General features: G+C 36.8%; 7 protein-coding genes, 3 non-coding genes and 1 pseudogene across 12 annotated transcripts in view; 3 read left to right on the forward strand and 8 right to left on the reverse strand.

Moving 5' to 3' along the window:
- LOC121987188 (probable WRKY transcription factor 56) overlaps positions 1-1,283 on the forward strand; it is a 2,200-nt gene extending 917 nt beyond the window's left edge. Inside the window, exon 2 of the mRNA XM_042541083.1 lies at positions 879-1,283. Coding sequence (XP_042397017.1) covers positions 879-1,056 — 178 coding nt within the window. The 3' untranslated portion in view covers positions 1,057-1,283. The remainder of the gene's footprint in view (positions 1-878) is intronic.
- A 13,055-nt stretch (positions 1,284-14,338) lies between these two features.
- Positions 14,339-16,136, reverse strand: LOC121983847 (protein RGF1 INDUCIBLE TRANSCRIPTION FACTOR 1-like). Its single transcript, XM_042536498.1, has 4 exons — positions 15,552-16,136; positions 15,150-15,224; positions 14,930-15,070; positions 14,339-14,868 (listed from the first exon to the last, which is right to left on the reverse strand). Exons 1-4 carry the CDS (start codon positions 15,762-15,764, stop codon positions 14,560-14,562), a joined length of 738 nt encoding a protein of 245 aa, XP_042392432.1. The 5' UTR covers positions 15,765-16,136; the 3' UTR covers positions 14,339-14,559.
- Positions 16,137-16,385: 249 nt separating this feature from the next.
- LOC121983848 lies at positions 16,386-19,805 on the forward strand. Of its 2 annotated transcripts, none has more exons than XM_042536500.1 (3): positions 16,386-16,814; positions 16,922-17,489; positions 19,619-19,805. In XM_042536500.1, exons 1-2 carry the CDS (start codon positions 16,495-16,497, stop codon positions 17,430-17,432), a joined length of 831 nt encoding a protein of 276 aa, XP_042392434.1. In that variant the 5' UTR covers positions 16,386-16,494; the 3' UTR covers positions 17,433-17,489; positions 19,619-19,805. The 2 variants fall into 2 exon arrangements, with proteins under 2 accessions (XP_042392434.1, XP_042392435.1); XM_042536501.1 differs by having other exon boundaries at positions 19,649-19,805.
- Positions 19,806-21,172: 1,367 nt separating this feature from the next.
- Positions 21,173-24,790, forward strand: LOC121983850. The gene is made up of 2 exons (XM_042536502.1): positions 21,173-21,595; positions 24,506-24,790. The coding sequence occupies exon 1, from the start codon at positions 21,228-21,230 to the stop codon at positions 21,588-21,590; it is 363 nt and encodes a 120-aa protein (XP_042392436.1). The 5' UTR covers positions 21,173-21,227; the 3' UTR covers positions 21,591-21,595; positions 24,506-24,790.
- A 456-nt stretch (positions 24,791-25,246) lies between these two features.
- Positions 25,247-50,019, reverse strand: LOC121983849 (annotated as a pseudogene).
- Positions 50,020-52,434: 2,415 nt separating this feature from the next.
- Positions 52,435-60,638, reverse strand: LOC121983851 (probable LRR receptor-like serine/threonine-protein kinase At1g53430). The gene is made up of 24 exons (XM_042536503.1): positions 60,309-60,638; positions 59,413-59,581; positions 59,242-59,313; positions 59,062-59,130; positions 58,876-58,947; positions 58,717-58,788; positions 58,521-58,592; positions 58,293-58,364; positions 58,126-58,197; positions 57,963-58,034; positions 57,771-57,839; positions 57,487-57,561; positions 57,308-57,373; positions 57,170-57,232; positions 57,054-57,092; positions 56,895-56,944; positions 56,390-56,760; positions 55,835-56,036; positions 55,619-55,765; positions 54,077-54,195; positions 53,778-53,988; positions 53,456-53,693; positions 53,095-53,245; positions 52,435-52,944 (listed from the first exon to the last, which is right to left on the reverse strand). Exons 1-24 carry the CDS (start codon positions 60,445-60,447, stop codon positions 52,597-52,599), a joined length of 3,030 nt encoding a protein of 1,009 aa, XP_042392437.1. The 5' UTR covers positions 60,448-60,638; the 3' UTR covers positions 52,435-52,596.
- A 1,982-nt stretch (positions 60,639-62,620) lies between these two features.
- LOC121987189 lies at positions 62,621-65,287 on the reverse strand. Its single transcript, XM_042541084.1, has 3 exons — positions 64,961-65,287; positions 64,393-64,503; positions 62,621-64,223 (listed from the first exon to the last, which is right to left on the reverse strand). The coding sequence occupies exons 1-3, from the start codon at positions 65,138-65,140 to the stop codon at positions 63,255-63,257; spliced, it is 1,260 nt and encodes a 419-aa protein (XP_042397018.1). The 5' UTR covers positions 65,141-65,287; the 3' UTR covers positions 62,621-63,254.
- A 517-nt stretch (positions 65,288-65,804) lies between these two features.
- TRNAV-UAC lies at positions 65,805-65,877 on the reverse strand. Its single transcript has one exon. It is a non-coding gene; the product is annotated as a tRNA-Val (tRNA).
- A 264-nt stretch (positions 65,878-66,141) lies between these two features.
- On the reverse strand, positions 66,142-66,214 carry TRNAV-UAC. The gene has a single exon. It is a non-coding gene; the product is annotated as a tRNA-Val (tRNA).
- A 14,600-nt stretch (positions 66,215-80,814) lies between these two features.
- Positions 80,815-80,887, reverse strand: TRNAV-UAC. Its single transcript has one exon. It is a non-coding gene; the product is annotated as a tRNA-Val (tRNA).
- Positions 80,888-81,818: 931 nt separating this feature from the next.
- On the reverse strand, positions 81,819-83,239 carry LOC121987190 (transcription factor KUA1-like). 2 transcript variants are annotated; one of them, XM_042541087.1, is made up of 4 exons: positions 82,804-83,239; positions 82,531-82,727; positions 82,219-82,457; positions 81,820-82,107 (listed from the first exon to the last, which is right to left on the reverse strand). In XM_042541087.1, exons 1-3 carry the CDS (start codon positions 83,096-83,098, stop codon positions 82,263-82,265), a joined length of 687 nt encoding a protein of 228 aa, XP_042397021.1. In that variant the 5' UTR covers positions 83,099-83,239; the 3' UTR covers positions 81,820-82,107; positions 82,219-82,262. The 2 variants fall into 2 exon arrangements, with proteins under 2 accessions (XP_042397020.1, XP_042397021.1); XM_042541086.1 differs by having other exon boundaries at positions 81,819-82,457.
- Between the last annotated feature and the right edge of the window lie 19,001 nt (positions 83,240-102,240).

Below are 102,240 nucleotides of genomic sequence, written 5' to 3' on the forward strand. Positions count from 1 at the left end.
GAGTTTAAAAAAAAATCATTGCTCTTAATATATTGTATCAAATTAATATTTGATAGTGTTTTTATAATTAGAAGAACTAGATGAATACATAGGAATTAGTTTCATATTATTTCAAGATCTTTAGGTCCATCAACGGATTTCGACCAAAACTAGCTGATGGACCTAGAGATCTCGGAATGATATGAAACTAATTCTTATGTGTTCGTCTAGTTCTCTTGATTATAAAAATACTATCAAACATCAATTTGACCAAATATATTGAGAGCAGTGATTTTTTTAACACGAATATGCTTGAAAAACTAATTAGTGTTCAAAAATCACTGTTCTCAATATATTAGGTCAAATTAATATATGATAGTATTTTTACAATCAGGAGAACTAGACGAACATATAAAAACTTATTTCATATCATTCCAAGATCTCTAAGTCTATCAGTCGATTTTGGTCGAAATCGACTGATGAATTTTTCAAACAAAATAAAATCGATTCGACTGAAAAAAATCAACCGATTGATTTATTTGTCCAGACGAATTGATTTGAGGACGAGGATAAAATAGAAAGTCGATATACGATTTAATAATTTTTAAACTATGATACATTATTCGAGTATTTTAAAAACCTATCTACAAAGCTAAAGTAAAAAATGCTCAATTTCATTTTCTATGTCTGATCGTTGCCATAATTACTGATCATCAATTTGAATCCCGGATAAAAAAAACAAGAATTGAAATTAGAAAATAATGTAAATGTAAGTTAATGCCAGTAAGAATATGTTATTTCTCCTTATTGGCTAGCTAGCAGCTTCTTGATTAATTGTCGTTATTATATATTAATTATTTTTTTCTCATGTCCAATTGTTGCTAATTATATTGTTAAAGGAGCTACTACCGGTGTACTCATCACACATGCAACGTGAAGAAACAAGTCCAACGCCAATCCAAAGACGCAAGCATTGTAGTGACCACCTACGAGGGAATACACAACCATCCCTGCGAGAAGCTGATGGAGGCTTTTGCTCCTCTCCTCAAGCAGATTCAATTCCTCACTGGCCTCTGATAAAACTATGCATATTGATTCGATTCGATACATATAAATACACTTACCACTGTACAAACTATATATGCAATGTCTTGATCATTGATCCACCCCAACGGGAGAGAAAACCAGACAATAATAATAATTCATTTGATGCTCATCGTCAAAGTGTTAAATATGTGTGAATAGAGAAAAAGTGAAAGATGATAGAAACTTCATTGTAAATAGAATTTTAATCTCATATTGGGAGTTTTATGACATGTTGGTTAGTTTATATTGTGATTCACATGCATTGAGGATGTGAACAAATGCATGGGAAGAGACTTTCTCTTACGTGTGGGTGTGCAGTAGGAGAGGGGGATACAAATCCAGGACCCGAATTGCACTGAACCATATTGACTCGTGTGCATGCATGACCTGCCTGCGCCAAATGGCAGACCGATTGGGGCAAAATGATGCATTAAATTCGATATTAATGCAGAATCGAAACGGTCGAGTGATAATGTGTGAAACGATAGACGTTTCTGCTTGGTGGGAATCACGATTAGCCGTTGTATCCTAGGAAACAGACGACCCTAGTAAGGCTTGAAGCATAGCCGAAGATGGGGCGAATCTGTTTCAAGGAAACTGTAACTCTCGCAGGCCTCGGTCCGTTGCTCGCTCTGTTCTACTGGTCCCGTTCTGTGTCAAAGCTCGGCCGACCATTTGCTCGGTCCTTTTTCCCGCTCGAAATCTTCACCCGACCAGTTTCTTTGCTCCTCGGCCTGTCAGCTAGCCCGATCAGTCACTGTCCACCCGACTTGTCTGTGTCGCCCGACCTGTCTACCCAACTTGCCCGTCTGTTCGCCCGACTGACATCAGTTTACTCGACCTGCCTGTCTGTTCACCCGATCAGCCTTTTGCTAGGCCTGCCTACTTTGCCCGGTCGACCTCTCTCTATCCGCTCGGTCGGCCTTTTTGTTGCCCGACCTTATTGCCCGATCGACCCCTCTCTGATCCGCTACGTCCGATCGTGCTGCTCTGCTGCTTGATCGATTTGCCCACTCGGCAACACAGATTTGCCGCTCTTTTGCACGTAGCAAAAATCAGTCACTACTGGCAGTCTGATATTATCCACTCATGTCGTCTCTATTGTAAATTGAAATTAAATTCTGTATAATTTTAAATTCAGTTAAGTCCTTAAAATTTTCGACAACATATTGTTTCGTCCAACATTGAGTGTCTTAATTCGTGCTTTTCTTCTTCGTTCTACATCGGGTGTCTTAATAAAACAACTTTAGAGATGGAGACAAAACCCACGAACAGAACCCACAAAAGCTTGTCTAGCTCATTCGAGGACAAGCTTGGCTGCACATGGAATATGGGCAGACATGTACATGTCCAGGCGTTACCAATCCCCATCACGCACTTCACACACCTCTATTTATTCGCTCACAACGTCTCGGCAAATAATCAAGCACATTGAGATCATGAAGACAGTAATCCTCTGTTCGCTGCTCCTCTTCCTCCTCTTCGCTGCTCCTGGTAATCTTTTTCCTTCGTTTAGCACATGATCACATGAACTCGAATCAATATACAGTATTTCATGACAGAGTTAGGAGAAGCAAGAGTTTGCAGAGTTCGAAGTGGGAGATTCCATGGATATTGCTTTTCTGATCGCAACTGTTACAATGTCTGCTTGACAGAGGGCTACGAGGGAGGGGACTGTGAGGGTCGCATCCACCGCCACTGCACCTGCTTCAAACGCTGTCCTGCAAACTAAATCCATAAACAAATCTATCTATCTATCTATATGTTATGCATCTACATAGCTGTCTGTCTGTGTGTTTATTTACCATCCTCAGTCACTCTGTCTCTCCGTATGATTAATGGTTAACTATTATAAAAAAGAAGAAGAAAAATTATATAAGAGCAAGTGCAGCTTAATTGTGTTGGATTAATGTTTATGTATGCTTAATTCTCATGCAGGATGCATGCATTTTTCAATGTGGATGTATAGAGAATTGTCTATTAACAAATTTTTGTGAGATGGTGTAGACAATAATCCAATTGAAACCTTAACAATTCAAGTTGGTGATGGATTTCTGACCAAGATCTATCAACTTGAACTTCAACATCCTTAGAATTCTATGATTGAACTAATGGGCCTTGTTGTGAGCTGTGTATTAATTGATATTGGAATTGAGGGTTTAGTTTGTAAGACTAGTGATTCTGTGTACTCCTTTCCCATTCCACATACTTTTGGCACAAATTAAAATTCTTTTTTCGCAGCAAAAAAAAAATTAAACTAATTTTTTTTCACATATATATGAAAGTTATCTACTATTTCAAACATCTTCCGATCATCCAAAGTTCGAAAAGTCTTGTCATTTCTATATATATCCTAAAAATTACTTAAGAGAATAATATCTTGTTTTTTTAGAATTAATCAATAAATAATATTATATATTTGTCGCGCTATCATTCTATTGAGTAATAATTAAATTCAGTGAATATATCACACTGTTATTGTTCCATTAAAAAACTTACTTGTTGAAAGGTAAAGTAATAAGAATTTTTAAATATCAAAGAGTATTTTTGACGCCAGAATAATGAATTATCCTGTGGACTAATAAAAAGAGGAATTGAGAAGAAATCAAGAGAGAACCCGAAGAAAGAAAAGGGAGAAAATTGTGTTTGCTAGAAAAAAGGAAAATTTGTTAGTAATTGAGGAATAAATTCTCGTACGACTAAAAAGACGTTTATATATACTCTAGACCCTTGGATAAAGAAAAAAAAGAACTAATTTTTAGAGATCAATTCCTATCTTGTAAAGTAATACTCTTTGAAATCGGTAGTTGTTGATTGGGAGGAGACTGTGAGATGGAGAAAAGATGACACCTGTCAATTCTTTTTGCGCACGCCGCAAAGAGAACAAAGGAAAATGTTAGAGCAAGAACCAAGGAGGGGGATCCTGACGCAGACACTCTGACGCTCAAGTTAGTAGAGTAGCCTAGCGAAAGGTGGGGAAGAAGGTGAACAATAGATACGTGCTTGTGTTAACGTTGTAAAAAAATGTATCTGCCCGATGAAGAGGACCCCATTTTTATATTGACCATCAGAACCTCCGTAGTCGTGAGGTGTTATGGAATGTTTAGTCTCAAAATATGTCGAATACTGGGATATGTATGGTCACCCCTCGTGGCAAGTTTCGTTATAGGTGTATGAACCGTCTATTATAACCTCTGTATTAATGAGGCAGCTGCGAATGTTTGATGTCAAAATATGTCAAGTAATGTCAGACAATGAAAGTTATACATGCCCCCTCAGAGGAAGGTTCCCCTGCATGCATATGCTATGGTAGCGAAATATTTCCTGACGAATAGCTGTTATTCTCTGACAAGTTGTTATGATTATTTGACAATGTTTTCTCCTAGAGGTAGCCCAACTAGCCTAGAGGCAGTCCGACTGGCTTTGTAGTCGACCGACTGTATGATGGGAGATTGACACATGAGAAGTGGGAAGCTTAGCACCATAGGTCTGTCTGACACTTTAAGGTCAATCATCCATATACTAAGAGTTATATTATAGAGGTGGAGAGTTAGGCCCTGTATGTCTAACTGATGCAGGAGCCGACCAGGTTTATTTTATGTATCTTGGCATTCGAGAGTAGAGCGCTAAGTCCCTTAAGTTCGGCCAGCTCTAGGGCCGACGGACCATATATTGAGGAACCTGTATTTGAAGAATGAGGATCTATGCCCTATAAGTCCGACCAACACATGGGCTGACTAGATCTATATTCCCGGATGTATATTGAGAACCTTGTATATGAAGAGTGGAGAACTAAGCTCCTTAAGCTCGACTGGCTCTTTGTCTCCCCAAGTTTAAGCCGAGAGTCCTGCTTATAAGAAATACTGAGGCATGGGCAGGTAAGTCTTGTATATTCGGCCAACTCTTAGTCCACTCGGGTTTGTTCTGGGAGTTATACCCATAAAATACAAGGAGCTGCGGCCCATCGCCCTGGTCGAGTTCAAGTCCGCCCGAGTTTATAGTAAGGGCTTGCTCTTGGGAGGTGGCTCATTCGGGTACGTGCACCTTTACTTTGATCGTCACTTCATCTCGACCTTGACTGTCACATCATCTTGACATCTATCTTGTAGGATTTTTACGCACGTAAGAGAGGGGGGTGTGAATCACATGCTTTTAAAAAAAACTATCTTTTTTTTTTTAATTTTTAAAAGTGAGTACGTAGTGGAAATAAGGTAAAATAGAAACTGAAAAAGTAAGGACTCAAGGAATTATTTGGTTCGGAGTTTTTGGCGACTCCTACTCCAAGACTCATGATCCCTCGGATTGTATCAATGGACAATCTACTATAATCCTCTTCTGGAGCCATCGAATGAGGGAATCAAGTACAATAATAAAATAATGACAAGTGTAACAACCTACACTTTCCTTTATACAGTAATTAAGTACTTTAATTAAAATTTTTGTTACCCAACCTTTTGAAGATAATCGGATTGAGCTCAGTGTTAAACAGCTTCTCAGTAGTAGTCGAATGCAACAGTGTCGCAATACAGCAAGAAGACAAAGTTGGAGCAGCCGAAAACTTGAAAGATTGCTTATAGAAGTTGTGAATAAGTTGTGTCGAAGGTTTGGGCTAACCTTCCTTTTATAGGCTATTTAGGGCGCCTCCCATCCTTGTCCGAGATGCCTCCAAGTGCAAACTTCATCTCAAAAACTTCGGTTGCGATAAGCTACACAGACTTCAGCTTCTATTTGCATGAGGGTGACTTCAACCACTCTGAGGCACCTCCAATGTGTGTCGCAGGTGCCTCAACCACCTCCAAGGAACCTCCGAGCCTCGAAATTTTATCTGCGGTTCTTATCACTTAAAGGGCACCTGTGGCTCATCCAAGGTGCCTCCAAGCTTCGATCTAAGGTGCCTTAGAGCACCTTTGTGGGGCCTTAGACACTGTTCATCTGAGGTTGATTTTTGTTTCTTTTATCCTGCAAAATGTGTTAGTCCAAAAATAAAATATACCCTACAAAATAAAGTTAGCACAATAATAAAATAACAGTATTAATTAGTTTTTGTCTTTCTAAGACGAGAAACTATTCATGGTCTCAATTTAGTTTTCTAAAATAGACATAAACTAGACCTACGCCTAAAGTTCCTAATTGGGACTCGTACTCACTAGACACACTCTTCCAGTGACTTATCTTACTTACCATGCAGAATTGTTTTTTACTTTGGTCCACCAGGTCTTCCCGCCAATTGTCATGTCCACAGACCCAAATGGATTTCGACCAACTATCTAGTCCACGGACCCAGCCGAATATCCCGCTAGATATCGGGTCACATTTTGACCTCTCTGTACTTCTACACCAGCTATCAGGTCCTCGAGATCTAACTAGATTTTAGCTTTGTGTTAGACCAGTCAAGTCTTGTATACTTGGTAAAAAGGTTGGATCACACAACATCTAATTTAATCCATTTGTCATTCATCAAAATTTAGGTTTGACCATTTATGTCAACTGCACCAATAATCTCTCCCTTTTTGATACAACCTGTATTAAAGTTAAAAAAAATACAAACAGATATAGCAACAATGATTTAAGAGAAATTTAACTGATTTTAATTTTTTATTTTAATCTCTTGATCATTTTAGGGTTAAGTTTTTCAGATTTTTCTTAATTCTTTTTTACTTAAACTCTAAACTTCCCCCTTTGTCGTTCATCACAAAAAATGTAACTTATCGGGTATAAAGCAGTTAAATAGAGCAAGTAAGCATAAAAAAAATTCCAAAGGAAAATTTTTCACAAAAACTTGTAGGTCTATTTTAGGAAGGAGTTGATGAGTTCAAGGAAATTTTCAAAGTGTTTTTAAAGGAACGTTGGAAGGGATTTTCAAAATTTACAATGCATTTGTAAGTATTTTTCAAAAACAAAACATTTTACAAAGCATGCCCATTTTTTTTTTAAATTCAAAGATTAACTTTACAAGAATTTACAAACCATTTTCTATGGAAATTTCAAAACACTTTTTAAAAGGAATTTTCAAAATAACTTTTAAGGTAGTATTGCAAAGTAATTTTCAAAGTTAAATTTTTAGGGTAACTTTTGAAAAGCAAGTTTTGCAAGTAAGTTTTCAAAATAGTTTTTAAAGAGTTGTTTAAAGAAATTAAGCAAAATAGTGTTATGAAACATTTTTAAAAATATTTTCCAAACAAAGTTTGACAAAGTTAAAAGTTGTGACACAACATTTTACAAGGATTTTTCAAAGTAATTGTTAAAGCAAGTTTTGAATAAAAGTTTCAAGTATTTTCAAGGATATTTTTTAAAATTTATAAGTTATTTTCAAAACATAAAGTGTTTGCATGAATTTTTCAAAGAAGCGAATTTCAAAATATTTTTAAGCGTATCCTCTCTCTTAACCTGATATTATTTTAAACATAATATTCATCTAAAAATTAACCTTAGATGTCTAACCTTTAGTTGTTAACTAACTATTTGAAGATTGTAGCGTTCACTAGGTTAGTAAAGTTAAGTCTATTAATCCAGCTTATATACTGATATAAGCATATGAAGTCCAGGCAAAGACCTAAGCATCTCACATCATTTCATGTTTTTGAATACACAAGCAAGATAATTCCAGTGTGCTTGTGAGATGTTGATTGCCTAAAATTATAGGATCATGATTTCTAGGGGAAGTCCTAGGCTAAGTCCATAATAGTTTTGAAACACCTAGAAAACTAGGATTTTGTGAAAACATAATTAAGAAATTTGCCTGGAATTTAAAAATTGCTTGTAGAAAGAATGAAGTGAGAGATTAAGTCCTAATCTATTGTAAAACAAAATCATTATATTATCAAGGGAAGCTATCAATCAGGCAAAATATAATCAATAAGTAGGTCGATCAATCAAACAACATATCCAAGTACAGTCATAAAACATAATAATGTCGAGGGATCATCAGCATGTGGAGGTGGGGGTTGAACAGTGATATGTAGAGCCTAGAGGATCACCTACACCTGCTCCTCAATCCTCCAAAATCCAGTAGTCATCTCGTCTCAAAGGGTGGTGTACCCTTGTGTGATGGACGGCTCGATCAGGGTGGAAGACTCCTCTAATATGTTGGGGTTGCAAGGTTACAAACATAGTCTCATATTGGAAATACATGAGAAAGATCATGGGTTTATAAGAGAAAAAATATCTCATTGGCATGAGGCCTTTTGGGGAGAGCCCAAGAGCAAAACCATGAGGGTTTAAGCCCAAAATGAACAATATCATGCCATTGTGGAGATATCTAAATTCTTTTCGATTCAACATAATTTGGCGAGGCGCTTGTCATCCTATGGATGAAAAGATGGCGGTCAGCACATGACAATTATACCTAAGTAGTCGATTAGAACAATAGGGGAGAAACTAATGTTCCTACCAGGTACTCTGGACTAAGGAGTAGGTCATGTCATCTACCTTAACTAGGTTATTGTAAAATTGGACACATATATCTAGATTCATTGTCTGATTACAATAAACTAGACAGCCTAAGTTATAATAATCTATTAGTTCTATTATGTTTGGACAATACCGGGTAAAAAAACCCCTATTTAGATATTTGGCCTTAAGGGGTACATATGTATGCTCAAAAAAGTACAACCTAAGTTGTTCAGTCAAGAATCTAGCATCGGTAGATGGTGTAGTGATGGGTGGAGTAACAACTCATTTTTTCCTAAACAATTAATAGATATATACAAATCTAAACACATACAGTAAAAATTTCAAGAAAAAACATACAAAACAAATAAATAGATCAAGTTAGAGGGTACCTAGGAAGTATTTTTGTAGTTTGGGAGGTGAAAGAAGGAGAAAAATGTGAAAAAACGTTATCTTTGACCCACAAAAATTACTGATAGACAATGGTTTATAAAAAGTGTTGTCTATTAGTAAGAAAATAAAGAGATAGACAACGCTTTTCATTAAAAGCGTTGTTAAAAAAAAAGACAACGCTTTTTACAAAAAGCGTTGTCTTTTAAGTGTTGTAAAATCTCAATTTTCTTGTAGTGAATCCTCTTCTGAAACCGCCGGAAGAGAAAATCCAGTACAATAGTAAAACAAAGATAAGTGTAACAACTTACACTTTCCTTTATGCAGTAATTAGGTACATTAATTAAAACTTTTGTTACCCAACACTTTTGAAGGTAATCGGATCAAGTTCGGTGTTGGACAACTTCTCAGCAGTAGTCAAGTGCAGTAGCGTAGCAGCACAACAGGAGGACGAAGCTGGAGTAGCCGAAAACTTGAAAGATCGCTTATAGAAGTCATGAATGAATTGTGTTGCAGACTTTGGTGAACCTTCCTTTTATAGACTATTTAGGGTGCTTCCCATCCTTGTCTGAGGCGTCTCCAAGTGCAAACTTCATCTCGGAAACTTTGGTTGCGATAAGCTGCACAAACTTCGGCCTCTATCTACGTGAGGGCGCCTTCAACCACTTTGAGGCGCCTTCGAGGCACATTAGGCGCCTCCACACCTCAAGACTTTATCTGCAATTCTTATCGTTTTGAGGGCGCCTTCAGCTCGTTCAGGGTGCCTCCAAGCTTTGATCCGAGGCGCCTCAGAGCACTTGTGAGGCGTCTCGGACATTATTCATCTGAGGTTGATTTTTGCTCTTTTCGTCTTGCAAAATATGTTAGCTCAAAAATAAATTATAGCCTGCAAAACGAAGTTAGCACAATAATAAAATAACAGTATTAATTAGTTTTTGTCTTTCCAAGATTATAAACTAGTCATGGTCTTAATTTAGATTTCCAAAATGGACTTAAACTAGGCATACACCTAAAGTTCCTAATTGGGACTCGCCCTCACTAGACACTCTCCTCCAATGACTTATCTTACTTACCATGTAGAATTGTTTGACTTTACTTCAGTCTATCAGGTCGTACCGCTAGTTGTCAAGTCCATAAACCCAATTGGACTTTGGCCAGCTGTCCGGTTTTACGGATTCAACCGAACCTTCCATCAAATATCGGGTCACACCTTGACCTAGTTGGACTTTTGCACCATCTATCAGGTTCTCCAGATCTAGCTGAATTTCAACCTGATGTCAGACCAGTCAAGTCCTACACATTTGGTAAAAAGGTTAGATCACACAACACCTAATTTTAACACATTTGTCGTTCATTAAAACTCAAGTTTGACTATTAGTGTCAACTGTACCAACAGATTTCGCATTAACTTTGGGTTCACTTATAGCATACCATATCATAAAGAAAAGTAAATTTCTTACCAAAAAAAACATTCCTTGAAAGAAATTCAAATTAATAAAATAAGACGCTGATATAGACAAACTCTAACCTAAATACCATAAAAATATAAATTATTAAAAATAGTAATAAAATCTCCGGAGACTTTGACGAGAATCTAAATCTTACCTTTTGAATCCGAAACTTGGCGGCTACAGATTTTCTAATAATAAATATAATTCTCCGAATTCTGCACGCGTGTTCATCAACAGAGTCTGATTCTGAATCTCGAATCAAAAGTAGAAGTAATTAATCCGACGTAATTTTTAGAGTTTTATCGCATATACGTAACACAGTCAAACTGTAAATTTTCTTTTATCACCTACCTCCATACGTAGATCTATCTTGTTTCAGAATCTAGCGATAAGAAAGCAAAGAAAAACTTTAATATATACTGCAACTAGATCTGAAGAATTACATTCTCATCCCTGCGGGAGGCAGAAAAATTCAGTAATTAACTTATCAAGATCTATGGCGCGTTAATTGGGAGGGAGACAAGATCATATCATACCGTTGCGACAGTTAATTGCGTAGATCGGGAGAAAAAGAGAGAGAGAGCATTGTGAATATGTAAATAGTAAGAAGAGGAGGGCATTTGTTGCGTGCCCTTGTTCCACATACATGCAGAAAATGTGTTTGGAGTTATTGTAGTGGGAGACCAATGGTCAAAATGATGTACAATGATAGGGCTCTGAAAACCTCTGTTACATGCCTGCATGCTTCCATTTCCCCTGCAACGCAGAAAGAGCGATTAAAAAAGCCCTAGAAGAGGGATCAGCAACGGTACAGCATCATTATTAATTGTGCAGGTGGTGCCGATCCCAGCCAAAGCAAACAGTTCATCCAAAAGTAGTGAGTTGAAAGGGTAAAGAGAGGTGGGGGGAGAAGGCATGTGGAAGCCTGCAGAAGGATGAGACATGAATTTGTCTGCAAATTAAACACTCCAATCATTGTGGGGGGAAGATGGCCAGCAAATTAACACACCCACCTATCTTTTCAGTGATGATGGATGAGTGTGAGGCTATGAGCAACTACTCCAGACTAACTCAGCTCCATCACATGACCATGAGTGCCCTCTCAGGTGGTGCATGTTCCCCAAACCCCAGCCAACACACTTGGATTATCTTTTGTTACCCTTGTATTAATTAGGCAAAAAGACTGTGAGTCTGGTGAATACTATGGACCACATTCTGCATATGGGGGAGGCGATGATAGTAGTAAAAAAAAAGAAAAAAAGTTGCTATAGCCATTCATGAAGCTGTACTGGAAGCAGTGGCATCCATGGAGTAAAAGTGGGAAGAGTCACTGTCATGGAAGCCAGTCAAAATGAGGTCCTTTTCACCATTAATTGAATCGATTCATAGTCAATCTGTAAAGTGTAAGATACCATCATGTTGCCTAGCTCATGTGACTCCTTGCCTATTGCGAAAAAGAAAGTGGAGGTCTCAGCCTTTTGTATTCATGTACCTGAAGGACTGAGAATTAGCTAGCATCCATGCAGCGAGCACAAGTTTCAATTAATATATCTTTCTTTTGCAACCATAAAAATACAAGCAGAAGCACGGGAAATGACAAGACTCATCAAGGAAAGATATATGAATTGCATATATATATAACAATATGTGAAACGACAAGACCACACAGAAGCCTGGATTCAGTTTAAAGCATGGCCGAGATTTCCTTTCTTTTCCATTATATATGTTTAATTTATATGTATAGATTAGTTAAAAGGGGTGATTTGATGTGTAATAGTAGCTAGCTAAAACTACAAGGGACTAGGGAGAGTGGAGGAATGAGAGTCACTAAGCTGGTGATCAGGTGAACCCACTACTTGCTGCTCGATGACCAGATGAAGCTAATTCAAATGCACCAAGTGATGGGTTGATAAGACTTGACCTTCAAACAGCTAGTGCAAAGTGACAGCCATGATCTTAGCTAAGAATCATCCAGATGCTATAAGGATTCTGATCTGATCAGTTCACTGACTTAAGTTCTTTTACTAGGTAGTCTGGCATGCATTTGAGGTTATACAATTGGAGTGAAAACTTGAAGTATAGACTGTGACTAAAAACATGTAGAGAAGAGATCAGCTATCAATTGTTACTGTCCCCAGAAGTTTGGTTGTTTCATAGTTTTTTCGATCTGCTATCAATTCGAGGCAGACAGGCTTATAGATACATATAATCACTGGAGACTTTAATCAGTGATGGAGTAGTCCTTGGAATGAGACGAGAAGAGTGGAGGCCTACACGAAATGAAGATTCTGAATTTTTGTGAATGTGTACGATAGATCGAGGAGTCCAGCAACTCACTGCTGGAAGTGAAGAGGATTAAAATATTCTACTAATGTTTAATAAATATATTCCTTCGGCTTCTGATCTCACTCTGAATTTTATTAGTTATTATTGAGAGGTATATATTATTCCAATTTCCATAAAAAAGGATAATCTGGTGTATGAAGTTTCCGTTATGCTAAATTTCGGAGAAAGATTCATTGTATGCAGTCTTATCCATGACCTTTTGGTCATATAACAATAATTTTACCTTTGCGCCAAGGCTCCTATTCTTCCAATCTCCATAAAGTTTAATAATATGTCATGTATTCTAATTCTAGTGTATAAGATTCATACTGTACTGATACTAAAAAGTGGGTCAAAATAATGAAGATTGACTGACGTAGAGGTTAAAGTCAAACGGTCAAAATCATATGATCAGATGAACCATGAGATTATGGATTACAGATCAGGCAAGGTTGGCTGAGCGGACTTTTAGAACAGGTAGGATGTGAAAGGCTGACTAAACCGTCCGAACGACCATCCTCCGCGACTTGTAACTGAAATTAAGAGTCAAATACTAAGTTATCTAATCTATTGTACTTGCCAATCAGACCTTAGGTCCAATCGAACACAATGCGTCTCTCTAACAATAGGAAAGTCGAGTGAAGAATAGGTCAGTAGCTTCACTCTATACGCCTGAGCTAGCGATATCCCGACTGAGTGACGGCTGGACAGTCTACAGCGGAACCCAAATACACGTTATATCATATTTTTTTTGAAAGTTTTATACAGAAAATGATAGAGAATATCCTGTCAGTAAATAAATAGTCCTTTAGAAGTTTCCCATATGTCAATCACAATGATTTGCTGTCTCATTTAAGGAAAGGTGTTAAAGATGTCAGTTTTTAAGAAGGGTTTGGAAAACGTGTTAATGCTTTAAAATACGTGCACAACGTAACATTGATATTATAAAAAGAATCTCCATCTACCGACGGAGATATGCGATGCTTCTTACTTGCACATATCATTTACTATAATTTATTACTTTTATCTCCAAAATTAAGCACTGACTTAAACATTGAAGGGTCAATATCGAAAACTCTTTTTCTAATTAGATACCAACACTCCTTATATTATAAATATTATAAGATAACACAGAATTTTCATAATTTTCATCAAATTACGTCTCAGTTTACTGCCTCGATCAATTTCGGACAAAATAAATGAATACATAGATGACTAGTTTTATAGGTCAGAGGGTTGAGTTGTGGTGCCATTGCCAACCAAAACGATTGGTCCCCTTTCCAATTTCCAATGGCTCTCTTCTCTCTCTGACTTCACATATGCATGTAAACTATATAAAATATAAACTCAGTTCACGTGAAGCATGCAAGATTACAAGTCAGAGCTTAATTAGACTGCTAATTAATCTCGAGCAGTACTGTTAATTTCTCAGCTTAATTATATCAGAAGATAGTTTTTAACTAGTCAGAACAACAAAGAATAGATATGGTTTTGTTTCATTAATATACGTAGAAATATTTATTTTTCTCGGAGAAAACTTATAATTCAAAGTAAAATGAATCTAGACAGAATTTTCACACATGCTTAAATTCTACACCAAAGAATAAAGTAGCTAGCTGGATCTCCACCAAAACACCCTCACAAGTCAACTCAAGTAGTCCAATTGCTCCGATCAAATAAATCCAAACAATTAATGTTCGAAGTTGCTTTCAAAGAAGGAAGCTAAAGGTAGAGTGAGATGATCATATAAATTGGTCGAAGTGTGCATCCCACATTACATCAAAACAAAATTGGCGAGCACCGTGCCCTCCTAATCAGTAAAGGGAATGCTCATCAGCCATGAACTCTCTCACTTCCATCCGCATTCAAACCAGCACAACTTTGGCACAAATTACAAGCTTAGATTTTACAGCTAGCGCATGGTGCGTGCGTGCGTGCATCAGGAGAGGGGGGATCTGTGGGGAGCGCCCTTCCTTCTGCTGCTCAGCGACAGCACTAGGAACCCGCCGCCGGTCTTCTTCTTCCTCGGGCCCCGGCCGGCGGCGCGGTCGGCGCTCGACCCGGAGCTGCCGTCGTACTGCGTCGGATCCTCCAGGATCGAATCGGGCGCCAGTCGGCTCTCCACTTCCTCGATCAGATCCGACCCGTCCATTCGGAGATTTTCAAAGCGGGAGAAGGCCAAGTCGGAGTCATGCAACCGGAACAGTATGCTCGACAAATCCTCCCCCCGTGACAGCACGTGCTCCACCTGCATACACGCGCCGACTCGTTTGACTGAACCAGGGTTCGTAATTAAACAGAGTGCGCACCTTGCAGGAGAGGGAGCAGAAGTGGAAAGGCTCCTGGAGGATCCTGTCGCAGCTCATGCAAATGTTTCCTGAGCCCTTGAAAGGACGAGACTGAGGCCTCGGCTTCAAGAACACTACTTTGGCACTGTTGATGGTGTAGGGCTGGCGAGAACAGTGGACGAAGTCACTGGTTTTGGACGCGAACGAACAGAGCAATAATTTCTCTGAATTAATTAAGTACCTGGACAAAAGAGCAGTCTATGAGCTTCTCAAGGTCGTCCAGTCGAACCACATCGTTGTACACATAACGCCTCACCTGAATTCCAATACAACAACAAAAATAAACACAGAGAATTAGAATGAGAATTCGAGTGAATAATTAAAATCGAGTGAGTTCGTTACTACTAATTTGACCAAGCAGAGGAGCAGGGGAAAAGGCAAGATGACAATTATACTCCTCTGATGGCAGCAGTGCATGGTAAAGGACGCTCTGTGCTCGAGGGCAAAAGGGTATATGCACTTATCGTGAAATGCAGAGAAACATACACAGCACAGAAAGAATTGGGGAAAAAAACAGAGAGAGAGAGGATTGAGATCAGTGTGTTAATAATAGTAAATGGGATTGGAGCAGAGAGAGAGAGACCTGGAGAAGAGGGTGGTGGGAGTGTGCAGGGGCGCAGTGGGGGCAGATGCTGGAGCAGCAGTCGAGGCACAAGATGTTCTTCTCGTTCTTCTTGCGGCTCTCGTGGGCCCCGCAGCTGACGAAGAAGCTCTCCTCCACCAGCCGCCCCAGCCACCCCGGCACCACCGCCGGCGCCGCCCCTCCTCCTCCACTGCCATACTCCCCTCTCCCCATGCCCTCTCTCGCTTCGCTCGACTCCCCGGCTCCCAATGTGAATTATACCTCCAATATATACATGGATCGGAAGAGAAGAGAGAAAAAGAGAAAAGTTAAAGTGTAGGGATGCATTAACGACCCTGCTGCGTCTATTTATAGCAGTACAGAGCAAGGAAAAAAACAGGAAAGATAAAGACTGATTCATTATGGGCAATTAATTAAAAAAAAGAAGAAGAAGAAAATTATTTCATAGTGATTTCTGTCTTCTTGTGTAAGTTGATATTGTCAGGGATTTTGAGGATTCGGTGGAGGTGTAAATGGCGGGAAGGGAGGAGGAGCCTGGCTCCAATTTCTTCGTACTTTCACTGTGCTCATCCATCACCTGCCTCGCTCCTCTCTCCCTCCCTTGGAAAGAGAAGAAGAAATTAGTACCAGGCTTGTGAAATTTGTTTTTTTGCTCCAAATTTGTTTTTTGTTTATTGACAAAATTTTGTATTAAAATGGTATTTAGCTTAACAAAATCATTGCTGTTTCTGAATTTTTATATACGTGCATGTTTACTTTCTAGATAGTTGACTTTTAAATTTCGTCTGGATAATATAATAATAATAATATATACGCTGTTCGTTGCTTGGATCGATCGAAGCCACAAAAATTCAAGAAAGATAAATGTGTGAATTTTTTCTTCTCCCTCATGGCCATGGAATGAGTTTGAGAAGAAAAGCAAAGGAAGAAAAGATAGAGAGAAATGGCTTTGCTTCCTAAATTCTCCTCTCCTCCTTTCCCGGGCCTGCAAAAGCCTTCCCATAGGCTCCCCTGTTCGCCCCCCGCGGCGTTCACCAAGCTCGACCTCCCCCCTCCTTCCCTCAGCCTCGACGCCGTGCAGGAGAAGAAGCCGCTCTCGCTGCCCCACGGGCCCCCCTTCACCGCCACCGGCGGCGGGAGCGGCGGCGGCAGCGGAAACGGCCACAGGAGCGAGTTCTACCTCAACGTCGGCCTCGCCGTGAGGACTCTCCGCGATGACCTTCCCGCCCTCTTCGCCAGAGACCTCAACTACGACATCTATCGGTGCGAACCGTACTCCTCCGTATCGAATTTCCCGAAAAATTTGATCTTGCTGCGTTTCTGACTGGCTGCTCTCGCTTTTACTTGCTCTTTTCCCTGTTTTTTTGCAGGGAAGACATCGTCTTCATCGATCCGCTTAATACCTTTCATGGCGTCGAGAACTACAGGCTCATTTTCTGGGCGGTGAGGTTTCACGGCAAAATTTTGTTTAAAGAGATCAAGCTCCGGATTTTCCGGGTATGGCAGCCGTCGGAAAACATAATCTTGATCCGGTGGGAGCTGGAGGGCGTGCCGAGGGTGCCGTGGGAGGCTCGGGGAACTTTCCAGGGGACGTCGTGGTACAAACTGGATAGGAACGGCAAGATCTACGAACACAAAGTCGATAACGTGGCTTTGAATTTTCCACAAGCGCCGATCAAGCCCGTCACCATGATGGATTTCGTGGCGGCTGCATGTCCTCCGAGTCCCAACTTGACGTTCTCTGCCGGTCTGCCGGAGGACAACTTCTCGTGGAGATACTCCTCCTGGTCGGAGCTCTACAGGGCAGTGAGGAGCACGCTTGAACTGGAAGGAAAATTTCCAGAGTTCGTAGGCATCGAAGGTCTGGTTACTTGTTCGTAGCGTGGACAATTGGGGGTAGCTGGATAAAGAAATATGAGATCAGAAAGGGTGATCATGGTGAGTGATGTTCATATGCTCCCTTTGTGTTTCTCTTCCTGTTATTAACATTTGATCAGATAAGTGCTACACAAGTACAGTTAGTTGTTCCTACTCTTATGTTAGTTGTTGTTCAATGAGCTGGTGATTGTGATGCATTTCTGGAATTCTCTATGATCTTGCCTGAGAATCATCAGCTTGAAATCTCCCTTCACCATTATGCAAAAGATGGGCATTCCAATCCAATGAGGTTATTGCCTACTGTTCTGTGTTGCTTGTTTAGGCCACAAAAACTGGACTGATGGAAATTATAAAGCTTCTGATTCAATTCACTGAAATCCATTGGCAATCCCTAATTACAAACTTTATTTGTCAGTCTTTCAAGTTAGATTTTGCTCATCATTCCACTTGAAACTCCATATTCTTCTGTAGTTCTCCAATATCTATTGATCCCATCCGGAAGTTGAGTCGGACAGAGGTTGGCTGTGCTGTCCTCGATGTTGATGGAAAGTCGTGGAGACGCCTTGTTGATCTGACACTTACTGGAAAAGTTCCCACGAGTGAATGACGGGGGGTGATAATTGGGACGATGAGGCGAGAGCTTTGCACACACTCAGACAAGCCGCCCTCATGTTAGAGACCAAGAATCAGGGAAAAAGTCCCCGGGTCAGACTCTCCGACGCTCAAGTCAAGTACTTTTTCCCTAGAAGCACAGTGAAAGGACGAAAAGTAAAAGACGAAAGTGAAAAAATGAGTGAGCGTACCTTCGTAGGGGGAAAAGTCTCCCTTTTTATATGATAGCGGGTACTTCTGAAGTCTGACGAGTGTCAGGGAATGTTGGGTGTCAGGATTTTTCTGGCGGTGAATGACACATGACATCTTCCTATAGGTCTGAGGAGGGATCGATGGGCAATGAGCCCTACACCGTTAACATATTCCCTGACAAGCGGTGATTATTCTCTGATAGATTGTTATGATTCCCTGGCTTGATTGTCGTATAGTGTGTGCCTGTCCCGGTCCGCTAACCGTGGACTGGGTCTTCGTACCTGCACATCTTGACTTGTGGGAACAGACTTGCGTTCCCTGGCACATTCCCTGGCTTGTGTTTGTCATCCCGTAATTCCAGATCTATATGTCCAGCCTTGCATTTGTCCTTCGATAAATTCGGACCTACGCTTACCGCCCTGCCAATCGAGACATTCACTTGTCGTTCCTTAAGTTTCATCCCGCATGCTCGGTCCTACTCCGTATTTTATCCTGTAATTCCTGAATCATACGTCCGGGCCCACATATCCTATTCTGTATGCTTCGTCTTGTAAATCCCAACCTGTAAACCTTAGTCCGCTTACCTTGAACTGTACGTCCTGGTCCGTATGTCTGGCTCTGCATGTCTCGCCCTGTAAATCCCGATCTGTACACTTTAGTCCGCCTACCTTGAACTGTACGCCCTACCTTCAGCGTTCCTACTTGCCATGTGCCATATAGGCCTAACCCCTAAATACCATATAGGCTCAACCTTGAGCGCTCGGTAATCTTGACCTTTGACCCCCACATACGCTGAGCCTTTGACCGTCACGTAGGCTTGATTTCTGACCGTCATGCGGGCTTGACTTCTGGCTTCTGCGTGGGCTTGACTTTTGACCTCCGTGTGGACTTGACTTCCGATCCCGTCAGCTATATGACCCCTCTATCATGCACCGTATCATCTACAATTGGAAAATACTTTCTTACCCAACCAGAGGAGCTCTTCCATTTGTTAATCACTCCATTGAAAGGCCGACGAACATGGCTTGTGGAATGCGGTCATGATCTTGTTTCCTCTTCTTTCTGTCGGTGTATTACTCATTTGTTAATCACACCATTTGACCTGAACATCCATTGTCACAAGACAATTGTTGAGAATGGAAAGCAATGGACCAATGGTGTGTCATGAATCATCTTCTGTCTATATTTGTAGGTTGAATGCCTCAACCTGATCATTTTGATCTTCGATCATGACTTTTTCTTGATTGGTTTGTCTTGTTATATTCATGGAACACTCTTTCTATGTGCTTGTATGGAGATAGTTTGTCATTTTTATGCTTACATCTGAAATTGTTAAATGCAATCTACCAAGATCAATGTTCCTGATTGTTGTTTTACTGTTTCAGGTCTAACATTATTGCTTGTGCCATGAACAGAATCAAAAGGTCACAGATCGTAGATCCTTCCACTCTATGCAGCTAGAGGAACTGTCAAAGTGTACAAGTTAGTTGGCAATGCTAGCATTTTATTTGTAAGTGAACTATTATGTAATCCATACAATTAGGGATACAGAAGAATGAAATTTGCACTTCACTGTGTTCTTCAATGCTATAATCGATAAATAAGTTTCAGCAGGCAAAAAAAACATATCCAGAGAAGAAATAGAGAGGAATTCAATTTCTTTTTGTCAAGCTTTTACGTTTAGAAATCAGAGTTCTCCCCTTAAGTCTATTGCTGTTAGATTCTGAGGTCAATATAAATATTATCTTAATGGGTGGAGCACGACATATTTATCAATAATTTAATGAACAAAAATTAAAAGGGTAGTTTTTATTTTTTCTATTTTGATTTTTTAATGAAAAGGATGTACCATATCTCTCTCTCAGATATATATATACACGTGAAAATATTACCCTACGATACATATTCGTACGGATCGGTGTGGTGGATCGATCCATTGATTGATTCATCTCCACTTGTTGGTCTTCTTGCGAGTGATGGATTGATCCAGCAGGGCCTACATCAATTCAGCCCTTGTCTTCTCACATCCGTCTTGCGATCGTGAACAATTTCGGCCGCAATCCAGCCCCAACAGTTGTCGGAACCCCTTGAATTCACCTTCTCCTCCGGTTATAGTAAAGTTCGAGGGCAGGCGCCCGGAGCCCGCCGACGATGGGAGGGCGCGACTGGCACAACGGGCGCAAGAAGACAAGCGGGCTGAATCGATTCATTGATCGATTTCAAAGCGGGGCTGAATCGATCAGTGGATCGATTCAGCCTTGCGTGTCGCACCAAACCGCACGGAGCGTGCCGCAGGTAGCTTTTCTCTCTCTATATATATATATTTCTTAATTATATTTCTCATCTAAATCTCGAACTTATGTGGTGTAGTAATTATAAAATTATAACAGTTAGAATATAAATATTAATTAAATTTTAAGAAATCATAATTTTTAATTCATGATGACAACACCTCATAATTTGTAATTCATGTTGAATAAGTAGACGTATAATCTATCAAATTGAAGTATGTTCATCTATATTTATTATTGAGTGTAAATTATAACGACTTGATTTTAGATGTAAAAATATTATTTAAAGTTTGTTCGGAGTTTTAGAGAATTTTAGTCCTCTTTATTAAAGTTAATTTTTATATTGTAGTTATGAAATAATAGCTACTATATATTATTATAAATTATAATTATTATAATTATAATAGTTATAATTTTATAATTGGTAAAATGTAAAATGTGCTGGACAAGTTTAGGATTTAGGTAGAAAATATAAATGAGGAGAAGAATATAATAATACTAAACAATGTAATTATATATATTTTTAAAAAAACTACTATAATATTAAATATTATAGGAGTACTAATAATAGTAGTAAATATACGCTGGATTAGTTGACTGGCCCAGTTAAGAAGGAACGGGCCCAAGTTACACTGTAGAATGTGAGCACAAGATCGCACGATTTCAAGGGCGGTTCGGTCGGAGAATTGGCAGCATCGGATTGATGGCGAGTGTGTCGGAGGAGAATGGCTCGGTGCTGCGCGAGGGGGTGGCGTCGGTTCGCCCACCGAGGCTGGAGGACGCCGGGCTCGAGGACTGCGCCCTCCCGCCGGAGTCCATTATGGAGGCTTTCGCCCGCGCCGCTATCTCCGCTCGTCCCGATTTGGTCGAAGAGAGCGAAGATGAGGGTTCGCACGAAGCCCTAGATTCGCGGTCGCCTGCAGGGGTGATCTCATTCGTCGAGCAGACGGAGCAGGATCCTGATGGGCTTACGGTCCCTGAAACAGTGGCTTCCAGTTTGGGAAGGGAGGAAAGGATGACAGAGCGTAAGGAAGAAGGGGACGCAGTAGCTGAAGACGCAATCTGATTCAGGTATGCCTATTCAATTCTGTTTGAGATTTCGATATGTACTCGGAGAAATTGATCGATCTTTGAATGCTCATTTAGAAATCTTTGTTACACAATGTTTCAATTTGGTAGATGCTTCTTTGAGCGATATTTGAGACCATGCTTTTACCCACTTTACTCCATTTCTCCGATTTACCTGTCAAGGTTGTTAATGTTATGTTGTCATGTTGTTCAGATCGTCTCCATCATAAAAAATTTAAAAAAAAAACAAAAACAAAATTTATCAAGCTAAAAAACATTGCTGAGATATTGAAGTGTTTCTGGGAGTCGATTCAAACGGGTTAGCATTCTCATATCATTAACAGCAACTCTAATCGCACCTCATTAACTTCGACGAATAATCAAAATCTGTCTGAACCTTCAAGTTGAACGATGAAAAATATGAGGCGTAGCTGCTTCCATAGTATGTGTATCACCCTACTTGAGCTCCATGATGTGTTTCATAGAAAAGTTATTATTTGTGGCTGTAAGTAGTTGATTTTCATGCAACTGATGGCCTGATAGTGGATTGCTTCATTCTATTCTAGTTTAAACTAAAAAACTGTGGCAATCCACCATCCATTAGACACTATTAGCTAATAGCTGTAAATAATAACTGAACAGGCAAAAGGATCCACTATTGCAAAAGTAATAGTAAGTTTCAAAAGAGCATGGATGATAATCAAGGCAAACTGGGCAAACAAAAGGTAGTTGGGAAACAAAAGAAAGCCAAAGATAGTCCCCCATTCTAGTGCGATGAAACTCCAGTTATTCCCCTATATTAGTTCTCTAGAAGATCATAAATCAAAGGATGATGACCCAGCCCAATCTGATGGTGTCTTTTTTGCAAAAAACAACTAAGAAAATGAAGGTCGAGTCACCACATAATCCATACATTGTATTGAGAACACATATTCAGCTACATACACGGCCATTATTAATAAATTATTTAACTTATAAAATACAACTTAGAAATTTAAGAATTTAACCAAAAAAAAACAATTCATTTAAAATAGTTTAGACTTGTCATTTAATAACACAGTGCTGAAATCAAAGTTAATACTTATTACTTAAAGTAAAAAATCCTATCCTTACAATAGACAATTATTGATGTAGTTCATATGGTATAATTTCTTGGGAAAAGATTTATGGACAAAATTGAGACTTTTTTTTTCCTCTCCCAGTTATCACATTATTCACTCTCTTTATCCAAACAAAGCTGTGCTTGGCTGTTTTCTTGTTTTTATAGGTGCAATCGTTCATAAATGCTTGAACTCGTTTGCATCGTCCCCTCGGGGTGGTGCGGTGGTTAAGATATGGGGGTGTTGCCACATGAGGTCTTGGGGTTGAAATTCTGCACGTCCGAGCATGACCTCCCCTATGCCTTGACCACTTGCACTAATGGCTAGTAGTCACCCATGATTTACCTTCTCCGTGTTGGTCTAGAGATGGGGTGCTGGGGGCGAGTGAATCGCCTTTTGTCACTTGCACTCGTTTGCATCTAAATCTCACATCAGACATCATTCTATAGATGAACATTCTTACCTTTCTCATGTCTATCAAATTCAACTTAGATTAGAGCATCATGGTTTTTACTCTATTCGGGATATATTATTATGTTTGAACTGATAAACTAGGATGATGTGAGAGAGCCAAACTGGAGACCAAAGCAATATGCAAACTACATATGCATGTGCAAGAATTTGAGATGTGGCAAAACACTGCAGATGCAGCCATGTGGATTGCTTTTTTAAGACTATCATACTAAATGACAGATCATATCATGCTCATCCTTCCATCGCTGATCCAAGCTTAGGGCAATTGATTGAGGAAGTATTCTTTAGGGAGCTTTGCTTGTGCATATAAAAGGTGAATGTGTCGTGCTTTCGAGGAGTGAGCATGTATATCGAAAAGGGTAGCAGCCCGGTGCATGAAGCTCCCGCCATGAGGGGTCCCGGGGAAAGATCCATTGTACGCATTCTTATCCTGTTTTTTTGCAAGAGATTGTTTCCAGGATTCGAACCCTTGACTTTTTGGTCACAAAGCAACAACTTTACCGTTGCGCCAAGGCTCCCCTTCTGAGCATGTATATTGAAGCAGCCAAAAAAACAACAACCATATAATGGGTTTTCATCTTTTTTTCCATGGGCAGTCTATATATAGATTGATACCTGACACTTTGTATTAAGCAGCACATGTACCTGAAGGCCAACCACTTAGTGCCATTACTAGTAGAAGCTGGCACTAGGAATAATAATGTGTATAAAGAAGTGCAATGCATGTAGACTAAGGAAATATATGGCTAGATGTACAATTGTAAAAGCTGAGAATCGGCTTTCAAGTGTCCAATATGTTTCCCACAGTCAAACCTGGTCTTTCGTCCATCTCAAAGTAGTTACCAAATGCAAAAAAAAAAAAAAAAAAAAAACTTTGAACCCAAGATGCTCTTGTATGAGCACCACTGAAGAATGCCTGGGCATTGCATATAAACAGTGTTGTTTGCCTAGTAGTATCTAACTCAAAATAGTATGAGTAATTCCATCTAAAGTTCATCTTGCTTAAGAAATACCTTTTATCCAGCATGAGTTGCAACAATACTTGGCAACTAGCATGTCTTGTGCTTTATTATTGTGCATGAGTCACATGGATTTATTGTGAGAGCCACTATGAGTAATTCCATCTAAAGTTCATCTTGCTTAAGAAATTCCTTTGATCCAGCATGAGTTGCAACAATACTTGGCAACTAGTGTGTCTTGTGCTTTATTATTGTGCACTAGTAGCATGGTTTTATTGTGAGAGCCACTTCCTCTACTCATCGGCCAATAGGGCTATGTTATATGCTTTTATTAGATCAACGTGCACAAGTCATTTGAGTTAATTGTGAGTTGATTGCAGTTGTTGACACCACTTACTGTCAGCCTCACTGCGTTGCAGTCGCAAAGTCAACTTTCATATGCATGGTACTGACGCTCACCGTGGGATCCAACAAAACTATCAAAGTGTATCTCCCGTTGTTTCCATCCCCTTTTGTATAAATGTATATCAAACCTCAAACCAAACATAGTACTAGTTGGACAGAAGGAATCCTCATAAGAAAGTCCAAAAACTCTGGGAAGGTTTGAGGGGATTGTTAACAGTGGTATGATAATATTTAAGTTGGTATAAATGTATTTATTTGCTCTTTTGGGTTTAGTTAGAACTATGAAATTCATTCCAACTTTGCAAGTGGGGTTTAGGATAATTCATGATTGCTCATAGTTTAGTTTACGCATTGTGTCAAGGAAGATATCTTCTGTCATGCTATCCTAACCCATCTCCCTTATGCTTTAGGCAGGATCATGAGTTGGTCTGATCTGCTATTCTCTTCCATCCACTGAACGTGGAGAATGCATTTTAGGTTGATTTTGACTTGATAGGATATAACTTTCCCTTTGATTGGTCCAGAGGTAATTTAGTAGACGAATTGATAGTTCGTTGCCCCACGTCAGTAGAAAAGGTTCCAACTTGAACTGCTTTGTATAATCAATTCAATTATTTGTAAACCTGGGAATGCAATTCGATGTCCTGTCTGTAGACAGCAGCCAGTTAGGTTTAAATGACTGATGATTCTTAAATCTACAAGTAATCAATTCTGTGTTTGGGGGAATTTTAGTTGCTTACACAAGGGAAGGTATTCAATACCAATATTGTTGGATGTACTTTGCCAAAAATTCACTTATTATATTTTTGCGAGAATAAATAATTGCCTACTCGTCTGAGCATTGCATGCTTGCAACTGAAAGGAAATTACTTTCTTCTTCGTTCAAAATCTCCTTTGATGATTGCCTGGAGGAGGGAAAGTTTGTTGGCATCACAGGTGATCTCAAATCCATTCTGCTGGGGGGTTCCCATGCTGCAAAAAGGGATTCCATGGTAGTCTTGCATTCGAGTATGTTCACCACAGCCGACATGGTGGGTCTTCGAGTTGGTGTTGGGTCGGTGCAAGTGAGAGCTAAGTTTAACATCTGCAACGCCTCTTCCTTCGAGTACTCTGAATCCAAGGCAGGGTCGACTAATTGGAGCAGATTACCCTGCTCCAAGAGAACATAAGCCTGTAGATCAGGTAGATGGAACAATTACAATCACTCAAATCACTAGCAAATGAGAATGTCCTAGAGATGTTACAAAAAGAAAGGTATCATTTGCATAAGATGCATGCACGAGCAATACGAGCAAAAAAGTAAACTCATTCAATTGATATAATTTACTTACCCAGTCAAGAAGAAATATAAATTCTTTCTTTTGCCAATAATTTGTGTTGCAGATTCCACTAATAGTTCTAACATGACCACTCCAAAACTGTAGACATCTGCTTTGTCAGTCAGGTAACCCCTCGTTGCATATTCGGGAGCCATGTAGCCCCTATAAGACAATAATTGTGAAACACAACTTATCCAATAATACTATACCTACTGACAGAAGACTTGAAACTTTGTAGTTATTAAAAAGCATGATAAAATTCTTAATCTACTAGGATCACTACAATAAGCAAAAAACATAGTTCTAGAAAGTATATAAGACATCATATGAGAAATAGTTATTGATACTATAAAGCATACAATAAATAGTAGTTATTGATACTAAGAGCTAATTTATCGCATCCTTGCTTGATTGTCACTCTAATGAGAAATAGTTTTCCAGAATATTCTTATCAATCATTAGCAATTACCGAACACAAGTTTGAATTCTCCTTATTTGTTCTCTATTGGCCTTTGCATAATAGTTCAATGTGAAGCCCGAAACAGGGCAAGCAAGCCAAGAATAAATCATCTGGAATGGAGAGCCATAATAGTTCAATGTGAGGCAAGAAACAGGGCAAGCAAGAATGAGCAACACTTAAAATCAACGAGAATGGAGAATATAGGAAGATGTGTGCTCTACTTAATTAATAAAAAATATTAATATTTCATTGCAATTGCATGTTTATCGTGGCTGTGTGTAGAAGCTTAATTTTTGCTGTCTATTAGTTAAGCAAAGATATGATACATCAATTTTCAACAATACAACAACAAGCAAATATTTATTCAGCACAAAGAATGGGTGATTGTCATGGACAAGAGCTTCTATTATATTGTATAATAGTAGTGCTTCTCTTAAGGCTGAAAGAGAAATTTATAAATTATATTACAACACATCATGCTTCATGAATTAGAGTGTTGAGCAATTAGACAACCAAAGGATAATACTAAGAAGAATATGTGAGATTTTAGGAAAGATAAGAATCCTAAGATCAAAATATTATTATTCAGGATCAATTAGATGAAGCTGGATTGATAAAATGAGAGAAAACACACTAGATGGTACATATATTAGAAGAAAATTGATACAGTATATACTTAAAGAGGTTGAATCAATTAGTTTTTAAGATTGAGGAGCAGAGGCAAAACAAAGAAAATTTTAGTTAACATAATTAAAAATGAATTTAAGAGACGAATATCACTAATGTTATAATGGCATACAGTTCAATGAAGAGTCCATATGCGTAACCTCAAATAGTTGAGAGTTGAAACTAGCACAACTAATCTGTATAATCTTTGAAACTTTTTTCCTGTAACAAAATCCTGCATTACATTGCATGACTTAAACTTTAAACTAAACATGTTTGGAGAATCATCGTATTAAGTAATCATGTGTATATGTATTGTTAGAATAAAAAGGTTCAAATCTTAATGGTTATTATCTGAGGTCATATTAGTCATGGGTGTCATGTATACAAGACGAGTAATCATATTATTCAACATTGAAATAAAACCTGGCTTTACACTAGTATCATGGTCAAGTACTTCCATCCACTTTTGTCATCCCCTACTCTTTCCTCTGTCATAATGAAACAAAACACCTTTCTCATGTATTTATCTTGAACAATCTGCCTTCCCTTTATTAGAGTTTTTTAGTCTTTGCTTTGTTCATGCCTTTTGACCTGAACATGAAAAACTTAAACTTCAGTTCTTTCATTGCAACTTTTCTTACTCGGAATCAAGTGTTGTGATCTAGTCTAGTGGATATCTTATTTTGTGGAGTATGCCTTGTATCTTAAATTCTTTCACACCTTAGCTTGTATCCATGCACCCTCCACCAACTTTGTGCTACCTCTCCTCTATAGTTGTCCAACTCTACTTCTCATCCAATACATGTGTATGATCGATGTAGGGACTTCACCAAATCCTCAAGTTCTACTAGTGACTTCATTCATAGACCCTCTTAAAATTGTTATTACCATTAGACATAAAACCTCAGCTATTCCTTTATAAAAAGTTAAGCCTCCACTATGTATCATGTTGCCCATTATGTTTGTACCACACATCATCACACATTTGTTTGGCTTTGTCTTTTGTGACAATTCATGTCTTACCACAAAATTCTAAGTGATCCCTATTGATATGTACCATGGATGAGCAGGCACATGCTCTTCTTTCACGTGATATATAAGAGCATTTTCACCATCTCTTAGAGTGAACATGTGACATGCCAATTGCATGTTCATGATATAGTATCTTCTAAATGGAAAATTGATTAAATTGTTTAAATTTTGGCTAATAATTATATATAGTTTACATGTGTCTTAAATGAATGCCAAATAAATTTTTATATGGCAATCTTGCTAAGAAAATCTTAGTGAAGTAACTAATAGATTATATTGTTGATCAGTTCAAGCAGACCGGATAGATCTTATTGGGAGAGTCTTATAGTCAAACTAGCGCGATGCCTCAATCTATGGCAGAGCGCTTTTCTTTCTTTGGCAGGTAGCCTAACACTTATCCTTAATGTTCTTACACAGTAACCTATGAAAAATAGCCTATGGAGATGATATAGATTAAGTCTTTACATACGGACCTCAGATTCCGTGTTCTAAAACATTGCAGATGCATTGTGAGAATCAAGTAGCCATTCATATTACTGGCAATCTGATGTTTCAAGATTTCGCACTTCATATTAATGTTTCACACTTTATTAGAGATGCTATTATTGCAAAAAAGAAGATTAGCACGCCATATACTTCTCCCAAAGACCACATTTAAGGGGCGGGCACATGGAGGCTAGGAGTGCCTCCCTTGAAAGAAAAAATAATGTTAATTTGATTCCCTTAAACTCATAATCCTATTATTCAACTGATTAGATATTGCTTATGGTTTTAGTAAGTCAGCAGGACCAATGTTTTCTGTTGATCAGCTAGGCAAACATGTATCTATGCTCTAAGCCTCTAACTTGAGGTGAGTTATATTAGACTTGGGAGTTGCATATACTTAAGGTTAATCACATTGTAAATACTGAAACAAAATTCTAGTTGATGTTGTTTGATATCAAGACTATTATGCATGCAATCTGAGAGTTCACCTTGTTCCTGCTATTCTAGTGCTGATGTGAGAATTCTCCTCTTCATCAAGCTTAGCCAACCCAAAGTCTGATATTTTTGCATTAAAATTTTTATCAAGCAGAATATTAGTTGCTTTGATGTCTCTGTGAACAATCTTTAATCTGGATTCCTCATGAAGATATGTCAATCCTCTTGCTATTCCCATACAGATATTGCACCGTGTCTGCCAGTCAAGATTTAGCCTATATTGCTCAGGACCTATTAATGCTGATTTGCTTAGTAAGTTGTCTAACATAACAACAAAGATAAATGTGTAAACAGAAAAATATGTAGTTACAGAAACTACCAAATAGAGCACGAGCAAGACTATTGTTTTCCATGTACTCGTATATTAGAAGTAACTGATCTCGCTCAATGCAACATCCATAGAGTTTCACAAGATTCGGGTGTTCTAGTGCAGATATCATGCCTATCTCATTTACAAATTCACGGTTCCCTTGCTTTGACTTAGCTGAGAGCTTTTTTACAGCAATTAGAGTTCCATCTGGCAGCATACCCTGGGAGTTATAGTTGTGCAAATGTTAACCTCCTACTATTACTGGAGGATTTTAAAGTTCAAGTGCAAGTAAAACAAGTAAAACTGTATGATTTAGCAACAATACCTTGTAAACAGGACCAAACCCACCCTCACCAAGCTTGTTTGAAATGTCAAAATTTTTTGTGGCAGCTTTGATTTGTTTAAAACTGAAGTATCCGGTCACCAATTCTATTCCTTTAAGTTCTGCATTAAAAATTAGTTTAATCATAAAGTTAAATGGATGTTAATATGTTATAACAATGGACTTGTTCCAAGCTCTGCAACCCATTTGGTAGATGGATCAGTACATATATATAAAAAGAAAACTAAGTTCCAAGAGAGAGTTTCACTGAGATCATAATTTTACAGAAAGCAACTCAACACAAAATAGATGGTGTATTGAATCTAGACGCACAAGATGACTTCATTTACAAATGTGGCCAATAGAAGTTGAATCTATTAAAATTGAAAACATGACGGTAAACAAAGTCAAAAATAACTACTTAGCATAATTAAAAGAAATTCACCTATTGCAACAAGAATGAGTGAATTAGTGTGAGATATCCCCATCATCCCACAAAGTCCACATCTTTCTTATTTTTCTTATTTTTAGGTGCCAAGCATAAAAGCTTGTGTTGTAAATTGTTATCATCTTATAGTTTACAAATTGAAACTTTTTTCTTGAATATCTCCTCCTCTCCATGTGTCTTGATCCTCTACTTCTGTTCTTTTCATATCACTTTTTTACCTCAACGTCCTTGAGCATCACCAAGTTAAGTGCTGGTGGTATAAACTTAATGGACTTCATTACATGTTTAAAGACCAAAAAATATACTACAACTTCAAAAGGGTAGGTCTAATATAGTATCCTAAATTGTTACAAAACTAATCCTATGGCATTGTGTGTTTATCTAGAGCAATGACTGATGATATGCACCTACATAGTGCAGACAAAAGCGTCTACTCAAAACCACCAGACTTGTAAATTTTATGTAAATTATGGATAATAAAAATAAAATAATGTCTTATAGGAAGCACTCTAGTATACAGTGGATACATCATATCCATCAACAAAAGTAATAACAAAGAAAAAGAACTAACATCAGAACAAGTCCATGAGAATACAGATCCCTTGAGGAACTTCTCCCCTCTTTGTAGGTTGTTCAAGCTCTCTTTCTAGCTAACAATGTTACATTTTTGGTCCTCCCCAGATTAGCATAGGCACTCAATGACAATGAACAACAGATAGAAAAATCAATGCTGAGACTTGAACAGAAGGCACTAAGAAGCAGCAGCAATACAAAATTTGACATCAGCAATATGTATGCAGTCCATCATTAGGCAATGCAACATCATTAATAAGAACCAAGTAAATTACGTTCATGAAATTGTCATAATAATATTTGGACTTATTAACACCTGTGATATCCATTGCATTCAAATTGCTCAAGGAAATTAGTTAATCATCCAGCTTAAAAAGTATTTGTACCAACAGGATAAGTACAAAGTGATTACTAGTCTACTTTACCATGGATTTATTCTAGATCCAAACCCATAGCAGTACATTATCAAACAAGAATATATATCTATAAAAAATGAAAATGACATCAAATAAGCATAAAAATTTCCACATTACCATTATCATGTTTTCTTCTTCTTGACAAAAGCAAAATTGGTAGTACAATTAGGACTGCTACAGTGCAGGCAGCAGCAGTAATGCCAAGAATAGCTCCAGTAGATAACTTATGTTGCGAAGCTTCTATACACATATCGGGTGAGAAGTCTACAGAGATAATAATTAGGTCATTTGTCACTGTAACTGTAAGCACAAAATTGAATCGGAGAGAACATAGTATGGACATTGAAGGCTCACTTGGTGTTACTGAAATGGCAGATATAAGAGGTCCATATACATTTCTATAAGGTATGGCGTGTGTGCCTTTTCCACCCCATTGTAAGTGAATTTCCAAAGTGCCATCTATATCGACATAAGTATTATTGAAGACCTCAATTTTTACTTTTCCATTGCCATGAGCTTCTTTTGCAATGTTATAGTCTCTCAGAACCTTCTGACCCTGCATAGTTATGAATAAATAAATTTCTTCAAAAATCGTATTCTTCAATCTAGCATAATGATGTCTAGCAAAGGCCATGTCTTCATATTGACTGAATAATAGCATAAGTCTGAAAAACCAGCTGCCATACTGGAAAATTTTCAGATTTTGGTGAATTGGAATTAACAATTTGCCTTAAAAATGCACATAGTGGATTAACTAGTGCCTGATATCTAAATTTTAATCAATTTCAAAAGAAATACTTAACTGACTTTTAGAGCATCAATCCATATTATCTAATTTTAAATACCGGTAATATTTTTGAGATATAAAATCACCATCACTCTGATCTGAATGAGCTAACAATTGTTAAACATTAGTTGGATAACAACCACACTAATGAGTTCATTTCAATATGTAAACTTGGCTGCATAGCAAATAGATTACGAAGATAGAGTTAACAACATAAGCATGAGAGTGGTACAGAAGCTGAAAAATGCAACTAAAATTTCTCATACAAAAACCACTACTGAAAAGACTGGGTATCTCAGTTTGAAACAGAGAACTAGGCATGCAATTAATGGAGGGATATAGATAATACTAAACAATTACCTGTATAGACACATCAAATATCCTCTGTCCAACACTTGGGAATGTTTGGTCATCAGTAAACATTATTTCAGCAAAGTGAAGCTTCACTGTGTAATTTCCATCATGTAAACAGAGACCATAGTACTTAAGAGAGAGAGGACTGAGCCTAGCAGTCATGTATAAATTGGGATTATCCATGTGCAATAATGAGGAATTTGTAGGTATAGCAATGTACTTCTCGCTATCATTGTTATGCTTGTCTCTATAGTAACCCGTAGAACTGTATGCCCATTTGCCATTGTCACCAGAATAATAAGATGGTCCTAACCGGTTTGTATCTGCTTCATATACATTACCATCAACAACTACATTTTTCCCTCCGCAATTGATGAATAAGTTGCAATCTGCAATCATTATGAAATCACTTTTGAATCTTCTTGATGCATCATTTTGCTCTAAAGGAGAATTAAAAAGAATGCTTTTGTCAGATAAGGGTACTAACTTCTCACTTCATCAGTGCAGGGGTGATTTCGCCTAAAACATGGTGCCACTCTATAAAAGAAACAAAAAAAGATACTACTTTTATTTTCTAAAGTCTAAACCAATTGTTAAATAAAAATGAACAGGCAGTAACTGATGCATCAAGAATAAGGTGGGAAGAAATTAACTTACAAATCATTGTGAATGGATGAATAACTAGAAAATAGATTCCTGCAATAAAAAATTAATAGTTGTTGGACATGAACAGTGTCTTGTTGGTATCCAGTAAACCACAACTTACACATTTCCTTGTTGACAACTAGATGTGACAGGCGAACCGTTGAAATTGTTATAAGAAAGATCACTGTTACATATGCAAGAATGAGGTCATGTGTTTCATGCTTAACATAAATTTGGAGATATAAGTGCCCTAGAAAGAGTTTCATACAAATTTTTAGCACTCTCCAAGATCCAGTCCGGTATTTTCCCACTAATCATGTTACTTGTAAGGTACCTACATGAAGACAGAATATATAATTTACTAGCAACATCATAGGTAAAATATATACACTGAATAGCCCATGAAGTAAATTTTCTTTTTTAACAACGGGCATGATAGAAAAACGATTACATGTAATTAATTGTTCCTAACAGTGCTTGATAGCTATCTGGAATTGGACCACTCAAGTTGTTGAAGCTCACATCTCTGAAATGAATCATAAAATTAATACGTTGAAATGAGACCAGACCAAAAAGGAAAAAAGTTTCCCTGAATGAAAAGGAAACTGAAATTAAATAATAGCAGCATATGCGTCTACAAATAAAGGATGCATTGTCAGTTTCTCCTTAGTTTGAGCAATTGCTTGATATGGAAAAGTAAAGAAAATATAAATATAACTTCACAAACATAGAAACTTACAAGGTTTTTAGTGGTAATTCTTTAATAAAATCAGGAAGGTGGCCGGTCATAGACAAATTCCTAAGAACCCTGCACGCAATTTACAATAGGTGTCCACTAGGGAGTGAAACAAAAACAAAAAAGATGAAAACATAGTATTACTATATTGGAACTTGGAAGGTTCATCTGAAAAACTAAAGTACTTACAGTCTATGTAACTTTTTCATATTTTGTAGAGCAGGAAAACTCCGAAGACCTCCTTTCAGATCAGAGACCCTCCTTAAGGACCAAATTAGCCAGTTTGTTAATAGTAGTAGTACAGAAATGTCAAGAAGAAAAAAGGATGGAAACTAAGCTCAAAACTCATACAACTGAAGAATTGATGTCAAATTTGAGAAGGTGGGAGGAAAAGGCCCCTCCATTAATGTTCCTTGAATATCCCTAATAGCAAATGGTTCAGAATTCAGGAAAACTACTAAAAACCCTGATGCTGGTAAAAATTGGAAGGCCAGATAACAAAGAACCAAGAGTACAGGTTCTTACAATCTGATGAGTTTTGTCCAGTTTCCAAAGAAGCTTGGAATCTTTCCAGATATTGGGTTCCCATCAATTACACTGAAATCAAATAAGAAATCGTCAGTACAAATAAAATAGCCCAATCATTTGGTATGGCAATTAACGGATTTGGGTAGATGGAAGGACCAAGCCACTGATATTTTCACAGGAACCATAAATCACTAATTAAATAAGTAGATGAAAATATATTACTCACAATTCTGTTAGATTTGTCAATTTGCCAAGTGAATCTGGTAATGGCCCTGTTAGGTTATTTGCAGAGAGATGCCTGACAAGAAAACAGGAAGAAACAAATAGATTGTAAAACCATTAATGACTAAAATAGGTAGGAACTGGGAAAAAAACCCAATGGCTGCTTTTATTAGTTGATTAGTTGGAGAATCATTGAGCATTAGCATTCCTCCACGGTTTCTTAATAAACAATATTGGTATTTCCAAGGAAAAAACTAAATAATTGTTTGAGGCTCATCTGTTTCTCATCACTTGATTCCATCTAGCCAAAAGATGAGGATGCAACACTAATGCAATTTCAAGGTTGTTAATTTGACATGGATAGTGCTTAAATATTTTCAGTTTATTAACAGAGTTTGATAGCTGGATTGGTGTAGGCCAGTGGTTGAAAATCTTTTGCAAGTTTCCATAACCTCAAATTAGAGCATGGGGCACAGTGCGACCCTTGGGGATTCATCACCAAAATCCCCCCACCTACCAGAAAGAACTCATGGGTCTCATTAAGGTTGTGCGCCATATATTCTGTTCCTTATTTTTTAAGTCATACTTTCTCCACTCACACAATTCAGTACACCTGAAGTGCATATTTGGGCAACAAATCCTCACACCAACACAATGAAAGTGGGTCAACAATCTTGCACATCATGCCTTCTGATGTGGCAGTTTTCTGCAGCCCTCACATGTTTCGTGGGTTAGGAATCATGCTGAGTTGTTGGTTAAAGTCAAGATGAGGTGGAAATACATGGGGAGCCAGACTCATCCTGCGGAACTCGGATCTAACCCGTCCGACTCTATGTGCTCTAACACCTTCACATTGTGCGCAAGTTGGTTTTGTATTTCCAACCAAAGCTACTCCCGTTTGATGCTATGAAATATGAGAGCCAATTTAATGTTGAATTGCAACAACTCGTAATGTAGATCAAAACAGTACCATTTGCAGTAAATGGTGGATAGCTTGATATTCATGGTTGATAGGTTTTCCAAATATTCTCACTTCCTTGCTCTATCACATCCTTAAAATGGTGATGTAGTAGTGGTCATAGACTGTCAGAGTCAATTTTAAGCTATCATGATCCCATCTGGTGGCCTTTAGTAGGAAGAGGAAAGAGGTAGAGAATGTCAGACATTAAAGATAGAAAGAGACGCTAGTGATGTACCTGACAAGGTCACACTCCATGAGGCAGAGTAGAATGAAAAGGGGAGGAAATTGCTTGCCTAACTTAATTATGATGCAGGGGTTTTATAGATGAGGCATTGAGTCTATATATTTGACTGATTTGATAGATGGGTTATGTGTTAAACTCCATAGTGATTGTTGTAAAGTCCAACAATCAACTGACTGAGGGTACTATCACTAGTTCTTTTCAAAAGGAATTATCAATCTTTGTAGCTTATATCAAATTCAACTTAGGGTGCAACCCTTAATCAGATGATAGAGCTAAGATAGTGAACAAATGAGTCGAGTAGGATCATTGATTTGTTGGCTTCATAATGTCTTGCTTTGGTTGATAATATTACAATGCACATACCACTTACATCTACAAACCACTCCATTCAAAGTAATCTATGCTTGGACTCCCCCTAAGCTCAAGTAATCTATACAAGGAATTGCATGGCTCGAGCCAATAGAAATCAAATAATGCTCTTGGCTCTTGCAAAAAGCCCAACAATTGATGTGTAGATTTAAAGGAAGAAATTGAAGGAAGAACTTTTATTAATGGCAAATAGTAGATTGATACAAAATTATTCGCTTGTACTCGCAATCACTCAAAACTCTTATTACAACTCCAAAAAACTCTCAATGCTCTGTTCTATAGATTGATAACATGACTCGGTCTAAACCCTAATATGACTTAATCTAAATCTAAAATAATAATAATGATAAAAGAAAGACCAAGCAACATTTTAGTTTATTCAATAAGGAAAATTTCCAATTAATCTATTCTAAAATTTATTCTAATAAAACTTTAGTTATCCCTAAAGATAAGGAGAAAGGCAGTGATTCTTCAATATGATGCAACATTACTATGACATAAACATCATGCTGTCTCCCTTGAAGTGGACAATTTTGTCTTGCTTAATCTACAACAATACTAACAACAGTTCATTCAGTAATGTTCAAATAAGAATTTTGTGGATCACTTCTTTAGGTCATTTCATATTACTCACATTGGGAACATTAGGTATGAGATTAATCTGCCACATGACTACAAATCCACTCTTTCATGTCTCATGTCTCAAAGAATTGAACAAGAAGAAAAGCAGAGGAACCTCATCCCTCAATCTATCCTACAGTTAAGGCTTGTTCAATCCACCTAGATTATATCTCAGGTGTCATGTTAATCTTTCAATTATTTTAATATAAAACAAAATAAATAACAAAGATTAATTATATCTTTCAAGATAATAATTTTACAGTGTCTAAGATTAACTAAACTAGCCTAAAAATTGTGTTATATGATATAAATGTTAATAAAATCTTTTAAAGTTAATTTACTTAGTAAATTTAGCAATTTGTATCACTCATTTATATTCAGGTTGTGTCATGGCTATTTTGAATTTTATCCCTATTAATTGAATTTGATGTTAATTCAATTTTTTTCTTATTTATTGTATCAAATCTAAAGGCAATTCAAAACTCTTCCTAGTATAGTGCTCAGGTTGATAACCAATAAAGCCTCTCATATTGTTAGAGTGTATACTAAAAGCCTAGCTTTTGGTATAAACATTTATCTAGAAATAAGAATCACATTAGTCAAATATCTACATTTATGATAAATGTAGTTGTTCAATTAATTTATATTGTAGATAACATGGTGTGTGGTGTCACACACAGAGGATCATGTTATCAGTACCTTATAAATTATAAACAGTAGCTCACGACCATAATGGAAAGGAACAAACTATTGGAAGGTCGTAGTGTAATTAGGTATTAGTTTATCTTAACTATATAATTACACTAGTACACTTAGAGTGTATTGAGTAGGACCATTAGAAGTCGTTTCTTTTATACTGACTTTATAAAGAAACAAAGACCTCAGTTATTATGGAAGTGTGTGCTCTTAATCCTAATATAATAACAAGCACATATATTTGATATTTATTTCTTTAATTTATCAATGGGTGAGATTTAGTTCGATGAATCAATAAGCGATAAGTTGGGAAATGATATCACTTATAGTGTGTGTTGACTATAGAAGAAACCGTGTCCTAGTGATCTAGGTTGAGAATGTCCCCAAGAGGAGCTCGGATTGTCATGTTAAACCCTGCAGGTGGACTTAGTCCGACATGACGATTAGTTGAGTGGTACTACTCTTGGAGCTAGATATTAATTAAGTGAGTTGTCAGAACTTACTTAATTAGTGGACATTGTTATCTTAAACACAGGGAGACTAACACACTCATAATAAGAAGGAGCCCAAAATGTAATTTGGGATTGATGCGGTAGTTCAATAATAGTTCTTTAGTGGAATGAATTATTATTGATGAAATTTAGTTGTGTGTTCAGGGCGAACACGGGATGCTTAATTTCATCGGGAGACCAAAACCAATTCCTCCTCTCGGTCCCTATCGTAGCCTCTAGTATATAGAGATTTATACCCACCGCATACCCACCTTCTTACCCATCCAATGGGGCCGGCCAAGCTAGCTTGGAACCCAAGCTAGGGCCGGCCAAGACCAAGTGGATGAGCCATGTAGGTGGCCGGCCAAAGCTTGGGTCCCAAGCTTAGGTGGCCGGCCACTAGAATATTAAAAGGATTTTTATTAAAATTATTTCTTATGTGGATATCATGATTTTAAAAGAGAGTTTAAAAATTAAAATTCCTTTTATAGTTTTCTACCAAAGATTAAGAGAAGAGATTAATCTCTTTCCTTATTTGTAGTTTAAAAGGATGATTTTAATTTTTGGTAAAAACTTTCCTTATTTGTAAATCATCTACATGTTTAAAAGAGAGTTTAAAATTTGAAATCTTTCCTTATTTGTTGATTAAAGGAGGATTTTAAATTTTAAGAAAACTTTCCTTTTAACCATGTTCATGATTTAAAAGAAAGTTTAAAAATTAATAATTCTCTTTTATTAGTTTCTATAAAAGATTGAGAAAAGATTTGATATCTTTCCTTATTTGTAGATTAAAGAGATTTTAATTTTTAGAGATAACTTTCTTTTATCCACATGTTTAAAAGAAAGATTTTAATTTATTAAATTTCCTTTTATAAACCAATCATGAAGGGATTAAATTATTGGAGAAATTTTATAAATTTCGGAGACAAATTAGGAAGTTTTAATTAATTAAAACTCTCCTTGTTTGTAACTTTAGTGTGGCCGGCCAAATTGAAAAAGGAAAATTATTTTAATTAAATAAATTTTTCCTTTTCATGGCAAAAGAATTAAGGAAGTTTTAATTAAATTTTATTTGCCAAGACCAATGATTATAAAAGAGGGGTAGAGAAGGCTTCATGGTGAACAACCTCTATTATTTCTCTCCTCTTTTCGTTGTGGCCTGCCAACCTCTCTTCCTCTCTTCCTCTTGGTGGTGGCCGAACCTTCTATTTGCTTGGAGCTCTTGTGGTGGCGGATACTACTTGGAGAAGAAGAAGAAGGAGGAGAGAAAGCTTGTATCCCTTGGAGCTTGGTTGGTGGAAAAGATCTTCATCTTTGGAAGCTTTGTGTCGAAACTTGAAGAAAGGAGAAGAAGGTGCTTTGGTGGATTCTCATCTCGGAAGATCGTTGCCCACACAACGTCCGAGGTTAGAAGAGGAATACGGTAGAAGATCAAGAGGTCTTTCTAAAAGGTATAACTAGTATTTTTCTTTCCGCATCATACTAGTTATTTTTGGAAATAATACCAAATACAAGAGGCTTACGATTCTAGTATTTCGAATATGTTTTTCGAAGTTGTGTTCTTTTGTTTTATTTTCCTTGTGATTTGATTGTTCTTTTCGGTTAACCTAAAGTTATTTTAGGAAATTAAATATTAGATTTCTATAAAAGGTTTTGTCTAGTCGGTGGTGGTTGCTCCCATATCCAAGAAGGTCATGTGCCTCGCCACGTCAGTACTGGGAACCGATTATGGAAATTAATATTTAATGGAATTAATAACTTAAGGTGATTTGGGTCGAACGTGTTAAGTTCCGCAGGAGATCCAAGTCAAAACCTAAAAGAACAAATAGATTAAGTTTTGGATCAAACGTGTTAAGTTCCGCAGGCGATCCAAAATTTAATTTAAAAGAACACATGGTAGCTAGGAAAAGGTTCAGACCTTTGTACAAAATTTTTGTACAGTAGAACCTCTAGGCTTTCCGAGTAGCAACCAACAATTGGTATCAGAGCTAGGGTTTTGCCTCTGTGTATTTGGTATTAGTTTAATTATGCACATGTCATACATAATTTAGGCAGGTTAATAGTAGGATGTGCTAACTTTGTGGATGCAGGATCCAACTATTATGGCTTTTAGTTATTATGTGTGATTGGACCCTTGGACATGTCAAGGGCATTTATCTGTGTGTGCATGATTGTATTAAAATACAGCAGGAGCTGTATTTAGTTTTATTAGGATTTTATTTTTGATCTAGATACATGTACATTCCTTTTATGGAATATAGGATCAAAATGTAAAATTCTATTTATGTCATGGATCGAATCTTGCAAAGCGTGGAACCTTCTAAGGACCAGAGGCGCAGTGGAACTAGGAGCAAGATGCGACAGCTAGACCCGATGGCGGTGGCCAAATATGGCAGCAGCTTGGGATGACAACACACGGAGGACAACTAGAGATAAAAGCCATAATAGTTGAAAATTAGATTTTCTATTTATTGCTTTTATATGTGTGCATGTTAGTATACATGACTAGTAGGCTAGCATAGTCAAAATTCCTCGTTTATAAATAACTAAGTGGAGAGAGATTTTAAATAAATCCACGGTCTCCATTCTTGGTTTGTAAGTGATGCAAACAAACTTCGCGTTGGCTCGAGTGCCTTCCTCCATAACGGATGAGCTTGTTTGTGGATCACTGGAAAGACTTCCATTTTGGATGACTATAGGAAGTTAATTAAGGCGTGTGATCTTCCCCAACGGAAGGGCATAATCTTATTAATGGACTTAGTGTCAAGTAATGGTATACACTTAGACACATCTAATAGTATCCTCCCCATCGGAGTCACTACTATTATTTGTGTGACCAAATGCAACCAACTATTAATTTGTCATAAAATTAGGTTGACAAGATAATAAAATTAAAGGGTAAAACCCTCTTACAAATGATTGATTTTGTATACGTCCACACTAATGTGGCATACAAAATTAACGGTGTTCGAGCTAATTTTATTTGTCATAAAGATACGTTGACAAGATAGTTAATGGGTAAAACCCTCTTATAAATGTTGAATTTGTATACGTCCACACTAACGTGACATGCAAAATTCACGGTGTTTGAGGTATTGGTAAATTTAAATAATATTGTTTGACGAATCAATGTTATTTTAAATTCAAAGAGTTTTGACCAAATATTTGATCAAAGACAGATCAACTATTAATTTTATTTGTCATAAAGTAAAGTTGACGAGATAATAAAATTAATGAATAAAATCTCCTCTTCGATTTTGTATACACAAAATTCATGGAGATTTTAAAGGAGTTGATCTTGACCAAATGTTTTTGTGATTCTTAGGATGTTTGTCAATCCCTAGTAGTCTTACTATAGAAAAAGACTTAGTAGTCCCAATTGTAATGATTGGAAATAGGACTTGGACATTAAGGTAGACTGTCTTCTTAGAACTAAGAACAATTTAAGTGTATTTAATTCATTAGTTGAAACATGTCTAGTGGTGTTATCTACCAGAACCTGGAGTGTAGATCCCGGTTGCCGTTGAACCTGTAAGCAATTCATTGCAGGGTTCCAGGAAAAACCCCACAACTAAATGAAAGGTAAATCACCGTCCACATGGGCACTACTGTAAAAGTGGTAACTGTTGCAGTGGGAGATGTTTATCCTTTGATAAGAATAAAATATGGATTTTAAGTAATTGTCTTTACGTACCAAGTTTAGAAAGAACCTGATTTCAGTTTCTAAACTATTATAGATATTATGTCTATTTTGATAACAAAGTTGTTATCAAGAAAAATAGGAAAGTTATCTATTCTGGTATGATGGTTGACAATTTATAATCCAATAACTCCCACGATGCAACAAATGGAAATTAGTAACACATCTTCTAATTTTAAGAGAAAGCAACCTTCGGAAATGAACCAATTATATCTTTGGCATCTAAAGCTAGGTTATACTTGAGTAGGATTCATTGGTAGCTGATGAACTTTTGGGTTCATTGGTAGTGGAAATCTTTCCAACTTGCGAGTCTTACTTGGAAAAAAAATAACCAAGAAGCTTTTAAGTCCAAGGGGTATGGAGTCAAAGATATGTTGAAATCGGTTCATTGTGATTTGTGTGATCCTATGACTATCCAGATAAGAGGTAGTATTGAATATTTTGTCTAATTTATAGACAACTATTCAAGATACAAATAAATTTACTTAATGTACCGCAAGACTAAGTACTTTGATTAGTTCAAAGAGTACAAGGTTGATGCGGAGAAATAAAGTAAAAAGTCACTATGGAAGATCGTAGTGGCAAGTACTTCTTGAGAGATTTTAGGAGTCACTTATCGAAGTTGATTTCAATCCCAACTAATACACCCCAACAGAATGGTGTAGTAGAAAGAAGGTAAAGAACTCTTATGGAATAATTAGATAGATGATGAGTTATTCAGATAATTACCAAATTTGTTTTAAGGATAAACTCTGAAAATGAAAGTGAACATAGTGCCTTCCAAGTCATAACTCTCTACTCATATAGAATTGCTGAATAGGCGTAAGCCTATTTTGAAGCATATTCGGATTCGGGTAATCTAGCACATATGTTAAAGAGAGATAATGATAAGTTGGATAGGAGTTCACTTGTTTGTAAGTTATCCTAGATAAAAAAAGTAGGTTTATAGTCTTAAAAATCAGAAGGTCATTGTTAGCATCAATGACTGATTTTTAGAAAAGGACTATATAATAAATCACGTGCTCATAAGTAAATTTGTTCTTAAAGAAATAATAAAGGACATGTCTAACCTAGTACCAACTGTACAAGATGAGATACCACAAGAAAACTACAACACGTATCACATATGATACACAATTGCAGAAAATGCCTTGTCGTAGTGGGAGGGTTGTTAGGCAACCTAAATAGGTTCATGTTTTGGGAGAGTTTTTGGATTCGATCCCTGGAGGACATGAACCTGATCTCCGGTCATATGATGAAGTACTCCAAGATAAAGATGCAGCATCTTGGCAAAGAGTAATGAATAACAGAATTAGAATATATGTATTCTAATAAAATCTGGAAGCTTATAGAATCACCAAATGGTGTAAAAGCCGTTGGGTGTAAAAAGGTATATAATAGGAAAAGAGGGATAGACAGGAAGGTGGTAACTTTCAAAGCAAGACTTGATGAAAAAGGAAACTTTTTCACTGGTAGCCATGCTTAATTCTATCCGGATTCTTTTATCTATTTGGCAAGTGGATGTCAAGACAGCATTCCTCAATGGAAGTCTTGAAGAAAGCATCCATATAAAGCAACCAGAAGGGTTCATTGCAAAGGGCTAAGAGCATCTTGTGTGCAAGCTCAATCAGTCTATGGACTGAGGTAAAGCTTCAAGGTCTTGGAACATCCGGTTTATCAAAGTAATCCAGATCTATAGATTTAGTAACCGGATAAGTCTTGTGTATACAAAAGGTGTGATGGAAGCGTGGTGGTATTTCTTGTACTATACGTAGATAACATTTTTGGTAGTTGGAAACAATATCAAAATGTTGTCAGAAGTAAGGGTATGGTTGTCCAAACAATTCGATATAAAGGACTTGGGAGAATGTATATATTCTTGAGATCAAAGTGATAAAGGATCGCAAGAAAAAAAAAAATATTTTACTTATCCCAAGCTTGATACATCGGAAAAATCCTTGCTCATTTTAAGCATGCAAAACTCCTAGAAAGGTTTCTTACCTTTTAAGCATGGAGTGTCTTTATCTAAAGAGATGTCTCCGATGACATCAAAGGAGATTGAGGACATGTAGGCAGTTCTTTATGCTTCGGCAGTTAGACAACCTAATGTATGCTATGCACGAGATCAGAAATCTGTTTTGCCAAGGGCATAGTTAACAGATATCAATGTAACCCTAGACAAGGACATTGGACTGCAGTAAAACATATATTAAAGTACCTTAGAGGAACTAGAGATTATATGCTAGCTTACAAGGCAGTTAATTTGGTCCCTGTGGGTTGCATGGATTTTGACTTCCAATCGGATAGGGACAATAATAAGTCAACCTCGGGGTTTTGTGTTTACTTTAGGAGGTAAAGTCATAACTATGGAAGAGTGATAAGCATAGGTGTTTTTCTGGACTCCACCATAGAAGCTGAGTATATGGCAAGCCTCTGAGGTAGCCATAAAAGCTGAATGACTTAATTACCTCAAGATAGACTTAGATATGATTTCTAGTTTGTCCAAAGATTATTACAATTTATTGTAATAATAATGGTGCAGTAACAAACTCGAAGAAACCATGAGTCTATAAGGCAAGTAAACACAATAGAGCGCAAGTACTACCCAATACGAGAAATCGTATAAACGAGGAGAAGTTGTTGCCGCCTAGAATGCATCAGATGATGACCTATAGATCTTTTCACTAAGGTCCTTAAAGCAAGAGCTTTTGATGGACATGTTGAAGGGTTGGGAATCAGATGTATGGCAGCGGATATGGCAGCTTAGTCTTTTAGTATAAGTGGGAGATTGTTAGAGTGTATACTAAAAGCCTAGCTTTTGGTATAAACATTTATCTAGAAATAAGAATCACATTGGTCAAATATCTAGATTTATGATAAATGTAGTTGTTCAATTAATTTATATTGTAGATAACATGGTGTGTGGTGTCACACACAGAGGATCATGTTATCAGTACCTTATAAATTATAAACAGTAGCTCACGACCATAATGGAAAGGAACAAACTATTGGAAGGTCGTAGTATAATTAGGTATTAGTTTATCTTAACTATATAATTACACTAGTACACTTAGAGTGTATTGAGTAGGACCATTAGAGGTCGTTTCTTTTATACTGACTTTATAAAGGAACAAAGACCTCAATTATTATGGAAGTGTGTGCTCTTAATCCTAATATAATAACAAGCACATATATTTGATATTTATTTCTTTAATTTATCAATGGGTGAGATTTAGTTCGATAAATCAATAAGCCCGATAAGTTGGGAAATGATATCACTTATAGTGTGTGTTGTTTATTATAGAAGGAAACTGTGTCCTAGTAATCTAGGTTGAGAATGTCCCCAAGAGGAGCTCATAAGGATTGTCATGTTAAACCCTGCAGGTGGACTTAGTCCGACATGACGATAAGGTTGAGTGGTACTACTCTTGGAGCTAGATATTAATTAAGTGAGTTGTCAGTAACTTACTTAATTAGTGGACATTTGTTATCTTAAACACAGGGAGACTAACACACTCATAATAAGAAGGAGCCCAAAATGTAATTTGGGATTGGTGCGGTAGTTCAATAATAGTTCTTTAGTGGAATGAATTATTATTGATGAAATTAAGTTGTGTGTTCGGGGCGAACACGGGATGCTTAATTTCATCGGGAGACCAAAACCAATTCCTCCTCTCGGTCCCTATCGTAGCCTCTAGTATATAGAGATTTATACCCACCGCATACCCACCTTCTTACCCATCCAATGGGGCCGGCCAAGACCAAGTGGATGAGCCATGTAGGTGGCCGGCCAAAGCTTGGGTCCCAAGCTTAGGTGGCCGGCCACTAGAATATTAAAAAAGATTTTTATTAAAATTATTTCTTATGTGGATATCATGATTTTAAAAGAGAGTTTAAAAATTAAAAATTTCCTTTTATAGTTTTCTACAAAAGATTAAGAGAAGAGATTAATCTCTTTCCTTATTTGTAGTTTAAAAGGATGATTTTAATTTTTGGTAAAAACTTTCCTTATTTGTAAATCATCTACATGTTTAAAAGAGAGTTTAAAATTTGAAATCTTTCCTTATTTGTTGATTAAAGGAGGATTTTAAATTTTAAGAAAACTTTCCTTTTTAACCATGTTCATGATTTAAAAGAAAAGTTTAAAAATTAATAATTCTCTTTTATTAGTTTCTATAAAAGATTGAGAAAAGATTTGATATCTTTTCTTATTTGTAGATTAAAAGAGATTTTAATTTTTAGAGATAACTTTCTTTTTATCCACATGTTTAAAAGAAAGATTTTAATTTATTAAATTTCCTTTTTATAAACCAATCATGAAGGGATTAAATTATTGGAGAAATTTTATAAATTTCTGGAGACAAATTAGGAAGTTTTAATTAATTAAAACTCTCCTTGTTTGTAGCTTTGGTGTGGCCGGCCATGTAAATTGAAAAAAGGAAAATTATTTTTAATTAAATAAATTTTTCCTTTTCATGGCAAAAGAATTAAGGAAGTTTTTAATTAAATTTCCTTATTTGCCAAGACCAATGATTATAAAAGAGGGGGTAGAGAAGGCTTCATGGTGAACAACCTCTATTATTTCTCTCCCTCTTTTCCTTGGTGTTGTGGCCGGCCAACCTCTCTTCCTCTCTTCCTCTTGGTGGTGGCCGAACCTTCTCTATTTGCTTGGAGCTCTTGTGGTGGCCGGATACTACTTGGAGAAGAAGAAGAAGGAGGAGAGAAAGCTTGTATCCCTTGGAGCTTGGTTGGTGGAAAAAGATCTTCATCTTTTGGAAGCTTTGTGCTTGGCCGAAACTTGAAGAAAGGAGAAGAAGGTGCTTTGGTGGATTCTCATCTCGGAAGATCGTTGCCCACACAACGTCCGAGGTTAGAAGAGGAATACGGTAGAAGATCAAGAGGTCTTTCTAAAAGGTATAACTAGTATTTTTCCTTTCCGCATCATACTAGTTATTTTTGGAAATAATACCAAATACAAGAGGCTTACGATTCTAGTATTTCGAATATGTTTTTCGAAGTTGTGTTCTTTTGTTTTATTTTTCCTTGTGATTTGATTGTTCTTTTCGGTTAACCTAAAGTTATTTTAGGAAATTAAATATTAGATTTCTATAAAAGGTTTTGTCTAGTCGGTGGTGGTTGCTCCCATATCCAAGAAGGTCATGTGCCTCGCCACGTCAGTACTGGGAACTAATTATGGAAATTAATATTTAATGGAATTAATAACTTAAGGTGATTTGGGTCGAACGTGTTAAGTTCCGCAGGAGATCCAAGTCAAAACCTAAAAGAATAAATAGATTAAGTTTTGGATCAAACGTGTTAAGTTCCGCAGGCGATCCAAAATTTAATTTAAAAGAACACATGGTAGTTAGGAAAAGGTTCAGACCTTTGTATAAAATTTTTATACAGTGGAACCTCTAGGCTTTCCGAGTAGCAACCAACAATACCCATGCTCAAATTTTCTTAGAAGCTCCCTATCAGGGAGTGGTTTAAGAAACCTTACACTATTGTCACGGGCAAGGGTTGATTGTTGAGCATATCGACACTTCAGCAATGATAAATGAAGAATGCAAAAAAAAAAAAAAATCTAAATGCAATACAATGTCGAGTCCTGAAAGAAGTAGCAAGGGTAGATTCTACCATCTTTGTCCATATCAAAAAGACTTGGTCATCAAGGGACCTATGTCAAGTAAGAGGATTTGTATGAGGAAATTGTCAGAGAGGCATGACAACACATAAAGAGAAAAGGTCGGACAAGCTATGTAAGGAAGTTGGGAGAGGATGATAAAAAGGTGTGTGTGTGAAAGGTGAAGGGGATAGACTGAATGTGAGTGAGGGAATCAAAGGATGGAGTGTGAAAGTGTGATGCAGGATCGACCCAAGAAGGCCTCCTGAATTTCAAAAGGTCATAACTTTTAACTTGGGTATCAAAACAAGGCGTCGTTTGACTTGAATCGAAGTTCGTTTAGAGACCTAGATTTGTGACCAGGTGTACTCCATAACCCCCAAATTTTGGATCCGAAAAACATCGTTTAGGGCCATTTTGGAAGCTCCAAACATCTAGTTTATTATTTTTGATAATTTCTATTTTTTTGGTATTTAGGATATTTTGGGTAGTTTTTTTGTTATGAGTTAGGTTTGTCTATATAAACGTCTGTTTAGTTGTTTGAGTGATTATCCTTCATTATTGAATAAAATTTTCTTTTTTGGAAAACCTTAAGAACAGCGGTTTCTCTTCTTGTTTTCTTCACAAATCCTCCTCATCAGCCTTTAGGGTACTCACTATTCCACTAGACATCAAAGTCAACTAGGTATGGCCCCATTGATCCATTAGACTTTTATTTTTAGGTAAAGTTATTTAAGACTTGGTTGCTAGGCATTGACATTGTCATTGATATAGACTATTGGGTTCCATTTACATGGGTGGAAGGATAAGAGGAGGGAGAGGGGAAGGGAAAGACTCACAAATCTACACATAATGTATATGAATCACTAATGTACATCTTGGTGTCATATCATCTCTATCTCCCTCTCGTCTCCTTCCAATCTTTCCACCAAAGAAACCCCATCCATAAAAAGAAGATAGGATATGATCATCATGTTACAAAAAGTTAGTCTTTCTAAAGACATCCTCAATTCCATTCACGAGTTCACTTCTATCTTTCTTCTTCTCATAACAAATAGTTAGGCGAAATAAAAGAAGTTTTGGCAATGACCAATCCTCTCAACAACCAGACAATGCCTTTAAACCCATATTAGATCCATTGGTTCAAGTAGCTTAATTGTGAACATAAGACCATTAGTAGAAGGCATTTGGTTTGGCCAAATTTTAGATCGGTTCAATAAAACATTCCAATCTGAAACTGCAACCAGAGGGATGCCTTCTAAGTTTCCCCTGCAGTAAACTATCGACCATATACCTAATGGAGCAATCATGAAAAATATGGGAAAATTGCAAAACACTTCATGTTATCTTTTCAAAATGTTAGATATTACCTCTCAACAATTCTCAATTTTTTTTGTTTGTAGTTTGATTGAACATAGTCATATACCAAAGTCACATACAATCCTTATTACTGTATGTCACAATGAATGGTCTATAAATCTCACATATCATCCACTAAATTATTGAGTGAGAGAAATGCTTACAATAAATTTAAGTTGATGAGGTTGCCAAGAGATGCAGGTATTGGGCCTTGTAGTTGGTTGCTTTCCAAAGTCCTGCAGCAAAATAAATCTACATAACATCAGAGAGTGTCTAGAAAAAGAGTTCAAGAGAAGAAAATGATCAAGGTAAGCACAGTTCGAGAAGTGTGGTGATGTTCCCCAGTTCCTCTGGAATTGTCCCTGACACGCGATTTCCTAGCAGTGACCTGCAAAGAAGAGTTTCTTGTGTTGCTTTTTTTCATTTAATTTTTCCAGAGTTTAGAAACAGAAAGATAGAAGAAAGCAATTAACTATATTACAATTTGGTCAGAGGAAGAGAAGCCCATGCACTTGGAATAGTTCCATTGAGATAGTTTCGTGGAAGGTCTCTATTAAACAAACAAGCAACAAATTTTGTTCAAAAGTATCAACAATTCAAACAAAATGTCATTTCTATAGCCAAAATGAGCAATATAGCCAATAAGAGAAGGACTCGAGCATTCAGTCACATCCTATCTCATTTCTAGGACTTACAACACTTGCAAGGAGGTAAGGTTGGCAAACTCATCTGGCAGAACACCAGTCAAGTTCTGACCTTTCAGCTGACTAAGACATCAAATCAAAGATGCAAGAATGAGGTTAAGTTAGATGAGAATTTAGATGCATTATTAAAAGGCAGAGAAGTTGACTGGTGTACATGCTAGTCACATGGCAAAGACTCATGGAGGTGCTGCAACTGCATGTGAGATTGCTCATAATGTACTCAGAAGTAGTTGGTGCTATTTCTACCCATCCAGCATTTGTGCTGCATGGATCTACTGAGAAATTCCAGTTTTTTTTCCAACTTAGAGGCTATCACCCTCAATGCACGAACTGTCAAACAAAACAAAACAAAACAATTTATGTATGATTCTATGTGTGCATTTACATGATCAATTTTACAGTTCATATTTATGGTACATGAAAAATTGCCAAACTACTTAGAGCTTCAAGTGCTCTTCCAACTAATACTTCCTACGATTGAAAATTTACTAATTTTTACAGACAATGTACTTGCTGAAATAGAAATTTCTTTTCCTCATTAAAAAAAGGGAAAATTACTTATACATGTAGCCTACTAGTCTATGAGGTAGAAATCAGCAAATAATTCAGACTAAAAAGGAACATAATACCTTCTCCCGGATCTAGTTGCTGGGCTTGGCATCCGTGTTCTTGAATCAAGCTCAAGAAGAGAAGCAGATAGAAGATGATAAGATTAAACTCACTGCTACAGCAGCCACATGAAAACAATCTGAAAGATCTCTGCTTCATTATTGTCCTTTTCTAAGTCGATCGTCACCACGACTAAAATCTTGAAAGAACTGCCATCTTTCACACCTCCTTGAGTAGGAAGTAGCTTCTGGTCTGCGTGAACCGTTTAGTGATAAAACCAGCAGCTCACTCTTTGACAAGAAATTATTTAATGCTGTTCTATGGCTACAGTCGACATTGAAGTTTTGTTCTGCAGCTTGACAAGAATTTTCTTTGTATTTTTTTTGTGGCTAGTACAATCATAAAAAAGGGGTGTGTTTTTTTTTTTGTATTTATACACTAATTTTAAAATAAATTAATATGATTTTTAAAGTACTTTTATGTGTATATAACTTTAAGTTACTATTAAATTAAAATCGTAGTAGGTAGTAGGGCTAGGGATGGCAATGAGTCGGGGCGGGGGCGGGATTGTCATTCCCATCCTCGCCCCGTTTTCATTTTTTCAGATTCGAGAATTCCCCGAATCCGAATCCATGGGGATCAAATCCCCATCCCCGCTCTCATCTCCGCCTCATTCCCAAATTTAATTTATATTATTATTATTATATAATAATAATTATTAATGATAATATTAATATTAATATCAATATTAATAATATTATTATTAATAATATTTTCAAAAATTTTAATATTAATATTAACACTATTATTAATATTTTTTTAAAAAAATCATGTTATTATTTATTAATATTAATAATAATAATATTCGGGGCGAATTCAGGAATGGGGATAGTATTCCTATACCCGCCCAGAACCCATCCCATCTCCGAAAAATCTGGGATCCTCATCTTCATTTCAGGTTTTTCCCGCGGGGCCTCAAATTCGTGGGGAAAATTGTTATCCCTAAGTAGTGCACTATCAAATTATATGATGTGATAAGGGGCTATTAAATTTTATTATATATAATATACAATTATATTTAGGCATTACCCAAATTTAATGGAGGTGTTGGTATAATTACATTTGAGGCGTTGTATTGTATTAAAAGCAATACTAAATTTTAACAAAGTTAAAATTATATCATATCTACTATTATATTTTTATTATGTATATTAAATTATATTATATGCATTAGTAAAAAACTAAGTATAAAAGTACTACATAATAGACCTTTATAAAGTTTTCTTTTTATTGATGTAGTTCACGGAGTCCTTAAAAAAAAACCTATACTCTCTCAAAATAAGTTAAATTATAGAGGGTATTTGTCTTAGCAAATACCTAATGAGATATTTTACCCATGTTAAAAATTAATTTCAAGACTTATTAAAATAATCATAGTCCGTTTAAAATTATGTAAAGAAAGATAAATCACAGGATCAATTTATATAGTACTTGTGCTCATTAGAAATTAATTTTTATTTTAATTCAGGTATTCAGTTTTTCAAACTGACTAATACTGAAGATGATTGGTCCAGTCCCAAAAAAATTTTCCATCAGTCATCAAAGTAAATCAAGAAATATTAATGGAGGCTCATTCAAACAACAAACATTCTTAGGCTGTTTCTCACCAAAGGAAAAATCCCTTATAATACGACATAGATTAAGATTCAAATCATAAATTCCTTTATTATTCATTAAAGGATTTAACTATTATACCATTACTCCATGGATAAATTAATCTTTTTCTACTATAGTAAAGGTATCATTCTCTGATTAATTGGGTTAGACGATAATTTAATTTCCAGGATAGTAAAAAAGGTGAAATTCATCACCTAATGATCCCACACGGATAATTCCATGACCATACATGAAAAGATAAATTGATAAATTATAATTGACCAGTATAAAAAGAATTATTCATTCAACTTGATCGACTCTTATCTATTATAATAAATTTGTCTCATAGTAACCAACTCAATCGACTCTTACCAGTGGCGGATCCAAATAAAAAAAAGAAGAGGGTGCTCAAAGAAGAAAGCTGGAGCATGTCTTCCTTCTCGCTGTCCCTCAGATTGCAGCATACTGATGGAATTTTCCGTAAACAAGAGGATACTCAAGCACACTCCCACTCCCCTAGATCCGCCACTGACTCTTACCCATAATTTAGTTCCCACGAGATGCCAAATTTGAGTTGCCGACGCTCGTCAATCTTTCAATTTCCAAGCAGAGACACGCGACAGCTGTTTATTTTTATTTATTTTTCCTTAAGCTTGTCACCATTCAGTATGAGAATTGACAGCAGACCAAGAAAATTAATACACGTGGAATGTGGGGCCATGTCAGAATAACAGAGGCAATCATCATTTCCTACACTGTTGACTCAAGTCAGAGAAGAATACAAAATGGTCAACTTTTGATTTTTTTTTGAACAAATAAATTGAGCAATTGTCTTTTTTTTTTTTTTTTTTTTTTTTTTTAATGAATTAAGACCACCATTTCGTTGATACTCTACTGAGTTTTTTCCCCTCATAAAATGCCCTTAGAACTAACCCTTTTTCCATCCATTGAGCATGGAGACTTTGATATGACTCAGTAGGATGAAATCTTTTCAACTCGCAGTGGTTTGTATAATCAATAAGGTGACGTTTAGTTAAATGATGAGAATGACTATGAATATGAATTTGTCACTGATGTTGTCGGATATCATCCACCAAAAATTCACTTTTGTCTTAATTTTGTAATTCCCGAGTATGCTAAACAGATCAATCTTGCCATAGCCAAGTACTTGTGGCAATAATGTTCAGAAACACAATTGTGAGCAAACATCTCATTCCCCAAAGAAAATGCCTCACTTGTCTGTGCAATGCAGGCTTGCAACACAAAGCAAATTGCTTTCTTCTGCCATCACAGTCTTCACAGACGCTTGACTGTGTAAGAAGGCAGAGTTTCCGGCCACCACAATTGATCTGAAATCCATGCTGTTGTGGGGTTCCCATGCCACAAACAAGGATTCCATAGTCGCTTTGTGTTCGAGTATGCTCACCACATTCGACATGGTGGGTCGTCTAGTCGGAGTTGGGTTGGTGCAAGCGAGAGCTAAGTTCAGCATCTGCAATGCCTCTTCCTTCGAGTACTCTGAACCCAATGCCGGGTCGACTAGTTCTAGCAGATTACCCTGCTCCAAGAGAACATAAGCCTGCACTTCGAGTAGATGGAACAATTACAATCACTCAAATCACTAGCAAATAAAAAATGTTCAAAGAGATTGTTAAGGTTAGTCGGGTAGCTTGCCTAGTTGATCGGTTGGCGGAAACGAAAACTCATTGAATTGATAAGATTTACTCACCCAGTCGAGAAGAAATGTGAAATCTTTCTTTTGCCAATAATTTGTGTTGCAGATTCCACTCACAGTTTCTAACATGACCACTCCGAAACTATACACATCCGCTTTGTCGGTCAGGTAACCTCTCATTGCATATTCAGGAGCCATGTAACCCCTATAGAACAATAATTGTCATACACAACTTATAAGCACACCTACTGACACTGATAGAAAAGAAAACTTCTTAATGATCATGAATTCCCACAACATCATCCCATTGATTCCACTGACTACTTTATGTTTTCATGTATATCACCAACTTGAGAGTGAGTTATATATACTTGAGGTTAATCATATCGTAAATACTGAAACAAAATTCTAGCACCTTGTTCCTGCTATTCTAGTGCTGATGTGAGAGTTCTCCTCTTCATCAAGCTTAGCCAACCCAAAATCTGATATTTTTGCATTGAAATTTTTATCAAGAAGAATATTGGTCGCTTTGATGTCTCTGTGAACGATCTTTAATCTGGATTCCTCGTGAAGATACGCTAATCCTCTTGCTATTCCGATACAGATACTGCACCTTGTCTGCCAATCAAGGCTTAGCCGAAATTGCTCAGGACCTATAAATAAATACCCATTCGCTCGGTAAGTTGTCTAGCATAACAATAGATAAGTGTGTAAACTTATGTAGTTACATAAACTACCAAATAGAGCACGAGCAAGACTATTGTTTTCCATGTACTCATATATTAGAAGTAACTGATCCCCCTCAATGCAACATCCATAGAGTTTCACGAGATTCGGGTGTTCTAGTGCAGATATCATGCCTATCTCGTTTACGAATTCGCGGTTTCCTTGCTTTGACTTAGATGAGAGCTTTTTTACAGCAATTAGAGTTCCATCTGGCAGCATACCCTGGGAGTTATAGTTGTGCCAATGTTACATTGGAGAATTTTAAGGTTCAAGTAAAAGAAGTACAAAATGTATGATTTAGCAACAATACCTTGTAAACAGGGCCAAATCCACCTTCACCAAGCTTGTTTGAAATGTCAAAATTTTTTGTGGCAGCTTTGATTTGTTTGAAACTGAAGTATCCAGTTACCAATTCTAATCCTCTAAGTTCTGCATTACAAATCAGTTTAATTACAAAGTTAAGTGGATGCTAAGATGCTATAACAATGGCCTTATTCAAAATTTTTTACAACTAATTTCCAAGAGTAAGTGCCATTGAGATCATAATTTTATAGCAATCAACCCAACACTAAATAGATGGTGTATTGAATCTGGTCGCACAAGAATAGAGTGGCAGATACGGGAAATGTGAAAAGCAAAGCAAGATAACCCATATCAGGAGACCTTTTTGAATTTTTGTCAGGCAAAGCAAGATGACTTTGTCAAAGTTTTAAGAGGTCACCTAGCATGTTAAATTGATCTGCCAAGACGAACCGTAATGGAAAGCTTCTTGAGATTCTTCTGATCCAGCGGTAAGGTAGGGTCCGACCGGTAGGAGGTCAAAGTGGTCAACGTTAGGCGGGCGTCCGATCGGGCGAATTACCTCCATGGTCATCAGGAAGAGTAGCCGACCCCACACGTCGACAGCTCGGTTAGACACCGAGCTTCCGACGCTCATGAAGCTCAACCAGGGAGGCACGAAGACCGAGCGGCCATCCCGCTCGGCCAAACAGTGGATGCAGCCTTGACCCGACAGGCAGGACTCCTTCGCCCGACGGGGTGTAGCCGGCAGCAGCTCATCAGCCGAGCGAACGCTCGACCCGGCCGTTGCATCACCTGGACGACCGACTGGCTGAGCGGCTCTTCCGCTCGGCCCAATAACAGACAAAGGGAGCAGTTGGCAATATCTTCCTAGGGACCAGTGTCATCGACAGGCGGCACGATCGGCGGCAAGGTCAGACAGATAATCGTACGGTGGAAGCTTCCACTGTCACGTCAAGGATATGCCCGGGCTGTTAAGGTATGACGTCAGACACGCTTTTCTGACACATCCTTTCCAGGTATGCTTTGAGAAGCGTGCACGCGCCTCCCGGGAGCCCTATATAAGGACCCCCATACTTCGACGGAGGTATGTGTTTCATCACTGTAGCTACAGTTACGCTGCTCCTTTCTGCTCTAGTTCATTCTTCATTCTCTTGCTGCCGGTGATTGACTTGAGCGTCGGAGGGCCATCGCCGGGAATCCCTCCCTGGCTCGGCACTAACAACTTGTGGTTACAGACTCAACTCGTCGGAGGTTCACGTCATTTTCAGTCGACATCCAGTCAACGTGAGCGCCCTCTCCCCAGCGTCCGTCTACTCACTCTCGGACAGGATCACCTTCCATTTACAATATCATTGGCCAACCTCCTACTGTCTGAACCACGGGATTTACTAATCCAAACACGATACATACAAAGGATTATAAGACTACTTTATCATGGATTTACTCTTTAAAGTTACAAGATCTGACACCCATAGAAATACATTATCAAACAAGAACATAAAAAAAGAAAGAAAATGGCATCAACTAAGCGCAAAATTTTCCACATTACCATCATCATGTTTTCTTCTTCTTGACAAAAGCAGAATTAGTAGTCCAATTAGGGATGCTACACTGCAGGCAGCAGCAGCAATGCCAAGAATAGCTCCAGTAGATAACTTATGTTGCGAAGCTTCTATACACAGATCAGGTGAGAAGTCTACAGAGGTAAAATTAGATCATTTGTCATTGGATCAGAGAGAACATAGAATGGATGTTGAAGACTCACTTGGAGTAATCGAAATGGCGGATATGAGAGGTCCATATACACTTGCATGAGGTATGGCATGTGTGCCTTTTCCACCCCATTGTAAGTGAATTTCCAAAGTGCCATCTATATTAACATAAGTATCATTGAAGACCTCAATTTTTTCTTTTCCAGTGCCATTAGCTTCTTTTGCAATGTTATAGTCTCTCAAAACCTTCTGACCCTGCATAGTTATAAATCAATATATATCTTCAACAAAAATTTATATTTTTAACTCATGTGTTCAAGAAAAATTATATTCTTCACTCTAGCTTGATGAACATAATCTAAATGAACTAGTAAGTCGTTAAAAAATAGTTGGATAGCAACCACATTAATGAGTTAATTTCAATTTGTAAACTTGGCTACATAGAAAATAGATTATGAAGAAAAATAATTTAGTATACTTAACAACATAAGCATGAGAGTGATACAAAAGATGAAAAATGCACTGCTGAAAAGTCTCAGTATCTCAGTTTGAAACAGAGAACTAGGCATCCAATTAATGGATGGATGTAGATAAGACAAAGCAATTACCTGTATGGACACATCAAATATCCTCTGTCCCACACTTGGGAATGTTTGATCATCAGGAAACATTATTTCAGCAAAGTGAAGCTTCACTGTGTAATTTCCTTCATGTAAACAGAGACCATAGTACTTAAGAGAGAGAGGACTGAGCCTAGCAGTCATGTATAACCTGGGATTATCCATGTGCAGTAATGAGGAATTTGTAGATGTAGCAATATACTTCTCGTCGCGATTGTCTAGAAAATCACCCGTAGAGCTGTATGCCCATTTGCCATTGTCACCAAAATAAGATGGGCCTAACCGGGTTATATCTTCTTCGTATACATTACCGTCAACAACTACTTTATTCCCTCCGCAATTGATGAATATGTTGCAATCTGCAATCATTATGAAAGTCACTTTTTTTTGTGTGAAACAAGCATAATTCTTTTATACACTGAATCTTCTTGGTGTGTCATTATGCTTTGAAGGAGAATTAAAGGGAACCCTTTCAGCATGTAAGGGCACTAACTTCTTGCTTTGTCAATGCAGGGGTGATTTCGCCTAAAACATGGTGCGACTCTATAAAAGAAGACAAAAAAGAGATGCTACTTTTATTTCTAAATCAGTTGTTAAATAAAAATAAATAGGCAGTAATGCATCAAGAATAGTGAGAAAAAAATTAACTTACAAATTATTGAGAGTGGATGAATAACTAGCAAATAGATTCCTGCAATTAAAAAAAATTAACAGCTGTTGAACATGAGCAAGTTTCTTGTCAGTAGTAACAAATAAACCACAACTTACACATTTCCTTGTTGGCAGCTAGATGTGACAGGTAAGCCACTGAATTGGTTATAAGAAAGATCCCTGTTACATATGCAAGAATGAGATCATGTGTTTCAAACTTAACATAAATCTGGTGCTCTAGAAAGAGTTTCATACAAATTTTTATTACTCTCCAAGATCCAGTCTGGTATTTTCCCGCTTATCGAGTTACTTGTAAGGTACCTACATGAAGACAGAACATATAATTTGCTAGCAACATCAAACTTCAAATGCACTGAATGGTCCATGAAATTGATTTTCCTTTTTAAGAGAGGGCTTTATAGAAACACAATTACATGTAATTAATTGATTTTATGAGTGCTTGGTAGCTATCTGGTATTGGACCGCTCAAGTTGTTGAAGCTCACATCTCTGAAATGAATCATAAAATTAATACTTTGAATGATACTAGACCAAACAGGAAGAAAAAAAGTTTCCATGTATGAAAAGAAAACTGATAGCAGCACTTGCATCTTCAAATAAAGGATAAATTCTAAATTTCTCCTTTGTTTGAGCAATTGATTGATATGGAAAAGTATAAGAGAATAGAAATATAGAACTTCACAAACATAGAAACTTACAAGGTTTTTATTGGTGTTTCTACAATAAAATCAGGAAGGTGACCGGTCATAGACAAATTCCTAAGAACCCTGCACCGATTCAGCAATTTACATAGATGTCCACTAGGGAGTGAAACAAAAACAAAAAGGATGAAAACATAATATTATTATATTGGAACTTGGAAGGCTCATCAGCAAAACTAGAGTGCTTACAGTCTTTGTATAAGTTTCATATTTTGTAGATCAGGAAAACTCTCAAGACCTCCTTTCAGATCAGAGACCCTCCTTAAGAACCAAATTAACCAGTGTGATAATAGTAGGAAGACAGAAATGTCAAGAAAACAAAAAGGATGGAAACTAAGCATAAAACTCATACAACTGAAGGATTGATGCCAAATTTGAGAAGGTGGGAGGAAAAGGCCCCTCCATTAATGTTCCTTGCATATCCCTAATAGCAAATGGTTCAGAATTCAGGAAAACTACTAAAACCCCTGATGCTAGTAAAAATTGGAAGAACAAAGAGCTAAGAGTACAAGTCCTTACAGTCTGGTGAGTTGTGTCCAGTTTCCAATGAAGCTTGGAATCTTTCCAGATATTGGGTTCCCATCAATTATGCTAAAATCAAATTAGAAAACGTCAGTACAAATGAAATAGCTTAACCTCGTATTATGGCAATTAACAGATTTGGGTAGATGAACAGCTAAGCCACTGATATTTTGACAGGAACCATATATAACTCATTAACTAAGCAGACGAAAATAAATTACTCACAATTCTATTAGATTTGTCAATTTGCCAAGTGAATCTGGTAATGGCCCTGTTAGGTTGTTTGCAGAGAGATGCCTGACAGAAAACAGGATGAATAGTCACGTGCCAAAGATGCACGCAATCCTTATTTTTATAAGGATGAATGTCTAATAAATCTCATACATCATTCACCAAAATATTGAGAGAGAAAAATGCTTACAATAAATTTAAGTTGATGAGGTTGCCAAGAGATGCGGGTATTGGGCCTTGTAGTTGGTTGCTATCCAAAGTACTGCAGCAAAATAAATCAACATAACATTAGAGAGTGTGAGAAGTAGCAACAGAGTTCTAGAGAAAACAATTGAGTGAGGTGGAGCACAGTTCGATAAGCGTGGTGATGCTCCCTAGCTCCTCTGGAATTGTCCCTGACACGCGATTTCCAAGTAGTGATCTGTAAAGAAGTGATTCCCATGTTACTTTCTTCATAATTTTTTTTATTTGAATTTAATTTTTCCAAGGGTTAGAAACAGGAAAGATAGAAGAAGATAGCAGTTAAATATATTACAATTTGGTCAGAGGAAGAGAGGCCCATGCACTTGGAATAGTTCCATTGAGATAGTTCCGTGATAGGTCTCTATTAAACAAACAACAAATTAACAATTTAATCAAAAACATGTCATTTCTATAGCCAATAAGAGAAGGACTCAAGCATTCAATCATATCCTATATCATATCTAGGACTTACAACACTTGCAAGGAGGTAAGGTTGGCAAACTCATCTGGCAGAACACCAGTCAAGTTCTGACCTTTCAGCTGACTAAAACATCAAATCGAACATGCAAGAACGAGGTTAAGTTAGATGAGATGCATAGTGCATTAATAAAAGGCAGAGAAGTTGCAGGATAACAAGGTGTACATGCTAGTCACATGGAAAACACTCATGGAGGAGCTGCGGTTGCATGTGAGATTGCTCACAATGTGCTTAGAGGTACTTGGTTCTACCCATCCAGCACTTCCACTGCATGGGTCTACCGAGAAGTCCCACTCCTTTTTCAATTTTGAGGCTATTACCCTCAATGCACTAACTGTAAAACAAAACAATTTTATGTTTTATGTGTACACATCAATTTTATAAGACACGCATTGGAAACAAAAGAAATTTCAAGAAAACGAAAAGACCTAACTAACTGTAATTGTTAAACTTATCAGAACATATGCAGTTCATATTTATGGCAAAGCAAAAATTGTCAAACTACTTGGAGTTTGAAGTGTTGTTGAATAGACAAATAAGAGAAGAGTGATTGATTATTAACTTAAGGAGGAGAGACAATCTAACTAAATCATACCATGTAATGTATCCCTACTTAGAAGACCAAAGGAAGAGGAATCCATTATGAGATTTTTGTTTTTCAAGAAAAAGAGCCAGACAAAGTCAAGTTTTTTCTTACATGATTGTAACCCTATTTCCACTCGTTGATCATAAAAAAGACATTTTTGGTCACCGCATAACTAATATAGCAAGTGTTCCTGTGAAGGAGTAGAGAGAAGGCATTTAGAGGAAAGGGGAAAAAAGCACAGTACAGTGCCAGTCGGCAGAGAGCAAGAGAATAATAACAAAAAAAAAATCCCATTTTTATATGTATTGTTAATTCGAACCTTCCAATTAATACTTCCTAAGATTGAAAATTAACTAGTTTTTGCAGACAATATACTTGCTGAAATGTTTTTTTTTTCTCATAAAACAAGAAAATTATGCAGTCTGAGAGGTAGAAAACAGTAGAATTCAGACTAAAAAAGGAACAGAATAAATACCTTCTCCTGGATCTAGTTGCTGGGCTTTGCATCCATGTTCTTGAATCAAGCTCAAGAAGAGAAGCAGAGAGAGGATGATAAGATTGAACTCACTGCTCCAGCAGCCGCATGAAAACAATGTGAAGGATCTCTGCTTCATTACCGGGCTTTACTGAGTCCTCACATGGACTAAATCGTGGAAGAACTGGCAATTTTCTCCTCCTTAAGTAGGAATTAGAGCAGCATTCGAAGTTCCTAGTCTGAAAACTAGAAATCTTTTGCTATCTGCATGAACCCTCGAGTGATAAAACCAGCAGCTCCGCCAAGAATTATTTAATGTTGTCGGTAGCAGCTGACATTGATATATTGCGCCGCAACTTGAATTTTTCTTATTTTTAATTATTTTTCGGGTGATATTTTTGATCGTTCACCTCACCCACGCAATTGTTCAAATAAATATCAAACGGTCACGTTTTCTTATTTACCTTAAGAGTACCTAGTTTTAAAATTACAAATTATTAAAAATAATCGTATTTCTTTCCTACTCCTTCCATTAATCTCCTAAATTCTCTCTCTCATTTTTAATGCATCCCTTATTTTCAGAATTAAAAAAGATTTTATATTTGTCCATATCAAATCCATCATTGAACCTTATATGATCTCATATCAGGACCACAGTGAACATGATATTTTTTCATATTAGTCTACGAAAGATTTGATATTTTTTCATATCAGACCTACTCTGAGCCTGATATAATATAAATCTAATATGAATCTGATATTTTTTATATTAATATGGATATGATATTTTCTCACATCAGACCTAATATAGATTTGATATTTTCCATATCAGACTTCATATAGATTTGATATTGGATAGTAGGAGTAAAAAAAAATAACACTATTTTGATACTTTAGTAATTGTAAAACTAAAGTGTTTCTTTTCTTTAAATAAGGAGATGTGACCATTTTTTTCATAAATAACCGGATAAATAAAAGAAAAATAAGGAGATGTGACCATTTTTTTCATAAATAACCGGATAAATATAGATAATGATACGATATCTCAAATTAAATAATCGGATAAATATAGATAATGATACAATATCCCAAATTAAGTATAGATGATTATTATATATTTTTCACAAAAGAAGTGAAAATTACTGTTTTAAAAATAACATTTAAAATTAGTTACATACAAATAAAATAATTATGTATAAATACTAGAAATATAACTAACTAAAAATGAAAATTTTATTGAGCTAAAAGGTTTATTGACTTATAATTTCATAAAATCATCAACTATATATTCTTAGTGATATATATATTTAATATATTTGACACCAAATATTTCATTTAATTAATTAAAACAGAGCAAGAGCACGTGAACTTTAATTGACATCAAGATAACTCTTTGACTTGGATTGTTCAAAACATTTAAGACACTTAAAAACAATGGGTTGTCTTTGAGTTCGAAGAGGATCAACAAAACTCCTTTGACTTGAATTGTTCAAAAATAATAGACGCTTGAAAACAACTCATTTTGGCGTTGAAAATTATCCTAAAGACTTTCTAGAATTTTGATGATAATATTTAAATTATTTTTTAAAAAAAGAACTGAGTAACGAACACAGAGTGTTTGATGATTAAACAAAATCCAGGACTTAATATAACTCATTTTTTCAGCACTTTTTTAAATTAAAAAACAGTTATCAATACAGTTAGATCAAAATTCATTGTTAATATAAAGTATTTTATTTATTTATTGTATCAAATTAAAAAATAAATAAAAATTTATTTTAAAAAAGTTTTGACTTTTTTGAATATGTAAAAGGAGTAGGTATTAGGCAAGCAATAAAAAAAAGATTTTGAACATAAATTTTCATTATCCATTTATCATCTTTAAATATGATATTGATGTCAACATCTCAACCTCCTCAATTATTAATAGGATAATTTTTCTAAAAAATGCTTATAAAATAACTCAAAATTTTCATTTTGATATTAAAGAGCCTCTAGCTAACCCACTAAAATACATATGCCATCTTTCTAGATCATTATTTGGATTTTGGATGGCCCACTCTTTATATTAAAACAAAAAAAAAACTAAAAGAAATTTTGATATAAATGAAAACTTAGAGGTATTTTTAAAAGACCAACAATTGGATACATCTACTACTAAGAACAATAACACTACACAATCAACTATAAAACAGAGTTGCATAATCAATAAAAACACTACATATCGTATACGTTTGTGTTTTTTTTCTTTTTTTGGCCATTCTTTTTTTAAGGAAAAAAATGTTTAATTTAGTCCCATGAAGCTTCCTCGAAGTTGCAAATTTTGAATTACAAATCCTTGTCAATCTTTCATTTTCCAAGAAAGAGGCTAGGAATTGGTCGATGTAAACATCCAGGACAGCCTCAAAACATTAATACTACATTCTACAAAAGTGCACTATGGTAGCCTCCAGGAACTCTTACCCCCTGGGGATAGCCGAGTTAATACTAGGATAGAACTTGCTCTCATAGAGGCATGGTTCAATTTCCAACATATGCAAATACCATTTCGGATTATTCCGTGTCCTCTGTCTAGGAAGATTGCTCGACCAATGCTGAATAAACTTGTGTGATTTTTCCCCTTTCGGAGTGTATGGGGCCGTCCTGGAGAAACTGCGAAGGTGACAACTTCACCTTTTGGCACCAAAGAATTTGTGAACTCTTATTTATTTAACAATAGAGAGATTGAACAATGCAAGCAAAATTAATCATCACTAGTATCTGCACAAAGACTTGGAACAAGTCAGCTGATTCTCTTAAGTCAGAATTGTGAGTTGGCTGCTTCTCTTATGCTTGCTCTTTGCGTTTTTGAATGCAGTTGGCAGGATACGCTACAATGTTTCTCACATGGTGCTGAATGGAATGATGAAGATTGAAAACCAACGAAAATTCTTTTAAGCAGTTGGATCATTTAGCTACTTCATCGAGCTTGTGAAGAAATCCTTCATTTTCTTCCTTTTGAAAGATAGAAGCATCGAAACTTAGATGATTTGAGGAAGCAGCCTCAAACTTAGTCCAGAGCTCTCTCTTGAGTGTGGTTTCGCCAAGCAGTTTCTCTTTTTGGGTACTCTCCAAATTGAAAGGAGTGGAAAATGAGAGTGAAACGTTGGGAGTTGTTGGAAGCGATTTTTCATCTGATGTTTCCAGCAGTTTACAAGTCTTTAGGGGTGATAAGAACCAATCAAGTGTCTCACAAACTTCCTTTCTTCTGTTAGCAAACCCAGGAAGAATCTGCCCGCCAAATAGATTTAGGTTATTGGTAATGGATCTGTTGGAATGTTCATCATCCAAGTCAACAAATAGCTCAGCAACATTGTTATTCTCAGGAAGCTCAGAAATCTCCACATCCGGATGTGTCTCGATGATTGGATTAAGAAACCCAGAGCTCCTTGGTAAGCATGGAGTTGAAAGTTGAAGATCACTTGTTTCTCCGAAAGAGCAAGGCTCTGATAAGACAATTGGTGCTGGCTTTTCTTCCACTCTAGCGAGATAATGTTGAGCAGTAGTAGGGCTAAATGATGATGGAGGTAACTCATGAGGCTTTGGATGGGCTCTATCGAAGAATATCTTGAGCGCAGATTTGGATTGCCCTGGGCACTTTGAGGAGCATGTTCTGTTTTTGGGTAGTGGTGTGAGCAAAAATAGTTGTTTTCCGCAATCGACCATACAGGTGCCCGCCCGCCAAGAGACTAGCGGTGAAGGTGAAACTGCAAGTTCAAGTTCAGGATCTGGTTTAGGTTGATTTCTTTCGATTTTGACAGCATCTTCATCTTCCATGTCACCAGAAACAGATTTAGTTTCTTTAGATTGAATTAACTGATTTTGAGTAGCTGCTGGAGCAGTGTCAAGGGATTGTTGTAGTTTTGAGAGCCATGGCTGAATAAGATTTAAAAAAACAAAACCATACGTTATGATTCAAGAATGGCTCCTCCTCAATCCAATTTTAAAAATGTAGCGGGCATTATCAAAATGATAGTTTTCTACAAAACAAAACACCAACGAATGTAATACCAGAGATGCTTAATAGCTTAAAAAAATCAGTTACCTTCAAAGATGCATGCATATCTGATAACACACTCCGCAAGGAATCAATATCTTGGTTTGCCTTGATGCCTTTTCCTTTATTCTCAATGGCTCGAGCAATTATTTCATCAATCTGCAAAAGAGCTAAAAAGTTAGTTAAAAGATTAGAAGCTAAAAAGTCGGTATAGAAGCTACAAACTTTCAAGTGTTAATATATCAAATATTACATCAACAAACAGCAGCAACCATTATCTGTCCTATCATCATCGTAATGATAATCCATTCAATACAATATAGAACAAATAAATCCATTACAACAATTGAAAAACATTGTTCCTATCGTTATCAAATTATCAACTTTACTTCCAAAAGCGTGCATGTGCAATTAACAAACCAAATTGAGACAAATTTAGTTTTCATAAATGGCTTAAAGTTCGTCGCTTCCTAAAAGTTTCCCTTGCTGGGAGAAAGCTGTATTCTTTATCAGACAAAATACACTAAGAACCCCCATAGAAGTATGACACAGAAGAGGGGGAAAACGCTAATTTTATTCCGAGACGGTGATAAATCTAGGGTTAACAGAGGCGAACCTGGGCAACGACACTGGCTAGATCGGAGCGCACAAGGAGGAGGCGATCGACGCCACAGTCGTGCTCGTTCACTTCCTCGGACTTGTTGCTCTTCTTGCGTGACCGGAGGGTGTTGCGCCCGCAGTTCGATATGTCCCCGAGAGGTTTCCTCGCCGCCGATTTCCCGCGAATGCTCTTCATCGTCCCTCGTACCTCGGCCTTCTCCTTCCCAGCGAGTCGATCGAATCTAAGGGATGGGAATCTAGGGTTTCTTTCTCGGTGAACGACGACGAAGACCGACGAACAAGAACTCGCGAGACTTCCCAACGGATCTATTCTAAGTTTGAAAAAATGGGATATTTGTAGATTTTTAATAGCCTTTTTAAACTGAGCATATTGGGCTGAACTGGGCCGGCCCAATATAAAATAAATTAATATTAATACACGTAGTTTACTAATATTCCTTATTTAATGCACGATTTGGATTATTAATATGGTATTGCATAGGATTTTATTTCTTGAATAATCCAAATTGATTACCGATGCCATAAAAACTTCTCTGAAAGTTTAATTCAAATAAATTAACATAATTTAATGTTATATTTAATTTTCCTAAAATTGTGAAAGCCAATTTCAGACTTTCTAAAAGTGAAAATTTTGGTTACAAAAAATAGATAGCTAATAAAAATATTTGTTTTTTATAACAAAAAAAAATATCTCTGAGTAATTAGTAAATGAGAAAATAGTTTCTTTTGCTTATTATTTGAATCATAATATTTTATAAAACTGGGGACCTTTATAAATTGTTTTAAAAAAAAAAAGAAAATAAGAAAGTTTAAAAAATAAAAAAAAAATGAAAACTGAATGTTACTGCCCAGGATCGAACTGGGGACCTTTAGTGTGTAAGACTAACGTGATAACCACTACACCACAGTAACTGAGTGTTAATGTTTCAGGTTTCAAATTATTTAACAATATTATAACCACTACACTTTCTAAAATTGTAAATTTTGGTTAAAAAATAGATCGCCAAGAAAAATATTCCTTGTATTAAAAAAATATATTTCTGGATAATTAATAAATGAGCAAATAGTTTCTTTGGCTTTTTATTTGAATCATAATATTTTAAAAATTAGGAAGGAGGTTTCTTTTATAAATTGTTTAAAATAAAAGAAAATAAGAAAGTTTCAAACAAAAACTAATGTTACTGCCCAGGATCGAACTGGGGACCTTTAGTGTGTAAGACTAACGTGATAACCACTACACCACAGTAACTACGTTTTACTTCTTCTGGTTTTTATATATTTAACAATATTATAATATATTATTATAAAAGAATATATTTTAAAAATTATTAAAATATCATCTCGCTCATATTTATAACTTATTAAAAAATATATTTGATCAGAGCGTATTAATTAACTTAGGAAATCTTAATTATAAATTTTAATTAAATTTATCTGATTGGATTGGAAGGTATTAATATGTGCATTAAAAAACAACAATATGCCATGCGTTGTGATTGTGATGCTTGAATATTAAATGATCTACAGTTAGTTAGTATATGTTTGTTTGTTTTTTTTTCTTGGGCTTATTGTAGGTAGAAGGATGATTCAGATTATGTAAAGAGGGATAAATTATGATGTCAACTTATAGCTAAATGTTAGTTATAACTAAAGCACATGAGTAAAAATTGAGGATTGCAAAGATATATTAAGGTGGATGTATGAATATATGAAGATAGATAAAATAATATATTAGAGCATTAAAAAGAAAGTTAAGAGTTGCAACTATTGGGTGAAAACTCCTAGAGTTGCGTTTAAGATGATACAAACATGTACTTAGACGATCAATAAATATTTCAGTTATGAGATATGAAACTATGACAAACACTCACATCAAACAAGGAAGAGGAAGACAAAATTTTTTTTTATTAATAATAAAATAAGATAAAATTTATTTAAGTATAGATGATAATATAGTAGGGGATAGAATTATTGTAAAAAAAAAAATTGATTAGTAATAATAAAGTAAGATAAAATTTATTTAAGTATAGATAATGATATACTAGGAGATAAAGCTATAAAATCATCTATATAATCGAGCTCATATACTAAGATAAGATTTGATTATTGTTATATACAATTCACACGGTTAAGCTGTGAGTTGCCCTTCATAATGTATAATATAGATACAAATGTATTATGCATTACTAATTGGGCACATGAAGGTCATTTTTTTTGTGAATTTCATTTTATGATTTTTTCTATAATCATATCCAATTCTTCGAATCGATTAATTTTGAAAGCGACCAGTCGACTCTATGAAATTTTTTTATCGGCCATCAGAATAAATTAAAAAGCGCTCACGATTCGACATTCAATGGTCAATGTTCTTAGATCTGTCATCTCACTGGAGAACTTGTATTATGCTGTAGTTGAAAATTAAATTTTAAATATCTAATTAACCATTGGAATGGTTGAAAATTAAATTTTAGATATCTAGTTAACCATTGAATGTTTTACAGCTTCATAGCTCGGGGCGAATTTCATAACATAACATGATGAAACTAAGTAAGATTCCATACCACCTCAAGTGTGATAATTCATCAATCTACAGCAGGATTGCCATCTAGTGCTTTCACACCGTATGCCATGGCTTTGTACTCTAGATGGATCAACTGGATTATGGGTGAAAAAAATATATCTATTACCTTAATGGCCTCTAGTATTCGCTCCATATATATGGAGGGAGGTAAATATAGATACACAGACGTTAGGCGTATGGTGGGATAAACTCAGATCGTCAGTTTCTAAAAATCGACCCCTGACCATTATGCCAGAAATGTCATGCGTCCACCGTTTCTATTACACCCTGGGGGCAGGATAATGTTGGTGCAACATCCCTCAGGTCAAGGTTGACCTGGTTGACCAAGCTGAGTCTTGGTTTGAGTTTAGATGTTTGACAATAAGAAATTATTTGAAGAAGAGTCAAGTAGGTCAAGGTTGACCGGATACTTGATTGGGAAGTCCTAACTGGGATGTTAGGTAGAATGGAAGTCCTGGTGAGTGAAGCCAGGCAGAAGGAAAGTCCTAGTGAGTGAAGCTAGGCAGATTGAAAACCCTAGTGAGTGAAGCTAGGTGAAAGTCCTGGTGAGTGAAGCCAGGTGAAAGCCCTAGTGAGTGAAGCTAGGTGAAAGTCCTGGTGAGTGAAGCCAGGCAAGGGAAAATCCAGATAGATCAAGGATGATCGGACATCTGGTGTTGGGAAGTTCAAGTAGGTCAAAGGATTGACTGGATACTTGGCACGAGGAAATACAGATAGGTCAAAGGGATTGACCAGACATCTGGTGGAAGTCCAAGTAGGTCAAGGGAGTGACCAGATACTTGGCATGAATAGAAAAGTCCAAGTGGGTCAAAGGGATTGACCAGACACTTGGTGGGAAGTCCTAGCAGGTCAAAGGAGTGACCAGATGCTAGACATGATGTACCAACAAGTCAAGGTTGACCGGATGTTGGTTTGAGAGGCTTAGGACTTGGTTTTGGGCAAAAACCAAGTACTGGATCGATCAGTGGATCGATCCAGGCCTTTCCCAGCGAACAGAAAGCCTCTGGATCGATCAGTGGATCGATCCAGATGTCCCAATCGATCAGTGAATCGATTGGGACGCTGCTGCTTCACACGATAAGCGCTGGATCAATCCGTGGATCGATCCAGGCGTTTTTCCAGAGCACAGAGGCGCTCTGGATCGATCCGTGGATCGATCCAAAGCCTCCCCGATTGATTGGGAACATTCGGATCGATCGGGATCCGACCGTTGGCGTCGATAAAGGCTGCAGGCGCACGATTCCTTCGGAATCTCTTCACCGATTTACTCCAGATACTCTCCAGCACATCCATAGCTCTCTCCAAGCTCCAGATCGCCAGTTCTTGAAGATTCTTGGAGGCTTTTCAAGTCAAGAGGCGGATCTATTGCAAGAGGAAGAAGTTAGGGTTAGGGTTTTTATTGCACATCTTGTAAGCTTTTGCTTATCTTGTATTTCCCTTTCTTCTTCTTGTATTGAGAGTGTTGTAGGGCTTCTCCGCCTTTAGTAGTTACCATAAAGGAGTGTTATTCATAGTGGAGGGTGTGTGCATTGGTGTGGATCTTTGGATTAGTCACCTCTTGTGAGGTGGATACCAAGTAAACCAACCGTGTTAGCGTTGTGTGAGTGTTTCTTTGTATTTCCGCTGCACATCTTCGAAGGAACAAGCAACGCCGACCACCGAGCGAAAGAGACGAGCTATTCACCCCCCCCCCCCTCTAGCTACTTTTGGTCCTAACAAGTGGTATCAGAGCGAGGCCGCTCTTCACCGGAATCATCGCCGGAAGGGTCAAGCATAACAAGAACAGCTAGAGGGTGAAGAAGTTGAAGCAAATTCATAAAAAGTCAAAGATTTCAAGAAGCTCAACTTCAAGATGCAATTCCAAGATGGACTTGGATTTGACACAAGGGTGGCTCCACCGTACACTTCCACGAGCTTCGATTCTTGGAAATCAAGAATCGAAAACTTTCTTATGATGGAGATAGAGCAATGGTTTGCTCTAATGGAACGATTTGAAGCTCCAAAAAACTCCAAGGGCAAGCTTCTCAAGAAAAGCAAATGGAGCTCGGAGCAAATTCAAAGGTGCAAGGCAAATGACAAAGTGACCAAGCTTTTGGTCAATTTATTGCCAAGCACCATCCTTTGCAAAATTGGAGAATTTGAAGATGCAAAGGAATTATGGAGCAAATTGGCCAAGCTTCATGAAGAGATCCCCTCCACTGTACAAGAGCAAGAAGTATCCAGAGAGGATGACTCTTTGGAGCAAGACCAAGAGGAGGACTCCGAGGTTGAGAGATGCTCAACCTCCGAAGAAGAGGAAATCCAAGAAGCTTCATCCTCAAGGGAATGCAACGAAGGGAACAAGGAGGGAGCATACTCCTTGTTTCATATTCAAGATGATGAAGCCTCCACTTCTAGGATTGAGGGGGAGCAATCCTTGGTGACGCCGGATCAAGAAGAAGGAGAAGCTTCTACATCCGGGTCAAGAGACGAAGAGGAGGAAGAAGATTCTACCTCCACAAGTCAAGAAAAATCAAATGGAGGAGAATCAAGGTCCGATCAAGAGGAAGCTTCTACCTCCGGATCCAAAGGAAAAGATGCCACCCCTACAAGCAAAGGTATAAATATTTCAATTAATAATAAAAATCATATTATATGCTTTGAGTGTAGGGAACATGGGCACTACAAGAGCAAGTGCCCTAAATTGGCCAAGAAGAAGGGCCAAGTGGCACAAAAGGGCAAGGTGAAGCCCAAGGAGATCATCCCCAACACAAAGAAAAGAAAGGAGCATATTATATGCTTCTCTTGCAATCAAAAGGGGCATTACCGAAGTCAATGCCCCAAGGGGAAGAAGATGGTCAAGGCTCAAGGAGGCATTAGTCAAGGGGGAGCCTCCAAGGTAAAGAAGAATGTAACATTTATTGAGCCTACCCCTTTACATTATGGTAAAAAGCATGATAATTCTAATTTTTATCATTTTAATGCAATTTACCATAAGAATAGAAAGCATGAGGGCTTTAAGGAAAAGCATGTGGCCCTACATGCCAAAACTATCCAACCTAAGGTTAGGAAGGTAGATAGACACTTGGGCGGGAACACTAAGGAAAATAGATACATGCCCAAGAACAAAAATGCTCATGGACCAAAACCTAAGGATTTAATGATAGAAAATCAAGTCTTGAGATCAAGACTTGATAAAATGGAAAAGACCCTAAAAAGGATGGAAAATATCCTGAAAGGGCAAAATGAGCATAACCTAGGTTTAGGGGTACAAAAGTCATCCAATGGCCATAGAGGTTTGGGATACAAACCCAAAGCTAGAAAGGTTGTGCCTAGTTATCATAGGGTTCCATATAGCTATGGAACAAACCCTAAGTCTAGAGGTCAAGTCAAAGATACAAGGGAAGATATCCCTAGAAGTATCTTTGCAACCAAAGTGACTAAGACTTCTAAGAAGTCTAAGAAAGTCACTAACAAAGTCACAAGGGAGGCTATCCCTAGAGTTGATCTAGAAAATGTGACCAAGGCTTCTAAGAAGCCCAACAAGGTCACTAGGAAGGTATCTAGGGAAGTTATCCCTAGTGAGTACCTAGAGCATCCAAGGAGCACCAATAGGTGTTGGGTTCCTAGGAGCATTTTCTCTACCCCATAAATGGGTTAGAGAGTGTCAACTCCGATTAGAAGGGTAGTTAACCCAACTTTGAGGAAATTGACACTCAAGGAGCATTTTCAAGGTTTTGTTAACCTTTGAAAATGAAATGGAATTATTATTTACTCCTTGAAAGAGTAAAATGTGTCTAATGGTGGAAGAATTGATTTTAATCTTAAATGGCACATATTGAGAAATTCATAAGAACTACCAAGTTGGGATTTTGGTATGTTCTTAGGAAATTTAAGGCGATCCGGACCTTAATTTAAAGGTGCTACTCTTGTGGAAAAATGAAATATGCCAACATTTGAGGATATGCTTATTTTCAATTGGCATGCATTAATCAAGGGAATTAGAAATGCCAATTTAGCCTTTGGCATTTTCTTGAAGCACTTTAGGGCAATCTAGGTTTAAGTTGTAAGTTTAGCTAAGATTTTAAGGATACTTAGATAGTTAATCTAGGTATAATTTTTTTATGCTAAATCTTGCCATGATTGTTTGCCCATCATATGCTATGACATCATGTCTATTTTTGCATTCATGTTTTATTATGCAAAATCCAAAAATACCATGTCATGACATTTATACATCATGTAGTTATAGGAATCTTTCTTTTGAAAGTTATTTTATTTTGATGTATGCCATAACATTATCATGCATTAGTTTAATTCCTTGTAATTAAGGACAAATGGCATTTAACAACACTTATTAACAAGTGACATCCTAGGTGGATGTCTAATATCTTTAAAATGCCTAGATAGATATGCATGATCCCTAGATTAGGGCAAAACCAAAATCTACATCTCACAAAGACTATAAGGTGACTTGTATGTGCTTTAGTGCACATTAGATACAAGTGAGATGTTAGGATGATGAACAAAGCTCAAGATGTTGATTTAGTGCATTCTTTTGAGTTTTTAGGTTCATCAAAACACATAGTTATGTGTTTTCCCATCATTGGGAAAGCTAATGTACAAGTCATGTGCATTATGCCCAAGGAACATGATGGGATATTAGTTTTGAAAATGTTTTTAAAAATGCTTTTGGAAAACCATGGTGAAGGCTATCTTTTGATAGTAATCACCATTGAATAGTTAGACACAAACTTGAAGAAAACGCTAAAGTTTTAGCAAGTTTTCAAGCTTGTGTCAATCTTTGAAAATATGATGTATTTTCATAGAAAACTATTTTTCCATGATTAAGTATGCCCTAAATAATGTCTACACGAAATTTTATGATTTTTGGATTTTTGTAGAATTTTCTAGGGGTTTCTGAAGTTGACTGAAATGGAATTTCAGCAACTATCAGAGCTTCGATCGATCCATGGATCGATTGGAGTGCCTGAATCGATCCGTGGATCGATTCAGAAGGCAAGTCTCCCGCGAGCAGAAGCTCGCTGGATCGATCAGCCGATCGATCCAGGTAGTCTGAATCGATCAGTGGATCGATTCAGAAAGGTTCAATCGATTGGAACCCAACTCCAATCGATCCAAGTTGCTGATTTTGGCTGGGAAGGCCTGATTTCAGCATCTTTGAACCTCTTTGAGTCTAGGTAACCATTCCAAACCCCCAAAATACATTTGTATACATATAAAGGGTGTTTTCATGTGAAAACAAGGATGGATTGATTAAGGAAGGCTTCATTGAAGTTTAGGTTGAGGTTTGTTTCAAATTTTGAGTATTTGAACCTCAAAACTTCTAAATTTGGGTTTCCTAAAGGTTTAGGGATTCCAAGTCATTGTTGGTGCAATGACAGAAGTTACCACCATGTCTTTAGGGGGAGAGACTCTTTAAAGACATGAAAAATTTATTTTTCATGAACCTTGGAAGGTGGTTAACCTTCTTTAAAGAAAATGCTCATGTATGAGTTTTTGAACTTGAAATGGGGAGTGGATATCCTCATTATTTCAAGTGGGAACTCAAGTGGTTAGAAAATGCTCAAGGTTGGGTACTTGTCTACATTGAGGGAGAAGTTAAGGATAAATGAAGGGTACGGGACCTTCATTATCGTGTTGATCACAACGAGCGATGTTGTGAACAACGTTGAGCAACTCTTCAGGGGGTGAATCGTCAACAAATGGATTTGTTGATGTGTACCCAAAATTGGGGCATGGGTTGATGTGTGCCCAAAGATGGGTTGATGTGTGCCAATAGGGGGAGAATGAAAGGACCTGTGATTGGGTGTAAGTTAGGCTTTCATTACCTAGAGGGAGTGTGCCCTCTTAGGGGGAGAATGAAGAGCTTAATTTATGTGTTCATTACCTAGTGGCATGAAGATTGAGGCTATAGGATTAGCCTAACTTACATGTGATATTGTAAGTGTTATTGTGGTATTGTCAAACATCAAAAAGGGGAGATTGTTGGTGCAACATCCCTCAGGTCAAGGTTGACCTGGTTGACCAAGATGAGTCTTGGTTTGAGTTTAGATGTTTGACAATAAGAAATTGTTTGAAGAAGAGTCAAGTAGGTCAAGGTTGACCTGATACTTGATTGGGAAGTCCTAACTGGGATGTTAGGTAGAATGGAAGTCCTGGTGAGTGAAGCCAGGCAGAAGGAAAGTCCTAGTGAGTGAAGCTAGGCAGATTGAAAACCCTAGTGAGTGAAGCTAGGTGAAAGTCCTGGTGAGTGAAGCCAGGTGAAAGCCCTAGTGAGTGAAGCTAGGTGAAAGTCCTGGTGAGTGAAGCCAGGCAAGGGAAAATCCAGATGGATCAAGGATGATCGGACATCTGGTGTTGGGAAGTCCAAGTAGGTCAAAGGATTGACTGGATACTTGGCACGAGGAAATCTGATGGAAGTCCAAGTAGGTCAAGGGAGTGACCAGATAGGTGAAGGGTGACCGATACTTGGCATGAATAGAAAAGTCCAAGTGGGTCAAAGGGATTGACCAGACACTTGGTGGGAAGTCCTAGCAGGTCAAAGGAGTGACCAGATGCTAGGCATGATGTACCAACAGGTCAAGGTTGACCGGATGTTGGTTTGAGAGGCTTAGGACTTGGTTTTGGGCAAAAACCAAGTACTGGATCGATCAGTGGATCGATCCAGGCCTTTCCCAGCGAACAGAAAGCCTCTGGATCGATCAGTGGATCGATCCAGATGTCCCAATCGATCAGTGAATCGATTGGGACGCTGCTGCTTCGCGCGATAAGCGCTGGATCGATCCGTGGATCAATCCAGGCATTTTTCCAGAGCACAAAGGCGCTCTGGATCGATCCGTGGATCGATCCAAAGCCTCCCCGATTGATTGGGAACATTCGGATCGATCGGGATCCGACCGTTGGCGTCGATAAAGGCCGCAGGCGCACGATTCCTTCGGAATCTCTTCACCGATTTACTCCAGATACTCTCCAGCACATCCATAGCTCTCTCCAAGCTCCAGATCGCCAGTTCTTGAAGATTCTTGGAGGCTTTTCAAGTCAAGAGGCGGATCTATTGCAAGAGGAAGAAGTTAAGGTTAGGGTTTTTATTGCACATCTTGTAAGCTTTTGCTTATCTTGTATTTCCCTTTCTTCTTCTTGTATTGAGAGTGTTGTAGGGCTTCTCCGTCTTTGGTAGTTACCATAAAGGAGTGTTATTCATAGTGGAGGGTGTGTGCGTTGGTGTGGATCCTTGGATTAGTCACCTCTTGTGAGGTGGATACCAAGTAAACCAACCGTGTTAGCGTTGTGTGAGTGTTTCTTTGTATTTCCGCTGCACATCTTCGAAGGAACAAGCAATGCCGACCACCGAGCGAAAGAGACGAGCTATTCACCCCCCCTCTAGCTACTTTTGGTCCTAAGTCCTAACAGATAATGGGTGAAAAAAGCTCCATCGTCATATCAACCCGGTTAGAACTCATTTGCTTCTTATCAAATTCAAACAAAAATTCATTAATTTTTCAAATTCAACATTAGATTAAGGTTATGATTTATGCACAAAGTTCAATTGAATTATAATTCAATTGTCTATGGCTAGTAGATACCAGAAACAGAGAATGACCCAGGTTTAGTGTTACGTGACTCAATTTTTTTTTTCAGAAATAGGGAGTGAAGCTTCTCAAATAGTATATCTACAGTAGTTTCATCCCACTGGAGAAAAATCTTTGTTGCTCCGGAGGTGAGATAGAGACATCTTTCGATCATTCTTCCATCCGATGGAATCACGGTGTCATCATTCTTTTACCATTGCAATCGAGTTAGGAAACATAATCGATCCATACTCATTTTCACAAATGAGTGGTTTCTCTTTTAGTTTTTTCACTAACCCTCTATTTGGGAGGAGGTAAGAGAAGGGGAGGAAAGGTTAAATAAAGAAAAGAGAACTTTTAACCTCATTTGAGAAGAAGTGAGTTAACTGATAAGTATGTAATAAACAAAAGAGAGAAAAAAATAATTACTTTCTTATTAATATTAGCATAGGCAAACAAACTTATTTATACAGATGGTGAAATAATTATATGAAAAAGTATTATGATAGATATGGTAATAATAAATATAAAAATAATGATAAATATGGTTGCGATTGCAATCCAAACATAGCAAGTCATCAATAATTGAAATTAATTTCAAATTCTATCTAGAACATGATCAATCTTCTGATTATTATTCTTGACTGCTATCCTTATCGTCATTACCCCCCCCCCCCCGATAAATTCAACTGGATATTCAACAAGTTGAGTTTGATTGTCAATCTATGAAACTATTGTCGGGATAACGTTTTGGTGAAGGTGTTAGCAATTTGATCCTTTGTAAAGATGTATGAGGCAATAGTTGTTTAGCTACTACATATTCCCGTACAAAGTGAAAATCTATCTCCACATGTTTTGTACGAGCATGAAAAATTGGATTTGCAGTAAGATGTGTTGCTCCAATGTTATCACACCATATCTTAGGTATAATATCAATAGAAAGATATAATTATGAGAGAAGGGATTGAAAGCAAATGATTTCAGACGTTACATTAGCAACAACTTTATATTCAACTTTAGTACTGGATCAAGATATAGTATGTTGCTTTTTAGAATGCCAAGAGATAAGATTTTGTCCACCAAATATTGCATATCCTCCAGTAGAACATCTGTCTTTAGGAGAGTCGACCTAATTTGCATCACTAAATGCATTCAACTCCCGTGAGGAATGTCGATATAAAAAGAGAAAATGAAGAATAGAGCCTTTGAGATAATGAAGGATCCTCTTAACTCCTTCCCAATGTTGTTCAATGGGATAGTGCATATATTGACAAGCTTGATTGACAACAAAAGATATGTCAGGATGTGTGATAGTGACATATTGTAAGGCTCCAACAATACTCTGATATATTTGAGGATCAACCAATGAAGGAGATGATAAAGGTGCATAAAAATTGCCTACAACAATCGGTGTTGAGACATGACGTGCATCATCCATCTTAGCCCGTTGAAGGATTTCAGTAATGTATTTGCTTTGTGAAAGGAGACAACCATCCGAATTTGAGAAAAGTTCAATACTAAGAAAGAAATGGGTTGTACCGAGATCTCTAATAGGAAATTCTTGATTAAGAAGATGAAGTTGAGAAGTGATGCCTTCTTAATCATTACCAGTTAGAAGAATATCATCAATATAAATAAGGAGAAAAAGCATAGAGCCGACATTGCACTTATAAAATAAAAAGGAGTCAGTTTTTTAGCCAAAGAACCCTTGAATGTGTATCCAAGTAGAGAGACGATGAAATCATGCACGAGGAGTTTATCAAAGACCATATAATGATTTATTCAATTGACAAACATGTGTTGAAAGTTGTGGATGAATAAGCCCAAGTGGTTACTCCATATTTACAATTTCCTCAAGATGACCATGAAGGAAGGCATTGGAAACATCTAATTAGCGTACGGGCTAGTTGGAGCTAACAACTATAGATAGTAACAATCTGACGGTTGTAATCCTAATAACCAGACTTAATGTATCATTAAAGTAAATGTCTGGTTGTTGATTGAATCATTTTGTCACAAGACAAGCTTTATATCGCTCAAGAGAGTCATCAGCATGATACTTGAGATGGAAGATCCATTTGGAACCCACAATATTCATGGAGGCGGTGCGAGGAACTAAACACCAAGTCTCATTGTGAAGAAGAGCATCAAATTTTATAGTCATCGCAACACGCCAATTTGGATCCTTAACAACTTGTGTAAATCATGTACGTTCGATAGATTTTGAAGAGACCACTAGAGCCTATGGAAGGGGATATCAAATGGCATCTGGTGGATATCGTGCATAGATATCACTTAAGAGAAGTGTGCGCCGAAGAACATCTTCATCAAAACCACTTGTCGAATAAGGCAAGTCTAGGCTGGGAATGTGACGATGCGATATGTGACATATTCGAGAAAGGAATCAAAATTATCCTCATGATTAGATGATGTGTTAGAAGGATCAAAAGGGGATGTCTCAATGAGTGGCGGAGATGGAGCTAAACCCAAAATGCCATTACCTCGTGTATCATTTTCCGGTAGAGGAGATAGATGTTGCATGCTTGTTGTAAGGGTGGGTGGTACCAAATATGTGCTACTTGTCTTGGGAGGAGAGGATGAGCATGTTACTAAAAAAGGGAAGAGAGACTTATCAAAAATAACATGCCGAGATATATAAATCTGCCCAATCGATATATGTAAGTAACAATACCCATAATGCAAACTGTTATAACCAATGAAAACACACTGTTATGAACAAGAGTAATTTATGTTTAGAGTATGGACGTAACCATGAATAACATGTACAACCAAAGACTCGAAGAAAAGTATAGTCAGGAGTTTGATTATAAAGCTTTTCTAGTGGACACTTTTGATCAAGCAATGGAGTGGGAAGACGATTTATGATGTAAATTATAGTGTTAATTGCGTCATCCCAAAATTTTCGAGGAACAAATGCATGATTAAAAAGAGCTAAGGTTGTTTCCACTATATGTAGATGTTTTCTTTCTGCAACAGTATTTTATTCAAGGGTGCAGAGATAAGAGACTCGATGAACAATTTCACAAGAAGTAAGATGACAATGAAAAGTTTGATACTCACCTCAACAATCATAATGAAAAGCAAATATTTTGAGACCAAAATAATGCTAAACTTTGTTTTGAAAACAACAAAATATGTCACGTAAATCAGACTTTCATTTCATAGAATAGAACTGAGTAAACTTGCTAAAATGGTCAATAAAAGTGACATGATATAGAAAATTTTGATTTGACATGATAGACGCGGGACCCCAAATATCAAAATGAATTATTTCAAGTGGAAAATTAGAAATATGATTAGATAGAGAAAAAGGTAACTTGTGACTCTTGGCTTCTAAGCATGCCTTACATAAATGAGGTGATGAGGTATATGAAGTAGGTAAACCAAATTGATTTATGATTTGTTGGACAATATGAGGAGAAGGATTACCAAAACGAGTATGCCAAATTGGTTTATTAGTGCGTTCACCAATAAAAACTTTAATGGAAGGACATTGAAGATAGTAGAGACTTTTTTTAATCTTAGCATGAAGTAAAATTTCACATGTCGTTCTATCTTTTACAAGACAATGATCAGGATGAAATTCAAATAAGACATTGTTATCAAGACTAAATTGACATGTAAAAAGCAAGTTTTTAGTATTAGACGGAACATGATAAATATTGCGCATGTGAAAAGTTGATTAGATGATTGAAAATGTGTGTTTCCATAATTAACAAATTGTAAAACCTGTACTGTATCCGAGCGACAATAGGATAAGATTTTTGTAATGATGTGATGGTCTAGCGTGACATGATGAGTTGCTCCAGTATCAAGATATCATCCAATAGGTGAAGATTTTGTGGATAAAAGGATTTCAGAACAAATTTGTGATGCAACTTGCATTGCTAGAGACTTGCTCGAAAATAAATAAGAGAAGTTTGCTCCTCTGTTGATACGAAGAAATATGAAGATAGATCTCCTATAATAAACTTGGTCGACACTGTGAAGGAGATGCTCTGATGCTGTTACTATTGCTGGAAAATAGAAAGGACTGTAGAAGAGAAGATCTCCTATAATAAAGCTGCTTGCTGTGGAGAGGAGTTAGAACTATTTGTTGCTTGCTGTTGGGAAAAAGGGAGCCTTTTTTTTTTCTTTCTTCGTGAGCAACAAAGAATGATAGAGAGAGAAAACAGGGGAGATTTGGAAAAGAAAAAAAAAGATAAAGCAAAATAAATGGTGGGGAAAAATTTAGAATAAAAAAAATTAGAGAGGACTATTGGGAAGAAAAGAGAAATAGAGGAAAAATAACGACAGCCAGTGGAATGGGGAAGAAGAGAAGGATCATGACTCTGATACCATGATAAGTATGTAATAAATAAAAGAGAGAAAAGAAGTAATTGTTTTCTTATTGACACATAGGAGAAGAGAAGATCTCCTATGTGTCAAAAGGAATGTTAGTGACCGGGTTAGAGAAGGGGTCCCTGTCTAGAACCTTCGATGCTCAAGTTAGTAATCGTGTCGAGTAGATGAACAATGAGAGGAACAACAGCTATGAGTGTATAAAACTGCGTAGCCTCGTATACCTCTGGCAATAGATGGAGACATCTTTTTATAGTGTTACTGTTTGTCTATGCACGAATCATAAAGCATGTCTAAAAAAAAAGCAGACCATAAAGATGCTCTGACACCTTTCCCAAAATGAATCCACAATCTCTGCGTTTGGTAGAGAGGAAACTTCTAATATACAATTTGCAAGAAGAATATTCTCTGTCCTATATGACACAAAACGTTAAAAAGGAATATAAAGTTGTTGGGTTGAGAGACTCATAATATGCTTACAACTGAGTTTCCCCTGTGACTCGATCGACAATCGCTCATAAGGACCAACCGATCAAACTTATAGAGTGTTGTGGGCTCGTCCTTCACTTGGCCTATTTAGCCAAACGGTTCAATCGGACTGGGTGTTCATTCCATTCGATCGGAATATAGTTCCGATCGGTGAGACTATTTGACCTAGCTAGTTAATCATGCTACCTCCTGGCAAATATGCTTGGCTCTGTTGAGTGTTGACTAGTCTTGCATTATTTATTAATATTTAGGGATTCAGCATCCAACTGACCCAATGGTCCGATCAGATAACCTAATGGACTCGACGTCCGACCGACTAAATGGTCTGGTCGGATAACCTCTCGATTGCAATGATCAAATGCGTTGGTTCAAAGGTTGATCATTCCTTGACTTTGACTATAATGTCAATCGGATTGGCCTTTTTGACTTCGACCCGATTCAGGGGTCCTCTCTCAATCGTCATATCAATTATCATACTGATATTGATATTAATATATATATATAAATATTTTAATTTTTAAAATAAAATTTCATTTAATCCTAAAAAAATCACTAAAACTTAAATTCGGGTCGATGCTAATTCAATCTAAATTCTTCGATCTGAATCGAAAACCTCTCACCTGTGTAGCAGTGTTCGACTTGCCAAATTCTGAAAACACTCCAGAACAAAACTTGAAGAGGAAAAGAGAGGGCAGAGCCTCCAGAAGTAGGGGTTTAATGTTTAAAAGCATGCAATCCAAATCAAAGAGGGTATAGAAATTGTTTAAAATAAAAGAAAAGAAAATGAGAAAGTTTCAAAAAATATAAAGAAAGAACTTGATTAAAAAAATAAAATTTCTATATCATTGTTGCTGCCCAGGATCGAACTGGGGACTTTTAGTGTGTAAGACTAACGTGATAACCACTACACCACAGCAACTTCTTGTTGCATAATTAAGTTTAACAAAATTTAATAATATTTCTTTTATCAAAATTAAACCAAAACATACTAGAGGTGAGATTTCTTACAAGTTTCGAGTGGAGAGTTCAAAGTATTTAAAATGAAAGCTGCCATTGAGGTATTTCAGCATAGTCAGTTTAAACTATTTTTAATGAATATAACCTTGCTAGTCTATACTTTTATCTACATTCATTTTCTTTTAGTGTTCATAATAAATGGCAAAAATAAGTTCTATTGAGGGGAGTCTCTTCTACCGTCATATAATCAACTATACTAATTGATATGACGGATGATATGGAGTCTCCGAGTCAATCAAAGTCAAAAAAAGTCAATTGATGGAGTGGTCAAACTTAAGAAAGGATCAATCTTTAAAAATAAAGCGGTCGATCAGTTGGCCAAGAGGATTATCCGATCGGACTAATGAACCGATTGGAAGCCGAGTTCCTCAGCATTGAGAAATAAAGACGAGTTAGTGCTCTCTAGAGCCAGGTCTTCTTTGTCATTTGAAGACAAAATGATTATTAGCTTGATTGAGTCGTTCAGTTGATCGAAACTGCAGTCCGATCGGATAGAATGGATGCCTAGTCCGACCGAACTTTTTAGCTAAAACAGACAAGCCGAGTGAGGGACAAGTTCCTAACAACACTTTATAAGTCTGATTAGCTAGAGTTATTGTTGATCAGGTCACAGAATGAGCTCTGTCAGCTTGCCATGTAAGCATACTGTGGGCCCCTTAACTCAACGGTCTCGTATTCCTTTTTAGCATCTTATGTCACAGAGGACAAAATATTCTGTGTGCAAACTGTATATTAAAAGCTTCTTCTCTACCAAACGTAGCGATTGCTGGTCCATTTTGGGAAAGGTGTTAGTGGATCTTTATGGTCTGTAGAAATGCTTTGAAATTTGTGCATAGAAAAATAATTACACTATAAAAAGGGATCTCCATTTACAAGCACAGGTACGCTTAGACAACACGAGACTAAATAATTTTACATATGCGTCCACTGTTCTTCCTATTGTTCATTATCTTCTGCCGATCACTGCCTTGAGCCTTTGAGGGACTACGCCGGGACTCCTTCCTTGGCTCGATTGGTAACACTCCTTTTGATATGCAAGAATACTTCGGAGTTATTTTTGGACAATAAGGAGTCTTCATCACATATCCAGCACTTCATCTCCACCGATTTCAGACAAGATTACTAATCATTTCATCCGGAAAAAAACTACTATCACCTTATCTGAAATTGATGAATTAATTGAAAAAAGGAAAAGGAAGTTTGCGTCGAAAGCACTTGTTTAGCTTCAATTACATCTGTGCTTGCAGAATTCTACCAAGAAACAGTTGAAGTGACTCTTATGGCTCCAAGGCATAAAGTTTAGGTGATGAACTATTCTGGTTCAACCTTGGGCTTGAAATTCTGAGCTCCAGATCTAGTGCATGTGAGACTTCACCAGATGAATTGGGCATCTGACAGGGGCAAGAATCCAGATGAATCATTTCTTCTTCTTCTTCTTCTTCGATCGGTGAATTCAGATCTATCGCCGCAGCCTGAGGTTCAAAAGAGATCAAGAAAACAAACATATATCCTATCAGGAAGATTGCACGAGATCAATGAAACTACCACATCCAAGAGAGTCGATCGACGCTTCTTTTTGCTGTGGCCGTTTTGTCTGAGGAAATACTTTTGAGCATGACTAGCTACTTGTGTTGGGGTTCTTGTGGTGACGAAGTTCCTCGAGATGCCTCTCCAATCTCCTTTTCCAAGCCTCTCAAGTCCCACAAGAAATTGTCTGTGTTCTTCCTCAGTCCATGGAACACCTATGAATAAATAGCAATTCAAGCTCGAGCAAATTAAATAAGGAAAGAATCAAGAAGACAGAGTATGATGGCTCACCCTTCTTCCTCTCCTGTGTTCTGCCACAGAGACCATCAGAGAGATAGCCATTAGAAATTCTCTCAGTGGCTTCATTGACTGAGCCAAGGGAGGAAGATGTCGATGATGAAGGGGAAGTAGCAGGAGGATAATTGTGGGAGAGACACTCCATGCTAAAGCTCTTCTTCATATCGGAAGCCATGTGCAGCTCTACCCCAAATAGCTTCACTCCCCCTCCTCCAACCATGGCTCTTGTGATGATACAAGTCCTAGAATTGTGGCCATAATGGCCACAATGGGAGCACTTCCTCACCATTCTCAACCTTCACAAACTAAATCCGACAAACCTCTCTGTCACAAGGCTATAAGAACTGACTGAGTGCTGGATCTCAACGTTGGAGGAATTAAAATTCAGGTCTCATTGGTGGGCAGGATTGTAGTGGGGTGTCACCATAATGGACACACAATTGGATAGGTATTTTACTCTGACAAACATGTATAAATAGATGATTGCAACTTGCATGAGTGTCAAGTATCTTATGCGTTCTCTGATGCAATCAGAAGTTCTTTTTTAGTTAAATAATGAAGAATCATCATTGTGAATTCTTTAATGCAAATATCTCCTATGTATCATGCGTTGGATCGAACGCATCAGAGAAGGGAAAAATGGCACTCGTGGCATTTTACCTTTTTCGAAAAACAATCGATTAGAATAACGCAGCGGAATAGAAAGAGTAAAAGAAAATAAACAATTGACACACATTGATTTTACTTGGTTCGGAGTATGTGATGACTTCTATTTTAAGATCCACGATCGTCAATCACTTTCGTTGGATAATTCACTATCAATTCGAAGTATTACACAATATATCTTGGTTACAATGTAAGTGCTAATGTGTAAAAGCTACTGACAACTAAAGATTTGTAGACTCGGGATTTCGGTCCTCGGAGCAGCATTTCGGCGACGTAGAGTCATTTCCAGAGCAGCACACAGGAGAGAAGTCGTTCGGATTTTTGTCTTGAAGTTGCTGGTCGAACTCTCCTTTTATAACCACATCTAAGCACCTGGACTCCTCCTCGAGTGCCCCCACTGGGCTGACATGGCGCGCTCTCGTCGAAACTTCATCTAGCAAACTCTATCTATCTTCGGGCGCCTGGACCAGTTCGGGCACTTGGACCGTTGATGTGGATCAGTCAATCGGCGTGCGCCACCTCAGCCTGCGCAGATGCCTAGATTCTCCCTAGTCTGGGTGCCCAGACCCAATACGGGCACCTGGATGCTCATTTTCCAGCCAACTTGCAATTTCAATTATCTGCACCACAAAGTTAGAGACAGACAATAATATGTAAAGAAAAATAATATTTGACAGTCTCTGGACTGTCCGGTCTTGACTTTGAGTTTTGCTGAAACTCTAGATCAGACTGATGTCTATTGTTCCCTCAACGGAGAACACGTACTCACTTACTCCTCTAAGGAGAGTTTATCTTTTGTCAAACCAGTCCTCCAGACCGTTTGGATTTTTGTTCAGCATCCGAGACTTCAGGACTTTCACCTAATGTCCAAAACCCTAGGATTTTCTGCCTGGTGTTCGCGACCTCAAGGACTTTCACCTAGTGATCTCGACCCTAGAATTTTTGCTCGACGTCCTCGACCTGTCAAGACTTCACTCAGTTCTATGGACTAGGACTTCCTTGCCTAGTCACAACTAGGACTTCCCCCCTGCCTAGTGTCCATTAGGACTTCTTTGCCTAAGATCACTTAAGATTTTTCTGTACACTCAGTTAACTTATTAGAACAACAATAAGACTTAACTTAGAATCCTTTGTCAATATCAAAACTCAGGTTCGATAATTTGATACTCCTTGCACCAACAATCTCTTCCTTTTTTATTATGACAACATGGTTCAAGCATAAATATAACACATCAATAAGTTAAGTACAAGATAACAACTTTCATAAGCAAGAATTTTTAAAGTATGGAAATATGCATTTTCAAAGTAAGAATTTTTTGGTATAGAAATAAAACTTAGAAATATTTCTATGTTAAGATTTTAAACTCCTCTTAAAAAATAGCACTTAGTTTTTCTTCCTTTAAATAAAAAATTCTTTCTTAAAAAAAACTTAGTTCAATACTTAATTTTGAAAAAAAAAATCTTTGAACAATACTTAGCTAAATATTTAGTTTTTAAAAGGAATTTAGTTATACTTTTAAAAAAAATACTGAACTAAATATTTAGTTAGTTATACTTTTGAAAAAAAAATATTTAGCTAGATACTTAACTTTAAAAAAAAATTCAAAAAAAAAATACTTAGCTTTTGAATTTTTGAAAAGGAACTTAAACTTTTTTAAAAAAGTACTTATGTTTGAAAAACTTCACCTTTTAAAATAATACTTAATTGTGAAATCAATACAATTGTAAATACTGAACTTGTAAATCTTCATTTAAAATATACTTTTATTTTTTTGAAAAATACTTAACCTTTAATCCCCATATATAAAAAAATAAGTGGCATTCTTAGTAAAACTCTAAATAATTGAAGAGTATTTTTTGAAAAAAAATATTTTAAAAATAATGTTTTGAAATCCCCTGATTAATTCCTTAAAAAAATTTAAGTGATTTAAATTTGAGGGGATAGTTAACTTAAAAATTAGATAAAATTAATTGCATGATTAAAATCCTAGAGTCGATGCATGCAAAAAATAAAAATAAAAATAAATTTAAAAATATATTTAAAATAACCATCTATTTTCTTAGCATCTCACCTATTTAGATTTTCAAACATGGTAGCCTTATGTGGTTTGAGATATGCATAATTCATATAAAGTATAATTAATTTGATTTAGAGTTTAAAGTATAAATATTTGAGTTTGTTAATTGATTTGAATTCAAGTTGAACTTAGATTAAGTTTAAATCATTTTTGGATAAAACCAAATTGAATTAAATTATAAGTTAATTAATTTTTAATTAAGTAAAATTTCTTTTGACAAATTAAAAAAAATTCAATTAAATTCGGATTACACTAGTTTAGGTTGAAGATTAATTAAAGTTTTAAAAATTAATTAATTTTTTTTGAAAATTAATTTAAGGTTTTGAAAATTAATTAAGTTTTAATTTAAATAGGAATTTTAAAAAAATATTTAAGTTTAAATTTAAAAAGTCATTTAACTTTGAGTTTAAAGAAATATTTAGGTTTGAATTTTTTAAAAAATATAAAAAATATTTAAGTTTGAATTTAAAAAAATAAATTTAAAAAATAATTAAGATTTTGTAATTAATTTAAGTTTGAAAATTAATTAAGTTTTAGAAATTAATTTAAGTTTGAAAATAATTAAGTCTTAAAATTAATTAAGATTAAGATTTTGAAAATTATTAAGTTTTAAAATTAATTAAGATTTTAAAATTAATTAAGATTTTGAATTTAGTTAAGATTTTGAAATTAATTTAAGTTTTAAAAATTAATTATGTTTTGAAAATTAATTTAAAATTTTAAAAATAATTATGTTTTAAAAAATAATTTGAAATTTGAAAATTAATTGAAGATTATAAAAATATTTAAGTTTGAATTTGATCAATTGAATTAATTAGGTTTTAGATTAGATTGATTGAGTAAATTGATTAGGTTTAGTTAAGTCTGATAAGTTTTGAGTTAAGTTTGATTAAACTAATTCTCAATTTTAACCTAAATTCGTCTCATCCTTTTCTAGATTATCAATCAAGGAATCTTATTGGTTTTATGAGATAGTTAATTTTATCTTTAATTTAAATTGAAATCTAAGGATTGATTTACATTTGAATTAGACTTAGGTTTAACATTTAGTCGATTAAATATTCATTTCGATAATTGACTTCCAACTTATGGTGATGCATAGGGGTCTTCTTGGTCATCGGAGCAATGATCAGTTCTAGACAAAGGTTTTTAAGAAAATTGAATATTTAATTTTCTTTCTAAAAATCCTAGGTATAATTAGTCAAGTGTTGATGAAGCCTAAGTCCTTATCTAACCATCCTAATCTATGCAAAAATAAAGAAAGTAGTAAATCTTGCAATCAAGCAAATCTATCTAATAATAAAAATAATTTTTCTATTGGCTCTCCTGGATCATAGCTTCAATAAGATCTATTAAGGTAATGAATTTGATCCTTAGGGATTCAATATTGATTAAGTTGAACTTGATTAGTCAAGTTAGACTTACAGACTCATGCTTGGACTAGGTTTCTATTTGTTCAATTTACTAACGACGGGTAAAATTTAAATCAATGTTTAGTCTTATATCTGAATCCAAATTGGTTGTATACGATCCTTTGTTTTCCAAGAATTAGATCAAGGTTCTTGGAACCCAAAGTGAATCATTCCAATGTGTCCTTGAGTTCCTTGACTTGAGTTTTCAATGTGAAATTCTTATCCTCAAGTTGTTGGACATGAGTTGAGATTCCATCTTGGAATTAGTCAATCACGGAACTCAGGTTAGTCACTTCCTTAAGGGCTTTGACCTCTTTTTGGAGTGACTTAACCCAGATATTGGACTTGGTTAATTTCCTAGATAAATAAGAAATTAAACTTTCTAATCTAACTACTAATGGACTTACAGTGGAGTTGGAATCGTCTGAACCAAATACGGATATGTGGCTTCACTCAGACTTGGTTTCTGATTCATTCTCGGACTCAGGTTCGAAAATGTGAGCTTGTACTGGTAGAGCAAGGAAGCTCGCTTGAGCTTGTTCTTCTTCTGTGTCTTCTGATGACTCAGACCACGTTACTTTCAGAACCTTCTTCTTTTCCTTTTGTTTGGGCATTTCGGCCTGTTGTTCCTTCTGGTTACACTCGTAGCAAGTCACTTCTGATTTGGACTTCGTGGTTGAATTCAAACTCGGTTGCTTGCTCTTGGATTGGATCATCTTTTTCTTCTTAAGCATTTTTCAAAATAGGTTGACTAGTCCAGCGGTGATCTCGTCTTTGTCTTTGAAATCTGATTCGTCTTCAGATTCGAGTTCTAGTTGGTATTTGGGCTTCATCTTCTTAGTCTTAAATTTTCCTACAAGTAATGCGATACCTTTCTCAGTCGGAGTAGCATAAGATTGTCCATAAAGTTTAAACTCGAAAAATAGTTCATCTAATCTAATTAAAAAAAAATCCTTAAAGACTTTGTATGCATCTACTATGGATACTCACAAAGTGTTCCTTGAGAAAGTGTTTAATGCGTACCTTATAACGTCGGGATTCTCTACCTTTTTCTGATCGCGTGGAGGCCGTTTAGCAGGTCTTGGATTTGAGCATATAATTAGCTCACTGATTCACCATCCTGTATTTTGATATTATATAATTTATTTAAAATAAGGTCGTGTTTACTTTTACATCGGAGGTGCTCTCGTGCAGTTCGATCAATTTCTCCCATAGATCCTTTGCACTTGAGAATGGACCGACTCAGTTCAGCTCTTCTTTGGTTAGTCTGTACTGTAAAGTCTGAGTGGCTTTAGCATCGGCTTCGACCCTTTTCATTATGTGTGGGCCCCAGTTGTCACATGTCATTAGTGTTGGTGCGGGTAGCACTAACGGTCTAACCCAGGTTTTGATGAATGACAAATAGGTTAAGTTAGTTGTGTTGTTGTCTGACACTTTGATCGAGTGTGCAGGAGAAGTCCAGACAGGTCGACGGGCTGACCAGATGTCTGGCACGAAGTCCAGCTAGGTCGACGGGCTGACCGGATAGCTGGCGAGAAGTCCAAGCGGGTCGACGGGCTGACCGGACGCTTGGCGAGAAGTCCAGCTAGGTCGACGGGTCGACGATAGTGCAAGAAGTCCAGACGGTCGACGGGCGGACCAGAAGTCTGACGGGCTGACCGGACATCCGGGTAAGTAAGGTAAGTCATTGGAGGGAAGTGACGAGTTCCGGGAAGGGAACATTAGGCGTCGATCCGGCTTAGATCCATTTCGGATATCTAAGTCGAGATCGTGACTAGATTCCGGTCTCGGAAAGACGGAATCTAAGTCATACTCTTGATGCTAATTTTTATTACTTAGCGTATCTGTAAAAATGTGCTAACAAACTGTGCTGCAGGGTTTATTTGCCTCGGACTAACACTGTTTTGTAGGTAGGGAACAGTGAGGGTCCGGGCGCCCGGAATGGCTCCGGGCGCCCGGAAGTCCGGGCGCCTAGAAAGGATCCAGGCGCCCGGAGGCAAATTTTATCCCCAGGACGACGTTGACACTTGGAGCATGCTGGTTGGGAGTGTTACGTCACATTCCAGGCGCCCGGAAGGGATCCAAGCGCCCGGAGCAGCATATAAAAGAAGCCCCAGGCAGGAGCTTCAATATATCAGTCTTCTGAGAACTATGAGTCCAATCACTCTGCTGCTCTGCGCTCCAACAACGTTCACAAAGCTTCGACGACTCACTCCGGCTCTCTTTTTAATTCATTGTTTGTCGGTTAGCTTTGTTTTCTTTCTTTTCATTAGCAATATTTGCACGTAAATTGTAATTATCCGAATTGCTAGTGAATTGCCCAACGAAAGTACTCAAGGAGTACGGGCCTTCGAGTAGGAGTCGTCACAGGCTCCGAACGAAGTAAAAATCAACAGTGTTCATCTCTTTTCTTTACTTTTCCGCTGCGTCTTAACTCGATATTTTCGAATCGATATTCACCCCCCCCTCTATCGAATCTAACGGTCTTACAATTAGTTTTCCAGTGCCATCGAGTGGTAGGAAGAAGCTTGTTTAGATGATGATCCACATTTCAGTTGGTACAGATTGCACTAATAATCAGGTTTTGATGTATGATAAATAGGTTAAAGTTAGATGTGTTGTTTGTCTAATTAACCTTTTACAAAGTGTGCATGATTTGATGGGTCTAGAGGACCGAGACACCAAGCTGAAGTTTAGCTAGGTTGATAGCTGGCATGAAGTCTAGATTGGTTGAGATCTGACAAAAGAAAGTTTAGTTGGGTTGGCAATTAGCTGAAGTCTAGATTGGTTGAGATCTGACAAAAGAAAGTCTAGTTGGGTTGGCAATTAGCTGAAGTCTAGATTGGTTGAGATCTAGCAGGAAGTCCTGGTAGGTCAAGGGACCTGACATCAAGGAAGTTTGTGATTGATATGTGGAGGTAAGCAACTAGAGGAGAGATCCAATAAGAACGCGTTCCCGGTTGAGGGAACAATAGTCGTTGGTCTGACCAAGAGTTTTAGCGAAACTCAAAGTCAGGATTGGATAGTCCGAAGGTTGTCAAGACTCTTACTTTATATATTGTGTTGCTTGGATGAATGTGTTTTGCAGGTGGAATCAAAGCTATAAAGTAGCTTAATATATATAATGGAGGTCCAAGCGCTCGAAGCAGGTCCAATCGTTCTGGTCAGTACCGTCGAGGGAGACCAGGTAGGCACCTGGACTGTCCAAGAGCCCGGAGCATGTCTAGGTGCTCAGACTAGCAAAATTCATCCAAAAGCTGAGTTGGAGTGCGAAGAGTGGCCGATCCACGTTAGTAGTCCAGACGCTCGGAGGGGTCCGAGCGCCCGGAGGTGGATAAACTTCAAGGATGAAGTTTCAACTCACCACGTTAGCACAATCCAGGCACCTGAGAGGGGATCCAAGCACCCAGATGGGGTTATAAAAGGAGCCTTCAACTAGCAGCTTAAACACAACATTCTATAAGACTTTTGTACTCGCACGCTGCTCCAAAAAAGCCTCCATGATACCAAAATGCTGCTCCGACAAACTACGCTTGTTTCCTCTACTTTGTATTATCAGTATATTTTTATTTCCTGCAATCTGTACTGAATCTTTGTTTGCATCATTCATGTTTATAGTGATTGCCCAACAAAAGTACTCAATGAGTGTGGGCCTTGGAGAAGAAGTGGTCTAAGACTCCGAACCAAGTAAAAAATTACTTGTGTTAGCGCGTGCCTTTCTGTTTTCATCTCGCTTTCCCTTAGTTTTATTTCTACTGCGAACTCGGTATTTTTTTTTTAAAGAATGATTTCAAAATCATGTGATTCACCTACTCTCATGTGCACACGATCCTACAAGTTCTACCTGGGTTTTCAGATGATACTCCATTTGGCTCTTCCAATAGCTGAAATCTTCGTCGAAGAAAAGAGGTGGAGGGGCAGTGTACAACCTTCTTGATAGGCAATAAAATAATCTTACACACAAAAAGAAATAAAAAATAAAGTGTACCAAGACTTGGTCTTGGATTAATAGTGTTGGAAGATAATAAGGCGAAAAATCGGCTCAAGTGGTGCTGCACCAATTTTGAAAAAAATTGAAGAAATAACAAATTTATTAGAAGAGGTTATTACACCAATTTTGACTTATGACGAAAATTTAAAAATGAAAAAAAAGGCATAAGAATTTTTTTTTACCAAAAAAATAGATGAAAAAGATTTCTCGAACAGTAGTTGTACTGATTAAGAGCGGCACCACTCTGATACTAATTGTTGGTAGAGAGGGTGAATAACGTGTAAGGAACTAGATGCGCTAAACACGCAAACGCGCAACGAAAAATACTAGTTCCTCCAGAAGATCCATGCGAAGGGAAAAAGAAATTACTACATATACTAAGCTTTCTAACATGATAGTATTATACCTTTGTAGCGTGCTCACGGACTCCTGAAAGCTCGGATCACAGCACGATCTTACGTTCGTGCCTCTACGGTATCCACACGAACAAGCGTTCGTTTGTCTCACAAACTCACAAGATGGAGATGAAACCACCTAAGGTTGTGCTAGCAACCTTGAGAAGGTTTCGGCTAAGAGGAGAGGAGAGGAAGAGGAAGAAGCCAAAAATTGAAGAAGTTACAAAAATGCGAGGAAAAATGACTTAAGTATTTTTCATCCAATGAAAACACTTAATGTGCATTAATTCCATTAATGAGCCTTAATGATCATTCACTCTCCATTAATGACAAATTTGAAAACCTCTCATTTTAAATTTAAATTTCGAAAATTAAATGACATGATTCATTGAATTCGAAATACAATGAATTTCTTCATTAAGCCTCACTTGAGTCTATCTCAAGTCTCTTCACTTGAGTCTAACTCAAGTCCAATTCACTTGAGTCTAACTCAAGTCTAATTCAATCGAGTCTTACTCAATTAATCTCATACAATTCAAATTCAATGAATCACATTTCATTAATTTGAATTGACTCCTTGAGTCTAGTTTGAATTGGACTTAATCCAACAATTAGATCCAATTGAGTCTAACTCAATAAGTCCAATTTCAATGATTCATCATATGAACTCATCTCTAAATCTACTTGTTCTTTGTGTGTGACCCAATAGGTTCTCGTAACGTTGGCAATGTATCTAAATCAGCATTTAGATACATAAGCAATGAGTAGCATCTAGCAAGGCATCATTGCTACCCAAGTGACGAGAAAGTCAAAATCCGACCTAACCTGTTCGTGGCTATTATCTTGTATGACTTGGTCCCTCTATCCTTGATATCTAGGTTGATAAATAAGGCATAGACCGTGTCATCCTCTTATCAACCTTTGTGTTTCTTGATCTCTAAGTAGACACAATTAATCAAATAAACTCAATATCTCATATTGACTCATTTGCGCATGATCATGCTTTCTTGTGTCCTACTAATCAAGGGGCCCACAGATATCGCTTCTGTCATATGGAAGGGATAGATCCCATCTACATCACTCACACCCCTCCGCATAATTCATTGCATACCCAGTGATCGGCTTTATTGTCCACCTTGTTACAGATGACGTTTGTCGATACCAAAGTACACAACTCCTTATGTAGGGAACAATAGTGACTTTAGGTCAAAGGACTATTCATACCAATAGTCACATGAGAATATTTATGACACTCATATAACGATCCATGAAACATTCTCATGGCGGGTCATTCAGTATATATTCTCTAATATATACTCATGTGTCAACCTGACATCTTATATCCATGACTTGTGAGATCAAGTCATCCGTTAACCTACATGCTAGTCTCAACACATTAATATTGTCCTTGTATATTAATGCTCGACTAGGAATAGTTAAGAGTAGTGTTCTCTACAATATCTCACTATCAATTCAACGAATTGATATACTGTAGATAAGAACCTACTACCCAAGGACATTATTATACTTATTCAATTGGCACTGAACTGAAATAAATATAATAACCAACTTTGCCTTTTATTAATAATGATATATGATACAATAATGTGCCCTTTACAATCATCTCATAATTGGTACTAGGGCTAATACTAACATAACGCTCATGACTTTTCATGTTTTTTGGAAAACAATCGATCAGAATAACACAGTGGAATAGAAAGATTAAAAGAAAATAAATAATTGACACACGTTGGTTTTATTTTGTTCGGAGCCTGTGACGACTCCTATTCCAAGTCTTGCGATTGTCGATCACTTTAGTTGGGAAATTCACTATCAGTTCGAAGTATTACACAATATATCTTGATTACAATGTAAGTAATAATGTATAAAAGTTACCGACAACTAAAGATTTGTAGATTCGAGCTTTTGGTTGTCCGAGCAGCGTTTCAACGTCGTAGAGTCGTTTCCGGAGTAGCATGCGTGAGAGAAAGTGATTCAGATTGTCGTCTTGAAGTTATTGATCGAACCCTCCTTTTATAGTCTCATCTGGGCGTCTGAACTCCTTCCCAGTTGCCCCCACTGGGTTGATGTGGCGTGCTCTCGTCGAAACTTCACCCAGCAAACTCTATCCATCTCTAGGCGCTTGGACAGATGCGAGCGCTTAGACCTATCCGGGCGCCTGGATCACTGTTGTGGGTCAGCCAATCTGCATGCACCACCTCAACCCATGCAGATGCCTGGATTCATCCCAATCCGGGTGCCTAGACTATGTCTGGGTGCTTGGACGTCTGGGCGCCCAGACTGGGTCCGGACACTTGGATGCTCATTTTCCAATCAACTTACAATTTCAATCACCTATACCACAAGGTTAGAGACAGACAATAATATCGAAAGAAAAGGAATATTTGATAGTCTCTGGACTGTCCAGTCCTGACTTTGAATTTTGTTAAAACTCTAGGTCGGATCGCGCCTACTATTCTCTCAACGGGGAACACGTCCTCACCTACTCCTCTCAGGAGAGTTTACCTTTTGCCAAACCGGTCCTCCATACTATTTGAACTTTTGCTCAGCATCCGAGACTTTAGGACTTTCACCTAGTATCCTCGACCCTAGGATTCTTACCCGACATCCTCGACCTGCCAAGACTTCGCCGGTTCCATGACCAAGACTTCCTTGACTAGCCACAACTAGTACTTTCCCCTTGCCTAATGTCTACTAGGACTTCATTACCTAAAATCACTTAGAACTTTTCTGTACATTTAGTTAAATTTGTAGAACAATAATAAGAATTAACTTAGAACCCTTTGTTAATATCAAAACTCAGATTCGATTATCTAATACTCCTAGCACTAATATTATATTATATTATATTATATATTTATCAGCATGGTGTAGTCATTTTAGAATCTTTGACAGTGTGGATGCAACTGAGGAAGTTCCATATGAGACATTTTGCCTTTTGCCTATCAGCTTTCTGAAGTGCTTGAATATCTTAATGATATATTTGGATGGATTATATTTGGTGTGCTTACTTTCATTAGCATCTAATCTAAATCATTGTTTTTTGGTTATTTAATATTACCTTCTAACTTTAAATCTGGATAGAAGTTTCAACTTCTTTAAAGAAACGAAACACATAAATCATTATATATATGTAGTTATCCTTGTTATGACATGCTTTGACATCCTCCTCTAGGAAACACAGGGATGGCACATGATTCTCATTTAGGTAAAGTACCATTGATTGAGCTGCACCAGATTAATATAAGGCTTAAGAATTAGATAGTGAAAGTGATGTGGATTGGGGTGAAGATTCCAAGACTTATTTCTCGTCTTGTTTATTTCACATCAGCTCTTTCATGACCTCGGTGGGCAAAGTAGGAAAAGCATTACTGTCTAAAGTAGCTTGCCAGTGGGAGATCATTGTCTTGTTTATGCTAAGGATACACCTTCATTTCTGAATTCCTGATGGAACTCCTACTGTTCACTGGGATTTCTATATTGATTTTCAAAACACTGAGAATCCAATGCAGATAATATATTTAATGTGAAGAATGGATGATGGGAGCAGTGAGATCATTAAAGCACTGAGAGAACTCACTGATCTCAATAATGTAATCAATCATATCCGGAGAGAATGTGAATAACTGACCTCTGTTTTTTGTTAAGTTCTTCCTATGAAGAGCCTGCAGTATACAAACACACCCACATACAACACAAATACACACTCACAGACCAAACCTCATGTCTCTGGTACTTGTATGCAGGACAGACAGATCCAGAAATTAAAATTAGAAGGGGTTTCATTTGATGTAATAAAAATAATATACTTTATTAGTTGAAGGTGAATACTCTAACTGATGAAAATTTTAAAATCCATTTTGAAAGTCAATAATTTTAACTTCTAAATTTTGTAGTAGCTACTCAAACATATCTAGTTGATAAAGCTTCATCTTTAGATATGAACTTCTTTTGCCTGAATCTTGTTCAATATAAACAGAGGATGACTAATGATCGTCGTTAAGAGAGAAAATTGATTGAAACTCGAAGTCTTTTACTAGATTAATGTTGCATTGTATAAACTATAAGAATTGACTAGTTTAACGGTCTCTCTTTAGAAAAAAAAGGAAGATATCAATGTCTTTTTCTTTTGTTTGTAGTAGATTGATATTTTATTTTAAAATAATTTAAATTATATCACTAAACAAGTAGAAAAAATAACAATCAAATATATAAACAAGTAACAATCAATCAATTAATTGGTTTAACTAGACGAAAGAAAAAAATAATGGAAGTCTTATCCTTTTTTTCGATGATATGATCTTAGTTGTCTCCGGCGATAAGAAAAGACAATATGGATTGTTCTTGTTGGAAACAAAACTAGGGTTGTTGTTGCGTTGTTGTTGATTGGTTGGAAAAAAACAACAAAAGTAAGGGAAGAAAGAGAGTTATTGCAAGAAAAGAGGAAGAAAAAAAGAGGATGGCCATTGGAGGAGAAGAGAAAAATAACTAAGCTACGTATGATAAAAAAAAATAGAAAGAAGGAAGGAGAAGAAGATGAAGTTGGCAAGTGGAGGGTTGAGAGTGAGGTGGTGTGAGCAAAGCTGACTATTTGGAAGAGAATAAAAAGAAAAGAAGGAGAGAATAGAGTTTTTTTTTAATTCTCAAACTAGTTTAAATCAATTTAATTAGTTTAATCTAATCAAACATAATTTGATCATAACTTGATCAAATCAAATTCAAATCGACTCCGATTTAAATCAACATATTTCTTTTCTTGCCTTACCCGATGAATTTTGTTTAACTCCAATTCAACTTTAGCACTTTCACTTCATGTGTCCGATTTGTTTATTTATTTATTTAATTATTTTTGTTAAAAAAATGAATACATACTCCTTATTTGCACAAAGGGGCATGGTGCATCCGTCTCTACTTGTATGATTTTATCTAGAGCGTGGTCATGGTGACGCGCAGGGCACCACCTTCGGTTGGGCCCCATATTTTATTTATTTTAGTATTGAGATCTTTTTTGTTATTATTTTGTGGTAGGAATTGGAGAGTCTGATTTTGTGGTGGTTCCTTGCTGCCTTTGCTGCAAGAACAAATATCCAAACGAATAAAGAGATTGTCATTAAACTTGTAAGTGTTGGGATGTATATTATAAGCCTAGCTTTTGTATGAACATTTATTTTGAAATATTTTGAAATAAGAATCACTTTGGTCAAATGTTTGCATTTTATATTTATATGTAAGTCAATGCAGTTGTCCATTTAATTTATATTGTAGATAACATGGTGTATGGTACCACACAGACGATCATGTTATCGGTTTCTTATAAATTATAAATAGTAGCTTACAACCAAGATGAATTGGGACAAACCATTAGAACGGTTGTAGTGTAATTTGGTATTAGTCTGTCTTGACTATAAAATTACACTAGTACACTATATGTGTATTGAGCAGGATCATTTGAGGTTGTTCGATTTATACTGATTACATAAAAGAACATAACCTCTGTTATTATGGATGTGCGTCCTTTTAATCCCAATATAATGCATGTATACTTAGTATTTATTTCTTTAACTTATCAATGGGTGAGATTTATTCATTAAATCAATAGGTACGATAAGTTGGGAGATAGTATTATTTATATGGTGTGTTGTTGATTATAGAAGAAAATTGTGTCATAATTATTTAGGTTGATGATGTCCCCTTGAGAAGCTCATAAGGATTATCATGTAAACCCTGCAGGTGGACTTAGTCCGGCATGATAATAAAGTTGAGTGGTATTACTCTTGGAATCAGATGTTAATTAATTGGGTTGTCAGTAACTCAATTAATTAACGGGCATACTATATCTTAAACACGGGGAGATTAACGCACTAATGATAAGAATGAGCCATATTGTAATATGGGATTGGTGTGGTAATTCAATAATAACCCTTTAGTGGTATGTGTTATTATTGATGGACTTGGGTTGGGTGTTCAGGCCGAACATAGGAAGCTCAAGCCCATCAGGAGGTCTAAATCAATTCCTCCTCTAGGTTCCTGTTGTAGCCTCTATATAAAGTCTCACTTCCAACCATCCGGTTTGGTTTAACTTGGCTTGATTTGACTTGGTTTGGTTTAACTTGACTTGGTTTAACTTAATTATAGAAAGGGAGATTTTTTCTAAACAGAATTCTGTTATTTTTTTTTCTTTGTAACCGACGGTAAGCCTATAAAAAGGAGTAGGTGGTGGCTCCTAAAATCTAATTTTCTCTCTTCTCCTCCTTGTGGCCGGAGCCCCTCCCTTTCCTCCTCACCTAGGGTCGGCGCTCCTCCCCTCCTCTTTGCTTAGGGTCGACACCCCTCCCATTCTCCCTTGCTAAGAGTCGGCGGCCCCTCTCCTTGCTAGGGACGACGACCCCCTCCTTGCTAAGGTCGGTGTCCCCCTCTTCTACTCCTCGGTGGGCGGCGGCTTGGAGAAGAAGAAGAAGAAGAAGAAGAAGAAGAAGAAGTAGAAGAGAAGGTGCCCCATCCTAAGAGCTCTTTTTGTAGGCGGCGGTTTGGAAACCGTGAAGAGAAGGAGGGGTGTTGTCTTGGTAGATCATCACTCACACGACGTGCAAGAAGAGGAGAGGAATACGACAGAAGATGAAGAGGTCTTTAGTTACAAAGAAAAGGTACAACTAGTTCTTTAATTACACTAAGTAATTAGTTAATTTTCTTTATATCATTTTTTGGAATACCAACACAAGAGGCCAGCGATCTTGTACTTCGATCAAAGTGTGCTTTGATCATTCGAGAACTTGCTTGATTGATCAAACACATGTTTGATCGAACATGCGAGTTGCTAGGAAATTGAAACAGAACGGAATTCCAGCGCCCTTCAGTAAGTGTAGTGTTTTAACCCCTAGGGTTGGTAGGCGCATGACATCTCTGCGTAATGGCCAGGGGTCGATTCTTAGGAACTGACGACCTGGGATTTACCCCACCATGTATCCATGACCTGTGTACCTGTATGTACGTCCCTCCATATCCGTAGGGTCGGCACTAAGGGACCGCTAAGGTAGTAGATCTACTTTTTTTTTTTTTGTAAGTGTAGTGTTTTAACAAGGATAGTTTGTGATGTGGGCCTAATTCATGTTGAAGTTCAATATGAGCCTTCGAATTTCAAAAGGATATAACTTTTAATTCAGGACTTTGAATCAGGATGTCTGTCGTCACGTGTGCAGAATTCAAAAATCTAGATTTGTTATAAATGAAACTGTAACTGTCAAATTTTTAGCTCCAAATTCCACTGTTTAAATCCTTTTTAGGACTTCTTTTTACTATTTTTGGTCATTTTTATTTTTTAGATATTTAGGATAATTTTTATATTTCTGATATTTTTTAAAGAGGATTTGTCTTAATTCGTATCTTGATTTGAGTTAAAATCGTTAAGTTAATTACTTTCCTTTTCAGATAAAATTCTATTTACTTTCTTTACAATATTAGAATTAAGATATGTTAATTATAATTTTTTTCTTTATTTGAGTTTTAGGTTGTCTCGTCAGTCCGTAGAATAATCATTATCCTATCCCATGTCAATTTACCTTCTTCAACAATTAATAAAACTGCAAAAATTATTTTTTTGGAGTGTTTAGTGTGTGCTTCAAGATATTTTTACATCTTTTATGCCTATGAATATTTAGTTGATTGAGCTAAAATAGAAATTTGTTTATTTTTTTTCCTTTTCAAGCCAGGACAGTATTGAAATAGATAGTTTCAGTTTAAAAATCAGAAACAAAATCTATTTTTTTTACCATATCTACTCATTTTTCTCTTTGTTTTGGGAAAATGCAATAGCTTTCACCCTGAAGCTTGTTACAGAAACGTTTGGATTGGAATTTGTAAGTGCCAGCATCACTTATGAAGAAACTTTTAGAAAATTAAACCTTAGGCATATAAGATAACATTATTATCCTTATGTATTCCATGATATGATACAATTAGTATCATCCCTTTGATTCAATAATTTAAAAAAAAAAATAGTTTAGCATCATTAAAGCTAAAATAAGCATTTTATAAGAAATGGCCGTTAAGTGGTTGCTTGATAGCTTAATTTGTTTTTTTACTGTACCATTTGTTTATTTTTCATTTTATGTGCCCTGTTAGTGAAATTATGTTTTATACCATCAATTTTATTATTTTTTATATAAATGCAAAGGGTTTTTATTTTTATTTTATTTTTTTTACATCGGACCCTTCAAAATTTAAGTTCATCCTAATTTTATCTTCTGTTGTAAAAAAATTATGTTGAAGTCCATTAAGCCAAAAGCTCAAATTTTCTTTAATGTTGGTCTATTACTTTGCAACATTCCTTCTAAAAAAATATCCTCACTTTATTATGTGAATTCTAATAGTTAGAGCTCTATAAGAATTTTTCATTAGTATGTAATATGTCATCTCAATACCATATCAAAAATATAAAAATATATTATAAGTACCTCTGATAATTTTGATATGGTCAACCAAATTTAATTAGGTCCTATTATGTTTAATCCTTGTGTCTAAGTGTGTAGGAGTTTAGAAACATAAAAAGTCGAGCGGAAGCACTGACGGAGCCAGGATTTGTAGCTCGCCTGGGCTGCAAATCTCCTCTAAAGGTTTCCCGGGCTAAGACCCATTTTGCTCTATTTGGGAATGAAAAAAATCAATACAATCAAAGTTAAAAATTAACACAACTTTAATTGGGCCACCGGGCTATAGCCCAGGTATCCCAAAGCCTGGCTCCGCCCTTGAGCGGAAGATGTAGCTAGCGAGAAAGATGATACAAGAAATGAACCGACGAGCTCAGTGCATCCGAGGGATGAGATGCTGCCGAAGAGTACACCGGTGGACGAGAAGAACGTACGCGACGTTCGAGGGACGAGAAGTCGAGGAGAAGCCTGTTCAAGGAGAATGTCGGAAAATGGGCTCGGGTGAACCCTATTTCAGATAGTCGAAATCACGCAAGCGAGCGAAGCAGCGGAAGAACCAAAGGAGAAATTTGGAGCTCGGTAGCAACTGCTGAAGGCGCCTTTAATGGTATTGAAGGCGCCCTCGCGCCTTTCAGGAGGAAGGCGCCTTTCGTGCCTCTATCTTCGCATGGATAGGATTCACTAGTAGAATTTTGGGTTTTTACTTCGCCACTCTTTACTTCGGCGATTGTTAATTACGAAGTAATATATAACAATCAACTTCATTAATAATACTAGCGAAGTAAAATATTAATTTTTACTTCGGAATTTAAAAAATAAGGGCTTTACTATTAATTTTAATAATATTTTACTTCGGTACATTAATTTTGATAAAGTAAAAAAAAATTAAAATATATAAAAAAAAATTTGTGTGAAGTAAAAAGATGAACCGGATGAGAATTAATTAGATGTATAATTTCCACCTCACTTCTAATTTTTACAAATCTTAATTAACATTATAATTGCTAAAATAAATAACCACTCCAAAATATTCCAAGCCCTAGCAGTACTCGTGCGTCTCCAACCTTCACCGCGCCTCACGTTTTTCCATCTCCATTGAGCTTGTGTCTCCAACCTTCACCGCGCCTCACCGTTTTTCCATCTCCATCGAGCCTCCATTTTTTCATCTCTAGCTTGCATCTCCGTCCTCCACGTCTCAAGCCTTGCATCTACGTTCTCCGCATCTCCAGCCTGCGTTTCCAGCCTGCGTCTCCATCCTTGCGTCTCCGCCCTCGGTTTTTTGCGTCTCCAGTTGTGCGTCTCTAGCCGTGCGTCTCCGTCCACCATTTTTGCGTCATCAGTCTTACATTATAGGTCAGTCTTCTACCACCCTTTCTCAAATCTAGTTTGATGTTTCTAGAAATCTGCTATAAGTTCTTACTTTGACTAATTTCTAGTTCATCGTTTTCGATTTTCAAGGAATCAGTGAACCAAGGAAGGAGCCAAACCGAGGAAGATCCACTGCGGCTTAGATCTGAGCCTCTGTGGCTTTCCGACTTCTCGGCTCATCTTCTCTTGGGCTCCTACTGTTAATTGGATCTGGTGAACTGAGGGAAATGGTGCCGCAGTAGCTTCTTGTGGCGTCTCTTGACGTAGATTCTTCACTTTATTGGGTGTCAAACTGTATTGGACGTAGTTCGACGAGGTTTTGTGGAATCGGTGAGGTAACCGTGGAAAGATTCAATTTTGGTGGAGATCTGGAAATTCAAGGTACGCGTCAGAGTCGGATAACTCAAATTCATTTTTTTCACTGGTGTTTTACTTAATCAGAACTAGCAAATTTCGAATGAAATTCCCATTGGAGGAATAGGGTCGTCTTCTTTCCTCTCCAAAGGTACTTTTTTTCCCTTCGAGTCTAGATTTGGAAAGGTAGGTTAAAAAAATAACATACAGTGAGCGGTGAGAGGGACTCTTGTAACCCTCCCATCAAGAATAGTTTTCAGGGTCTCTTTAATTTCCTACAGTAAATTTCGAAGATTATTTAACCAATAGTATCTCATAACCAGTGCGTTAATTATCAATATTCCAAATGATTTTTTGTGTTTGTATTTAGTATAAAGGTTTCATGATGTGCACAGGTGTTCATTCAGTACTTTCATGAAACCTTGCAATTTATGTGAAATTCCGGCAAATAAGAATTTCATCATGATTAAATTATTGTATGTGGTTTTAATATGAGCCAGTAAGTACTATAGTAGTATAATAACTTTGGGTTTGCAATTGCTCCATGCAATGGAAGCATTAGTCATATGCTAATGACTTTAGTTATTGAACCATAGACTGTGATGAACAACATGGGGGTATCGAGGTGATGATAACTAGCTTCCACGAATGGAGAGAATGCAAAAAATCTCTTTTGATTCTTTGAGAGGAGAATCCATATCGTCTTGAAGAATGAACAAGAAA

Source organism: Zingiber officinale, chromosome 5B, assembly GCF_018446385.1.
Source record: "Zingiber officinale cultivar Zhangliang chromosome 5B, Zo_v1.1, whole genome shotgun sequence".
Lineage (NCBI taxonomy): Eukaryota > Viridiplantae > Streptophyta > Magnoliopsida > Zingiberales > Zingiberaceae > Zingiber > Zingiber officinale.

Bases quoted from the DNA above. Each gene is read 5' to 3' on its own strand.
- LOC121983847 (XM_042536498.1), bottom strand. From the start codon at position 15,764: ATGGGGAGAGGGGAGTATGGCAGTGGAGGAGGAGGGGCGGCGCCGGCG. The intron at 15,225-15,551 runs GTCTCTCTCTCT...ATTGGAATTCAG, and splicing joins CCCACCACCCTCTTCTCCAG to GTGAGGCGTTATGTGTACAA. The intron at 15,071-15,149 runs GTACTTAATTAA...TGTTCTCGCCAG, and splicing joins TAGACTGCTCTTTTGTCCAG to CCCTACACCATCAACAGTGC.
- LOC121983848 (XM_042536500.1), top strand. From the start codon at position 16,495: ATGGCTTTGCTTCCTAAATTCTCCTCTCCTCCTTTCCCGGGCCTGCAA. The intron at 16,815-16,921 runs GTGCGAACCGTA...GTTTTTTTGCAG, and splicing joins CTCAACTACGACATCTATCG to GGAAGACATCGTCTTCATCG.
- LOC121983850 (XM_042536502.1), top strand. From the start codon at position 21,228: ATGGCGAGTGTGTCGGAGGAGAATGGCTCGGTGCTGCGCGAGGGGGTG.
- LOC121983851 (XM_042536503.1), bottom strand. From the start codon at position 60,447: ATGAAGCAGAGATCCTTCACATTGTTTTCATGCGGCTGCTGGAGCAGT. The intron at 54,196-55,618 runs GTAATGTGGAAA...TTTGTAATGCAG, and splicing joins AAGAAGAAAACATGATGATG to AACTTAGAGGATTAGAATTG. The intron at 52,945-53,094 runs GTGAGTAAATCT...CTCGAAGTGCAG, and splicing joins TCACATTTCTTCTCGACTGG to GCTTATGTTCTCTTGGAGCA.
- LOC121987189 (XM_042541084.1), bottom strand. From the start codon at position 65,140: ATGAAGAGCATTCGCGGGAAATCGGCGGCGAGGAAACCTCTCGGGGAC. The intron at 64,504-64,960 runs GTTCGCCTCTGT...GCTCTTTTGCAG, and splicing joins TAGCCAGTGTCGTTGCCCAG to ATTGATGAAATAATTGCTCG. The intron at 64,224-64,392 runs GTAACTGATTTT...AATCTTATTCAG, and splicing joins ATATGCATGCATCTTTGAAG to CCATGGCTCTCAAAACTACA.
- LOC121987190 (XM_042541086.1), bottom strand. From the start codon at position 83,098: ATGGTGAGGAAGTGCTCCCATTGTGGCCATTATGGCCACAATTCTAGG. The intron at 82,728-82,803 runs GTGAGCCATCAT...ATTTATTCATAG, and splicing joins AACACAGGAGAGGAAGAAGG to GTGTTCCATGGACTGAGGAA. The intron at 82,458-82,530 runs GTAGTTTCATTG...TTTGAACCTCAG, and splicing joins GATCGACTCTCTTGGATGTG to GCTGCGGCGATAGATCTGAA.